Raw genomic sequence first — 140,118 nt, forward strand, 5'->3', positions numbered from 1 at the left:
GTTACTATTCTCGCGGAAGGAGGGGCGGGGCGGGGGGGGGCGCGAGGACCGAGGGCCTTTTCTCCATCCGGATCCCGCCGCACGGTCACGCGCAGGCTTTGTGCGAACCGAGACACTCGCCCCTCACCAGAGACCCGGTCCAGGAGGCCGGGGTTGGCTTCCGGCGCCCCTGGTGCTTCTCGACCTGAGGTCTGGGCCGCATGCAGCAGCGGAAGCGGAGCTGTCGAGTCTCCAGAAATTCCCGACTCACCTACAACGAAATTGGCCCGGGACCAAGGCCGCACCCTCCGCGGAAACAGGGCGCGTGGTTTTGCGGCGCTTTAAGTTAGGAGAGAGGGCGAGAGAAGACGGATCCCCCCCATCCCCAGACACACACACACCCAGTTTTCCCAGAGGCTAGCAAGGGAGTGTTAGCACCAGATCCGGAGTGTCACTGTCTTTGAAAACAACGAAAATATGAACATCGGAGCGCGGAGCTGAAAGGCGCCGCAGGCACCCGGCTCGGCTCCAGCTGGTCAGAAGCGGAGTGGGGGACGGGGGACAGAAGCGTTTGGTTCCCAGTCATAAGGGGGCTTTGAAACTAAAAACTGGGGAGTTGCCACAGAATCCTGGCTTCTGGGATGTGCACCCCGGAAAGGGCGGAGTACGGGTTGAGGCGGGACCCCGTAGCGCTCCACGCTAAGGACATCTGGGGGACCCGGGCTGACCCCCGAGCCACAGCATGCCCATCGGATGTTTCCAAAGTCTTCTCCCATTTCCTCTGGCTTCCGAGCCCACTGTGGAGCGGGCTCGGGGCGGATTTCGCAGATAATTGCAGTGGGAACGGAGAGGCTTGGATTTCGCCTCACGGTCAGCGGGTGGTGTCTTACACTGGGAGGGAGGAGCGGGGAACTGTGCTCGCCATGGAGGGGAATTCAGCCCTCGAGGACAATGACCGTCGTGGATGGGACTGGTAAAATCGTCCCACTCCCCACTAGAAGTCCCCAGTAGTCAAGGTTAGGGGGTGGTAAGGGGGTGGAGTAAGTGAAAGTTGGGGGTCATAAATCCTGCCAGCCCAAGGCTTCTGCTCCCAGGCACCCAAGGTGGGGGATGGGAATGGGCTGCCAGACGGGCTGGGGGTTCAGCCCGCTGTCTGCCTGTAGTTGCCGTTAATCTCCTGGGCGATGTTGACCGCTTCGGCACCCAGGGGCAGCCGATCACTGTACTCGGAGCCCGCCTCGAACTCCTCTTGGTTGGCCTTGGACTGGCATTCCGCCAGCGAGCAGGCCGCCAGGCTCTCCTCCCTCTGCAGGTCCCCACCTGGGTCGCCCTGCTCTGCTTCTTCGTCAAGGCCCTCCCCGGGGGTCTCCTCTGGCTCCTCGCCGCCCGCCTCGCCGCCTGCAGGGTAGCTTTTTTCGGATTCGAGGTAGGAGGCACGCGGGTCGAAATCGGCGGCGATGCGCTTCTCCATGGGATCCGGGGCCTGCGGCCTCAGGATAAGACGGTAGGGCTTGCCCGGGTGTTTGGCCAGCAGATGGCAGCAGGCGGCGCCCAGCAGGGGCACGGTGGCCAGCACCAGGAGGAACACGCTCACCGCCACGATAACCAGCAGTGAGGGCAACTCTTTCTTGGTGGCGAACACCACTTGCACGTGGCAGGCCTCGCCTGCCAACGCCAGGCACACGGAGTAGTTGGTGCCGGGCCGCAGGCCACGGAACCAGTAGGCGTTGACGCCCTCCTCTACACGCGACCACTGCACGGCTGCGCCGCCCCCCGCCGGGCACAGATAGAGCAGGCGCAATGGCCGCCGTCCGGGCCGCCCTGCTCCCGCAGCCCCGCCGGGCCCAGGGCCCCATCTTGCCGCCAGTGGCGTCAGTTGCACCCGCGCCTCGCGCTCCGCCACGTCCAGCGCAATGACGCCCAGCTCAAAGACATGCGGCTTGAGCTCGGCGCTCTGGTTGAACGCGTGGTTGGACACGTACCGCGAGGGGTCCCCGTGGCCACAGCGCTGCTCCTCCACCGGGTCAGCAGAGACCTGGTCTTCCGCCTCTTCACCCTCACCTGCCTCCTCGTCCCCCTCCGGCCCCGCCTGTGTCTCCCCGAGGACGCTAACCCGGCCCAGGCCTTGGCTTTTGATTTTGCCCTCGGGCTTGGAAGGTAGGACACTGTTGCCCCGGGTTTTGGCTGTGGACTTACGCTCAGAGGTTGGAGCCTGCCCATCAGGGTCTCCCCCTGAGCCAGGAGCGTGCTTTGGGGGCCCTGCAGCTGCCACTGCCACGCGAACTGACGTGGAGTTGGCACCCAGCTCGTTGTGCGCACGGCATGTGTAGATGCCTGCCTCCTTGGCACTCAGGAGGGGCACCAACAGGGAGCCGTTTGTAAGGGCCAGGAAGCGCGGGGTAGCTGGGGGCGCGGGCCAAGCGGGTGCTGGAGTCGGGGTTGGAGCCTCTGTCTGCGTTGGCCCGTCCCCATCTCCTTCCTCCTCAGCGTCTTCCCCTCCGTCCCCGTCGTCCTCCCCGCTCAGGATCGGCGGCACTAACACTACGGTGCCCCCCGGAATCTGAAGCTGCCATTGCAGGCGGGGCGTGGGGTGTCCTTCGGCGACGCAGTGTAGCATGAGCGTTAGGCCGGAGCGCAGAGGGCTGCCCGGCGCCTCAGGCGGCGGCTCAACACTCAGATGCACACTGGGAGGTGCACAGGACAGGGCGGGCAGGCGGTGCACCGGCACCCCCTGCAGAGCAGGAGGAGAGGCGCACGCGATGGAGTCGGGCTCTGGTAACGAGACCCGGGTGCTCGCCGCCCAGGCCTGTAGCCACACAAGGCTGCAACCGCAGTGGAAGGGGTTGTGATAGAGTTGCAGATGTGACAGCGCGCTTAGCGCATCGAAGGTGCCAGGAGCCAGTGTACGAAGCCGGTTGTTGTTGATGCGTAGGGAGCGCAGGTCGGGCAGTGCACCGAGTGCGTCCTGGGGCAATGAGCCCAAGCGGTTGTGGTTCATCTTGAGTAGTTGTAGAGCGCTCAGGTTACGCAGGTCGCTCCATGGGAAGCTGGATATGAGGTTGTGGCTCAGGTCGAGGTTCTTGAGCTGGCTCAGCACCGCCAGCGAGCCCAGCTCCACGGTGCGCACCTCATTGTGCGCCAGCCACAGAGACGTGACCTGCGTGACGTCGGCGAAGGCCCCACGCCGCAGCACGGTGATTTTGTTCGCCGACAGACTAAGCGTGGTCACGTTGGCCGGTAGTCCTTCCGGCACCTCGTGCAGCTCCTTGTAGGCGCAGTCGGCGAATTGGTGCGCGTACTTGTCCACACAGGCGCACGGCTCTGGGCACGCTCCGGCCACTCCTAGCAGCGCCCAAGCCAGCCACAGGGCCCTCAAGGGCACCATCGCGGATCCTGCAGGTGGAAGCCGGGGGAAGAGAGGAGAAGGTGACTCACTGAGCCCCAGGTTCCCTTCCCTATCCATCTGCCTCCTCCGTAAACCCGTCTAGGGCAGGTTCCAGGGCTGCGGTAACTTTCTCCTCTGTGCCCAGGAGCCTCTCTTAGGCACGAGTTGGAGCTCAGTAAAAGTATTGGGATTCAATGCTTGCTCCCTCTCAGGGCCGTGACTTCCTTTTCTAGCCGCCTCGTATCTTGCTCTTTTTTCTCTACCTATCCCATCAGCCTGGGGCTGAGCTCTCCACAGAGTGGGCCGCTAGCAGGTCTGCCCTGGGCTTTGCATCGAGCCCTGACTATGTTTCTAAACCTTCGTTTAACTCAGTGAAAGGGATACATAGAAAGGGTATTTTTGTCCGTGACCGCCTGTCTTCCCTTGAACTCTTTGTCCCATGGCACGGCACTCGCCCACACACGCCCATACACGCCCATACAAGCGCACAACAATACAAACACACGCCCAGGCACCTGCCATCAAACCAACAACTTCTGCAGGGGCTTAGGGGTTCACAACACATTTCCTAGACATACAAACACAAAGGCACCCAGACACAGACACAATATATCTGGAGACCTCATTGTTCTCTCAACTGAACAGAGCATTTGTCCAGCGTTCTCCACCACGGGGCAAAGTGCTTTCCTGTTCATTGTGAGAATTGACAGACACCAGGGCACAAGTCCTCACACAGACCAACCCACACAGAGGGACACAGGCGAGCACTTGCGCCTGTACACAGCCCTCTCAGACTGAAATCCCAGTGGATCAGCAAATGCTGAGAACTTGCTGCAGGTGGCAAGAGGCTTGTGACCGGGGGACTAGTCAGGTCCCTTTTCGGCCGCAACTGAAGCCGCCTGCCCTGGGCTGCAACTCCTAGGAGGGGAAAACCATCAGGGCCCCTCGATCAACCTTCCTTCTGAGGAAGGAGGTCCTCCGAGCTGGGACCAAGAGCAATGGAGGGAGGTCACTAAAGATTCTCGCTCCCCCCTCTGCATCTTCCCAGACGGCTCCCATGGGGGCAGGGGAGTCCCTAGCCGATGGGTCAAGGGGGCTGCCACTAGCTAATCAAGTAGAAGGTTCAAGATTCTGCCTCTTTTCTGCAGCCCACAATGCCTGAGGACAAATCCCCCCCCCCAATAAAAGATTCGTATCCGCAGTCATACAAACGCACTTAAAAACAGATTCTCCGCTCCCACTTAGGGCTCCTGGCAGGTTCGGCAGAGCCCCTCCCACCCTCTGGTCTTTGGAACCCGCGTTCCCCACTCCCTCTCGCTCCGGACGGAAGGCCCCTCCCCTCTTCTCCCCGGTCTAGCCTAGAGAGAGCCGGCAGGGTCTGGCGCCCTGGACGGGATTTACCCCCATCTGGGTCAGCGTTACGGGGTGGTCTCCGCTGCTTACCCGCTGCTCGCCGACTCTCCGCGCGCTGCCCTCGGGCTGCAACCCCTTCTCCAGACTTGAGGTCGCGGAGCCAGGACGACAGCTTAAGGGCGCTTCCCACATCTGTTGCTGCGACTGTGGGGAAGATGGGGGAGAGGCAGAGAAAGGGACAGGTAAGTTGTGGACTCCTCTGGCCCTGAGGTCCCACTTCAGTTTTTCCTTTCGCCTCTGTTCCCCCCACCTCTCACTGGCTGCAGATTGAAGAGTCCTTGCGCGCTCCCGGGCTCAGCAGGGACGCGCACAGCCTCTCCCACCTCCCGCATCATCTACATTTGTTAAAGCCATAGAGACTTCCCCTGGCCAAGAGACGTTGGTCACAAAGGGGCGCCCCCACGCCCAGCACCCCGGCTTGGCTCTTTCCAGTTCACCACACTCCCATAACCCTCGTCCCCCCCCCCATTTACACATCTGCAGACATTGTCACTATCCCTAATCACACGACTCCCTCCCCATTCAAACGCGTTGGCACAGACACAGACCCTCGCACCCTCCACACAGTCGCTCTTCATATGTTAGAATTACCCATCATCATGTAATAATCGCATCAATGTGTTGAGATCTCGGTACGTTCACACACATTTTCAAAGGCACACCTTCACCCGGGACGCTCAGCATTCCCCCCTCCTGCACGCACACACATTCATGCGCACTCACCCTCACGCGCGGGTCCCGCCAGAGCCCGTTAGCTTTGCTGCTTAATTGAATGCGAGCCTCTTTTACGCCCCGCAACACGTGAGACAAACCATCTTTAAGGAATTTGGGGGAAGGAAGAGCTCACGCCTGAAGGGGGAAAGCGTGTCTTTGCCTTAAAACTCTTTTTGCAAAGGCAGGCGGTGGCGCAGAGAGTCCTCGCGCGGGACCGGGTGAGCTGCGCGCCGCAGGGGTCGCGCGGACTCTTCCTTCCCGCACCCCCGCTGCTAGCCGCCTCCTCCCCGAAGCCACGTTCAACACGATGCATAATTGATAGTGTTAGCAGAGCGCCTCACCCTCCCTGCTATTTTTGCCTGGCTCTGGGCAGCTACGAGCCCTGGTTTCCCCAGCTCCCACCTCACCTCTTGCCAGTCCAACCTGAAGACTAGAACGCACCGCCCTACTGGGCGCTCCCCTGCCCAGCCTCCTCAGGTCGAATCTGTACGTCTTGCCTTTTGTGGCTAAACCAGCGCTGGAAGCCCACCGCCCAGCTCGAGGGCCCGTGCGCACCGCTGGGTGGGGCAGGGCGCGTTGGTACCAGCCTCCGCTCCCAGGAAGCCGGCCCGGACGCAGCCAAGCGCCTCGCCCTCAGGACTTGCCATCTAGGGGCGAATGGGGCTCCGGGGCTGCAGCAGGCGGCGGTATGGAAAGGGATGGTTACAAAACGTCTGCTCCTTTTGAGCACCGTGGGTTGGAGACTTCAGGCTTGAGCATCTCTCTCCCTCCTCCGCCCCCGCCATCATCTTCACGGTCTAACGAGCAAACACACCATCAACCCCACACACTATCCCGCAAAGCCTCTGCGGCCCGATACCGCCCCAATGTTTCACACCCTCACACAACAACGGGCCTCAGCAGACTCGAATATTTGCTGTTCCGGACTCTCGCTTCCTGTCTCTGGCGAAACCCCGATATTTCTTTTGGCGACAAAGAAGTGGAAGCCCAGGGATGTCGAGGCATTTGTATAAAACACGATTTCTGTTCCCCCTCAGTGCCCATGGCAGCCCTGGAGACAGAGTTGCTGACCAGAATCGGAAAAGGGGTGCAGGCTTCGGGAAACACGCAGAGCGCCTGCCTTCCCCGTTTTTTCCATAGACACTGGGCGCTCCGGGCGCACGTGTCCCCCCAGCCCTCACTCGGGCCGTGGCGGTCTCTGGAGGTGGGTCGGTTTGGGGCCTCTGAGATCAATCTTCCGATTTCAGTGTTGAGCATTTTAATGAGCTGGGGAGGTGGGGGAGAGAGACGGGTGAGGAGCTCTGCCTCTAAAGAGACCACCCGATCGGGGTTCTGAGGAGCCTTTATAAATTAAATATGAACAGACTGGCGCACACACACTTCGCATCCTTCCCTCTCTTCTGTTCCTGCGGTCGCTACAGGCAGCCCAGCCATCTGGGACCAGCGCATCTCGCTCAACCCAGAATTCAGAACCCAGAACTTCATTCCACCTGCCTGTGCCTGTAGTTCCCACAGACGCCCCGGGGGAGGGGCGCGGGGGCGCCCTGAGGGAGAAGGTGTCTTCGAGGAGGGAGGAGGAGTAAGAGGATCTTGACCGTGCGGTGGGGGCAACGAGAGCTGGTCCCGGGCGGTTTGGGCCTGACTGGGCGGGGGAATGGCGCGGCCGGCTGGCCCGGCACAGACTCTTTGTCTGCGGAGCAAGGGGGGCGTCCTGGGTGTGTTGGCCACGCGTCTTGGTAATCCTGAAGGGCAATTCGAGGAGCCTTGGCCGAGGAAGAGGGATCTGGGGAGCCGGGGACCCAGCAGCGAGGTTAGAGAATAGGGTCCTATATAGGGTCCTGGAGACTTTCCCTGGCGGGGGGAGGGGAGCCTGGCGTAAAGGCAGTGACCGAGGTTCAGGCACGGAGGCGCGCGACTTGTGGACCCTCCACCCATTTTTCACCTCTCTTTATTTTGTGTGTTGGGGGGTTCTCTTTGCTTTCGGCTAGGAGGCGTACAGGGAGGCAAGCAGGGGATAACTTGGAAGGGTTGAAGGACTGGAAGACAGAGGCTGGGCAATGGAAGGAAAAATGAGCTCGCTCACTCTCAGTGGAGAACTTCCCGGACCACGGGGACCCCATCCGCCCGAGTCCTGGGAACCTTTGGGGCCCGAGAGCCAAGAAAGACCCACTTTCCTTGCTCTTTTGCCGGGGATGCAGAAGCCAGGGGAATTCTGCAGGGAGACACGGCGTCAGGCGCCTGGAGGGCGACTAAGGGCGCAGTGGCCACCCAGGCGAGTGCGCCGACTCCCGCGGACCCCCGCAGCTCCCGCCCACTCTCCAGCAAGCGCTTTTGTTCCCCAAGCCTGCCCTGGGGGAAAGACAACCCTTACCCCCGCCTTGGACCCTGAAGAGGTCAGTGCCCGCCCTAGCAGGGCTAGACCCCGAGTCGCCCCGGGCAGAATCCGCCGAGCTCTGGGATGGGAGGTACGACTCCAGGATCAGCCTCCGAGCTCAGCTAGAAGACTGAGAGCATCTCGACTGGCGCCGCCGGGCGCGCAGGGGCCTCTAATGTCTGTAATGTTGATAACGGTACAGTTACTGAAGGGCTGGGGAACCGGGAACGAAGATAGCACCCCCACCGCCGCCCAAGCCTTTGATGGTTAAAGAAACAGACACCTAATTAGGTGTGTGGAAGTAGGGAAGAGGAGGGATATGAGGTTCCAAGACACCAGCGTGGAGGGCCCATATTTGGAATCTACCGAATCCGGGCTAAGGCTTTTTGACCAGGCTGGGGTGCCGACCCTAGATACACCCCGGGCGGAGAGCTGGAGCTCTGGGCAGCTTTTTCTGGACCTCTAACTTTGACCTTGCCGACCCGGACGGTCCCGAGAGTAGGGCGGGTTAAACCCCCCCGGATCCCGGCACCAGCTACCCGGGTTCTGTCTATTCAAAGTCTCGGGCCCAGGCCTGGTTCGCGCGCTCCCCCTGCTGGAAACCGCCTGCCGGGCTCAGAGGCGCGGAGAGGCGCGGGGCAATGGCTGGGGTACCCTGGGCCCGGACGATGGGCGGCTTGAGCCCGGGACCCAGGCGTGCACTGCTCCCGGCTCTGCATCCTGTGGCGCAAAGCTCCGAAGTGGGAGACGCTAAACCAAGGCACCGAAGCTTTCCTTTCCATGCCCACCCAGCGTGTGTCCCAGGAATCTGCAGCCTCCTCACCCCTGCCCAACACAGGCACAGCCCCGGCTTCACACCCCATTGTGTTTTCAACGCCCAGGGCACAGTAGGCACCTTCTGGATGCTCGTTGAGCAAGCCAGTAAGTTTAGTTCTCCTGGGACGAAACCGTCCTGTACTCCTCCCCACCCTTCCCTGTGTGGCGTGAGTGCTTTCTCTTTGAGTCCAGTACCCAGGCCTAGAAGCCAGTCCTTAAGTCTTCTGACTTTGCCAGGGATTTATAAAATGCCCGAGATCTGAAAAAGAAAATCTTTCTCAGTCTCTAAGAGGGGAATAGAAAATTGCGAAGTTGGAAGTAATAGATGTTTGATTAAAGGTTTAGGACATGTAACACTGTGCAGACGATTCAGTTGCACCTGCACTCAGAGCTGTACATGCCCTTGTATTTAACGTGCCAGGTGGGTGATTTAATGAATGAGAGAGAGCCCCTGAGAGTAAGAAAGCCAGGACCCAGAAGGGCATCACAGATCCCCAGCATAGCAGCCTACTCAGCAGACCCTTCCCACCTGCCCTCCAACCAGAATCTCCTAAACACACAGCTTCCCACCTTTCAGCTTCTGGAGTCCCCGTTTATAAACACCCCCCCAACCCCTGCCAACTTCCATCTCTCCTTTCCCTCATACACATGCTACATAGTGGTTAAGAGGGAAGGTTCTAGCATGAGGCTCCACCATGTACTCACTGTGTGACCTTGGCCAAGTTACTTAACCTCTCTGTGCCTGGGGGTGGGGAAGGGGTATAAATAAGAATACCCATTTTATTGGGTTGCTTGAGGATTAAATGAGTCAATGCATGCAAAGCACCTAGTACCTGGTGCTTAGGTAGTGCTCAGAAATGAGCTTTTATTTTTTTCAACAATAGCTAGAATTAGCCATCATTATTACCTTGCAACATTGGCTACAGGTATGATGAGATGTTCTGCAGAGCCTGCTCCTACACGCTTGTGTCCTTCTTCCCCAGTAGGGGGAAAGACCTTGGCCCTTCCCCCAAATATCTCTCTTCACGCCCCCCTACACCTCCCACACACCATGGCATAGGTAAAAAATCAGAATTACTATTATTATTTGTAAAGATCTCTAGTCTCAGATACTTAAACCCAGATTCTGACGTTTGCAGCTGTCACCAGTGTGCCTCTTTGGGAAGAGAGACCTGCAGGTGCAGGCTTGGAGAAAGGTTTTTAATTAAAACCGCAATCTGTTGAAGTATTTATTGGGTTCTGTAACTTTAATTATTTTCTAGGGAAATACAGAAAAATCCACATCTGCATATGGGAAGACTGTTGATTTCTAAGGAGAGTAGCAACCTGTGGCAGTTTGCTGGAGGCAACTGGGAGGAATTTCCTGAATGGTTCAAATGAAGCTCGACATTATTAATAAGCTGGGATCCAGTTCATGACCTTCCTCCCAGTGCTTTCATGAAATGAGCTTAACTTTCTGGCAAGGCTCTTTATTGCCATCAAAATTAACGACAGCTCTTCCAGTGGCATCACATGTAATTATCTGGCTCTGTGCTTGTCTCACCAAAGATGGGGAACCCCTGCCTGGAAGAGGCAACACTCCTGCCTGGGCAACGTGCTTAGCTATTCTAAGCCCAGGCAGGACTGGTTCCCCCAGAGTGGGAGTCCTGGGCAGCCAGCCCCTCCATGGCAGGGGGAAGCAGGGGAAGGGAGGTCAGGGAATTATTTATGATGCTTCCATCTGCAGATAACAAAATTCCTATCTCAGTGTTTTAAACTATTAAGTGTATCATCTCACAAGCAGGAAGCCAGGCTGGCGGCTTCAGGGCTGGTTGATTGAGTAGCTCAATGACATCGGCAGGCTCGGGTTCTTTCTGTCTCTCTCCTCTCCTTTAACAGGGCTTCAACTTGAGACTCATGTCCCTCAGTGTCACTGGAGGGCTTCAGCAGCAGTTGGAGTAACATGCTTATCAGTAGCAGATTAGTGGAAGAGAGAGACTCGATTCCCTTTCCAGAAGCCATCACCTCTCCTGAGGTCTTCTTGATACATATTGGCTTAGGACTCCCCATCTTTGAGCCAATCACTGGCAAAGGGGATGGAATTGATTGGCTTAGAGTAATCATCTAGCCCTGAAATGGATGTTGAAGAGTCAATCCCAAGATTCACTACAAGAAAGAAATCCCCTTGAAATAGAGGTTGGGGAATTTCAGGATCAGAGGAATCTAACATTCTATCAAAATGAATTGAGAGTGACATAATTATAATGAACTGTGGTAGATACCCCCTTACCTGGAAGTTAGACCAGTCTACGGCCACAGTCCATGACGAGGGTCAGGGCTCAGTGTGTGACCAGGATCAGGGAGCTCTTTCGGGTAGACATACAAGCGATTCTCTGCTTTCATAGAATTCTTGAAAGGATAAAAATCTGTTCTTGGAAATGCCTGTGCCGGGATCCAAAGCTATTTTGGGAGCAGTGGAAGTTTCAGTCGTTAGTTGGATATTTATGAACAGGAGACTTTTCTGAATTCAAAGATGTTCCTACATGACTTCGCATCCTGAACATGTCACCGGGTCCCATGGCAGAGGAGAGAGGCACGTTACTGTCGAGGTGGAAAACAAGAGGAAGAATTCTACTGGTCTTATGAAGAATGCAGAGACAGCACAAAGGTACCAGCTTCACAAATCTGCTGCGTGATCTTAAGCAACCCCTTGGCCTCTCTCATTCTAAGTCTCTACCATTGCGAAGGTAGAAGAATGGGCTAGATGTGCTCTGGGGCCCTTCCAGGCTGCTGTCCTGGGGCGCTGTGGCTTGAGAAGCAGGTTTGCAGGTTGAATTGGGGCCTCTAGGGAGCGTCTGCCAGGGCTTCCTGCAGGAGGAGGTCTTCAGAAAGTCTGGGGATCACCGCTTACCCTCCTCCTCATGCCCCTGGGCAATTTCTTTGTTTTCCCCACCACACTGCAGCCTGCCTCATCTCTTGAGACCGTCAGCACACCTGGGCCCAGGAGCTAACCACCCCCTTCCCCAAACTGCTACGCACAGCTCTGTGGGTAGGGGGAGTCCTGCTACAAAACACTTCCTTCACATAGTAGGGGGACGGGGGGCAGAGCAGGTGATGTGATTAGAGATTAAATCTGACCAATGAATGTTTCAGGAGCCTGGTGTGTAGGCCCAGGAAGAAAGGCCAAAGCTGCCAGGAGCTCCCTGGCTGCTGGGGTGGGGTATGGGGGGGGGGGCGTGATGCAGAAGGGAGACACAACTCTTCCAGCGGTTGAGGCCACTCCTCTCTGTTCTGGGGCCCTCGACTGTCCATTGCCTGGTACCATCAGAGGACATGGACAGAGGCCATAATAAATATGTAGTCAGAGACTCCCTCCCCGCAGCCCAGCGTGGTCCCCAGCAGAGCCCACAAGGGCAGGGCCCGGGAATCTCCTCCTCCATCCCTCAGACTCAGAGCTCTTGGAGGGTCACCCAAGGTCTCTGCATCCACTGTCCCCATCAAAGCCCATGGGGGCACATGGCGGCATGGACTGAATTGAATTTCCTCCTGGATATCTTCAGTCTCTTGCTGTCACCAGGCTTTTCATTTGTTTTTGGATGTGGTTTCCCAGAAGCAGAGCTGAGACGAGGATTCACCCACCAGTGATCTATTAAGGAAATGCTTTAGCAGAAACCAGCAAGGGAAAAGGGAAGCCACGGAAGGGGAGGAGGCCAAGCCAGGGTGTGATTTCAGGCAGTCTCGGCCTGACCCCAGGAAGCTCTAGGCGTAATCACACCTCAGTTTGCCCTGATTTGGGTAGGGAAGCTTGGCTTCCGCAGACGCACAGCAACCGGACATTCGCTAGGGGCTGCCCTCGGGGATGGAAACTTCCAGGCATTTCCCTCTCTCTGTGCCTGTAGGCAGTCAGTTCCAGTAGCTGAAGGACAGGCCTCGGAAGAAAGTCACAGGTATGAGCTGTCAGAAGTAAAGCACACAGAAGCAGAGGGATGGGCATGCAGAAACAGGTCTGCTACGCCATTCATTCCACAAATAGTAATTCAGTACCACCCCCCCAACCCCCCCCCCCAACCCATGTTGATCGGCCTGGGTGCCGCTGTGAACCAGGCAGAGAATGTCTCTGCCCTAAGAGAGCTTACAGACTCCCGCATCTCCCAACATGTTCAGACATGCTGTGTGCGTGAACCTTGGGGCTTCTGAAAGGCTAGCGTCCCTTGGACAGCCTCCATCTCCTCCATCAGGTCACCTGGGGCCAAAGCCGGAAGGACTCTCTGAAACCTACACTTGTCTTAGACAAAGGACAGACAGGGAGTTGTCCAGAGTTGCAGAACATCAGAGCTCAGGGCCTGGAGGTCTTCTCTCCCTACCCCTCTGCTTTATTGGAGAGAAGACAGGCCAAGAGGGAGGTCACAGAGCAGGTAGGGCCGGGAAATGCCCCCAGCACTCAGCTTCTCTGAGTTGCCCTCCCCAGGGCAGTCTGGTCAAAGGCAAGCTGAGCTCAGTGGCCATCGCTGACCTTGCTGGTTAGGAAGCCCTTGAGACTCTCTGGAGTTGTGGCCTCTCCAATGGCAGAGGGCAGCTGTTCCTGGGGTGGGACGGGTGCCCCTACTTCAGGTCTCTTGTATTAGCCCGCTGCAGTCCTCCTCCAGGGCTCGTGGGCACCAGAAGCAGAGCCATGCACATGTCTGGGAGGGACGAGGTTGTGCCCCGGATTGGAGCAGCCCTAATCACAACACGCTGCTCCCCAGCCAGGCTGCCAGCTGGGGCAGAGGTTTGGAGGAAGGAGAGCCCCGCCTAGGGTGGGTCTTGGCCCGATGCAGACGTGCCTTCCATCTGCACCCGGGCAAATCCAGTTCTAATGGCCACATCTTGGTAACAACCAGGCAGAGTTCAGTGTAAGGGGATCCAGAGCAGGAGATCAGGGGTTGGGGGCTTTTCCACTGACTTCCTGTGAGACTTTCGGAAAAGCGTCTCTCCCTTCTTGGTTCCAGTTTCCTCTTCCGTGCCTTGGCGCTAAGAATCCCTCCCCACTGCCTCAGCTGGGACAGTAGCTCAGATCTGTCACATTCTCCCTCATCAGGCCTAACCCTACACAAATTCATCCCCAGGAGGGACAGCCTCCCCCGACCCCCCGCAGTTCTCTGCAATGTCCCCTTTGAAGTTCCCCCAATAGGCTTTCCTGCCGCCTGCAAAACCAGCATGGACAGGCTGGGAAGGGTGAACCGGTGCAGCGCCTGAGATACCTCAGCCTGTCTCCCCATCAACCCCCCACCCCCAGCCCTTATCTCCAGCCCCAGCTGGAAACTTGATGTGTTTATTTGCTTCTCCCAGGACCTCCTCTGTTCAACCCACATCTTTGTTGGTGCTGCCAGAAAGTGACCTGCCTGTAGATGGCTGTGTCTGGTACCCAGGTCGGGGCTGAGGAGGGAGGGGACCGTAAATCCCTCCAGCCTGTAGGGTGACTCCGTCGGGGTAGAGGAGACAGTGGACGAGGTTTGGAGAGATGGGGACAGAGGCACCAGGAGAAGGATTTAGGGACAGAGTTGCCCAAATCCTAAATGGACTGGAACCAGAAGGGAGGGAGGGGAGGGAGGAGAGGAGGGGAGAAGGCTGCAGTGCTTTCGGGGAGTCAGCAAATGCCTTCTCCTCTGTGGCATTGGATGTAGAGAGTTATTTTTTTTAATTGAGGATTGCCAATTCACAAACTTTAGTGCTTTAATGACTCCTTTTTTTTTTTTTTTTTTTTTTTGCGGTACGCGGGCCTCTCACTGCTGTGACCTCTCCCGTTGCGGAGCAACAGGCTCCAGACGCGCAGGCTCAGCGGCCATGGCTCACGGGCACAGCCGCTCTGCGGCATGTGGGATCTTCCCGGACCGGGGCACGAACCTGTGTCCCCTGCAACGGCAGGCAGACTCTCAACCACTGCGCCACCAGGGAAGCCCTAACTTTAGTGCTTTATGTATCTCATTTAATCTTCACAATTTTCTAAGTATGTATTGTCACCCCCAGTTTGCCTATGAGACCACAGAGGCTAAGTAGTTTGTTCAAGGTCACACAGCAGAGCTGGGATTTCAACCAGGTCCCTCCAAAGCCCACGTCCTAACTACTACTCAGCATCCTTGCCCACCCCAAGCAGACTCAACGAGGGCACCACCACCGTGGGCCCAGCCTCACCCACCCACTGCCTCCTCTTTGCTTGGTCTGATTTACTCTAGAATCAGTCCACTGTGGTGTCAAGCCAGGGCTTTATGGCTGTAGAAATCCAGGAGAGTGTCAGCCCTCGGGTAAATTCTACCCCCGGGCCCTCTGAACTTGGTCTGCACAAAGAACTCAGTTTTAGACGATCAGACAAGCGACACCGGATTTCACAATATTTCCCATCACACTGGTTTGGCTGGATAACTTTCTGGAAAATTTCTGTGGTTTGCTAGCTAGCTTTTGTAATCTGCTTGGCTATCAACTTTGGGATATTTATAATATTTATAAACTGACTTTAGCAAAGTCCAGGCAGCTGGTCTTTAAAGAATTCTTCTGGGCTGAGTTTAAGGAAGTTCCTTGAGCCAAGAATGAAGGAATTTCTCCCTGTGTGGGCAGCAAATGCATTTTGTAGGAGTGGGTAGAGATTTTCAAACTTTTTGTTTTGTTTTTCGAGAGGGGGAGTCCGTTGAAATTCTTGATCCTTCTCTCAGTAGAGTCCCCACAGGCATTTGCTTTATTCAGGTCCAAAAGGTTTGGAGCTGACACCTGGTTTCCGAGACAAAAATAAGCGCTGGTGCGGACCCCGTCCCTCCCTGTCCCCAGGCTCATCCTGGACCTGGGCCTGGGACTGAGTCCAGGACCAAGGCCACCCCGGGGAAGCACGTCCTCAGAGACCTCTGCCCACGTTCCCTCCCAGCTCCCTGTAGCCTATTCTCACCTCACCCTGACCTGTGAACTGAGCCCCATGGAGGGACTAATACCCACCATGACGCTTCTTGCTTGCATTATGACTGGGGATAGGCTCTTACCCTAAATCATGCATTCTCAATGGGGACATTGCCCCAGAGAGGATGAAAATTGGTCCAGGGTGGAGAGGGCACTAACAACCTTAGATATTCCAGTGGTTTCTGACCCTCCAAAGGATCAGAACATAAACAGATATACAGTACATCTGTGTAAGGAAGAAGCAAAATGATCTCTATTTGCAGATGACCTAATCTTGTATATAGAAAATCCTAAGGAATCACAGTACTAAAATTTCATTGAGGGGGTCATGACTAGGAAAAAATTTGTCTAAAAAGCCTCCTCAGGGGGGCAGTAATGGGCAAAAAAGTTGGAGAAGCACAGTCCTTAAAGAAAAAAATAGAATTAGGATAAGTTCAAATTCTGGGACACTGGGACCAGAAGGTTGGGGTGTGAGTTTGCTGGGCCCTGCATCATGTGAGATCAACAGACCACGAGGGCACGGGAAGGAGAGGGTGGAAAACCACCCCCCCAAATGCATGGCAACGCATCGGGCAGTGTGGCCCACAGAGGGCTCCAATGTAGGCACAGTCTCCCTGTGGGGCAAATCCCAACTCTGCCACATTCAAGTTGAATGACCTGGAGCAAGGTACCCCACCTTCCTGCCCTAACCCCCATCCCGCGTCCTGGACAGAACGAGGATGACGATGTAACCGCACAGGGTGTCTGGGGAGACTAAATGAGGTTAGCTGTGCTGAATGAGAAAAGAGTGTCCAGCACGTAGTTATCTTTCAGTCGTGTTAGCTGGGAGCTTTATTCACCTGGTGGTCCAGGAGGCTTTCACACCTGGATGGGATGGGTCATTGTGCTCTCTCCAGGGTTCAGTGAGCTAGGGCGGAACCCCTGCTGGATGCTTCTAGAAGAGGATGGGGAGGGAGTCTGACTACGCTTGAGGCTCTGTATTAGGGGGTCCTCCTCAGAAGCTCCTGCCAACAGTTTCATGGACTTTTCTGTTGCTAAAGTGACACCTGTATCTTGAAGAGTGACTCTAACTCCATTCCTTTTTTTTTTTTTTTTTTTTAAATATATTTTGGTCATGCCACGAAGCTTGCAGGATCTGTTAGTTCCCCGACCAGGGATTGAACCCAGGCCACAGCAGTGATGGCACTGAATCCTAACCATTAGGCCACCAGGGAACTCCCTATCTAACTCCATTCCTAATTAAATTCCTAACTCAGTTCCTAACCTTAATGACCAAATATGACCCTAAATTTGATATAACCCCAAATCTTAACCTTAGGCTTCACCCCAACTCCTAACCCCCCCCCCTTATTCCAGTTCTAACGTGGGCCCTAACCTTAGTTCTAATCCTCACTCGAATGCCCCTGGTAGCCCAGTATTTCCCAAAATTAAGTCCCCCACTTCCACAGTCACAAGTTTTGCTATACCTGTGTTCCTTCGGAGCTTGTAGTTACTTCATATTTGTCTTTAAATTAGACCTGTAGAGAATCCCATTTTAGCACCATTCTGAGCAACCATGTTCCAGAAATCACGGTGTTGATGGGCTGGCTCTATTTTTTCTAATAGATGTTAAAATAAATACAAATAATAAATACATCTAATAGATGTTAAAATAAATACAAATATATTTATATTATAAATATAAATAAAATAAATACAAATACACGTTAAAAATGTTTCTCCATGCACCATCTACCTAAAGATATCTCCCACACCACCGGAAGTATGCGTGGCACTTTGAAAAAGACTGCTGCTACCCAGAGCCTTTATCTGACACCACACCCCTCGCCATCCGCGGGGAGCAGCAGCCTCGACACCAGACCCTGTGGGGCGGCAGCGCCCTCTGCTGGTGAGTCTGGGAGCTGCTCTGGCTCAGCTCCCCTTCCGTCTGGGCAGGATCCACAAGGTAGGACTCTCTCTGACTTGACATTTCATGTCACTAGCTGTGTAGTTCCCTTAATTGTGAGGACTGAAGAGAGGTGAGAAAGGACCTCTTCCTCTAGGTATAGGGCAGCTGGGGTGTGAGGTGGAGACAAGCCTAAGGTCAGAGGAGGTGGAGGGGGGGAGCGAGGGGGGGCGGGGCCTGCGGGAGGTGTAGGGTGAAGGGTCAACTCTGAATTATGGAGAATTGTCAAGATAGGGACTAGGGGTCAGAGTGAGTCTAGGGTAGGAATAAGGGTGGAGGTGGGGCCGGCCAGGGCTGGATGAGGGGAGGGTGCAGGGTGGGGGAACAGCAGGGCCAAGCACTGGAGCAGCAGCTGAGTTTTGTGCAGTTGAAAGGAAGAGCACGGTTGAGGTTAAAGCAGATTTTCAAGCGACCTTCCTGGGGGTGTCCCTGAGCTCTTGGGCCTCAAAAAGGGGCCTGAGAGTAGGGGAGGGCTGGGAAGGGCTGAGCTGGGCTGCCACAGGAAAGTTGTTGTCTGCTCCAGGGCTGTGTGGCTGAAACCTCCCATCTGGGTATTTTTGGGACACAAAGCCACCTACTGCTCAACCACTCCAAGGCAGACTCCCCTGCTCTCCTTCCTGGCTCCCTGGGACCCAGGACCCTCCAGCCCCACTAAGTTGTCTGCTCCATGCCAGATCTTGTTCTTTATTCCCCTGAAGACAAGCCGAAGTCCTCTGTTTGCTAAGATCCAATATCTGTTTATTTTTCTGTAACTTATAAAGCAATAACACTGTCATCTTTGTTGTCAGTAAAATAAGATCTTACATTTGTGTGGTTCTTCATACATTAAAAGGCTACTTTCAGAAACATTTTCTCATTGGTTCACACGAGATCCTATGAGGTAAAAACAACCCATATTATACCATTTTACAGAGTCAGAGCCTAAGCATCGACGAGTTTGATGTACCAGACTAGAGTCAGAGGCAACTAAGTGAGGATTGAAACTCAGCGCCCTGACTTCTAGCCCAGCAAACTTGTGGTTAGTTGACATGGATAAACCTGAGATAGGATTCAAAGATGAAGCACGAGACATATTTGGATTTGCAATTAGACACTAAAACTCCAGGACTGGAATTTGGGCACCTGGGACAGGTAGGTGGGGCTAAGGGCAGTGGCACTGCTCAAATCACATTACCTGGCTCGTCACCCAGGCCAGGGGGGTTGCTAATTCCTACACTGCCTGTGCCAGGGGAATCCCTGCAGGCACTAATGGGAACTCCATCTGTGACAACCAGCGTACAGGATTTTCCAGCAGAGGTAAAGTTCCTATAGACCCTGGTCTCTGACTCCCTCTAGGGGGTAATTCTTGAAGTGGGTGCTTCTTTCCCTCCAGGTGGCTCCCCGCTTTGGACATGATCCCAGACAGGCCCACCCTGGTCTGCCCACTTGGAATGGGGTTTCTTATCCTTGAGGCCCATACCTGAGCAACAAGGGCCTCTCAGCTCTGCTAAGTCCTGAAAGACATCCCACAAAGAACAGATATGCCAGCAAGTGCCCCCTTTGCCAGGCAAGAGGCTGCCCAGTGGCTCCTGGGGTGGGCTGAGCAGAGCTTGTGATTAGGGCATCAGGCTTTGACGATTCACGTCTTTATTAGAGGCTGTGACAGTGGAGAGAGGGCAGAACAGCCCTTTGCTGTAAAACCTGTGATCAGCTCCATCTGAAGGTAGAAAGCATTGTGAGGCTGGGCTTGGCAGGCTCAGTCCCGAGGTGGGGCTGAGGGGAAGATGCTGTGAGGAGTGGTCCAAGCGCTGCCTTGCTGTTGCCAAGATGGTCATCACAGCCAGACTGAGGCTCCAGCCCCCTCCTCCCCTCACCCACCAGCCTGTTTTACTGAGCTTCAGAGCCAGCGCCTACTTTAAATCGGAATCTTATTTGAAATGCATCCGAGTTCACTGTTAGGGCCACAGCACTCTCAACGTGACGGCACGTTCCTGCGTGATCCCTCAGTGGGTCTTCAGGGGCCCCCCGCTGGATGGGGGCAGGGGTGTGCGTGCAAAGCCTTCACCCACGTGAAAGCTGAAGCCATGGAGGCACCCCAGTATCAGGGGGCCAAGGAAGAGGGATGGGAGAGGGGCAGAGGGGAAGGGACCGTGGTTCTGCTAGTCACACGAGACTGGCCTGACCTGCCTGTGTTCTGCTGCTGACCTCTAGCGTGACCACAAGGTTGGGGACCTTAGCTTAGGGCTGGGACCAAAGGTTCAAGAATGAAAACCTCCTTGACCACTGCCTCAGAGGCCTGCTGTCCATTCCTAAAACCCCAGAATGGCAGAGCTGGATGAGAGCTCTAGGACCGTGCTGTCTAACCAGCCCATTTCACAGGTGGGGATGTGGGGGCTCAGGCCCTCCCCTGGGTTCCACTCAATGCACACAGTCAGGGCCAGGGCCGGGACCTTCTCTGCTTCTCCCTGGAGGAGAGTCTATCAGAGCAATGCTTCTGAAACTTGGCAGGCAACAGAATTGTCTGGAGAATGCACTAAAGCAGCTTGCTGGGAGATTCCAATGCTGTGGGTCCCTGGAGTCCACTGAAAGCGGCGCTGGGTTGGAGGACGCACCTCAGGAGGGCTGGGGGCCGGGGACAGTGCAGAGAACGTGAAGGGCAAAGCCTCGACTAAGGGGAGGCATCTGTGTAGGCAGGAGGAGGGAAGCAGGCTTGGAAGGGTTGCAGTCTGGAAGCACGGACAGGCATGGTGCAGCAGCCCCTGTCTCTGCTGAGAGGAGGCCCTTTGTGGGTGAAAATACTCCAGAGGGGAGGTGAACAGAGCTGGCCTCCGGGCAGGCAAAAGCTAGGAGAACCCAAATCCCTAAGGGGTGGTTTGGTTTGAAAGGCACTTATGTACCCGTGGGACCACTGGTGTTGCAGACAGTGTCTGTGGGTGCTGTCAGAAGGTCCCCCCCCGGGGCCACGGCCAGGGGTCAGGGAGGAGCGGCAAGGACACCCTTGGGAGTGGGAATCGGGTGGCTGGGGCAATACGGGGGCCACTTCGAGAGCCCAGCGGCCAGGCCTTCTTCACCAGGGACCTCCCTGGTTCTGGCACCTGGAGGAGAGGGGCCAGGGGTCTGGTGAGCTAACTTTCCTGCGCTCCCAGGGCCGCACAGGGATCTGTGCGGTGGCTGCTTGGCAGGTGGCTGCTTGGCCTTGGAATCTTCTCTGTGGGATTTTTAGAGGAGAGGAATTTGGTCCCAGAGAAGGAAACTGATTCTGGACCAAATGACAAAGGAGAACTGGGGACCAGGACCTGGGATTGCTGCGATGGGCAGGGCCTGGCTCAGGGACCCCATCCTTCTCTGTCCCCAGAAGGGTCTGAGCCAGTCATCCCTTCCTCTCAGCTCTGCTGGGAAGCCCTTTCTGCCAAGCTATGGCCAGCCAGAGGGGGTTGCAATGCCTCCTGCCCCTGCGGAGGCCGGCCCTTCCAGCAGGCCTTCGAAGTAGGTGCCCAGAGCCTGCAGGTTGAGTGCAGGCTGGCTTGTGGGCAACGAGGGGGTCTGTAGGCTCAGGAAGCGGTTGTACTTCTTCAGGCCCCCCTGCGGGTCATGGCGGTGTGCGGTCAGCAGCTCCTTGAAGCTGACCAGGTGGAGGGCCAGCAGGCGGGCCTCAGCGCGGGGCAGGACAGCCGCCCGCACCAGGGGCTGCAGGGACGCAAAGCACTGCAGGCTGCTGAAGGAGTGGACGTGCGGGGCCAGCTGGGGGCCCGGGGACACCTCGAGGAGGCGGCACAGGTCGCGCATGGTCAGGACGGCTGCCAGGGCGCTGCGTCCACTCACGTTTCTCGCCAGGTAGGTCTTGGCCAGACTCTTGAGTTTGAAGCTGCTGGCCCCGGGCACGCACTCCCGGATGAGGGGCAGGGCGGCCAGGAAGCCTGAGATGGCGTTCTGGAACTCCCCCAGCTTGTTCATGTTCTCCAGGGCCTGGAAGAAGTTGGGGAGGCTGGGCCCCCACAGCTTGTAGCAGGCCAGGATGGGCCGACGCATGCTGCCCAGGAAGCACAGGAAGTGCTGCAGCCCCACCTCCAGGGAGACGGCCTTGGAGTAGATGTTGAAGGCCTCGGGCTGGATGATCACGCGGAACTGGCTTTCCTGGTTCACGGCTGCCAGCTGGCTAATCTTCTGGGCTGGGCAGGAGAGAAGGGCAGCGTGAGGCCCCAAGGGCACCGCGAGGTACCACCGGGAGCAGGGGGTCCTCTAGGGCTGCCGATCCCCCCATCCAGAGACCCCACCTTGGGGCCTGCTGGCAGGAAACAAACATCAGCCTCACGTGCAGCTCTGACCCTGGCTCCCAAGGGGAGGCGGGGCTGCCCTCCACGCCCCCTTGCTCCCCTGCTGGGAGTCCAGCTCCCTCCTGCCCCGCCACCTTCCCGAGCTCACCAAACGCTTTCACTCCAGGCCCCTCCTGTCTGTCTTCTGCCAGCCTCCACCCACCTGCACTCGAGACCCCTCGCTGCCTCTGCCTAGCCCTCCACTCCCTTTCCCCTGGCCTCCAATCCCATCAGTCACATAGCTAAGGCCCTCAGCTGTCAGAGCACTGGGTCAGACAGCACACCTGCCCAGTCCACTCCATGCAAAGCATGGCCCAGAATCTTCCAGTGAGGTCTGCAAACTGCTTCTCTGTCCTGTAGAAACACCTGCTGCTTCCGTCTGCCTGGGCTGAGCACCACATTGAGTCCAGGCCGCAGGACAGGGCCTGGCCTTCTGCAGGGCCAGGGCAAACACTGTGGAGTTGAGGGAGAAGGGGTCATATTTCCCTGGGACCTTGGCTCTGCTGGCCTCCCCGTGCAGCTACCGGGGAACGAATGGGCCCTGTATTCAGAAATGTGCAGTCATGGCCTAAGGCTGTGCTTGGACTGCTGGTCTCACAGCAGCGACTTTCACATCGTGCTTCTGTTTAGAAGCGTGTTCCCAAGGCTCCCTAAGATGGGGGTGGGGTGGGCGGGAACCCCTGGAGGCTCTTGCCTTAAGCCTTTAGGCACTGGTCAAAGCAGATGTCCTTATTCAAAGAACCAAGTTCAAATACCTGGGAGGCCCAGTGCTCTGCCCACTCTCTGGCTGCAGCCATCCGCCAGAGCTCAGGGCTCTCCCGGACTCGCAGATGGCTCTGTCTGCACTTATCCTGGGGACTCATGGACTAAGCTAGAAAGGGGTGGGGGGCGGTCATTGGAGAACCCACTTTCATGGTCAATCTTGAGGTCAAAGAAAACCAGGGGCCTGTCTTCTGCCCGGGAGTCCTCAAGGCTGTTGTCCAGGACCCCAAGGGACATGGGGCCCTCCAGCTGGAGGTCACTGGACTCGCTGCTGCTGTCGGCCAGCTCTCGGGAGGACTGCAACACAGAAAAGCCAACAGGTCAGGGGTCTGCGGGGGGCGGGAGGGAGCGCAGTGGTGATGTGAGCCTGCGCCCGTGAGCAGGCGTGCATGCTTGTGCGTGCATGAGTGTGGCAGGGGGGGCTCAAGCACATGGGTATGATGGGGGCATCTGTGTGCACTTGAGGGAGGGCATGTTACTGGGAAAGGGAAGATGGGTCTCCAGGTGAGCGCATGAATGGATGTGAACGTGCACGTGTGAGGGCTGTGCTTGTGAACCAGGACGTGCGTTAGTGCGTGAGTAGGATGAGATCACGTGAGCAAGTGTGAGTGTGCGTGAAAAATGTGTGGGAATGAATGCAAATATCGTGTGTGTGTGCATCTGGGTGTGCACAAGGGGTGTGGGATTGTGGACCTGTGTTGACACAAGTGTGTGTGAAAGGGGTATGCACGAGGGGTGTGGGGCTGTGGACCTCTGTTGACACAAGTGTGTGTGAAAGTGTGATACTTTGTGGGCGAGTGTGCGCATGTGCGAGCAGGGCTGGGTGTGGAGGATTAGGGAAGGCGCCAGGGCCGAGGCTGGCAGGGCCCGACGTGTCTGCCCCTGACGTCGTCTCTCTGAGCAGACTCAGAGCAAATATCATAAACCTGGGACAGGGGGAAGGAGGCTCATCTCGAACCTCAGGTGTCTCTCTGGAAGGGGCAAGGTACCTGGCTTTTCCTGTCCCCCAAGCGAGCTGAGGTCCCAGTGTCCTGCACAAAGGAGAGGGAGGGCTGCTGGGCCTCTGGGACGCCAGCCACATCTAGGGGTACACACAGAGCCTGGCTGTGAGAACAGTAGAGAGAAGACTCCCCAGGTCTGGCGTCCAGGAGATGGTGCTTAGGGAAGCTGGAGGCCAGGCCTCCTCCAGGCTGGCACCTGAGGGTCTGTTCTCTCCCTCACCAAGGCAAGAACACTGTTGCAAGGCCTTGGGGCTGGGGAAGAGCTCTGGCTAGAAGAGTTTAAACCCCGGGGCTGGGACTAAAGAGAGGGGCGGAGTCTTTCATAATGTAAATTGCACACCTGCCAAAGCCAGACGTTCAGTCTTCGGTGGCCTGCTCAGAACCTCCTGTGAATGCCACCTGTGGACACTAACCAGACACTGGGAGGGGCAGGGCCAATGTCACAGGGCCAGCTGGGGGCACTGCTGGGACAGAGTCCAGAGAAGACCTCGATCGTTCCCCCTTAGGGACTGTCCCTGGTGGCTGATGGAGTCAGCCCCACGTGGGGCCATCTGAGGCCTCCCTGAACTCTGGCCTCTGGCTAACGTCCCTGGTCTGGGGCAGAATTAGCATACTTAGGCCCTTCCACCCTCCAGGTGAAACATTTGTTTTACCAAAACTTCAGCCAAGAGCAAAGTCTTTACTAATCACAATTAAAATGTGCTTCCTGAGAGGGGCTGATCTGTATTTGCCTTTCACAGCCCTACTCCAGGCTCACCAACTTCCTCCTAGTCACTGATAGAAACAGACATTCACTATGAGTCCATCTAGAGCTGGTGTTGCTTAGAGCACCCTGTGAGTTCTGGGACCTTATACCTGAGGCCCTAATTTGACAAAAGATATGCCTTGCATATCTGTATTCTCCATTTGACCATACATCCATCTGGCCTGTCTTGCTCTGAGTCTCTGTCTCGCTGTCACGGCTCCCTTGCCTCCCTATGAGGAGCCTTCTCCAGGAGTCTTCCTTAAAGTTGCTAGCCTGTAGACAGGAGACGCCGCCTTCTTCCCCCATGGGAGAATCAAGTTGTTTTCTATCTCCAATCTTCCAGTGCCTGTTCTGATCACAAGGCTGGGGTGCTCTCACACTTGGGCTGGTGGAAAGAGCTGGACTCCCCTTGCTATGGCCTCCCCTGGGCTTCGGCTGAAGAGCTGTCCCCTTGGCCAAGTCCTCTCTGCCACCCACCGACACAGTACGCTGGGCTTTCCCTTCTTCCTTCTTCTCTTTGCTCTAAACTGCAGAAGCCCTTGCAGTGGCCCAGGGTGCTTCCATCTGTCTTCTGGTACCGTCTCTTCAGGCTGCAGGGCCAGAGTCTTCTCTTCAGATATTCTCCTCCAAGGGTTGAGCTCCCTGGCAAGCAGCACACCTGCATCCTTGAGCTAACTCCCCCATCTTTATACCAGGGTCATCTATGATAGCCATGAGAACCTCATTTTTTAAGAGCCTCCCATGGTCCTGGGGTCATTTTCTCTTTTATAGTCATGGAAATATCCTTCGTCCTGAACTTACTGAAGACCTGCTTGCTCCCTTCATAAAAGGACACTCCTTTCCACTGAGTTGTCGAGGGAAGGAGGGTTGAATCTTCCAGCCGTGACTCCTTTTCCTCCCAGATTCCTCTTGTCCTTGAGAACTTCCATCAAGTATGGCTACCCCATGGGACTGGTCTCACTGGAATGCCTCCCACTGAACGCCAGCCAGGTGTAAAGGCAATTCCCCGTCCCTGCCTTAAATCCCAGCAGTACAGCTGGGAAGTACTGACACAATTAAAAAAGACTTTTTTTTAAAGACCCAGACTTAACAGAATCAGCACATAGAGGCTCCAGGGCAGGATGTCTTTCTGGCCCTGCTCATTTTCTGCCCCTGTTCCACACCCCGACACTGCCACTTCCCGACCTTATTCCACAATCAGGATAATGGGGAGGGGGGGATAGAGAGGGAGAGTGGCAGAGACCAGAACCCAAGAATCTAGGAGAGGGCCTTTCATCGGAAAAAGCTGAGATTTGCTTGGAAGGGAAAGGGATGGCAGCAGAAGGAACTGGAGTGGGGAAGGGACCAGAGCCCATGTGTGAGGACTCTAAGTGAAAAGTGGGATGAGGCTTTGAGGGACCAGGGAGTGGCAGATGGTGAGGGCTGGAGTGAAGTGGTGGAGGGTTTAAGGAGTGCTGCTGTGAGCTAGGAGTTGGATCCCCTGTAATGGTCTCTGAAAGATGTGAGTAAATACTGGACACTTGGTTAATGGACTGTGTTTCTTTGACTGCAAAACTGTGTTCAGACTGAGCCACGTGGGATCTGGGATTCTTTTCGGGCTACACAGGCAACTAGGACACACAGGCAATCGGGTTCATGAGCTCTATTTCACTTATCTTCATCACAGTCAACTTAGCAGATCAGTCACATCCCAACTCAACACAGCAGGTGTAACGGCCATTCCAAGGTGCTCAGAGGAAGCAGCTGGGTTGACATCACCTTCCAGAAGTCTAGGAGGTTTATCTGGGAAGAGCCAGTATTTCCCCTCCACACCTGGATCATAGCCCAGCAATGTACACCTCGCCTCTGCTCAAGGCTGATACGTATAGAAAGGGGCGGCATTCCTCTGACACAGATGTGCAATTGACTCCCCCAATTTAGTGAGTCTCTACCTTGGTTGTGCATAGCAGCTTAAAAAAATCTTGACGTCCAGGCTGCACCCCAGACCAAGTCAGTTAGAATCTCTGGGGGGTGGGACCCAGGAATCTGTCCTTGGTTAAAACCCCCCAAGTGACACCAGTGTGCAGCCAGGATTGGCAACCACTGTCCTAATGACTGATGTATTCCACGTTCGGGCATCAGCAAATCAGACAGGAGCCAAACTCTTTGATATTTAACATCCTCACCTGAAGATACCTGTCTAGTATCTGACATTAATACTAATCGAGAGTCCGCAGCTCCTGAGGAACCTTCTTAGCACCCGAGCTGAAGCAACAGCTGGGATCAGTGGGGCAAGACACACACTGGTGTATTTTGCAGACACAAAACCACAGCTCTTGCAAAGCCTGAAGGCCCCAGAGATACTTCACATGTTATCTGTTAACCTAAACGATCCCATTAGCCAGCCTGTGGCCCCTACTGCCCTCTGCCCACTGCTCTGCAGGCTGCTGCTGCCCATTGGAGGACACGGCTCCCATCTTCGCAGCTGAGCACCTGTTCACTTTTCTGATACACTCATTCACCAGCATCACGGTCCCTCCCCTGGATCAGGTGCTCCCCACAGGCCTCCCTTCCACTGCCGGTCACCACTGCCACTCCTGCCGGGGGCTGCCCCCTCGGCTAGGCCGCCTGCTGATTCCACTTGGTCCTGCTGCTATCGGGCACTGGGGTGAGTCTTCCGTCCGAAGAGTGGATGAGAGCATCTATCTTTTTCTGCTTCGGATCCGTTAACACAGGGCCCGCAGCAGACATGTGTCTGACCCACCTCATTTTTAAGCACAGTCCTCACTCCAGGTCTCCAGCATCAGACCTGTGTCTTGCCCCTCCACCCCAAGACTACAGCCCCACTGCCTCTCCCGGCAGGGGCGAGGTCTCCTACAGAGCACCCCTGCTGCCCAGGCAGCCTCTCCCCAGCCCTGCCCACCACGCCAGGTCTGTGCCAGAACCGACCTGCCCCCCACGTCTCGATTCCAGCCACTGACACAGCTGCAGCCCGAGCAGGGGGCCTACACACCCTGGTACACTTGGAAACACAGTATCTTAGCAGACCAGTTTTCTACAGCTCTCACACACTGGCAGGTTAGATAAAGGCTGCAGGGAGGGGAGGACAGGGGAGTCTGGAGCACCCTGCAAATGTGGCCCTGCTCCCTTCCTCCAAAGAACTCTGGGAGCACCAGGGATCTGGAAGGGGGTATGGAAGGTGGGTGAGAGATGCACCTACTTAGGGGGATCTAACTTGTGTTCTTTTTAATTTTTTTTTTCCCCTGACAAGTTTTGGACTCGTGTAATGGTTGATTTGAAAAACTTGTCTGAAGAAGCCCTACACAAAGGCAGTGATCCTCTGGCTCTCTTGCCTCCAGACTGGCTCGCCAAAGGTGAGCAGCTGCTTCTAATCGTCTAATTCTTCCTAACCCGAAATGTGCTTCTCCTTCCTGAGTTGATCAACCTCAGATATCATCCAGTGGCTCCTTGCTGACAGCCGAGCACTAGACGAACCACCCCCGTCCCACCCCACCCCCAAAATATTGCTGGTTTCAGTGCCTCCACCTGGCACTCATGACGTCTGGCAGGACTAAGGGCGTTCCGATCCTTTTCTCGCTCTTTCCTTCCCAGGTTTCTGTCTCTACCCAAGGTCAGTCTTGTTTTAATTTTATCAAGATTATGGAATAGAAAGAAGTGTCCAGATTTCAGAGGAATTTAGAACATGGAAAGACTCAAAAAGTGATTGCCTGTGAGGAATAATAAAGAGCACAGGGGGGGTCCTGGGCAGCTCTGGGGTCTTGGATTCTGTAACTAGGCAGATGGTGCAATTTACTGAGAGGAGAGGAGGAGAGGTGAGTTCGAGGCTTCTATGGGGCATCTGAGTGGAGCTGTCAGGACGCCATTGGCCCTGTTGGTCCTGCGGGCATGAGCCCATAGTGAAGACGTGGGTGTGGCTGAGATCACGGGGAGTGGGGGGGGGGGTCCCACAGACTAGAAAGAGAAGAAGGCCCAGACCTAAGCCAGAGAACAACAGTTAAAAGAACACAGAGACCTGAAGGGGGAGTAGGGAGGAGCAGCCAGAGCTGCAGGAGGAAGTGTCCTGAACCCAAGGGAAGCAGAGTCTTTCGGAGAGTTAGGACTGAAGGCGACCACTGGACTCGGAGGTGTGGAGGTTACCTTGGCGCTGGTGGCAGGGCTCACTGGCATGGTGGGGAAGGGCAGGGGAGTGGGGTGAGGAAGGAGCACCAAGGGGGTGAAGGTCCGGGGTGGGGGTTGCCGAGATAGGACAGACTTTCTTCAGGGTGCCTAGCTGTAGCCCATAGAAAGTGTTTGAAGACACAGATGAGCATGGGGAGATGCAGTAGGCTCCCAAGGAGACAGGAGGGTGGGGCCAGGAAGAGGGGGAGTGGGTCCTACAGGGAGGTGGCCATCCCCACCACCCTAACAGAAGGAACGGGGGAAGGATGTAACCAGGTCGGGTCAATCTGTCATCAGAGAGCGAGACGGGGGCTGCTCCCATGCCACCTGTCAACCTCCGAGGGCAGAAGGTGCAGCCACCTGGCAAGAGCGAGCGGGTCGGGGATGAGGGACCAGAGCTAGGGAAGTGGAGGTGCAGCGAGGGGCCGTGGAGAGCCGAGCGGCGTGCTGAGGCAGGAAGCCAGGGAGCCCAGGAGACAATCATTTGTAGCTTTCCTCGCCTTGACTTTTCTCCAACACAAGTCGGCCTCCTGGTGGCGGCGTGGAGCAGGGGAACGCTACCAAATCCTTCCAGGGTTGTCTTTGGAGGACAGGCTACCAGGAGGCCGGCGGGTGAGGGAGGCAGGGCACTGAGATCCTGGTGAAAGGCTGGCTGAAATGGGGGACCTTGCTGGCTGGTGGGCAGGAGGCAGAGGCAGAAGGAGCTGGGAGGGAGAGGGCAGAGGTCCTGGAAGGAACGGGTTGAGAGCTCAAGCAGGAGGCTGTGGTCAGAGTCTGCGTGGGACAGTTTAGAGATGGAAAGTTCTCAGTGATGGCGAGGTCTGGGGGGAGGGGGCATGGGGGATGGGATTGGCAGCTGCAGGGGAATGGGGCAAAGATCCCTGAAAGCTCAAGGTGAGGAGAGACCAGGGTGGTGGATGTTGAAGTCACCCAGGAAGGCTGGACCTGCGTGGGGAGAGGAAACCTAGGAGGCAGTCTTCCTACGTGGGGGAAGGCAGGAGAATGTCTGAGATGAGCTGGGGCAAGTGGGGTTCATCTGGAGAGCCCAAACCTCAAAGGCACAGGGGATCTTGCCAGACGGTGGGACCCAAACAGGAGGCACAGAGGGCCTGGATCCCACCTCCCACCTCTGATGCTCCCAGGATGTGGGGGAAAGAGGGACATAGCAGCCCCCCAGGTGAACCAAGCGTCAGTGCAGGGAGGAGACAAAAAACACCTGCAGGGAAGGGCTAAACCCAGCAGGGAATCTGATGGTCATGGAAGAAGGGTTTGCAAGGGTGATCGTTCAACAAGTATTTATTGAGCAGCTGCACCTGCCAGGGCCTGGGAGCGACTGCCCTCGTCGGGCTTACATCCTGGCCCTGGCGGAGGCCCAGTGGGAAGGCTTGGGGTGGGGGGATGGGGCAGTGGGAGGTGCAAAGGGTGAGAGAAGCTTCCTTGTCTTGGGCAAAGAGGCCTGAGGATGTGAGGAACAAGGGCCTGAATCTCAGTCACACCCCCATGGCTGGGGAGGACTTGTCTCTTTACCCAGAGGTCCATGGAGCCATTCATGCCCTTGTTCACTCTCTGATTATGTACTGGATGCCTACTGTGTGTAGGGCCTTCAGCTGCGTGGGCTGGGCTGGGTAGCAGGGTGGAGGGGCTTGGGGAGCAGAGGGGGTGTGTTGGCCACAAGGTTACAAGAGGAAGGTGACCAGGGTCAGGGCTGCAGAGGAGGGAGGCACTTGGGCTCTCAGAGGCTTGTCTGCGGGGGGCCCGTGCTCGTGGGAGGCCTATTTGGAGGGTGGGGTGGTGGGAATGCATTTGGAGGGACTTCCAGTGGGACCTGGACTTGGGGATTCTCCATGGGGGCTCTGCCAGAGTCCCCAGGAGAGACTCCTGCTCCAAGAGCCTGGGGTGCTCTGCCTCCCCCGACCCCCCCCCTGAGAGAGGCATCAAGTTGGGGAGCCACAGAGGAGAGCGGAAGGGCAAAGAAGTTGTTGAGCCACTGGGCCACGCGCGAGGAGCCCCGGAGGGAGCGGCCGCGGGATCGTGCTGCCCGTCCCGCCCGGCGGGGTTGGCTGTTGGCCGTTGTGAGGCGGGCGGGACACTCCTGGGGACCGGCAGGTTGGCTGGGAGTCCCGGTGGTGGCCGGGGTGGGGGCCTGGACTGGCCCTTGGGAGGGAGAACAAGTCCACATGGGGGCACAATACACTCTGAGGGGCAGGCGTAAGATATGGCGAAGGCGCGGGTTTCTTTGTGCTCTGCGTGATAGGAAGTTGATCCCACGGTGGACGGCAGCTTGCTCCTGGTGAGCGGCAGGCTGTCCGGGACACACAGCATCAGGGACGGCAGCTTGCTCTGCAGGATGGTGGGGAGGCCAAGCGGGGGGTCGGCATGTGCCACGGGGCAGAAGAGAGACCCAGCAGGGGTGGGACGCTCGGCGAGCTCTCGGCGTAGGCTGGGCTGGCGAGGAGGGAGGTGCGACGGTCTCCGTGGGCTCCATACGCTTTCCAACACAGAACCTCAGACTGAGGGCTGGAAGGGACCTCAGGGGCCACCCAGTCCAACCTTCCATTCTATTCCGATCCCTTCTGCCCCTGGACAGGTGACAGCCCAGCCTCCATTAACAAACCTCCAGGGACAGAAGGGTCACAACCCGTAAGGTCGCTTGTTCCATTGTGGGATGGTTTTAAAGAAGTTCTTCTTACATGGAGTCACCACGTGCTTGTTTGGGCCCTGCATGGGGCTGCCCTGCGCCCTCACACCCCCAGAGAGCCCTCAACAGCTGCCATTAACCAGGGAATGAACGCTTGTCCGCCCTCCTCACCGAGGACTTAAGAGGGCAGGAAACGCATAAGGAAGCTCCAGACACAGGCATTGGCTAGTCCAGAAATGAGACAGAGCCCTGGAAGGAAGCCCGCTCCCAGCTTTTCAGAAGAGTACATGTGATTACTGAAGGCTGCTGCCCTGGTATGGAGGGAGGGTCAGAGCGGTCCAGACCACAGCTGGCATTTGGAGACTATCCTCTAGACAGCTCAGGACTCACTGCCTTGCTGGTAAATTCCCCAGGCGCAACGTGAGTCTGAGAGTCACCTGCTGTGGCTGCGGCCCCTGGGACCTGGAATGGGGGGAGGCAGGAGTCCTAAGCCAAACTTCTGAGCCACTCACCGAGTTTTCGGCATCTGAGTCTTCCGAGCTGCTGATCACCACGACACGCTCCTCTGAAACGGGGTAGGGGAGACAACGTTAGGGCCTGCCAGGGATGCCCGTGGACGGGGCCCAGGGTGTTCTCCCGTGGGAATCCTTGCAGGCCAGTGAACGGGGTGGGTGACGTGTGCCCTGCAACGGGGGATGTGAACGTTCAGCGTGTGTGCCAGCGTGCATCTGCTTGTGCAGAGGGGTTATTCAAGGTGGACTTCCATCACTGCGTACTGTGCCTTGCCTGTGAACGCTTAATTCAGCTGTTGGCCCTGGAGTGATTCAGAATTTACTACCTGTGGAGGGGGCGTGACAAGCACCACCTGGTTTGGAACCTTTGGCCGTCCTAAAGCGGCACACTGGTTTGTTCCACTTCTCAGCTCCGTAAGCCACAAGACGTTTGAGTTAAAAGATACTTTATCGGGCTTCCCTGGTGGCGCAGTGGTTAAGAATCCGCCTGCCAATGCAGGGGACACAGGTTTGAGCCCTGGTCCCGGAAGATCCCACATGCCCCGGAGCAACTAAGCCCGTGCACCACAACTACTGAGCCTGCGCTCTAGAGCCCACGAGCCACAGCTACTGAGCCCACGTGCCACAACTACTGAAGCCTGCGCGCCTAGAGCCCGTGCTCCGCAATAAGAGAAGCCACCACAATGAGAAGCCCGCGCACCAGAATGAAGAGTAGCCCCCGCTTGCCACAACTAGAGAAAGCCTGTGTGCAGCGACAAAGACCCAACGCAGCCAATAAATAAAGAAACAACTTAATTAGTTTTAAAAAAAGATACTTTATCTAGGTTAATCAAAACCTTCTGATTACCAATAGTATTTGTGAGCAAGGATTAACAGTCAGGGCTGAGTGTGTGACCAGGGTCGGGGTTCAGTGTGACCAGGAACAGGGGTCAGTGTGGGACCTAGAATGAAAATAAAGCTGGACTCTGGGTAAAACAGATCCAGGAAGAACTGTCTTGAACATTCCAGAATTCTATGGGCTGACCTCAACTCACATGAAAGGACTCCCTCTCTGGCAGGGGCCGTAAAAGGTATCTAGGACAAACGAGGTACCTTAGGCAGGTGGCAGAAAAATTGGGGAACCGATGGGTGTGGACTTTACCCAAGTCCTCTCTGGGCACATACCAGGCACCCACCAACAAACATTTCTTGGGGAGACCCACCCCATGCAGAGGCATAGTGCTGGGTTCTGTAAGAGTGCGAAGACTGTGTTAGGGGAAGGAACTAAGGAGATGTGGTCTTTGGCCCGTCACGCTCGTCTCACTGGCATCCCAGCAAAACACAGGCTAGCTGAACTATCCACTCTCATCCCCCAGACAAACCCTGGGCTCTCCCTTCCCCGTCTGGTGGCAGCTGAGGGCGGGACACACAGGGAATGCTGTTGGCTTTGGGCTCCGTGGGGAGGGTCAGGATGCAGAAGAGGGGTCCCACCCAGCCCCTGGAGGACAGCGTGCAGGCCTCAGCCTCTGCTGCCCACGCACCTCCCTACCTGCCTCCCCAGGGTCGCTGGTCGCATGGTTGCTGTCGGGCAGGAAGGTCTCATTTCCTATGACGGGGGTCTTGGGGCTGGGGGACCTGTCCAGGTGGGGTGGCGAGACTGCCTTGGAGGTGCTGGGCCGGGGCTGCTCAGGGGAGCTCCGAGCCAACCTTGACTCCTTCTCCTCCTCAGACTCCATCTTGATGACCTTCCTGGGGCACTCGGTCTGGCAGGACTTCCTCTTCTGTGGTGTGGCTGTGTTGGAGACCTCCTGTGCAGCGGGGAGTCACAGGGTAGGGTCAGGAGCCTCCCACTGGGGCAGCGGGCAGAGACCAGACCTGGTGGCAGGAACATGTGCCCCCCGTGCCCTTTGCTCCTGCTCTTCTCTCTGCTATCTGCCACTCAGATCACGCCTCTCTATAAAGGATGGCCTCCCAGGTCAGCATGCACACTGGCCCTGCTAGTGACCACTGACCACTGAGCTCTGCTGGCCTCTGACTGCCCTGGGAGGGGCTCATGCTTGGAGAGGAGCTTCCTGACAGGGCAACCAAGAGCAGGAGAGCGTAGAGTAGGTGCCTATTGAGGTCTGGAGTCTCACTTCAGCTCCACCTCTTACCGCCTAGGAGGATCTGGGCCCTCGGGAGGGGAGGGGAGGGCGGGGGAGAACCTTACCTCTCTGCAGGAGGGGTCTTTGATGGAGTAGGCGTACACTGGCACAGGGTGTGCCCCTGGCACCGGCTGTACCACAGTCAATCCTGGGGCCTGCACCTGGGCCCTCTGCGCCTCCTCTGGCTGCAAAGTCAGGAAATGAGGGTAGTCAGAAACGACCAGGCAGCAGGACAAGGGCCAGGTCCCCAGGCCTGGGGTCAGCCCAGTCCCCAAGGCCTCACCCAGAAACAGGTGCAGGCTGCCCAGTCCAAAGCCCAGAGCCTACTGGGGACCAGAAATCCTCCCCACAGCCTCCATGACTTCACTCCCTTGTGACCCTGAGGTGCTGGCATCCAGGGACCACTTCAATGCCTGTGCATCCTAACGGGGCTGAAAGATGACCTCAGGGATCACACTGCCCAACAATTCAAGGCTCGTGTGACAACAGGCCCAGCCTAGACAACTCCAGGGACAAAGTGCTCACTACTAATGGAAGCAGTTCGTCTCCAGCTGCAAAATCATAACAGGGAGGAAATCCTTCCACTGAGCTGACACTGGCCTCCCTGTCACCTGTTCACAATAGCCAAAAGGTGGAAACAACCCAAACGTCCATCAGCTGATGAATGGATAAACAAAATGTGGGACAGCCATTCAGGGGAATATTATCCAGCCATAAAAAGGAATAAAGTTCCGACACACACAACGTGGATGAACCTTAAACACATCAGGCTAAGTGAAAAGCCAGCCACAGAAGAATACATACTGTATGATTCCATTTATGTGAAATATTCAGAGGTGCCAATGCACGGAGACAGCAGATTGGTGGTTGCCAGGGGCTGGGGGAGGGGAAGTGAGGAGTGACTGCTTCATGGGTACTGGGTTTCCTTTTGTGGTAATGAAAGTACTCTGGAACTAGAGGTGGGATGGTTGTACCAGACTGTGTGTACTAAATGTCACTGGATTGTACACTTTAAAATAGTTAAAATGGTGAATTTTCTTATGTGAATTTTACAATAAAATTATCGTTAAAAAAAAGAGGATGGTACTATATTACGATTATTGCCTATCTACAGAGAAGGAAACCAAGGCACAAAGAGGTGAAGTGATTTCCTAAGGTCACATACCTAATAAGGGCCTGGACCAGGGCTTGAATCGTGTTTTTGAAATGCAAGTTCCCTTCCTGCACCGACTGTATCCTTTAACATCCCTCTGCACCATCTTTCTCTACCGTGTGACACTGAAGAATAAGCCGGACCTTTTGCTGAAACCAAGTGGGTGACGTGGGGAGTGTCCCTCCGAAAGGGGAGGCCCAGCCTCCGGGGCTCAATCCAGGGGCCCTGGCCTGCCACTCCTGCCTGCAATCCTGACCCCTTGGCACCTCACAGGCCCTGTGCGCTCAGCGGATGACCACCCATCAGGAGCCTGCGGTCGGCCCACCCAGTGAAGGAAGGGGATTCCCACACAGCTGGAGGGGGCTCTGGGTTGAGCAGAGAAAAGCCAGGCACTGGGCTGTACGAGGATGAGGCCAGGGATGTGCCTTCCTCAGGACAAGCTCTGTCCCTCCCATGTGGTGGGCGACATGGTCAGGCCCACCCTCACGGGGTGAACAGCAGGGATTACCTGGCCGAGCCCAGGCTGGGGAAGGCAGGGAAAGCCCCGCACGACAGGCCATGTGCTGGGGACCGGGACCCTGAGGTGGGGCTCTTCTTGGTATCGAGTGCTTTCATGTGAAATGTGGGCTCCCAAATCATTGGCTATAATGGACTGATTTCCTTCCCTCCTCCTTGTTTCCCGGGTTTCTTTTTCTCAACATCTTTACAGAAGGGGAGGAGAGCCGGATCAGAGAGCGCACCTGTGTGTGGGAAGGGGCGAGGGGATGATCTCCCAGGTCATATTCTCCCAGGCCTCTAGGGAAAGTACACAATCTCCACAGCACTCCCTGTGCCAGTGTTCTGCAAGCTACAGTTGTGACCCACGAGTGGACCATGAAAGCAATGTCATGACTAGCATTTTTTTGTATTACATGGAATAGTACAGAACAGAAAATTAGAGTACCTCCCATGTTTATAAGCGTAATTTGTTTTGCAAAACTTCTGTTTTAGCTACAGGTATGTGCATGTGTATACCCTGTAGGTTAGATGTAAACTATATTTTTTACAGTGGGTGGTGGTCAAAAAAGTTTAAACCACTCTTCACATTCATTAAGACGGCCACTATTAAAAAAAAAGTGTGAATGAGAAACGTAGAGGAGTTGGAACCGCTGTGCACTGTCGGTGGCAACGCAGAATAGGACGCAGCCACTACGGAAAACCGTACGTTGGTTCCTCAAAAATTAAAACCAGAATTAGTATATGATCCAGCAATTCCACTTCTAGGCAAATTTTATGTTGTATGTATTTGATCACCATTAAAAATTAAAGAGTTGAAAAGGTCCTGGTCTGTCCTTCATGTGTGTCTCTGCAAACTGCTGGCATGTAAGAGAACCTCTTTCCACCTGGGCTGTGAACTCCCCCAAGACAGGGCTGGGCTCGTCTCCACCTCCGTCCCATCCTCCCTGACACCCCCTGCAATGTTAATGAAGCAGGGGACACACATGAGGGCTCAGTAAAGAAAAAAAGTCATGATGCCTGATTTATAGTTGTTTTACAGTTTTAAAACAATTTATTTTTTTCTCCATTGTATTGTGACGTCATTGCAAAAAGAGCCTGTGAGAAATAGAGGAGGGAAAATGTCCGAGCCACTGTCCCACCCACGTGCTCCTAGTTAAGCCGGTTGGTGTTTTTCATCCTCTCTGCCTACAGGCACAGGGTGGCGATGAAAGTACACCAGCAGTTTCAAGAGGGATGAGTGTTGGCTCTAGGAGCCCAGTTCCTGCCTCCTAAGGCAGGAATGTGGGTCCAAGTGTTGCCTTTCTTCTGGCACAACCAGACCATGCCTGCCACCCTCAAGCGGCCACACCTGTCCTTTGCACGCGTGGTATGTGACCCACTTCCATTCCCCAGCTCTATCCACCCTCACCCCCAAGCCTATTACCAAAGTGAAAGCAAGAGACTTTTCAGGAAGAGGATTCTTCTGAGGCTCCAAGTTCAAACTGCTCAGTAGCTGGTAGTGAGAGGTCACAAGACAAGACCTGGCAAAACGCCTAGACCTTATTCACACAAGAGTACGGGCTCTCTTGCTGTTCATTAACCAGCGACTGGCACCTGGAAGACAGTGCACTCTGTGGACCCAGGGCACTTTCAACTATCATTCACATGATTTCTTTGGGGACATTTTTCATTCTAGCACTGTTTGTAATGCCAAAACAACCTAAATAGCCAAGGAGTCAGCTAAAAATAAACCATGCTACATCCACCAGTGGACCCCTGTGCAGATGCAAAAAGGCATCAGGAAGCTCCCTGTCTACTGATAAGGTAAGAATTCCCCAATACTGGGGCTTCCCTGGTGACACAGTAGTTAAGAATCCGCCTGCCAATGCAGGGGACACGGGTTTGAGCCCTGGTTCGGGAAGATCCCACATGCCGTGGAGCAACTAAGCCCGTGCGCCACAACTACTGAAGTCCGCGCCCTAGAGCCCGTGCTCCGCAACAAGAGAAGCCACTGCAATGAGAAGCCCGTGCACTGCCACGAAGAGTAGCCCCCACTCGCCGCAACCAGAGAAAAGCCCACACGCAGCAATGAAGACCCAACCCAGCCAAAAAAATAAAATAAAATAAAATAAATTTAAAAAAAATAGAATTCCCAAATACTATTATGCCTAGGGCACAATACTATGTATATGTGGTAGTGTGCCACTTTTGTACAAAAAAAAAAAAAAGGAAAGCAAATATATATAGTCATATTTGCTTGTAATTACATAAAGTAATTTTGAAAGGATATGTAAAAATTAATAAAGATAGGAATATGGGTATAAGAACTGGACAGACAGGGGACAAGGTGGGAGAGAGACGTTATTACTTTTAGGTTTTTGTTTCTGACCATGTGATTGTATTGCTTATCCAAAAAATGGGCGAACTGAAACTTGAACCATCTGTGCCTCTCTGAGGCTGAGAATGGGAGAGTTTCAGAAAATAAGGAGTGAAGTATGCCTGCAAGTAAAGAATTGAGTGTGTGTACAAAGCTTATTTTCTTTTATCTGGGTAAAAACTAAAACACATTTCTTAGGGCTTCCCTGGTGGCGCAGTGGTTGAGAGTCCGCCTGCCGATGCAGGGGACATGGGTTCGTGCCCCGGTCCAGGAAGATCCCACATGCCGCGGAGCGGCTGGGTCTGTGAGCCATGGCCACTGAGCCTGCGCGTCCGGAGCCTGTGCTCCGCAACGGGAGAGGCCACAACAGTGAGAGGCCCGCGTACCACAAAAAAAAAAAAAAAGAACACATTCCTTGGAACAGAGCTGTTGCTGCCTGTTCTGCAGAGAAACTTTTCTTTTTGAGGGCTGTGGTGAATGGAGGAACATACATAATAAAACTCACAAAATATTTTAAAAATATATAAAACAAAATGAAGTTGCTGGTCAGTCTTAGTGTTTTACAGTATTTGGGAAAACAACTGTTACAGTTTTATTGCTCTGAGTAACTGACAAAGCAGAAACTATCCAGTTTTTGTAGCAAAGGCGTCGCACGCAAACAAACAAGATGAATGAAAAAGTCAAATGGTTTGCCTCATTCTCCAAGAGCCACAACTCACGCTGAACCGTGAAAGTGGTTTACCACTATCCTAGGTGATCTTTTTTTCCCTCTTCTGGTTTATTTTTTGGTTTGTTTTATTTATAGTCTGATTTAAAACAATCAGATTCAAGTTGGTTAATTTTAGTTATGTAACAACCTGACATGATGGAGGAAAACAACCTTTACAGGGATTGTGTCTATGGTTTGATTCACTTAGAAATTTTATTTTCTTATAACTTAAGCGCAATAAAATGTGTTTTTTTCATGTTAAAAAAATGGGCTCAAATGTCCTTTTTTAACTTTTTTTTTTTGGCTGTATCATGTGGCTTGCGGGATGCTGAACCCAGGTCACGGCAGTGAAAGCCTGGAATCCTAACCACTAGATCACCAGAGAACTCCCCTGGTGTTTTTTGGTTTTATTTATTTTTTTAATGGTTTTTGTTTTATTTTATTTATTTATTTTTATCGTTTTTTTTTTAATGCACCATCTTATTTTATTTTTATTTATTTATTTTTTTAGGGTGTGCTGTGAGGCACATGCAATCTTAGTCCCCCAACCAGGGATCGAACTTGCACCCCCCCCCCCCCCCCCCCCCCCCCCCGTAGTGGAAGTGTGGAGTCTTTACCACTGGACCACCAGGGAGGTTCCCCCCTGGTGTTTTTTACTTTTGTATATGGGTATATGGGAATGCAGTACCCAAGGCAGTTAGGAAGTGGCTTCAAGTCCTGCCCCTAGCTTCCTGTGTGGCCTCAGGTTAAGTCACACCCTCTCTGGGAGGCTTAGCTTCATCCTCTGTACAAGAGAAGGTCAGAATCCAAGATATCTCCTAGCTTTGAAACTCTCAGATCCTAAGTTCTGCCTCCTAACAGGAAGCCTCTCCTGATTGCCTCAGCGTACAGCAACCTCTCTCTCCTATAGGCCATGCCATGGCAAAGCTAGAAAGGCTGAACACCCTCACCCTAAGACTTGCTCTCCATGGAGGACCAGTCAGTCCTGGGCCCAGATCCTCAACAGGTACGTACACCTGCATGACCAGGATGGGGAGCAGACCAGATGCCCGGTCCAAGAAGAAACTGAAGAAGCTTATCCTGGCAGAGAGGAGCCACGCATGCAAGCACCCAAGAGGACAGGCTAAAGGGATGCCGCTGCATTTCCACCCAGGGACGCACTCTAAGAGCAGTCCAGCGATGGGAGTGGCTGCCTCAAGAATGAGTGAGCTTCCTGTCCCTGGAGGGTGTGCATGATAGCTGGACAGCCACAGGTCAGGGGTGCTGCAGAGGTAATGCCAACATTAGAGGGAGTGTGGGCACTTCCAAACCCTGAAAACTATGGTCCTTGGAACTATGCTGGCCCTGAAATCACACCGATAGAACCCAGGCTGCTGTGATCACTGTCGGACTCCTGGCCCCATTCTCCATTTGTCTCCAAGATCCATGTGTTGGGGGAGACAAGGGGAAGGTCCACATACCTGGGGTGGGGCACACGGAGGGGAGGGTCATCTGCCGCATCTATCAAGGGCCTGCCTACCAGCGACCACCGCCTTTATCTCCTGTCCATCCCTGGGCCTAACCCCTCCTGAACCCATCAAGAGCTACTTTGGCATTTAGGAGCCCAGAGCCAGCCAGCCAGCCCTTTGTTCCCTCCCACTGAAGGCTCCAGTCCAGGTCCTTGCTGTCCCTCTCTCAGGTGCTCTCTCTCCTCTACTGCCTGCAGACACAGGGAGAGCAAGACTCAGTTTCCTTCCTTACACAGGGGAACTCCCAACCCACCTGACCGGCAGGACATACCACATCCCCTTCAGACCTCAAGCCCATCTCACCGGGTCAACGTCAAAAGTGTCTCTGGGAGTGCGGGCAGCTTCTGGGCTGGCTCTCCTGTTAACAGCTGCATCTGGAGAACACAGAGAAGGTCACAGGCAGGTCAGAGACATCCCTGGTGAGAAGCATCCTGTCTCAGGACAGTGACAAAGGAAACATTCCCGTTGCTTTTCCTGGAGACCCATTCTCCAGGGCCTCTGGCAGCACTGGGGAAGCTCCATGGAGGGGCTGTAATTGGAAAGAAAGCTCCCTGACTATAATGGGCATGAACTCAGCCAGAAGGAAGAGAAAGGTAGCACTAGAGAGTGCTTGCCTTTGGCTCCAAACCCCAAGCACAGCTCTCTCCATCTTGGGGCTACCACCAAGGCAAAGCATGGACAATCCTAACACCGTTTACTGCTCGCTGATTTCTCTGCATAGTGAGAACTCCGTGATACTCTTCTGACCTGCACCCTGTTTTTATTAAATCTAAATCTCTCATGCTTCAGAATAAAATAACTCCTTTCTCTGCCACTTCCCGGTTACAACACCCAAGGCAAGCTGTTTAAACTCTATGCAGGTCATTTCCTGTACATGGGTAACAGTCACCACCTAGGTGGAGAAGGCTAAGTCCATGCTCACTCTAGTACTGCACTGTTATAAGCCCACGTCCACTATCTCCAAGGGCAGGAGTGAGCAAGGTCTCCATCACTGGCACCTACCTGAGAACTCTCAGATTCTGTAGCCTCCCTCCCCTTACCCAGTAAGGGCATCCTCACACCAGCTGACCAGACCTCAGAGTCCAGCCTAGAGATTTTGCCAAAGAGCCATTAAAGCCTCCCCACCCTGGAGACCCTCTAGTGTACCCCCTGTGTCTCTTGGAACCCCCCTGATATCTCCAGCTCCTATAAAGGTGCTGCAACTCCTGGATTTGTATTGCAGAGCCAAGCACTGTCTCATTCCTCAGCTATGTCATGGGCCCCACCCAACCTTGTCTCCCAGTTGGACTGGACAACTCCAGGTCAGGAACTGGTGTGCTGTCTCCATACTTCCCAAGTGCCCAGTACAAGGCAGGGCCCATAAAGGTTGGCAGCTGGTCCAGATGGCGGGCCATCCCAGGGGAAAAAGGTCTCCTCCATGGAGCCCTAGCATGGTTCTGGGTAAGCACCCAACCACAGGGGACAGGGGGAGTGGTTTTCAGCTCCTCTGCCCATACCTCATGTTCAAGTTAACTTCTCTGTTGCTGGACACAGGTGGCTTAAGAGAACCTCCTAAAGTGGTTGGTCCCTCTGGGGCTAAAATGATACAGGGTCTGGTTCTCAGCTTTGCCGTTTCTTAACTTCCTCTAGGGTCACAAGATCGCAGCTAATCCACAGGACCTTGTTAATCAGTCAAACGTGACCCCTCTGGGTGGCTTCAGCCTCCTGTCAGTGCCTCCTCTCCCCCAGATTTATCCTGCACCCTGTAACCTATGATGTGATCAAACCCAAGAGACAATAAAAACCCCAGTTTCCTTTTCTGTCATACGGAACTGATCTTCTCTACCCCGCCTTTCCCAAGGGACAGTGGCAAGGCCCAAGCCCTTAAACGATAAACAGGCCAGCCATGAGGGTGGCTTACCTGTGCCCTGGGTGATACGAGAGACGAGATCCTGCAGGCGCACCTTGAGTTCGTCGAAGCTGTCCGTGCGCACAGCAGCTCGCAGGCTCTGGGGCTCCTCCTGGCGCAGCTGGTGGAGTGCCTCACGCAGGAAGCCGTGCATGTCCAGCATCTCCTGGTCGGAAGCATAGAGCTTCATCCTCTGCACAAGCATGCTGCCCGTACGGATGCGCTGCAGCACAGCATCCAGGCGGCCCAGTTGGCCTGCTATCTCTTCGTAATTGCGCTGGTACCCTGCATTCAACTCCTCCAGCAGTTGACGCTCCTGATCTAGCACGTGCTCCACCACCTGACGCACGCCCGCGCGGATCTGCTCCTCGATGTCCGCGCGCACGCGGCCCAGCTGGTTGACGGCCGAGGTCATTTGCGCCTGCGCCGCGCCAAAGGCGCGGTCCTGCTCCTGCAGGTCCTGGGTCATGACGTCCAGCTCCTCCTGCCGCTGCTGGATCTCCGTCCTGATGTCGCACTTGAGCTCGCTGTGGCCCCTATCCAGGAGCGCGCACGAGCAGCACAGCGGCTTGGAGCAGCCTCGGCAGTAGATGCTGCGGACACATAGGGCTGGCCTGATTTAGGGCTCGCCTGCTTTTTTTCTCTTTATATTTGTTATTAAATTCCCCTTCAAAAATTACAAAACTTTGAATCATGGTATGTTCCTACGTTCGTGCTTTTCTCAATTCAGCGTTTGTGGTTATGGTATCCAAACTACCAATAAAACGTATTAGAACATCAGAAGTTACTAAAGTAATAATAGCTAGCCTCCACCCGTGAAACAATGCAAAGACGCACAACAAGAAAGTTAATCATCTCTTCCCAGCCTTTCCGAATTTCCTTTCCCCACCTCGGAGGCAACCAGGTGAGCACCCTGGGTGCATCCTTCACACCTCTCTCTATTCAAACAGCTTTACATAGATATGCAGATTATGCTGCTGCTAGCAGAATTCTAAGGACTTGATACATTTCATTCCACTTAATCCTCCGTTGAGTTTCTTAAGGGAGAATTACTATTATCCTCATTTCACAGATAAAGAAACCAAGACATTCAGAGTTTAAATAATTGGCTCAAATATCTACAACACTTTTGGGCAGGTTGATGTTCTTAAAAAAAAAATAAGAACATGCTAAACCTTTGCAACTTCCTCCTTTAATTGAACTTTTGTTCAGGACACTCCTCTAGGTCTACAAGTATGGATCTGATGTATTCTCGTCAATAGCTTCTTTACAGTTCCAGATGGAACTGTAAACTGTAAACTGATTCATTCATCCTGTTAATGGACATTCCAGTGATTTCCTGTTTGTGCATTTTTCCCCAATATGCACAATGCTTTCTGTAGCCTAATGCATGCATCCTTTTGTTTCTATGAAATACATTACAAAATAATAGGATTGCTAGATCAAAGAGTATGTATATTTTTATCTATTTAATATATTTTAGCCAGCAGACACTTCCATAGCATTTACTATGTGTCAGACCCTATTATGAGCATTTGACAAATATCAACTCATTTAATCCTAACAATCCTATGGAGTGGGGATTATTATTATCCCTATTTTAAGGATGGGGAAACTGAGCAAGAGGTACAATAACTTGTCCAAGGTCACACAATTAGTAAGCGGTAGAGTCTAGGTGCAAATTGTAGTAGGCAGAATAATGGCCCCCATCCAAGTACTAATTCCTGGAACCTGAATATGGTACCTTACATGGCAAAAGAGACTTGACAGGTGTGATTACATTAAGGATCTTGAGATGGGGAGATTACCCTGGATTATCTGGGTGGACCCAATGTAAGCACAAGAGTCCTCATAAAGGAAAGAGGCAGGAGGCAGGAGAGTGAGAGAAGGGAGAGGTGATGATGGAAGTAGAGGTCACAGTGACACTATCCTGCTGGCTTTGAAGACGGAAGGGGATCATGAAATACAGAACGCAGGCAGCCTCTAGAAGCTGGAAAAGGCAAGACAATGGATTCTCCTCAAGAGCCTCCAGAAGGAACACAGCCCTACTGACGTCTTGATTTTAGCTCAATGAGACCCATTTCAGACTTCTGACCTGCAGAGGTACAAAACGATATATCTCTAATGGTTTAGGTCCCTAAATTGGTGGTAAATGTTACAGCAGCAACAGGAAACTAATATAAAAACCCAAGCAGCCTGGCTCAGAGTCCATACTCTGAAACACTGCAGTGCTGCTTCTTCAAATATTACCAGGAAAAATATTAGTTACTTCCTTAGAAATACTGCTGTAATTTACTCTCACCAGGAATGAAAATAATAAGTTAGCCCACCTGAGGCCAGGAGAAAGGATTTTAGCTGGGGCCACTTTGGCTTGAATTACTGAGATCAACTTGTCCCAGAGAGCCTGCTGGCCGACCCAATTCTAAAATCTTGAAACCAGGTACTAGTCCCTCAGCTTTGCCAGCTCTCAACCTTCCCAAGTCACCCAAGGTGGTAAGGTCCCAGGGCTCGACCCTCCTGCTCAAACACAGGAGACTTATGCCACGCTAGCAAAGCTTTTCTGGAGACAGAAAAGTGTGTGGAAAGTGGGATGGGGGTTGCCACTGGGTCATGAGCCTGGAGCTCCTCCAGCCTCAGGAAATCAGATCTAAGTAACAGAGACCCACATCACCCAGAGGCAGGACCAGTGGCTGTGGTAAGTGGCAGGTGGAGCACAGAAAAAAGCCGGGCAGATGTGGATCTGACCTCAGCTCTGTGCCCTTCCTTGGCAGGTCATTTAACCTCTCTGCACCTCAGTTTTCTTACCTGTAAAATAGGGATAATTCCTACCTTATATGGGAGTGCTGGAGAGGCTCAAATGAGGTAAGCCCTACATGAATGTTTTTTTAAAAGACTATGATTATAATTGCCTGACATATTAGTGGTCCCTAATTAGACACTACTGAGAAATGTTAAGCAATTATGAAAGGAATGAATAACTCTACAGAGGGCAATATGGCAGTATTCATCAAAATTACAAATGTATTTATCCTTTGACCCAGCACTCTCCCTTCTAGATATCTTTTCTGCAGCTCTATCTCCATACATAAAAAATAACATTTGTACAACGTAACACAGTCCATAATAGCAAAGAATAGAAACAACCTAAGTGCCCATCACTAGGCAATGACTTACATAAATTACAATGCACCTGTACAACGGAGTACTATGCAGCTGAAAAAAACTGAGAAAGTTCATTATATGGAAAAATCTCCCTGGCAAAATAAGGATGATAATAGGAGTATTAGGAGGATTCGATGAGTTAATATATATAAAAGGTTAGAACAGTGACTACCATAGAATGTGTTCAATTATGACAATGTATATTTTAAGTAAAAAAATCAAGGCGTAGAAGTGTATTATAAGGGACCTCTCCTGGTGGCGCAGTGGTTAAGAATCTGCCTGCCAAAACAGGGGACACGGGTTCGATCCCTGGGCCGGGAAGATCCCACATGCCGTGGAGCAACTAAGCCTGGGCACCACAACTACTGAGCCTGCGTGCCACAACTACTAAAGCCGGTGCGCCCTAGAGCCCACACACCACAACTACTGAAGCCTGTGTGCCTAGAGCCCATTCCCCGCAACAAGAGAAGCCACCGCAATGAGATGCCCGCGCACCACAATGAAGAGTAGCCCCCGCTCGCTGCAACTAGAGAAAGCCTGCGTGCAGCAACAAAGACCCAATGCAGCCAAAAATAACACAAAAGTGCATTATAGGATGCTGCTTTTTGTGTAAGAATGGAAAAAAAATAAGAATATATTCATATTTGATTGCATCTGAATAAAGAAACCTTGAAAGGATACAAATTAATAAAAGTATTTACAGGATGGGGCAGGGAAGAGGTGGAGTGAGGCATTTCACTGTATGCCTTTTAGGTTGCTCTCATGTTTGAACCTTGTGAATGTATTGATATTACCTATGTTTTTAATTAAAGAACAGAATTCTAATAGATGTGGGCAATTAGATAGGCTATAGAAATAAAGGGAGAACTAGAACCAGTTGTCATTTTCCTAGCTTTGGATCCATGGGAGAGGGGCTGAGACCGAGGTGAGTGACCTTTCCTTAGAAAGAGTGTTCCAGGCCTGGGAAGGGGACCCCTAGGGTGGCCTGGAGGGAGAGCAAGACTTGCTGGGGGGACCACAGTCTCTGCTGGGTCCTCTTCTTAAGCCCCTTCTGCCCCAAATGGGGTCTCCCCAGGGAAACCAGCCACCCCTGCCCCTCTGGATGGAAGGAGACAATTGGCTTCAGGTCTCTATTGAGGGGCCTGCATCAGACGCCCTGGGGTCCAAAGCCCCCAACTTTCTGATAAGACTGAGATGCAAACCCTGAATCAGAATGACCCATTGTGGGCCTGCCACCCAAGACCAAGGATGACCTCCTTGGCCTATGGTTCCTTCACCCTCATTCAAAGGACACTTACTGAGCACCCACTGTGTGCTTGGCACTTTTGGGGGAGACAGAGGTGAGGTGGGCACCTACCCACAAGGAGCTCCATGACAAGGACCCAGACTTAACACAGACAGAGAGATGTAGCTCTGGAAAGCAAAAGGGCACTTATTTGCTTCTGGAACACTCGAAAGAATGAACTAAAACACCACAGAATCAACAAGAAGTTGCTCAGCAAAGTGGCTGGATTATACCAGAATTAAGAGAAGAAAACAGCTTAATTCTATTCCAGCAAAGCAAATGAAAAGACATATGGAAAAATTTTCCATGTTCTCATTCACAACAGCAATTTTAAAAATGCTAAAAAAAAAATACCTAGACATAATCCTAGCAAGAAATACATAGAACTTATATGGAGTAAATGACAAAAACCCACTAAGAGAGAAAGTCTAAAAACAGAAAATTGTATCAAGGTCCTGACTGGAGAGACTAAATAGTATAATATTAATTTTCCTCACGTTAATATAAAGGTTTAAAGCAATTTGAGCCCAATTAAGAATGAGATTTTAAAACTTAACCAACTGATTCTAAATTTCACATGATGAAAAAAAAGAAAAAAAGAAAACAGAATAAATTTCACATGAAGGAGTAAACGGATCAAATAGCTAAGAAATTGTTTGAAAAATCAGTGTAAGGAAGGGGATTTTCTCTGCCACTGACAACATTATAGAACTACCATTATTAAAACTGTATATACTAGTCTAATAGTCAAGAGAACAATCAGCACAACAGACCAGATAGTCCTGAAAGAGGCCCTGGCACCTATCAGAATGTAATATTTTATTTAATAAAGAAATGTCCAAACTAATGGACATTAAAGGATTTTCAACAATTATATCATGAAAACTGGCTACAGGGGGGGAAATAAGTCAAGTTAGAGCTTTGCTTCATACACTACACCAAGATATATTTTTTGTTTTGTTTTGTTTTTTGGTTTTTTTTGCGGTACGCGGGCCTCTCACTGTTGCGGCCTCTCCCGTTGCGGAGCACAGGCTCTGGACGTGCAGGCTCAGCGGCCATGGCTCACGGGCCCAGCCGCTCCGCGGCATGTGGGATCTTCCCGGATCGGGGCACGAACCCGTGTCCCCTGCATCGGCAGGCGGACTCTCAGCCACTGTGCCACCAGGGAAGCCCCACCAAGATATATTTTTGATGAATCAGAGTTAAATATGAAAAATAACACCATAGAGATATAATAGTTACTATTTACTCTCATGACAGTAAAGACCTTACAACCACTGAAGACGTGGAAGAAATCATACTATTAACAGATGCAGCTGCCTGAAAATTCAAAACTATTTTTTGGAAAGACGTTCATGACCTCCTATTATAAGAAAAGCACACTTTGTAACACTAAGTGTTGTTCATTCTGTTTTAGATGATTACAGAGACAGCAGGAAGGAAAGGAAAAAGTCTAGACTGATAGTAGTTACCTCTTTCTCTTCCTCCCTCCCCCTTTTTACTTATTGAGATTTTCCAAAAGTTTCCGTAATCAATTCTAAACAAATGAGTTTGGACTTTAAACAGGAGGCAATGGGGAATGGTAAACGAACATCCCCTCTAGGATTTACAACAAGCTCTTTCTCTTCTGCCTTGTGATATATTGTTTCGTTTATCCCTTTATGACTGTTCAGCGAATTGACTGCATGATTAATATTTTAATAGAAGCCCCAACATGTTTCCTGGGTTCTCAGTCTTCCCATCCAAAAGCTGCCTGTGTCTAAACCACCACCCCAGAGGCCACGTGACAACAGACAGGATATGGGTTCTGGAGGCAGCCCGACCTAGGCCTGAATCTGAGCTCTTCCACAATTCCTAGCTATGAGGCCTTGGGTAAATTACTTTCTCTCTCTGAGTCTTAATTTCCCCATCTATACAATGGGCCTAAGGATGCTCTCTCATAGACTGTTACAAAGACAAGGGGCTGGTGTATGTGAAGTGACCAGCACAGTGCCAGATACACATCGGACATTCTGGAGCTGTGAAAGAGGGGGCATTAACCACATATGTACACGTGGCAGGGGAGAGCCCTGCTGCTGGTGGGTGAGCCTCTCAACCTCAGGCAGTAAGGAAACATCACCACTGAGTGCGGTCTCTGGGCTGTTCCCTTCCCAGTAGGGACATGCCGCCCTAGACCAGCCACACTTCCCAGTAGGACCAGAGCAGCATGGTACTTCTGCTGTACTAGGAAACAGGGTAACTCAGAATGCAGGAAGCAGAAATCCTATGAAAACAGGACTAGTGGAGGAGAGATGGCCCCAGAGCAAAACTCCAGGGCAGGGCCTGGCTTGCCTGAATGGTGACGGAAAAACTCTCCACTTCACTGCCCCCATCTCAACAAGGGTTGATGGGAGCTCTCACTTTGGTGGAGTATGGAAAGGAGTAGCCTCCTTTGGAAATTCAAATAATTAGCTAGAGGGTAATTAAAGGGATCCGTCAGTCATTTACACAGTAGTATGGATGCATTTAATGAGGCTGGTTTCCTGCCATCTCCAGGGTGACACAGTTGAGGAAATAAGATTTCTGAAACCAGGAGAGGAGATGAGTAATTGTAGAGACTGGGATGCTCAAAGAGAGTGAAAGCATTATTCCTGTTGATCTCCCCTCCTCCAACTATTCATTAATTGAGAAGGTGGTAACAGAGATAGGAAAACCTGCCTTCTCAGAGAGGAAGATAACAGAAGTTAAGAGAAGCAGCAAAGAGGGGCTTCCCTGGTGGCGCAGTGGTTAAGAATCCGCCTGCCAATGCAGGGGACACGGGTTCAAGCCCTGGTCCAGGAAGATCCCACACGTCGCGGAGCAACTAAGTCCGTGCGCCACAACTACTGAGCCTGCACTCTAGAGACCACGAGCCACAACTACTGAGCCCATGCGCCACAGCTACTGAAGCCTGCAGACCTAGAGCCTGTGCTCCTCAACAAGAAAAGCCACCACAGTGAGAAGCCCGCACACCACAACGAAGAGTAGCCCCCGCTCGCCACAGCTAAAGCCCATGAGCAGCTAAAGCCCATGAGCAGCAACGAAGACCCAACACAAACAAAAGTAAATAAATAAAATAAATTAAAAAAAAAAAAAGAGAAGCAGCAAAGAAAGAGGAGAGGAGGAAGCCTTGTCTATTTCACACTATGGTCTTATGCTGGTCCCACACCCAAGAAAGAAGAGGAAGTTTTTAGTTTTCCTTCCCCACTCTTTTCTATGTAGGTCTCTGCTTTCAAGACTGGCAAATCCATGGTGGACAGTGTTCTGCTGGGCCATGTCACTCATTCAGTAGGTAGCAGGTGCACTGCTGCATGGGTGCCCTGCCTCTCCTGCCCTCTCTATGGCAGTGAATGGCACTACTGTTCAAAGGTCACTCAAGCCAAAGATCAAGGGGAATTCCAGATTCCTCCCCTCTTCGGCTGCTTCAACAATAACTCATTATTAAGTCTTGTTAAGGTCTACCTTCACTTACTTAAAAAAAATTACTGAGTACCAGCTAGGTACAGGTATGGGGCTAGAATGCAGAGATGATTTAAGGTAGAATTCTGGTTCCTAAATCTGTCACATCAGTTCCCATTGATACTGCCTTTGTTCTTGCCCCAATTATGCCTTATCTCCTTTAGCACTGTCCCCTAATAGGCCTCCTTGCCTCTGGTCTCTCCAATCAACCTTTCCCAGTGCCACCACATAGTATTTCTAAAATGTGATCATCTGGGAATTCCCTGGCGGTCCAGTGGTTAGGACTCCGTGCTTTCACTGCCAAGGGCCCTGGTCTGATCGCTGGTCGGGGAACTGAGATCCTACAAGACGCGTGGAGCAGCCAAAAAAAAAAAAAAAAAAAGTTATCATCACCATACACTGAGGTGACTGCAATGATGCCCCTTGAAAGTACAGTCAGAATAGCATCAAGTGCAAGAAATATCTTAAATAACACATAAGTAATATGTTAATGAAGGAGATTCAATTTTTGAACAAAGTTAGATCACTTGGGCAAATTCACTGAGTTTTATAATAATGCACTATAATTATATAGTATTGGATATTAGTGAACATGAACACAATTTGGATTTACATGCCAGTAAATGTTGCAAGAGGACAAGGCAAAGTTTACATATAGTGATTACTTATTAATCTGATTAGGCTATTTCATTTAAATCCAACCTAATTTCAATAAATAAAACGGCAAAAGAGATGGAAATAGCTGAAACAATCAATTAACTAAAGCCGTGAATAAGAAAAATGCTACTGGATATTAAGATAACATTAACATAATACTGTATTAAATAACATATGGTATAAACAGACAGCTCTTCTATTTAGTTGTATCTATCTCAAAATACCTCCCCAACTCTAACAGCTTTGGCAGAACAAATCCAAACTGTAATACATGCCAAAGCGGGCTTCCCTGGTGGCGCAGTGGCTGAGAATCTGCCTGCCAATTCAGGGGACACGGGTTCGATCCTTGGTCCAGGAAGATCCCACACGTCGTGGAGCAACTAAGCCCACGTGCCACAACTACTGAGCCTGTGCTCTAGAGCCCGTGAGCCACAACTAGTGACCCCGCGTGCCACAACTACTCAAGCCCATGCGCCTAGAGCCCGTGCTCCACAACAAGAGAAGCCACCGCAATGAGAAGCTCCGCACTTAAAGGAAGAGTAGCCCTGGCTCGCCGCCAACTAGAGAAAGCCCGCGCACCGCAACGAAGACCCAACACAGCCAAAAATAAAAAAATTAAATAAATAAATTTATTTTAAAATAAAAAGCCAAAGCAGGCATTTGTTACAAAATTCAATGACTATAAAGTTAATCATTAAATGTTAATAGAATCTGGTGACATAGGAAACAAGTTTGTGTCCTTATGTGACACAAACAATTTTGATATTCTCCAGAAGTACTTTTATTAAAATAACTATAAAATGATTTTATGTAGCTCTTAGAGTATACTGTGGTTCTGATCTTTGTTACTCATTCAATACTCACTAAATATTTAAGTTTCCCCCAAACTGTGGTAATACTCTTAAGATTACTAATAAGAAAAAAAATAAAATCATAAATTAAAAACTGTAATACTCATGGTAATAGAGCAAGAGGAAAATGAGAAGGAAAGGAAGAGGAAGAAAGAGGAGGGGTTATGTAAGAAAATTTCATTGAAATAAACAGAATTTTTAAACTAAAGGAGCAAGCCGGGTTTCAGAGTAATTTGATACCATACGCTCCACACCAAGACAGCTTGGTTAAATTGATACACTTAAGGAATGAAAAATATCTTTACCCATCGAGACAGAAAAAGGAAATAAATTTGGCCTCAGGCCTCTCCTGGTAGACGTTTGATGCTGGAAGATAAGACAGGAAAGTCTACAAAGCTCTAAAGGAAAGACCGTGACCAGGTATATTACACCCAGCCAAAATGTCATGCAAGCGTAACTGACAGACATTCTCAACACCACGCTAGGAATTCAGAACACAGAAGTCCTTCTTGAGAAAAACTAATTGACAGCATCCGTCCAACCAAGAGCTGAATCAAAACAAAGACTCCATGAAAAGTGGTGTTAAAGTGAAAGGACCAGTGCTGTGCATTAGAGCCATTGTGATGTGGAACCAAGACTACAAACACGGGAGTGGACCATCCTGATCTTTCACGGCAAAGACTTCGTTACTGTCTAAAATGCATTCATTTCATTAAAAACTATAATGACTCCAGCCTCTTGATGCCTTAGTCATTTTTTTGCTTAATCTTAGAGAGGTCTTTTAGGAAATGTTTTAGGATAAAGAAATATTTCTTTGAAGTTTAGCAAGTCTAATTTTACTTTAGTATCTTTTTCTTTCATCAAAGTCAAGGAAAATTAAATTTAACATTGCTTAAATAGCATGCTTCCTTTGAATAAGCTAATTGTAAGGGAAGATACACTCTTGAGCCCGAAACAAGTAACTTGTAGAATCCTTTTTTTTTGCAACTCGGCCAGGTTGTTAGTTGAAAACTACCTGTATGTGGAGGCCGGCAGCACCAGGACAGACTCTGCAGAGTGCAGTCAGGAAATCCTGCGTCCTGTCCTGGCCCTGGCTCAGACAAGATCTCCTATTTGGGGATGAGCTCCCATTAATGTTCGAGCCTCTTGCAACAATTCTCTCTTCCTCAATAATCTTATAGGAAGGTCAGGGAAGTAAGGTAATAGCACAGGAAAAAACATCTCAAAAGACAGGAAAGTGCTTTATTGTGTTAAGAAGAGGTCAAACCCAACCAGAAGAGCCCATTCTCTGACCATATTGGAAAAGGTTTCAGTTTCCCATTGAAAGGCGCTGCCCAGGTACCAAGGGATCGGGAAGCGTCACTCAAGGCTGGTTTCAAGCCTGTCCCCTGCACTCTGGTTCCTGCCACCACTGCGTGATGTCCACCTCTGCCCTGAACCCTCCCCTGGGCTGCCCAGGATGCCTCTCCCCACCTGTTGCCAATCATTCCAACTTCTGGTCTTGGGCTGTCTTTTCCCAGTTTATGATCTTATCATACGTCTCAAACTTGAATAATAGGTCTTTCATTTTCCCCACTCAACTGTAACTAAAGCTCTTCCCGCTACAAGTTTTGATGGTCCTCGATTAATTCCCCTACCCCATCCAGCCAAGCTTTGGGATCTGACACCCCAACATGGGTCTCAGCTCCATCAACAGTCCTAAACCCCCATTACCCTTGGCTGCAAGGCACTCCCCAGCGCTCCCCAGCACATGTGATGAAAAGGCTGGCAGCCACCTTGACCTCCAGGTCAGGCAGGCCATGGCCGTGTGACACTCTGGCCTTCTCCCCATGCTGCCACCTCTGCATTCTTGCAGGCCTCACCCCCACCTGCACCATGGCTCAGCCTCCTAATGTGGCTCCCTTTCCCCAGGTCCAGATTCTTTGCTTCAGTTCCGCTTGGGTCATATATCCAACAGTAAGGTGGTAAATCTCAAATTCTTTACGGAATAGGGTAAAATGTAAATAAGCACGCAGCCAAAGAAAAAAAATCCTGGTCTCCTTGCTCCTCAACTTGCCCAGTTCAATCGAAGTACCAGAGTGCAGAAAGAGGATCTGAACATTATCCCACTCTCTGCCTCAGTACCACCAGTGGGTTTCCAACAGAGTCCCCAAAGGTCCATTCACACTGTGTTCTACAGGATACTCACTGGTACAAGAGTAAACTGCAGGAAAACGGAGCAAACTGAGAACATTCTTTGTCCCGGAAATTGTAGGACAGAGTCCAAACTCTAACTCTCCCATGTTTGACCCTAGCTCACCCTTCCAGCCCCTGCCCTCCTGCACAGCCTTTACTTGCAGTTCCTGAAATGCAGCAGACTTGCTGGTGCCTCTGCCTTTGCACATGCTCCCTCCCCTTTCTGCTTCCTTACAGGCCAGGCTAAGTGTGACACCCCCTTGGAAGCTGCCATCCCCAGACAATCAAGGCTGGGCAGGTGGCCTTTTCTGAGATCACATGCCTGGTGCCAGCCTTCCTTCTTCCTTCTGCCCTTAAATAACTGAGCACACACGGGATGTCAGCCGTCTGGCAAGGGAAAATATGAGGGAGAGGATGGTGTCTTATCACACTGTCCTAAGGGCTACTAGCAGCACAGAGTGACAATGGTAAGCAGGCTTCCTTGAAGCACTCTGCAGCCTTGATTGTTAACTGCAGATCTGGTTCCTCCACCAGACTGTGACCTCAGAGGGCCAGGGCTGCATGTTTGTATTTATACCCTAGCACCTAGCAGAGGGGTTGCTACATAGTAGGAATGTGGGCTGAAAGAATGGACTCCACAGGTGTGGTTGATCAAATGCCAATGGCCCCAGGGAGGACACTCCCAGGCTGAGTTTGAAAGTTTAAAGCCACTTCCGATGCTGCTCCCCACTGTGAGCCCTAAGTCAGCTCAATGTCAAAGGATGGAACGGTTTATTACTGACTTGTAACTTGCAGGAAGTTGTCGGTTATTTATGACACTGAGGTTTTGTGCAGAAAAAACAAGTTGAGTTTTTCCAGTAACCACCGGTAGATTGTGAAACAACTGTGAATTGTGACTGTGTGTGTGCGATTTTTAAGCAATACTGTCAGGTTTTTGAAGCCATCTACCATGCTCAAGGGAAAAGAATCTTGTCCTCTTGCTGGCTGGACCTCCTTGCCCCTTGTACCTTGCCGACTGTGGAGAAATCCACCCCCCACACTAGAGGTGAAGCACTCTGTAAGCTACCACCATCTGGGGCTCTGGGAGAGGCCCCATCCTCACTGCAGGGTAGGAGATGTAAACTGTGGTTTATACAGTTGCTGCCAGCCCCTATCAGCTACTAAGACTGTGCAGTCTAGATGTCCACATTTACATGTGAGCAGACAACACAGAACTACAGGACCTATGAAGAGAATCAGCAGGCAAAAATGGGGACCAAACTGATTCCTGGCTCACACTGAAAACAAGGGTAATATAGGAAACATAAACCTTCTAAAAATTCTAAGTTTGCTTTTCAGGGGGATTTAAGAACATACACTGAGAAAACAAGAACAGGCTGACAAGAAAAAGCATCCTGAGAACACTGACCTTGTTTGGCAATTAAAAAACATGACTGCAACTGTTGCAGCACCATGGATGGACCTAGAGACTGTCATACTGAGTGAAATAAGTCAGGCAGAGAAAGATAAGTATCATATGATCTCACTTATATGTGGAATCTAAAAAAATGATACAAATGAACGTATTTACAAAGTAGAAACAGAGTCACAGAGGTAAAACGCAAACTTAAGGGTTATGGGGGAAAGTGGGGGAAGGGTTACAGGGGAAAGTGGGGGAGGAGGGATAAATAGGGAGATTGGGATTGACATATACACAGTACAATATGTAAAACAGATAACTAATAAGGACCTGCTGTATAGCACAGGGAACACTACTCAATACTCTGTAATGACCTGTATGGGAAAAGAATCTAAAAAAGAATGGATATATGCATATGTATAACTGATTCACTTTGCTGTACAGCAGAAACTAACACAACATTGTAAATCAACTCTACTCCAATAAAGAGTTAATTTAAAAAAAGCCACACACACACAAAAACAATAGTTATAAAAAGAAAAAATAAGCAAATGAACAGAAATCAATATATAAAAAAGTAGAAGATAATTTCTTTGAGCTGAAGAAAGACTTGAATTTTCAGTTCAACAATGTCAGAAAGGATTACTGAAAAAAGAAAAGACCTATAGCTTGATCAATCATTTTCAAGAATAAAGAAAAATTATATTAACATCCTTAGCAAACAAAAACAGATTACCCACAGGGGCAAAATAATTAGATAATAATTAAATTTCTCATCTGCAGCACTGGAGGCCACAAATTTATGAAGCAATGTGTATATACTCCAAGATGAAAGATTTGTGATTGTGACCTCAGAATTTTTACACCTAGCTAAACTTTCCTTTAAATGTGACAGCAGAGAACTCCCTGGCGGTCCAGTGGTTAGGACTCCATGCTCTCACTGCTGAGGGTCAAGGTTTGATCCCTAGTCAGGGAACTAAAATCCCACAAGCTGCGCGGCATGGCCGAAAATAAAAATAAAAAATGAATTAAAAAATAAATGTGACAGCAAATGAAGGACATGCAAGTTAAGACAATCAAGATTCCAGAAAGTAACCTCTGAAAAGCAACCAAAAAAAAATTACTTGAAGTATTCCAGCCAAATGGGAAATTAATAACATTAAATAATTGAAGAAAGAAGAACATATGTTATAAAAAAAATTATTGTGAGCAATGAAACTAATTAAAAGCTAAGATTATAGATAACAAGTGGGTTATAATGTGATTTTGACACTTAATAACTGCCAAAAAAGGATGCTTAGAATAGAAAAGACATAAAATTTGGTAATATCTAGAAATAAAATTTCATGTTATTTCAACTATATCTGAATGTGGGAAGAGAAAGAGGGGAGAACAAAAAGTATGCTAAAAGTTTTATCTTATCTGGAAGAACAGTTGTAATATACTCTTGATGGTGAGAGATACAGACACACACACACACACACAAACACACACACACACACACGTGTGCGTGCACGCGTTCTAATATGTTTGTTAAAAATTTAAACCAGAATAGAAAGAGGAGAGAGATATATGATATATCTCTACAAAAAATACACATTTTAAAAAAATCCTAGGAATATGCTAGTCCACAGAATATGGTCCAAGGCCCCAAAGAAAACATCAGTCCCAGATATAAGTCAAATACTAGGTGACCATACTGTGGAAATTAACATCAAATATTTAAATCAAACATCACAAGCCACTTGAAAATTTTAGAAAACTCCCTCGCCCAAACTCTTCTATCAAAGAAAAAATGTTTAAAAAGAGAAAAGACTGAAATTATAGATATTTGAGAAATGACTATGATTACACTACATCAAAGTTATGGGATGCAGCCAATGTCATACTCACAGGAGAAGGTATTAAACAATAAGGATAACAAATAAATGAATTAAATGTTCAGTTAGATGATGAATAATGACAGACAAGTAGAAGAGAGAAAATAATGATGATAAAAACAAAATGATTAGTTAGGGCTTCCCTGGTGGCGCAGTGGTTGAGAGTCCGCCTGCCGATGCAGGGGACACGGGATCGTGCCCGGGTCTAGGAAGATCCCACATGCCGCGGAGCTGCTGGGCCCGTGAGCCATGGCCGCTGAGCCTGCGCATCCAGAGCCTGTGCTCCGCAATGGGAGAGGCCACAACAGTGAGAGGCCCGCGTACCGCAAAAAAAAAAAAAAAAAATTAGAAAAAAGGAAAACATTAATATCAGTAAGCAATAAAAGGAAAGACCAAAAAGCTAGTGCTTTGAAAAGATCACTAAAATAACCACAAATATACAACATTATAAAAAAGAAAGGGGACACAATTACAGGCATAGAGGAGATTTTTAAATTATAAAAGATAACTCAGGATGAACTAGGAAACATTCCAAACAATCTGATTCAAGATCCAAAAAAAAAAGGGGAAAAAACCCTACTCTTCAAAAAAGGTACCTGTATCAGATAGTTTTTCAAGAAACCTCTATAAGCTTGAATTGCTATGTTCTTTAAACTAGTGTACAGCAGAGAAATTCTCAGAGTAGCATTTTAACATTTATTGAGTATTTAATAGGTGCCAGGCACTATGCAAAGCAATTTATACATATCATCACGTTCAAAAAAGCTTGCAAACTCATTGAAAGAGTTGTCTTATCAAATGAATAAGAAAACTTGACAAGGAAATCATACATATTCATAAAATTAAAATTTAATTTTAAATTAAAATTAAAATAATAGTATATCATGACCAAATAGACTTTTTCCTCCCAGGACTTAAAGAATGGTTCAACATAAAGAAACCTATTGATATAATTCATCATACTGAAAGGTGAAAGGACATCTTCAGAGTCCAAAAGAACACCTATTCCTGAGTTAAAAATAAAACAAAATAACAGCAACAACAAAACTCTAAGAAAACTAGAAGTGGGAGGCAACTTTCTTAATGTGATTTTTAAAAGTCACCTACGGAAATCAATAATAAGCATCATACTAAACAAGAAAACATAAGAAACTTTCTTATGAAAGAGAGGTACAAGACAAAGTTGCCTTTTCTAACCACTGCTTCACATTATTCAATACTGTCCTGGCAGTGCTGGCCAATCCAATGAAACAAAGCTACAAAGAGGTAATATGTATAAATACTGGAAAGAAAAAAGGTTTTACTATTTGTAGGTGATATGACTGTTTACCTAGAAAATCCAAAAAATCAACTGAAAATCTTACAAGAATAAAAGAGCCCAATAAGATGGCTAGATGTAATATAAATATACATAAATTAATAGCATTAGTGAATGTTAATGATAACCAGTTGGAAATTATAATGGAAAAAGATTCCATTCATAATATTATTACATATTAGAAAGTTAACTATAATTTAAAAGTTCAAGATGTTTGTGAATAAAACTATAAAACCCAGGGGCTTCCCTGGTGGCGCAGTGATTGAGAGTCCGCCTGCCGATGCAGGGGACACGGGTTCGTGCCCCGATCTGGGAGGATCCCACATGCCGCGGAGCGGCTGGGCCCGTGGGCCATGGCCGCTAAGCCTGCGCGTCCGGAGCCTGTGCTCCGCAACGCGAGAGGCCACAACAGTGAGAGGCCCGCGTACCGCAAAAAAAAAAAAAAAAAAAAAAAAAAAAACTATAAAACCCAAAGATATAACCAGAGATGAGGACAATTCTTCCAAGATTTAATGTCATCTCAGTCAAAATCTCAATGAATATGTAACTTCTGAAACTGCATGAATTGTAACAGCAAAAGCAACTGTACAAATTATGAAAGTAAAATTATTTTTGAAAAAGAATGGGAATTCACCCTATCAAAGCTACAGAACTCCTTACAGTAGTAAGGATCAGCATAAGAATAGTTTGGTGCAGAACAGAGATTTACAAACATATTCATGACTACATGGACATTTAGTACAAGATTAAAAGGGCATTTCAGATCAAAGCAAGAGTGGAGTATTCATAAGCTACAAGGATATATTGTACAACATGGGGAATATAGCCAATATTTTCTAATAACTATAAATGAAGTATAACCTTTAAAAATTGTGAATCACTATATTATACACCTGTAACAAAATACTGTACATTAACTATACTTCGATTTTAAAAAATGGGAAAAAACAAAAAGAGTGAATTATTCAATAAAAGTTGTTGAGAGAACTGGCTTTCCATTTGGAGAGAAATGCAAAGCAAGGGTTCTTACCTTATACCACACACAAAAATAAATTCCATGGGAATGAAAATTTTAACTATAAAAACAAATTATTAAAATAGAGTATAAGTAAATATTTTCAACACTGGCATAGGAAAAATCTTTCCTAGGATGATCAAAGCCAGATACCACAAAGGAAGAGATTGAGGGATTGGACTACATAGAACTAAAAACTTAAAACACAACACCTCATATTGAATGAATGACAAAGGTCAACACAGGAAAAATATCTGCACTATAACAAGCTCTTACAATTAAAGACTAATTCCTAAGAGTAAAGAAACAAACAAGCAAAGGCCCTCAGGATGCAATTTACAAATGAAGAAGCTCAGTGAATAAAAAACATATGAAAAGCCACTGGACCTCAACCTTAACAATAAACAAAGAAATCCAAATTCAAACAATAGTATCAGCTGTGGAGGAATCTGGTAGTACAGGTGGTAAATCTCCAAGCAGGAAGTAAGTTTAGCAGGAATGGAGCTCTGTCTGAGTGTGCCCCCAACGGGCAAAGAATACTTTCACTTTGCAAGCAGATCCCCAAGAATCTTATACAAGCTAGAGGATTAAAAGTTCACATAGGTATGCTGCCTTTTGCTTAAAGGGGGAAAAATAAGACCTATAAGACTATATACTCCTACCTGTGTGTATATTCACAAACTCTGGAAACATTCAAAACTGGTAACCATGGTTAAACGCGGATGGGGGAGGGAGAAGTGGTGGGTATTAGGCAGATGGGGGACAGAGTGGAATGGAGACTTTGTCCTCTCTATAAATTTTGTTTGTAATTTTTTGCACCATATAAATGTATTATCTATCCAAAAAATCCTGAATTAAAATCCTGTGCTGTTTAGTAAAAATCATTAATATTGGACATGACTTTTTTTTTCTCATACAGACACTCCCAGGAAGTGCATTGTTTCGGTTTTGACTTTTCAGACAGAAACTAACTACCCACATCTCATCCTAGAATCCAGCTATACTGAGACTCCATGGCAATGCTTCTGGAAAATTCCACTATAAGACTTTCTAAAGGGCAGTTTGGCAACATGTATCGAAATGTAAAACTTTCATAACCCTTCACCTAGAAATGGCATTTCTAAAAATTTATCCTGAAGAAATGACTGGATATGGGTGAAAAGATGTTTCTGCAGCATTATTTCTTATAAGGGGAAATTGGAAACTACTGCTATCCATCCATTCGCACGGGACAGCATAAATTGCGGTCATCGCTATCGATGCTGCTGGTCTGTGGACCTTATTTTGAGTTGCAAGACGTTAGAAGCTCCTTTACCCACGTTCCCGGCTGTGAGACTTTGGATCTCTGCTCCCCGCAGCCTCTACCTCGCTCTTAGAAGCTTCACCCCACCCTGGGCAGGCCTGGTTACCTGGTCAGCGTAGGGTCGCGGTGGTTAGGGTTGGAACAGAAGATGTTGTTGGATTTGCGCATGTCATCCAGAAACTCGCGCGCCGACTGGCTGCGGAGTTCCGCCAGTGGCCGGGCCTCGTGCTTGAGGAACCACTGGTGCGCCTTGACGCACTTGGCACAGAGGAGCTGCTTGCACTCGAAGCACCAGTAGTCGGCCAGCTCTTTGCAGCGGGTGCAAAGGGCCTGCGCGTCCACGATTTGCCGGTACGCATGCAGGCGCCACTTTAAGCCTTCGAAGAAGACGTTGTCCAAGGACTGCACATCAGGGCCTGGGGGCCAGGGCGCCTGGCAGATGGGGCACTGCCTGCCAGGCTCCTCCAGGCATCCTGAACACAGCGTGTGCAGACAAGGCAGCAGCTTGGGGCACTTGGCTTCTGCCCGGCAGCCCTGGCAGTGCAAGAACTGGAACTCTTCCTCCGTGGCTTGCTGGGGGATCAGAGAGGGAGGTGAGATCTGAAGTCCCAGGAGTCCCCACCCAATGGACACCCGCCCCTATGGCTGGAGGCTGAGAGTGGGACTTCCAATGCCATACCAGGCTGTCATTGGATGATGCAAAACCCAGGCTTATCAGTACCCCAATCCTCCACTTACTCAGGCCTTCCCACTCTCACTCCACAGTTTACTGAGCATCTACTTCTCCTAAGACACAGTACTAGGCCCTGAGATAAAAGGATGTATAGGACAAATCCCTGCCTTCAAGAAACTTAAGTTTAAAAATGAGATTCATTAAGTGTATATCACATAACCGCACATAAAAGTGCTTAATACACTTTGATATTTCCTCAGAAAGTTAAACATAGAACTACCATATGATCCAACAATTCCACACCTAGATATATACCCAAAAGAACTGAAAACAAGTACCCAGATCCTTCTACACTCATTATTCTGTACACAGCATTATTCACAATAGCCAAAAGGTGGAAACGACCCAAGTGTCCATCAACAGATGAATGGATAAACAAAATGTGGTATATACACACAATGGAATATTATTCAGCCTTAAAAAAGAAATTCTGACACATGCTACAACATGAATGAACCTTGAAGACATTATGCTAAGTAAGATCATGCAGAGACAAAGGGGCAAATATTGTAGGAATCCACTTATAGGAAATATCTAGACTAGGCAAATTCACAGAGGAAGTAGATTAGAGGTTACCAGCCACTGGGGGAAGAGGGGAATGAGGAGCTATTGCTTAAAGGGTACAGACTTTGTTTGGATAAAAAAATTCTGTAAACAGACAGTGGTGAGGGCTATACAACATTGTGAATGTATTTAATGCCACTGAACTGTGTACACTTAGAAATGGAGAAAACATACATAATATATATATTTGATAACATTTTACCACAAGAAAAGTGCTTAATACAGTACCTGGCCCATGAGAAATATTCACAAATCTTAACTAGTATTGTTAATATTATTCTGAGGTGTAAATGCAAATAATGAAAGTTACTGCAATATGGTGTTATTTGTACTTTCATGAAGGACAGTAAAAAGGGCCTGGAAGAACATAGAGCAACTGATCTAAGTAGTTCCTTTGGGGGTCGGGGGTGGCTAGGGAGTTTGTGCAGGAGAAGACTAATAAACCCCTTGGGGATGGGGGTTAGGGGAGCAGGGTGCTCCAAGAAAAGGATCCAAGAAGCTTCCTAAAGGAGAGACCACAGGAACTCTGAGGCCTTAGCCAAGGCAAGACACCTCTCTCCCACTTTCTGATCTGGGAACTAGGGTTCTTGTTTTTCCACACCTGGGACATGTTGGGGGTTCCCAGGCCGGTGCAATATGGCTACTACTCTCCCTAACAGGTGGTCCTTCGTCTGAGGCAGGGGACGTCTGAGGCAGGGGATAAGAGGCAGGTCCCAGCGTGGGGGCGGAAGAGTCCGGTCCGGGGTGCCACTGACCCTCAGCATCTTACCCCCCTGCTCGTGGAGAATCGCAGCCCAGAGAGGCCCCCCCACTTACTTATCCTCATCCCATTTTCTACTTTCCGTGACCGCTACCCCAAACCGAGAAGGTCAGGACCTCATGCCTGGTCTTCCTTCTTTGTGTCACTCTTTAAGGTGCTTGGCCAAGTTCCCCTGTCCCTCCCCACATCTCCCCCAACCAAAATCAACAAAGCCTGAACCCCATCTCCCCAAACGCAGTACTAGTACCTCTGTGGGGCTGTGGCTGTGCTCGTGGCCTTCGGAGAGGGACTCCGGGGGAGGCATGGTGGGGGCGTGGGGCAGTGCGGGGTCCTGCTGGGGCCCCGGAGATCCGGCGGGTTTAGGCTCCTGCTGCATGGAATCCAGCGCAGTTTCGATTCTCGATTTTGATGCTGAAGGGCGGGAGAAGCTGAACCAGAGGCTTGCGGCTGACGTCTGAGCTCCCGAAGCGTCCGAAAGGCGAGGGGCCCCCAAGCGTCCGCCTCCCGAGAGGAAGTGAGACACTAGCTGTGGGCGGTTCTAGGGGCGGAGAAGTAGACTGTGAGTTCTGAAGACCTGCCTCGAGCAGGGAGGAGGGAGAGGGAGGAGAGGGGTAGACGCACAGCTGGACAGTGTCAGAGCTGACCGGGAAGGAGGCAGCCCCCGCCCTCGGTTTTGAAACATTCATTCATCTCACACTGGCATAGCTTTGTGCCAGCCCTCAGCTGGGAGCCGGAGACGCAGAGGTGAGCCACACGTGGCTCCTACTTTGGAAGAACCCCAGATCTAATGGAGGAGCAGGCCGCCAAAAGGAGATTTTCACACAGTATTGAGACTGGCTGGAAAGGAGATCCCTCAGCTGGGACATGAAGGAATGGTGGGAATTCGCCAGGGATTCAGAAATTGGAGGGACACTTTAAGCAGAGAGAACAGCACATGCAAAGGCATGGAGGTTTGAAACAGGAGAGGTTGTTTAGAAACTAGTTTTGAGAAAAAACAACTAGTTTTCAGTTTCAGTTTTGGTTATTTTCAGATTTAAGAGGGGACCCATGAGTAATGTTGACCCAGGAGTGCGCTGGGGCAAGGTGATAGCTAAGCAGATGGACAAGTACTGTGGGCGACAGTCGGTGAAGGGTTTGGAAACGAGGAACAACATGATCTGTAGTGTATATTGGGACAGTCATTCTGACAACCTAGGGGCAGGTGGCCTGGTCTAGGATAGTGGCCGTGGGATGTGGGGAGAGACCAGTGTCAGAGACACTAGGAGGACACTGAGTGGAGATGAGGGGAACAAGACGATGCCTTGTGTGACAGTTGGAAGGGCTGGTGAATCTGAGGCAGTAGGGAGTGGGGAGGGAATGGGAAGAGCTGGTGGGCAGGTATGAGAAGAGTGAGGAGAGACGCAGAGGTTAAGAATCCTCCTGCCAATGCAGGGGACAGGGGTTCGAGCCCTGGTCTGGGAAGATCCCACATGCCACGGAGCAGCTAAGCCCATGTGCCACAACTACTAAAGCCCGCGCCTAGAGCCTGTGCTCTGGAACAAGAGAAGCCACCGCAATGAGAAGCTGGCGCACTGCAACGAAGAGTAGCCCCCACTCACCGCAACTAGAGAAAGCCCGTGCACAGCAACAAAGACCCAACGCAGCCAAAAATAAATAAATAAATATATTTATTAAAAAAAAAAAATGAGAGAGCAAGTTAGCTCTTGGCCAAAGGAGAAGCCCAGGTCCAAGCTGGTGAGGGGAGAAAGCACAACTCCAGGTGGCATCACTGGGCCAATACCCCTGTCTTCAAACTTCAAAGCATCCCAGTCATTGTGCTGACTCCCGTGTACCCATTTTTGTGCTCAGTTCCAGTCCGGGACAGACTAGAGGGATGGTGATGGGGCCTATCTCTTGTAAAGTTTATAGTCTGGGGTGGGGGTGGGGGGATGCGGGGAGAACTAACTTCCCAGGGACAGTGCAAAGCCTCAGGAGCCTACCCTACCCTGCAGCTTGATCAGTGCCTCCAGAGGTTTAGAATCAGGCCATCAAACCAGTAAAAGCCAAAGATGGTAAGCAGCCATCTGCAGAAGGGACCTGGAAGTGGACTGAGGCGCCTGAGGGCTGGCATGTGTGAGACAAGGAAAGCTTTATTAATTTCTTTGCCCGCTTTGGAAGACAGCCTGCCCAACACCTTGTTGGAAATGAATGCTTCTCAGAGTAAATTCACCATTTGCATTTGGGTTTTCTCAAGCCATGGAGAGACAAGTTACCTCTGGGTACCTGGATCAAGGGGCATGCTGCTTCTGCAACTGCAAGACTGAGGATCTCACCTCTGTGATGCTCTGGAGGGCTGCCCTGGGTTAGCACTGTGCAATCCCCTCCTTCCTTACTCTGCCATGCTCCCTGAGGTCTGCACATGAAATTTCTTTCTTTTTGTGCCCAAGTTCAGGCCCTCCTGCCCCACCTTGACCCACAATGATCTGGCTACTCCTTCATTCAACAGATAAGCACTGAGATCCACTCTTTGCCAGGCCCTGCTTGCTGGGCTGAGGGGACACAAAGAGGAATAATTTGTTTATCATGCCTTGGAGAAAACCTAATTCCATATAAGGGCAACCTTCCCAAAATCCGTCCCTAGTTTTTGAGTTCGTGCTGAGAAGGCTGGTAGCATTTCCTTGCTTCTGGAGAAGATTCAGCTCCTGAATCTTACAAAGTTGAGCCCCTTACAAAGCTCAACTTCTCTTCCTGCTCCTTTTCTAAGGCCTAGTGGGAGCAAGGTGTAGGAGGACGGACTCCTGCGGGCTTCCAGGAACACAGACTACCCTCCCTCCCTGCCCCGCGGCCGCACTTCGGTCCTCCCAGCGCAGGGGGCGCTGTGCGACGGTGAGAGCCGAGCCCGTCCTGCCTCCTCCTTCTGCGCCAGGGCCACCGCCCATGGCCGCGCAGGCGAAACCGGGAACGGCGACCAGCAGGGTTGGGGCGGAGTAGCGGCCGGCTGGTCAGGCTGCGTACAGTGCTGGGGCGCGGGGCGTACCCCCGTTAGGAGTCATGCTCGGCAGGTCTGGGTACCGAGCGCTGCCCTTGGGGGACTTTGACCGTTTCCAGCAGTCGAGCTTCGGCTTCCTGGGCTCGCAGAAGGGTTGCTTGTCCCCGGAGCCGGGCGGCGTGGGGCCTGGGGCCGGTGAGTGGCCGCCCAGCACAGCGGACCTGGGAGAGATCGGCTGGCAATCCTGGGCCCGAACCCTCTGCCTCTCGGGAGTCAGCCGGTCTTGCGCGCTCACATCCTTACAGGAGGGACCGAGAGGGGGTCTCCACAATGTGGAGAAGGGCTTGCATCAGGCGCTGGGATGCTACTGCTAATCCAGCCCTCCTAGGGCCACGGGGCTGCAGCACCACAGGTCTCTCATCTTCCAAGAAGCGTCGCCCCACCTCGTTTCTCCTCGGCTTTTATCAGCCCAGAGATTTCAGGTTTCCATTTTGCCTAGAAAGAAACTAAGGTCTAGGCATAGGAGGTCACCAGCATGCCAAGGGCACTTGGCTGCAGAGAAATGGCAGAATCTTCCCCTCAGGGGGCACCTCTAGACTCCCTAAGCTTGCGCATGTCCCTGTTCCCTGGTGGAGATGTGCAGGCCCTCAGGTGCCTGTCATGTCTTCCGGGCCCTGTCTTGCTCCAAATCCTTGAGTAATTCCCTTGGCCCATAGGCCAGATCCCACATGCCACAGCCTAACAACCAAAGCCCCAGAGGATGTGGCCCCTATGTGATCCTCCTCTAATGACAGATGCCCCTATCCAAGGGTTCCTTTCCTGCAGGGGCCACATGGGTCAGAACGAGGCAGGAAAGGAGATTTAGCATTCTGGGGCCCAGAGAGCCCGGAAGTACAGGGTTCCTGGAAGTGTGGAGCCGAGGCTCCTGTCTGCTCTCTGTTCAGGGTTGGGAGAGGAAAGAGAGCAGAAAATAACCTCTCCCAGATTCTGGGGTTTTCTCAGCTTTCACTCCCATTCTGGGCTTCTGGTTCACGGGGGAAGGGACCTGTGGTTCAAATGAATCTCATTTTCCTAGCTCTCTGTCCCCCACCTCTCACCTGAAGCTGCTTCAAGCGAGGCATGGCCCAGAGGGCATTAAAGGGGGGTGAAGAATTGTGAACTAGGAAAGAACATCTTTGCCCTCATCTCTGGCATCTGTTGAAGAGCAATTGATGCTTTATCCCTTTAAGCTAAGGTCCAGTGATGCCACCCTCACCAGATAGCCTTAGGCTGTCTCCAAAAGGACTCCTTGAAAGCACACTTCTGGGGCTGATAGTAGAGGAGGTGTTATGCCAGCAGCATTCAGTTCAACCCAGCATGTGCTTACAGATGCCCAGGTACTCCTGGCTTTGCCAGCTATGGGAGGCAATATAAATCAGACAAAAGGATTGACTCCTGCTCAGCCCAGTGAGGAGAGCATCATGTGATTGGCTTCTCAATTCCAATGACTACTGTCTCGCAGAGAATAGGCCTTGTGAGGGTGGGACTTGGGACAGATTTGTTTTGGTGTATGGGAGGAAGGAACAGTCCTTAACTAGCACCTGCCCAAAGATATGGGAGTAGTATTAGGTTCTTAGGGCACGGCACTAAAGTGGAGTGAAGAACTGTGAGCTTGGAAAGAACATCTTAGCCCTGAAAAGGAAGGAGCCACTGAAAGGGGAGGTGGGCAAAAGGTACACTTGACTGAGTTCACCCAGCCAGCAGCTGTCCTGCCAGACCCAGTCGGCATTCCTTGACTACCTCTGCTCTCTTGTCCCCAGATGCACCTCAGAGCTGGCCTTCCTGCCTCTGCCATGGCCTCATCAGTTTCCTGGGGTTCTTGCTGCTGCTGATCACCTTCCCCATTTCTGGTTGGTTTGCCCTGAAGGTAAGGCTGGCTGGATCAGCCCCCAGAATGGTTGGGCCATGTGGAGAGCTTTGGCATTGGTGGGTGAATTCCCCATCCTCTGCCCCCTTCCCCCAAATATCACAGCTCTGTGAAATGGGCTGGAAAATAATTGTTCATTCTCACCTTTCAGATGAGGAAACTGAAGCTCAGACTTGTCCAAAGTCATACTGGGAGCCAGTAAGTGGCAGAAACAAGTCTTCCCAAACTCCCAAGTTTGGGGGTCTGAACACTGGCTTTAAGGTGCACACAAATATCTTCCTCCCTTTGGGTTAGGCTAAATTAGAAATGAAAAACACTCAACCTGGCCCAGCAGGTGATGAGTAATAGGAATTTCAGGCCTCGTTTTCAACAAGGGATGGTGCAGATGGGAAAGGATGAACTAGAGTTGAGGATTGCACCTAAAAGCTGCAGTGAAGGTGGAAGCCTACCCTCGTGTGGCCCCAGGCAACAGCCAGTGTCTCTAGAAAGCTTGGGGTTTGGTGTGATCTCGAAGGGAGTCCTTAGAAGGTCCTAAATCCTAGTCCCCAAACTGCCACTGAAACAAGTATTATGTGACCTTGGGCAAGTCACTGCCTCTCTAAGACTTCATTTCTCAATTTGGACATATTTCCTTGTTTGAGGATTCCAGGAACCTGAAGTTGGCAAAGCCCTTTGCTCGGGGCTGCTATTAGAGCAGCCCAGCTTTTCCCTTAACTAAGACAGGGCAGACAGTTTCCTGGGTTGAGTCATGTCTAGCTTCAGATCACACAGGCGAAAGGTTTCACTGAGGATCAAGTCAATACAGTATGGCAGTTGAGGGCGTGGCTTTTGGAGTCATTCAGAACTGCGTTCAGATCTCGTGTGTTTCACTTGGGGGCTTTGTGATTTTTGAGCACGTCAGTTAACCTCTCAGAGCTTTGTTTTTTTCATCGGAAGACAGAGCTCAGGATACCTGACACTGAACAAGGCCAGAGGGAGAGAGGAGAGGGAGGGACCTGGGGAGACATCATTGCCAGCAGCAGCTCAGTGCTTTCAACCCTTTTCCTTGCTGCTGTGGACAGATCGTGCCCACCTATGAGCGCATGGTCGTGTTTCGACTGGGCCGGATCCGCACCCCTCAAGGACCCGGTATGGTTCTGCTCCTGCCCTTCATTGACTCCTTTCAGAGGGTGGATCTGAGGACACGAGCCTTCAGTGTCCCTCCTTGCAAGGTGAGGGGCTTCTTGGCTCCTGTGGACAGAGGGAGTGGGGGCTTATGCTGGGTGTATTGGCCTGTGAGTAGCCATTAGGGGTGAGGAATGAGGAAGATACCAGAAAAAGGGGGAGGGGGCTGGGAGGACAGCCTTGATCCATATACCTAAGCCCACGCACTTGGGGATACCGTTTTGCTCCTGAGGAGCTAGTGACCAGGCGAGTGGGTCAGGTTGGGTGGTCTCAGTGGGCCTGGCCTCCCTGCGCCCCCAGCCCCTCTTTCATGGCCTCCCCCAACAGTTGGCCTCTAAGGATGGGGCTGTGCTGTCTGTGGGGGCTGACGTCCAGTTCCGCATCTGGGACCCGGTACTGTCGGTGATGACAGTGAAGGACCTGAACACAGCCACACGCATGACGGCCCAGAACGCCATGACCAAGGCTCTGCTCAAGAGGCCTCTGCGGGAGATCCAGATGGAGAAGCCCAAGATCAGCGACCAGCTCCTGGTAGGCAGCTCCACACAGGGCAGGGTTCGGGGCTGGCATCTCAGCCCAGCTCTGCCTGCCAGGGCACTTTAGCAGAGCACCAGATCGCTCTGGGCCTCAGTTTGCCTTATGTCCCAAGAGTGTAACAACTTTTGAAGAGTCAGTGGTCTGGGTGGGACTGTGAGTCGAGGAACAGAAGATGGCACCGTAGCGATCTTAGGCAAATCTATCCCTGAGAGGTGAAGGGGCTGGGACAGGGAGTGGCCTGACAGAAATTCTTGGGTCCTGCCCCAACTGCCTGAGGTTTCACTCTTCACTGCTCTGCAGGCATTGCCATGACAACACTGGGCCTCAGGGGCACTCAGCCCCTCATGGGGCAGGCAGGTGGGTGAAAGGAGCAGGGGCCTTCCTGGCCTAGTCACCTTCAGGGGAATTCCATGCTCCCCGAGGCAGCATGTGCATTTTTGTGGGTTTGTGTTCTTTGTTCTGAAGAGAACAAAGGGACATGAGGGCATTTGGGCCTTTTTCCTGCCTCTTCTTTGAGTGTGAGCAGTTACCCTGGAATTCACCTCAGATCCCTCCTGTGACAAGATGGGGTTAAAATACATGTGTGAAGGCGTGTCCCCTGCTCCTCACGTTCACCTTGTGCTTTCTCCCATGTCCTGGCAGGGGACCGTGGGTGAAGTTTCCCCTCGTTCCCCTAAGATCTGCTTTCCCCAGGGTTAGAGGACAGGAAGGGGAGTGGGGTAGTGCCAGTCCTGGAGGTCGCAGTCCCTTCAGGAAATAAATCAACTGGGTGAAATTCCCAAGAGGAGCTCTCACATGCATAGCATTTTGCCTGGCTCGGTGTATCTCTGCTTTACATTTTGCTGCAAAGGCTGGTATTATTGTTTTATTTTGGAGGAAGGAAACTAAGGCTCAGAAATTATTTGACTTGCCCCTTAGACCTGTGGTCAGGGCAGAGCTGGACCAGAGCCAGGTCACCTCCCCCCAGCCCCCAATCCAGTGCTCAGTCCTATACAACTCAGATCACAATTTGATAATTTTTTTTCATGAAACCACATTCCGTTTTGATCTACCTTTAGGAAGAGAAAATTGCTGTCGGCCTTGTTGCACATGGCTTTGGTGCAGCAAAGCCAAGAGAGGCCATCTGAGGGAGTGAGTCCCATACCAGGACATTAGAGTCATGTAGGGCCATTGCCCAGATTGAGTTGGCTCCTGGTAAAGTGGGGTCATTGCCTGGCTAAAATGAAATCTCCGGAAATCCAGCACACCTCCCTAAGGCCCGTTTCAGGCATACGTTTCTCATTATCACCGCGCCCCTGCTTCTGCGTACTTTTCCTCTAGAGGGATTGCACGCTCCCCACCTCTCACTTGCTGGGCCCTCCTTAGCTGCTCCAGGCCAGCCACTTCACCCCTCACTGCCCCAGCCCAGCCTCCCCCATTGCCACCCCACCCGTCCCTCTGCCACAGGCCTTGCCTCTTAATCCTCAGGAGAAAACACTCTAGGGTGAGAACTCTTTCAGCTTCCTCCAGCATCACCCCTTCAAACTCATCTACATCTGTGCTGTTTCCCTGTCTCACTGGAAGCATCTGCTTCCTCTGCACCGGGCAGTGCTCTGGGCTCAGGACTCGGCTCCCTCCCTCAATTCAGCCTCTTCTTGCCTTTTTGTGAGGACACATATTTTCCCTTTGTCCCAGACCCCCTCTAGCTCTTAACCCCTCTCTCCCCTTTCCTTCCTCCCCTCCTGTCCTTCATCTAGGCTCCCCCCACTCTCCTAAGACTGACGTCACTGCCGACCTCATGGTGACCTCCCTCTTGCTAGCACAGGGGCACTTCTCAGTCCTTCCCTTACTTCACCTGGAGTCAGCCTTTGACTCCATGGACCCATCCTTCCATTATTCTTGGATCCTCTGCTTCCATTATTCCACACTCCTGGTTACTCCCTGTTCTTCTGCCCTTCTGTTTCCAGGTTTCCCTCAGTGGTCTCTTCTCACCTGTGACCTCCCAGGAGAGCTTACCCACCTGGGGCTTTCTGCTAACTCTAGACACTAATTATTCTCAACACTCCGATCCAGTCCCACTCTGCCCTGCTTCCTGGCCCCACTTATCCAATTGCGGTTGGCCGTCCCGTAGACACCTCAAGCTTAACGTGTTTAAAAAGTCACCATTCCTTCCCTACCCACCCCCAAATCTGTGTCTTCCTCTGTGTATGCTCTCTGGATAAACGCCCGCGTTCCTGATCCGTGCAGGCAGCCATACTAGAAACGTGGCTCCTCACCGCCCTCCTTGTTTTCGCACATCCGGGCAGCCGATAAGTCCAGCGGTTCTATTTCTCTAGTGTCCTTCTGTAGCTTAATAGAGTTTACAGAGTTGTGCCCCTCCCCTGGTGTGTCTCGGCTCACAGCCGCCTCTCTGCCTGACACCGCATCTGCATCACTTTTGCCTGCGGTTTGAAACAATGTCCTAGCTGGTCTCCATGCCTCTACTCTTAGCCCCTCCAATCCAGTGTCCACACGGCAGCCAAGAGAATCTTTGCAACAAGCAAGACTGCTCTGTCCCTTGCCTGCTAAACTCATCTCCGGGACTCCTTGTGCCTCAGAATAGATCCAAGTGAGCGGGAGCAGCCTCCTCTGAGCCCTCAGCTGTCTCTGGTGTCCCAGGCCACAACTGAGGGTCCAGCTAAATGGAACTGTGGTTCCTCATGGTTCCCCGAGCATTCGAGGTGCTCCTTTCTGCATTTTTGCACCTGCTCTTCCCATTGCCTGGAAGGGCCCTCCTTTGATGCCCCTTCACCTGGATGATTCCTCCTCCTCCTGGCATCACCCCCTCCTCCCTGCCCCACACCCTCTCCTGATTGCTCACTACCAGCTGCCCACAGCTGGGTTGTAATTGCCCTCTGCCTCCGTCCCAGGCTGGGAACTTCTCAAGGGCAGGCCTGGTGCCTCATGTGCCACCATGGCCGTACCAGCCTGCCTAAAGAACGTGCTCTGGAAAGGTTTGTTGAATGAGTGCCATTTCTCCCCACACCATCCTGCAGCTGGAGATCAACGACGTGACCAGGGCCTGGGGGCTGGAGGTGGACCGCGTGGAGCTGGCAGTGGAGGCCGTGCTCCAGCTGCCCCAGGACAGTCCAGCTGGGCCCAGCCTGGACAGCACCCTGCAGCAGCTGGCCCTCCACTTCCTGGGAGGAGGCATGTCTTCAGGGGCAGGAGGTGCCCCACTCCCCGAGCCAGGTAAGGAGCCTCGGGGAAAGAGTGAGGGTGCTCCCCGGGGCGCTCAGCTTGGTGTCCAGCACAGACTGAACTTTGCTACTTGTTCCCTTAACCAAGCAGCTTGTGCAGTGCACACCCCACCCAGCTGTTCAGGCCACCCCGATTCTAGAGCTGACCAGAGCTAAGGCAGTGAGAAGAGTCCAGGTGTCTGAGTGTGTGGAGGCCTTTGGGAGCCTCCATGGGAGGAAGCAACAGCATCCAGCAAAGAGTTTTGGATTCAAGGCCGGAGTAGCTTAGAAATGGCATTGGGGGTTATGGCTAAAATCTCAAGGGCAGCTTCTTAGGAAACTGAGGAGGAAACAGAACGTGGGCCTGAAGAGGGTGTAAGACGGAACTGCCGCGAAGGTACGGAGGCACACGTTGACCTTGGCAGCACGTTGACCTCCTTCTCTCTTCCTCCCTCCCCAATCCCCTCGGCCGCCCCCAGCAGATACCTTGGATATGGTGAACGAGGTTGAGCCGTCTGCCCCTCATGGTGGTGCCGGGTCCAGCCCCAAGCAGCCTGTGGCCGAGGGGCTGCTGACGGCTCTGAAGCCCTTCCTGTCTGAGGCCCTGGTCAGCCAGGTCGGGGCCTGCTACCAGTTCAATGTCGCCCTGCCCAGTGGCACCCAGAGCATCTACTTCTTGGACCTCACTACAGGTGCAGCTGCCCTCCCTGCTGTCTTCCTTCCACCCGGGTTGCTCGTAGCCCCGACCACCCACGGTCCTTTTTCAGACTGGGCCCTGCTCCTGCCCCCAGTTTAGGGCAAACCCATAGCAGTCAGGGGCTCCGATGCCATTTGCAGACAGTGACTACCCAGGCCTCGGTCTCCCTGCCCTGTCCTCGTCAGCAGGACGACTCAGATGGCCGAGCTTCCTGTGCCAGGCGCCCCACACACGTTGCGGTCCTGTTCACGGCAGGCTCAGCGCGGAGCATGTTTTGTGCATTATCCCACCTACTTCTCATCATCAGCGTGTGATTTAGGGATTATCCTCGTCATCCCCATTTCACCAGTTTGGAAACTGAGGCTCTGAGCGGTCACACAGCCAATGGGACTTGAACCCAGGGTATTAGAATTTGAACGCTTAACCACTCTTTCCACCCCTCCCAGTGGGACATGCTAACCTCTTCTACCCCCTGCAGCATAGTCGTCCCCCTACTAATGCTCAGTTTTCTTTCTCCCCACAGGGCAAGGGAGGGTGGGGCATGGGGTGCCTGATGCCATCCCTGATGTGGTGGTGGAGATGGCCGAGGAGGACCTGCAGGCCCTGTTGTGCAGGGAGCTGCGGCCCCTGGGGGCCTACATGAGCGGGCGGCTGAAGGTGAAGGGCGACCTGGCCGTGGCCATGAAGCTGGAGGCTGTCCTCAGGGCCTTGAAGTAGCAGGTTTGGCTGACTGTCCATAGCCCAGCCCCGAGCCTGGCACCAAGCCAGGGGGGCATCTTGGAGGAGGAGTCATTGACACTGCACCTTGGATTGTTGAGGCCCTGAGAAGTTTCAGGCCCAGCAAGAGCCAATGAGTGGAGGCTGGGAGACCCTGGAGACTGGGAAAGACCGAGTCAGGTGGCCCTGCCCTTCTCATCCACAGTGGTTCTCTGGACAAGCCTTTGCTGATCCTGGTCCCCTGCCGCGTACCCGGTCTGAGCTGGGTGCACAGCGCGATGACAGGAGAGCCAGGCCTGCTGTGCTCTGCTGCCTGCCTGACTGGAGAGCCAGGGCTGACAGAAACAGCCTGACAGCCGCTGGCTTGGTCCCAGTGTGAGGGAGCAACGCGTGCAGCTCGGGCTCCAAGCTCCAGAAGCGGGCTCAGAGAGGCTGGAGGAGGGAGAGGGGCGGCGGCCCCGAGAAGAGGCCCCTGCGGTGGGAGGGGTCTGGGGATCGGCTGGGTCTGCCCTGCTGATTGCAGTCCAGGCCCAGGCTGGGGGGATGGGGACAGGAAAGAGTGGGGCTGGCTGCTCCCCGGCTCTGCTCTTGAAGACGTCTGTCTTGACTCGTCTCCCAGCTCGGTCTTGCATGCCTGACAGACTGGAGCCCGGGGCAGCATGAAGGAGAGCCCTGCTGTTGCTTTGCTTTCTGGAGGTTTGAAAACCTCAAATAAATGTGATGTTTACAATGTATTTGGAGAGAAATAGGGGTAATGGAGGTGGGTCAGAGGGTCTCTGAGGTGATGCCCCTGCTGCCGGACCGGGGCCCAGGCCCTGAAGGGTGACACAAGCCCTGACAGTGCTCTTCAATCACCCACAGTTCCACTTCCTGCCAAGGGCCTCAAAGCAGGCAGCAGCAGGGCACTCTGTTTCCCTTTATAGTCAGGGTAGAGGTTTGGCAGGAAAGAGGGGGTGTGGGTGTGACAGAGCTGGTCTGGCAAACAACCTAATGAAGGCAGGGCTGGGGGCGCGTATCACATTCAAGAGAGGGGTAGGAGCTGCTATCAGCTGCCCCTCCTGTTATACCCCTGGTCACTGTTTCCCTACTGTTCTGGCCCAAACCTCAGGGACCCCAGAGAAGGGGGGCCTTAGACATCTCAGGTTCTGAGAAATGATGAATCTCACATCCTGGAGAGACTTGTTAAAAAAAACAAAAAAACCACAGAAATTTGCGGCTCCTCTTTGAGGCGCAGCCTCCGGCTGCGATGTGGCACCAGGCCTTCCCCCTCAGGGCCCTCTCCAGCTGCCTTGGCACCAGGCTCCATCCAGTTTGCCCTTTTGTTCCTGCCAGTGCCCGCCTTGGCCTCTTGTAGAGGTAGACCAGCGTAGAGCAAACCACCATTGGGTTCAGGTTTCAGCCCCAGGGCCCCTTCCTGGAGGGCCAGAGCCCCAGGTTGCTGCCCCTGCTCTGTCCCTCTCTCCACTCCTGGAGGCCGCCCAGCCAGGGCTGCCTGTTCAAAAGCCTTCCCTCCAATCCCCACCGGCCACACTCCCGCTGCCCGTGAGCCCTGGTGGGGCATGATCTTCTCTGCTTGGCCTGGGCTCCCCCTCTACTTTGGCGCTGTCGTTGTGCCTATTCCCCACTGTGTCTGTCACTGTTCTTGTGTAAGTGCCTGCCCTCCCTGCTGGACCATGAGCTACATGCCCGAGCCATCCATCACTGTTCCCTCCATTGTTACTGCACACAGTGCCCCAGGGGGAAGAGGAGAAACCCCACGCATCTTCCTCATGAAAGCTTAAGGGAAACCAAAACTCAGATCTTCTTTGTGGCTGTTGGAGGATCAGCATCACAGGGGAAACAAACTTTTCTAGATGTCTGTGTGGGTGGAGAGCAAAGCCTGCTGCCAGCCGTTAATACCCTCCTGTCCAGGGGAACTCATTCCTTGGGGAGGCCAGCACTCCAGGAAAGGGAGCCCACAGGTTCAAGGCCTCTGAGTTTCGGAGGACCCAGCAGACTTTGTAGTCCCCAGTGGGTGGACGAGGGGCACCTAATGGGGCCAGGGTGTGGGGAGGGAGGGAGAAGGGTGTCCATCAAAGAAGGCTTCCTGAGGAGATGTTGCCTGAGACTCACAGCTACATGGAGATGAGAGAAGAAAGGAAATGGGGGAAAGACATTCGGTAGAGGGGGAAAGTCCCTGTGAGAGCACAGGAAGAGGTAGTGGGCACCTCCGATTTGGGAAACTGGAACCTAAAGTCTGAAGGGGGATGTATGCAGGGATTTTGGGGGGACTGACGCTGTGCCAGGTGTGCCCCTGTACTGCACGAGGCACTTCCTATATTTGTTTTCCTCAAGATAACCTGATGAATAGTGATAAAGAGTTATATTATTATGCTATATTGATATATAATGTATTATTCTGATGTTATTTTAAAATAAGTATTTAATTTTGAACAGAGAGTTTTAAAAAGGCATGCTATGAAAATTGTCCCTCACACTCCTGATTCCATCCACATATTTTCAAACAGGTATCCCATGGTATTAGTTTCTCGGTTATTCTTCCAGAAGTTGAGGTTTAAAAAAAATACATTTACAAGAAAATCCAAATATATTATTCTCTGGACGGGGGTTGCTTGTTTTTTGTTTTTCTTACAGAAATGGCAGCATAGCAAATACAATGTTGATCTGTTCCCTTAACCTTGCAGTTGAGGAGCTTTCCGTATTAGCACACCTAGATTTTCCCTATTCAGTTTTGTAGTTACATAGGATTCCATTGAACGGGCGTATCATAGTTTATTTAACCTGGTTTGCATTGGTGGACATTCAGATTTTTTGTGTGTGTTTTGCTATTTCAAACAATCTTGCAGTAATAATCTTTCACATACGCTATTTCACCTGTGGTTGAAGTTCATCTGTGGGATAAAGTCCTAGAAAGGAAATTGCAAGGTCAAAGCATTTCTAATTTAATATTGCCCAAATGCCTTCTCTGGGGGTTATTCTAATTTACGCTCCCATTATCAGTGAGTGAGAGTCTGTTTTTCCTCATAGCCATGCCAACACAACGTGTTTTTAAACTTTTGGATTTTTTGACAGTCTAGTAAGTGAAAAATTGCATCTCAGGATAATTTTTTAAAGTTGTTCAATTGCTTATTGCTTTTTAAGACTTGGATTTTCAGTCCCAGCAAAAGCAAAGGGTTTTTGCTGGCTTTCTCCAGCGTTTACTTTTTAAAGTATGATATGATAAAAATGCACCCATTTTAAATGTGCTTGATGTGTTTTGACAAATGTGAACACCGTGTAACCACCAGCCACCGCAATCAAGGTATAGAACATTTCCATCAACTCACGTAGCTCCCTTGTGTCCCTTCCCATTCAAGCCTCGCTGTCCCCGCCCCCGCCCCCCCAGGTCCAGGTCACCACTGCTCTGCTTTCTGTAACTCTGATTAAATTTCATCTTTCTAGAGTTTCATACAAGTGAAACTATACCGTGTGTACCCTTCTCTGTCTAGCTTCTTTCCCTCTAGTGTTTTTGAATCATCTGTGTTATCATGTGTATTTGTAGTTTGTTCTTTTTTATTTTTAGTGATATTCTGTTGTATGGATAGATGTGTACAATTTATATATTCATCTGTTCATGGACATTTGAGTAGTTTTCAGTTTTGATTATCAGACCTCCTCTGAACATCTGTCTGTGTACAAGTCTTCGTACGGATATATGTTTTCATTTGGGTAAATACTCAGGAGTAGAATTTCTGGGTCAAGAAACTAACAAACCAATTCCAAGATAGTCGTGCCAACACTTGGTGCTGCCAGTCTTTTTCACTGGGTGTGACTGATGACTTTGAGCCTCCTTTGTGCTTATTGGGCATATGTCTTCTTTTGTGAAGTGTCTGTCCAATATTTTTTCTCACTTTAAAAAATGGCTTATTTATCTTATCAGCATAGATTTGTATTAGCTTTAAGACTTCCTAGTAAATCCTGGATACATGGTTTTTAGCACATATTTGGAATATTTTCTCTCAGTCTGTAGCTTGCCTTTCTAACTTCTTAGTGCTTTATCTTGAAAAGCAGTAGATTTTAATTTTGATAAAGTCCAGTCTACAACTTTTTTTTTATCCAGTTTTTTTCCCTAAATTTATTTATTTTATTTATTTTTGGCTGCGTTGGGTCTTCATTGGTGCGCGTGGGCTCTCTCTCGTTGCGGCGAGTGGGGGCTTCTCTTGTTGCAGTGCACGGGCTCTAGGTGCGCAAGCTTCAGTAGCTGTGGCTCGCAGGCTCTACAGCGCAGGCTCAGTAGTTGTGGCACACGGGCTTAGTTGCTCTGCGGCATGTGGGATCTTCCCAGACCAGGGCTCGAACCTGTGTCCCCTGCACTGGCAGGCGGATTCTTAACCACTGCGCCACCAGGGAAGCCCTATAACTTTTCAATGGTTAGACGTTTTGTGTCATTTCCTGGATGTCTTTGCTCATCTTTGCTCACGGTCTTGAAGATTTTCCCCTATGTTTTCTTCTAAAGTCTAAAAGTTTATAGATTCAGCTATTACTTTTAGGCTTGTGATCCATTTTGAGTTACTTTTTGTGTATGGTATGAGATAAAAGGCTGAGGTGTTTCCCCCCCCCCGCCCTCCCCCCCATGGGTATCCAATTATTCTAGCACTTCTTGTTGAAAAGATATATTTTCCCCATTGGATTACCTCAAAACTTAAATTTTTTCATTTCTCTTATTTTGTGTGAAGTTGAATATTTTGTAATATGTTTAAGAGCCATTGTGTTTCTTTTTCTGTGAACTGTTACTTCATCTACTTTGTCCATTTTTTTAGTGTTGGTTGTTTCTAGTTTTGTTTTGACACCTGGGAGCTCTTTAAATGCTAGGGAGATTAGCTGTTTTTTATATGAGTTGTAAAATTTTTTTAACCCAATTTATTGTATGTATTTTGACTTTGCTTATACTTTTCCATGAAATTTGACAAATGTATTTGAAATGACATATATTTTATTTTATGGCTTTTAGGTTTAAAGTCATAAAAACTTCTATTCTGAGATCAAAAAGGAATTCCATGTACTCCCATTATTTTATTTTTTACATGTAGCTGTTTGACCCACTCGGGATTTAAATGAGCATAAAATATAGAACCACATTTTTTTTTCAATGTCATGTATTTCTGTTTGTCTTGGGGTCCATATCTGGGTTTTCTGTTGTGTTCCACTGGACTAATGTTTTTTCATGCACTGGGGCCACATGGTTTTAATGATTGAGGCTTCATAAAATGTTTAATATCTGTAAGATTAATTCTTTTTAATGCTTCTTAAGAAATTCTTCCTGGGAATTCCCTGGTGGTCCAGTGGTTAGGACTCCGCGCTTTCACCGCAGAGTGCGTGGGTTCAATCCCTGGTAGGGGAAGTAAGATCCTGCAAGCTGCGCAGCCCGGCCAAATTAAAAAAGAAAAGAGAAGAAAAAGAAAAAAAAATTCTTCCTGCCTGTTCTTCTTCTTTTGTTTTTTTAAAAATAAACTTTAGAATTACCCAGTCTAGTTAAAATAAATTGTTTATATCTTTATTGAGATCATGTTAAATGTGTGAAGTAACTCAGAAAATTGCAATCTTTATGACACTGACTCTTCCTATCTGTGAACTTGGCATGTTTTTATGTCTTTTTTAAAATGTTCTTCAGAAGTTTTACAGTGTTCATATTGGTCTTGAACATTTCTTATCAAGCTTATTCCCAGGTACTTTACCTTTTCTGATACTATTACTATAAATAAGGTCTTTCCTTTCATTATATTATCTGATCAGAATGCAATTTACTGCTCTGTAGGAATTCTGTACGGTACTAACTTAATTCTTACCTTACCAGCTGTATTGTTATTCATAGTACTTCATCTTCAGTATACAATCACCTGCTGCAAACGTCACCTCATTTCAGTGCTTTAAAATGCTTTCTCTTGTGTAATTGCATTGGTTAGCACAGAGGTGGGTAATTTTAAGGTGGAAGTGAGAGGGTATTATGCTGAGGGGAAAGACCAGTAGGGAGAGAGAAAGGGAGACTCTAGAGGAAGAGACGGGAATGGTATCCTGAGCCCTGATGGAGGGATTAGCTGTGGACGAAGACTGACACCTCCCTCAACCCTGGAGAAAGAAGGGAGGAAATAAGGATGGGGGCAAACCCCACCCCTCCCCCCACGCACAGCCTAGCACATGGGGACGGGCTGGGGTAGGGGTGCGGCTCTGGGATGTTTATTAACTGTAACAATTTCAAGGGAAAGAAGTGCTAGTGGTAAAATCTTAGTCATTGGGTCATTCACACAGGCCTCGCAGCGTTAGCCTTTCGGTGGGGCCTCCAAGCCAAAAACCATGAAATGAGAGTGTTGAGGGGGTGGGGACTTGGGGAGATTTGCGTGTTGGAGGGGTAGCTGGAAGGAGAAGTTTTCTGGCTCATCGTGGTGAGTGGTTCTTGATTCCCATCCTAGGCCAAGTGGAGTCCGGCTCCCCAGCCAGGACAGCAAGTCGTTTAGTGATGGCCACAGGCCAATGTCTTCAAGACTGACAAAGAGAAACTGGGAGTGCGAGGTGATCCTAGAAGGTGGCCAGGTAAGGACAGTCCTGTAGAACTAGGGTGCAGAGCTGGAAGGGAGCAGGAGATGATTGGTCCACAGATGGGAAGACCAAGGCCCAGAGAAAGCCTTCGCAGAGGGATTGTGGCATGGCTGGGCCCAGAACCTATGTCTCATACCTCCTAGCCCATGACTCTTCCTCTACGTCAGTGGGGGCCATGGTGCAGTGGGAATGGCTTAGAATAAAGGGGGTGTCAAGATCCTGGGGCTTTGTGTTGCTCTGCTAAGCCCTACTCCACCGTATGGGGATGGGTGTGGACTGTGTAGGGGTAGACAGAGAGGGGCACGTTCCCCATCTGCTGCCCCAGATTCTCTGCCACTCAGCCAGGAGAGAGGCTGGAAAGAGAGAGAGGAAAGGAGAGAAGACGGGGAAAGAACAGAGAGGAAAGGGAGGGGCAAGGAGAGGGAGGAGGCTGAGGATAAAAGGGCCCTGCCCACCACAGTCCTCTGCTGGGAGCCTCTTCCCCTGGACTGTGCTGTCATTGACTTTCCAGAGCCTGGCACAGTGTCTGCCATATAATGGGCACCAGCAACTGGTTTTTATTTCTTAATAGTTATTTCTCTTTTTTTCCTTTAATTTTTTTTGCGCATTGGGTCTTAGTTGAGGCATGTGTGATCTTTCGTTGTGGCGCGGGCTCTTCGCTGTGGCGCATGGGCTACTCTTTAGTTGTGGCGCGTGGGTTTTCTCTCTCCAGTTGTGGCACACAGGCTCCAGGGCGCTGTAGATTGCGGCCTGCGGGCTCAGTCAGTAGTTGCCGCGCCTGGGCTTAGTTGCCCCGCAGCATGTGAGATCTTAGTTCCCCGACCAGGGATTGAACTGCGTCTCCTGCATTGGAAGGCAGATTCTTAACCACTGGATGAGCAGGGAAGTCCCAGCAGCTGGTTTTTAAAATGGACTTGTTGAATAAAATGAAGCAGCATTAGATTTACCGAGGAAGATGGAGGTAGAGAGAGACAGACAGAGGACAGAGGGAGACAGGTGGAGATAGGGAGAGAGGAGAGACGGAGGGAGAGATGGAGGGAGAGACTGAGGGAGAGGGAAAGATAGAGACAGACAGAGGGAGGCTGGAAGATGAACAAGGAGAGACAAAACAACAGGGAGACAGGGACAGCAAGAGGAAGTAGGAGTCAAACCACTGTGCCTGGCACAGGGCCCAGAACAGGGCCCTGAGAGTCACCCCTGAGGAGCAGAAGATGCTTGTGAGGAGGACACTCAAGTGGTCTCCCGGGCGCTCGTCCTCCTGGTCTGAGTCTCCGCTCCTTGAAGGGAGCCCACAGAAGCCCAGTCATGCGCTTGTGGCACCATCTTGTGGCAGTTTGGGAGATGGCTGGTTTTCTCTTTCCAGATGTGCTTTCAAGGGCTGGGAAGGATCTTGGGGACAGAGGAGTTGCCACTGTGGAGAAAAAGTGCAGAGCAGAACCAGAGCCTGAGGTGCAGGCCTAGGAGATGCTCACCTTGCCTGCTGGTTCCCATACACATACACACATCCCTGTGTGCACCCAGGCCCAGGGCGGGCTGAGCGGTGATGGGGTGAGGGACAGGCAAGTGCGAGAATTTGGCCAGGAGAATTGGGGGAGGTTGACCAGAGTAACCAGGAAACTGCAGATCATGGAGCTAAATCTGCAAAATGGGGCTAATTATATCAAAGGCCATTTTAAGACCTTCCTAGGGTAAGGTGCTATTAGTTTTGGAGGTTCCTCCCCCAAATCAATTATTAAAATGCACAGAATTGCTACATTAAATATATTACTGTAAAATAATATGAAGTGATTTTCGTAAGTTTGCCTTGGAAATTATTTGGCTAAGAGTAATTCATTCACAGTATAATTATCTGCAAGTTCTCAGCACTCCGTGGGCATTCGTTTGCATTCTGGAAGTCCTTGCAGAGTTTTAAAAAATCTAATCTACAAATTAGTTTCAAATAGAATGAAATTCTTACGAACACTACATCTAATGATTAAAGAAATTGGCACAGAATTAATGACATAAATTAACAATTGATGACAGTTTGTAGACATTTGATTAAACATTTATTCATTTGGGTTATTCTGTAGTTTTTGTATTTTGGAGTCAGACTTTTCTCAGGTTTTAATCATTTATGTAGGTTCCTGAGAAGCTCTGGAACTCTGGGCACTGTGTCCCTTGGGACTACCTTACCTGAACAATTAAGTGGCCCTGATAATACCTACCCTATAGGAGAGCTATAAAGAATAACAATGGGATAATATATGAAAGCATTAAGCACAATGCCCAGTAAACTCCAAGCACCCAATAAGAATTAGCAGATGTCATTCAATGTATCTGCACACACGCATAATCCCCTATTCTTTTAATCATTCATTCTAAAAAGTTGTATTGGGCACTCACTCTGTGCTGGACAAGGCAATGTCATAGGTGTTGGAATGGTAGTGAATGAATAAACTAAGATGCCTATCATTGTGGAATTTACATTCTAGTTTGGAGAGCCAGACATGAACAACAAGCATTAAGAATAAGAAAGGACACGGGTACCGCACGAGGGCCTGCTCATCCGGAACGGATATTTACACCCATGCTGATCGGGATACTGGGCTGGGAAGAACTGCAAACAGCCTCGATTATCCAAACTCAGCTCTGGCACCTTAAAAACCGAGTCTGCGACTCAGGCACAGAGGATGAAGGTTTCACAGGGCAGCTTATGTTGATACCAGCTCCCCTGATCACTGCCCCTTCGCCTAAATATACATTATTTTAAAAAAAAAGTCATACAGTATGTTAGAAGGCCACCGGTGCCTTGAGAGAGGGCCTGGCATGTTTTGAAACAGCACGGAGGCCAGTGTGCCTGGAGTGGAGAGCGGGGGAGAGTGGGAGATGAGGCTACAGGTGAAAATGGGGCCAGTTCATGTGGAGCCTTGTAGCCATTGTAAGGACTCTGTGCAGTGGGATGCTGCTGGAGAGTTCTAGGAGAGGAACTGACTGTACAAACAGACAAGGGCCAGACCACATATAAAAACAACTCTGATCCTCAACCTGCAGCAACCTGCCAGGAAACCAACCCCTCATATGCAACAGTCAGCCCCGAAAGCCAGCCTGCCGGAAGTCAGACTCGCAGGAAGCCAGCCTGCTATCTCGAGTGACGATCCAGGAAGCAAAACAATAACTTCGTAACAATCAGCCCCCAGTGGTCAGGACTCGATTAATAACTCACAGCTTCACTAATTTTTGTCCCTGCTTCCAACTTGGGACCAACCAGAGAAAGCCAAATATGCATCCCTAACCAATCACATAGGCTGCCCCCTTCTGGTCAGCCCGCCTCCAGCTCCTGGGGCTCGCAGCCCCCCCGGTCAGGGCACACCCGAAGCCTTCCCTGTTTTCCACTATAGAGCTTTCCACTTCTCTGCCTGTCTTTGAGTCTCTGCCAAAACAGAGCCATAGTGGCTGACTCCCTTGCAAGCTCTGAAAAAATAGAGACCCATTAAGAGGCCGTTGTAATAATCCAGGCAAGAGATGATAGTGGCTTGGACCAGGCTGGCAGTAGGGCAGGCGATTAGAAGGGGTTGGATTATAGTTATGCATATTTTATTATTTTTCTTTTGAAATTATAGATTCACTAGCAGTTGCAAAGAAATGCACAGAGAAGTCCCATGTGCCCCACTCCCAGCCATCCTAGCATCTCATATAACCACAGAACCGCATCAAAACCAAGGAACTGACATTGGCATAATCAATCGAGTTTACTCAGATTTCACTGGTTATACGTGCATTTATTTGTGTGTGTGTGTGTGTGTAGCTCTACACAATTTTGTCACGTGTGTAGCCTGGAATAACCACCACAGCAATCAAGATGCTCGATGGTACCATCACCATGAGATCCCTGGTGTCACCCCTTTATAGCCACACCCCTCCTTCCTGTTCCTAACCCTGGCAGCCACTAATCTGCACTCTATCTCTGTGATTATGTTACTCAGGATTGTTGCATAAATGGTATCACGCGGTATGTATTCTTTTGAGGTTGGCTTTTTCACTCAGCACAATTCCCTGGAGATGCATCCTAGGTGTTGCCTGTGTCAGCAGTTCACCCCTTTATTGCCGAGTGCTATTCTGTGGTGTGGATGCACCACAGTTGGTTTCACCTTTGCCCCTCTGAAGGACGTCTGGGTAATTTCCAGGTCTGGGCTATTACAGGTAAAGCTGCTGTGAACAATTGTGTACAAGTTCCTCCATGAAAATAAGTCTTCATTTCTCTGGCGTATGGCTGGGCCCTTGTTAAGTCTGTTTTTAGTTTTGAACTGGGTATATTTTAAGGATAGAGCCAAAGGATCGCCTGATAGATTGGATGTGGGCGTGAGAGGAAAAGAGAGGGGTGGTTTGAAATGGGCTAATGCACTTAGTGCTGGAACATAGTAAGGGCTCAGTAAATGTCAGTCAGCTACACAAGTGACAGCAAATACAACCCAAACCGTGGGGAAATAAAAAAACTCATGAGATATACGCCACAAATGTCGCCCGAGAAAGCGTTAGGAATCACTCAGAGGGCACTTAGTGTACAGAAACCCCTTTGATTATTTGCACGTAGAAGTGAAAGAGAGGAGTTTCGCTTCCTCTTAGGATGTCGAAAGCCACAAGAAAATGTTACTCCCATTCTGACAAGAAGGAGAAGAAGAAGACAGGTAATTTGCAAAATTTTTTAAACCCGTCAGAGAACTGAGGTTGTCACAGACAACCAAGAGAACTGAATTCCAAAGAGCCCCAGGGTTTTGCCTTGGGGAGAGCACGTATGGGGGTGGGGAGTTTTCCCCACCTCCCAGCTCTTTCCCAGGAGGAGGATTGGAGGCAGAGCAGTAGTAGGAGAGGGAAGAGACCCCCTTGGTGGCACAGACGTGCAAGAGGTGACTGGCTGCTGCTGGAGGGCAGGCTCACAACCTCACTTTCTTCCTGAAGGAAGTTCTCCCAAAGCCACTGTGTGAGAGGGGGGCGAGGGCAGGCCGCAGCAGACTTGGTCCCAGGGCTGCTGAAAGAGAGGCAGAAACTAAGATCCACTACTTCTGGGGGAAGGGTAAGTCAACGCACCCACTTGTCCCTGTGGGAGGGGCAGGAAAGGTTCTCCTGTCCAAGACCCACAGACGACGGTCAGGACCACTGCCAAGGCCCACCCTCTGAGCCCCAGGTGCGCAGGCTCAGTGAGGCTGGGCCAGGAGGACCGAGAGACAGCAACAGCAGTCTACCACCAAGGGGCGAGGAAGAGCATCTAGAGGGACCCGCTCCGAGGTGGAGGCAGGCAGGGACCTCTGCAGGCAAACAGCGGGGGAAAAACCCTCCAGACCCCAAGGCTGTCTACAAGAAACCCATGTTAAATATAAAGAACTAGTTAAAAGTAAAAGAATGAAGAAAAGACGTGCACTGATCCAAAGCTCAAGTGTCCATATTAACACGAGACAAAGTAGACTACGGAACAGAGAATATTTCCAGGAATCAAGAGGGGCAGTACATAATGATAAAGAGGTCAAGTTCATCAAGAAGAAAAACAACGTCAAAGTATATGCACTGGAGAACAGACCATCAGGACACATACAAGTACGACTGATAGAACTCAAAGGAGAAATAGGCAAATCCACTTGTCTCTCAATATTTGTTAGAATGAGTGACTAAACAGAAAATCAGCCTGGCTATGGATAACTTGAATAACACTATTAACCAGCTTAATCCGAATGACATTTATAGGATTGACTCCACCCAACAACAGGAGGATACACATTCTTTTCAAGGCATATGGAACTGCACCAAGTCAGACCATATGCTGAGCCATAAAACAAGTCTCAACAAATTAAAAATAATTAAAATCACGCAAATTTGTTCTCTCACCATAATAAAATTAAACTATAAATCAATAACCGAAAGATATCTGGAAAAACCCCAAATAGTTGCAAATTAAACAACACATTTTTAAATAACTCATGATTCAAAGAAGAAAAAACCATGAGAGTAATTAGAAACATTTTAATTAAAGTGAAAACACAACATATCAAAAGTTAAAGCAGCACTTAGAGGGAAATTATAGCGTTACATGCTTTATATTAGAAAATAGAAGAGAATATGACTGTTCAGGTAGAGATTTCTTAGATAAGGTAAACAGTACAGTCCATAAAAGAAATAAAAAACATGATTATATTGGCTTTCACCAAAATCAAAAACTTCTGCTCTTCCAAAGGTACTGGTAAGAAAATGAAAATACAAACCACAGATTGGGAAAAACTATTTGCAAAACATATAACTGATAAAGGATTTGTATCCGGAATAGATAACTCTTCCAACTCTATAATGACAGACAAGTCAATTAAAAATGGGCAAAGGATTTGAACAGAAACTAAATCAAGCATGAGATACGATGGAAAATATGTATGTGAACAGATGCTTAACATGATTAGTCATTAGGGAAATGAAAATTAAAACCACAATGAAATACCACTACATACTTAGTAGAATGGTTTAGAAAACACACACAGGATGCGAAGTGCTGGCAACAGCCACTTCGTGGAGCAATAGCCACTTTGGAAAACAGTTTTTGGCGGTTTTTTGTACAGTTAAACATAACACTTATGTGACTAAGAACCTAATTCCTAGATAGTTACCCAAGAAAAATGAAAATGTATGTCCACTCAAAGACCTGTAGGTGAATGTTGACAGCAGTTTTTTTTTTCATAATGGCCCCAAACCGGAAACAACCCAAAGACATATCTTCTGATAAATGGAAAAACAAATTGTGGTCCACACAGTGGAATACTACTTAGCAATAAAAAGGAACAAACTATTGGTACATACAACAACATGGAGGAGTTTCAAAAGCATTATGTTAAGAAAAAGAAGACAGATACAAAAGGCCACATACTGAATGATTCCATTTATATGAGATGCTGGAAAAGACAAAACTGTAGGGACAGAGAGCAGATTAATGGTTGCCAGGGGATGGTGGGTGAGGGGAGAAAATTGACTACAAAGAGGCATAAGAAAACAGGTGATGGAATATTTTACATCTTGATTGTGGGGTGTTTTCTACAACTGCACATACTTGTCAAAACCCGTCAAAATGTATGCCTAAAATGGGTGAATTTTACTGGATGCGGATTATTCCTTAAAATGCCTGAATTATATTGCAAAAGTGAAAGAGACAATAGCTGTGAATCAGAAATAAGATGGCCTGGGGCTTCCCTGGTGGCGCAGTGGTTAAGAATCTGCCTGCCAAAGCAGGGGACGCGGGTTCGATCCCTGGTCCGAGAAGATCCCACATACCACGGAGCAACTAAGCCCCTGTGCCACAACTACTGAGCCTGTGCTCTAGAGCCCGCGAGCCACAACTGCTGAAGCCCGTGCACCTAGAGCCCGTGCTCCACGACAAGAGAAGCCACTGCAGTGAGAAGCCCGCGCAGCGCAACGAAGAGTAGCCCCTGCTCGTCGCAACTAGAGAAAGCCCGCGTGCAGCAACAAAGACCCAACGCAGCCAAAAATAAATGAATAAATAAAGTAATTTAAAAAAATTATCCTAAAGAAATATTTCTACAAAAAAAAGAAATAAGATGGCCTTTGATGTCACATATTCTGGAAATAGAGTCCTGTGCTATCTGGTGGCCTCCAGGGGCAGTGGCAGTCCTATTTGCTGGCTGAGAAACTCCCAGGCTACTGGGACCCCAGACAGAGGCCAAGGACCCACCTCTCTTGTCTGCCAGGGGTGCGCTGCCAGCTGGATCAAGCCCCTTGGGCCCAGGGTTCTGTTGCCCAGGTCCCCACAGTCAATGTCCCCAAGTTTTTTGGGGGGATGCATATTGATACAGCCAAGAGGGAATTCCGCCAGGACTTAACTATTTAATCAGACGTTGCCAAGCCCAGCAGGGAGAAAGCAGAGAATGTAACATTTAAAAACAAACAAACACTTAAGAACTTCTCAAAAAGGAAAAGAAATGACAAATTATCAACCTAACAGAGTATTCTAGCTGACCGCAAGTTTCCAACAAGTGGCAAGTATTCAAGCTGTAGCCTTTTTGTATTTTTGCAAGCTTTGCACTCCTGCTCCATTCTATTTTCTCTGCTTCCTGAGAGGGGCACCTAGGACCATAAGAAGGGAATGTTGTGTCCAAATTGCCTGGATCCAAATATCGGGTCCAGTTTTGCCCCAGCACAGATCTGGGGCACGGGGAAGCGTGCCAAACACTGGGTGCTGGACAATTGTGGGCAACGCTGACTGCACTAGGCAACACCATAACACGGGGTTCCATTTGCTGGCCTTTTATCCAGGGTTTTGTATCCATTGCCAAAGTAAAACTGGTCTGTGGTTATCAACACGAAGGTGGGTAGGGTAGCATGCTTATCTTTGTCAGATTTGAGTGTCAGGATTACGTGAGCTTCGTAAAATCAATTCGGAAGCATAAAATCCATCTATCATTTCCTCCATATGCTTGGGAAAAGTTTAAATAGAGAAGTAGAAATGACCTGTTTTTTCCAGTTTGAAAGAATTCATGCGAATACTCTCTGCATCTCGGATCTATTTTAGAGATGACCTGTAAAATTTCTTCTGTAGTTATAGGTGTTTCACTCACTGAGTCAATTTTGGCAATTTACAAATATATTCCTAGAATATTTTTATTTAATGTTGAAACACTGATTAATAAGCATGGAGAATGTATGTACTATTCTCTTAAAGTTCAAAAGTCAGGGACTTCCCTGGTGATCCAGTGGTTAAGAATCCATCTTCCAATGCAGGGAAGACGGGTTCGATCCCTGGTCGGGGAACTAAGATCCCACATGCCGCGGGGCAAATAAGATCCCGCGTGCTGCAACTAAGACCCGACGCAGCCAAATAAATAAATATTTTTTAAAAAGTGCATTAACAAAAGTCATCTCCACAGCTGTGTTAATATTTCCTTTTTAACCTTACATTTTGTAGTATTTTTCTTGATTAGACCAGTTGATGGGTTGTCTATTTTAATTTGCTTCTTCCCATAAAGAACACTCTGAATATGAATTCCACTACTTCTAGGAGGAATTATGCTTCTCCTTGCCCAGCCACTTTTTGAGCTGCTGTTTCCAGGAGTCATGAATCCAGAGAGCTGAGGAGGAAGGAGATGAAAGTTTGAACAGTGACCTGGCTGTGCTTCAAGGCACCGGCATGTGGCTTTTTGTCTGGTTTCTGATGCCTTTGAGGATCTGGTGGAAGCCACGCCCCTGTCTCCAGAAATTTGCCTGCGTTTGAACCCTGGCTCTCCTATTTACTTAGCTGAGGGACCTGGGGCAAGTTACATGACTCTCTATGCCTCAGCTTCCCCATCTGCAAAATGGGAATAATAACAGTGCCTTCCTCGTAGGGTCACTGTGAGGATTAAATAGGATAACCTTTGTATAGCATTTAGGGCAGAGCCTGGCACATGGCTAACTGTTCAGGAAGTTAAGCGTCCTCATCATCATCATTAGTGGTATCTCCTGCTGGCTCTTTTTCTCCCTCCACCCCCAGGACGTACTTGTGCTTCCCCACGCCAAGGGCCAGATCTGAGGTGGCTTTGGTGAGCCAAGGCACACTGTGGGGTGATGGAAGGTTGCCCCAACTAGGAGGAGGAAAGGAGTGAGGAGTTAGGGAGGTTGTGGTGGAAGCAGGCAGAGGAAGGAGGTCGAGACAGCTTCCCCCAGACTTGGGACATGGGGGCCATGGCTCTGCTAGTAGCAAGGAGGGTGTCCTGCTCCTGGTCGTGCCCTGAGCAGGTATGAACCTTGAGGGACACGCTGCTTGGGTGTCCTTGTGCCCAAGCTTTGCAGGAAGTGGAGACACCCGCCCTCGGGGGTTCAGTCAACAAGCCTGCATGCAGTGACTAGATGGGACCGAAGACCGCAGGGCACCTCTCTGATGTTCTGGGCCTTTTGAGGCCTCCAGGGTGGGAGTAAAATTACTCAGCACATTGAATTTCCCACCTAGTAGCCAGTGGCTCAAAGTGGATTAAATTTCACTTAGAAATTTTTTTTAACTAAGTGATTTCACATAGCCAGGGCGTATGGGAACCAAAATCCATGCCTGCTTCCCCTGCCTTCCATACCTGAGTTTCTTTGTTAAAGCTTTTTCAGGACTTTCTCACTCTTAGAAAGTTCTACTGCTATTTCCAGGGTGATGTGTGTCAGGTGCACCCTTGGGTCCCCGGTTCTGGCTGCTCTCCTCACCCAAATCCCCGGACTTCAGTGAGGTTTCCAGGGTGTGGGCACTGCCTCTCATTCTCCTTGGCCAGCTGGTGCCAGCCCTGCCCGCAGACACTGCCTGTAAGGCTAACTCTGGGGGACGGCAGGGGTTGGTGGGGAGGCGCGCAGGGCTTCCCAACAAATGCTGTGGTTGGGTGTGTACCTGATGCAGCCACAGTGCGGAGCAGCTGGGGAGGCCCCATCCCTGGGCATGACCAGCAGAGGCTTTGGAGGACGGCCTTGGTATCTTGACCATGGAGGGGAGATGCCCGGTGGGAGCTGGGGAGTGATCCCCCTGCCCCAAGCTGGAAGGGTGGATGTTGTTAAGCTCACTCAGCCTGATTCAGCAGGGCAAGCAGGAACCTTCCTCAGGAGGCTGGCCCAAGGGGTGGGCATCAGGTGTGGGGCCGCTGCAGGGGCCGTGGAAGCAGGCTGAGGGACCTCCAGCGCAGAGGGGAGGGGCTGGGCGCACAGGCACTGCCGTGGACCAAGAGAGAGCCTCTTTGGCACCCAGCCCCCCGCCGCCCAGGAAAGCCCCGTACTGTTTTCTTGGAATACAGCTTCCAAGGAACAACCCTTTTTTGGTTCAGGCACGAAGGTGGTCTGCTTCTCCTCCCCTTCTGTTCCTCCTGCTGTGGTCTCACTCATCCTCACCCTCTAGCCCTTCCAGAGCCAGAGCACCTCCTCCCCGAACCAAGAGCCCTGTGCCTCCCCAGGAGCCTCCCTTGAGCATCTGCTGATGCCTGTGGCCTCAGTGGGATAGGCTCCCATTCTAGGCCTCAGCTTTCTGACGTGGGAACTGGGGACTTTTGACCCTACCTCCTAGGTAGACAGTCTGGAATTTGGGGACCTTGTCTCAGCCCTCCCCTTCCCTCCTGGGGGCACCTAGAAAGGAGAGAGGTGGGGCTGGAATCAGGACAGCACCTCTGAGGCACACATGGGTACAGGGTGCAGCAGAACGGGGACCTCTGGATGACAGGCTTCTGCCCCCACCCCTTCTCAGTCCTGCAACCCGGCCCCAGATGGAGAGGGGCAGAGCCGCAGCACTCAGCCCATGCCAGCACAGACTCAGTGAGGGAAGGCTCGAGGGGCTGCAGCCACATTCCACTCCATCCCCTGCCTGGGCTGGTGAGGGGCCCAGGGGCTCCAGTAGGCTGGGGCCAGGTCCTTCTGGAGGCACAGCCCGGCTCCAAGAAGCCCTCCTTCTCCACCCTGGCAGAGTACCTACTTGCTGCCAGGGACCCTGAGGCATGAATCGTGTGAGAGCCGAAAGGGGGACCCCCTTCTCCTTGGAGGATTCTGAGTGCTGAGTGCAATGGGTTGGGGAGACCACAGTGATGTGGAGGGGTGGGTCCAACACCCTGCAGCTCACCCAGTACCTGACTCTGCAGGAGTAGCTTACCGGCTCTCCAGGTCAGCATGTGGGCCAGGCAGGAGAGCATTCCTGTCTTACTGATGGGGAAACTGAGGCCCGGAGGTGTAGTATGCCTTGGCCAAAGTCACACAGCTCACACAGTGAGCAGGAGAACTGGCCCTGGAACCCAGAGCCCTGGTTCTTGGACCAAGTTTCTCTGCCTTTCTCACTAGTGTTAATCCCCTGGGAAGGAAGGGAGCTGGCAGGAGGCAGGTGGGTGCAAAGGTGTCCTGAGGGCATCTGGGAGGGGAAGGAACAGGAGAGGTGCCTTCCTTCTTCTTCTCCCTGCCCCGATCCAGTGTCCACGAGCTCGGGGTACCACTGCCAGGACAGGGGCTAGAGGGCCACCGCCCCCATCAGCCTCTCCCAAGTAAACTGTTCTCCCTTCCTTTCCTGGGAGACGCTGCCTCCCAGATGAAGGCTCCACGGTTGCCCCCAGGGGCTGTCTCACTAGGTATGGGGTTCACACTGGTGGGTGCACCCGCCCCGCTGTGAGCAGGAAATGTGTCTGATTCTCCTGTGTGTGCTCAGTCCCACCACAGGCCTGGCATTCAGTAGGTGCTCAATAGGAGAGTAAGGGAGCAAGTGGCAGGTGGAGTTGGTGACTGTGAGTGAGCAGGGGGGTGGGAGTGGGAGGCTGCAGGGTGGGTAGTAGTGGAGGGTAAGATACCCAGGGCCCCTCCCCCAGCAGGATGTGGGCTTCTTCCCACGCAGCAGGCTGGGCCCTGAGATAAACCCTGTGGGGTTTCCACAGTGGGTTTGATGCCCTCTTGGTCAAGCTGTGGTCCTCAGACGGTGGTGGCTGCCCTTTCCACATTCTGCTAGGGAAGGACGAAGCCCAAGGACGTCCTCTGAGCCCAACCTAGCTTTGGTCAACCCGGCCGGCAGGCTACGTGCAGAACCACAGAGTAGAAAAACCTTGTTTTATTCAGCCCAGGCCTGGGCAATCTTGCTCTGTGGTATGGCCAAAATATAAAAAATAAAAACCAACAACCAACAAAATCACGTTGTAGGGGAAAGTTAAGTACACAGTTGGGCCTGGCATCCGGAATCCCTGTGGTTTTGGTCCACGTTCGCTCCCTGAGGCGGGCAGGGAAGGATGCTCCCAGCGTCCAGCTGCCCCTGCCTGTGGGTGGTGGCTGGGCCCCTTGAGCCGGGCTTGTCCTGGCGGGAGGCTGCCTGGGGAGCAGGGCCTGCTTTGGGAGGTGGGGAGGTTGGCCATCTGCACACCCTCTCCTAGATCAGGATCTAAGGAAAGAAAGAGAGGAGGTCAAAGGCAGGCTGAGGCGTGGGCCCCTCGTTCAACTGTCAGCAAGGCGCCCACTGCCTCCCCAGCTGAGCGCTTCCCTTCCACAGCCTGGATCCCAAGTGCGAGGGCACGCGTGGGCCTCCATTTCCGTCAGTAATCTGGGCTCAGGAAAGGGGGCTCCATAAAGAGGGGTTTCATGGACTCCCATGCAGGGCACGGTCTCGGCACCACCCCTCCCCATGCCCTGAGTTCCAGATTCTTTTCTAGGCCATTAGCAGAGCTGCTACTGTCTGGAAATACTTTCTTGTTTTCTCTAACTCAGTACTTTTGAAAAAAAAAAAAAAGGCCTCCTTTTTCCTCTTCAGAAACATGATTGAAACCCACAGGCATCAGTCCCGTGGCCTTTCTGGAAACGCTCCGTCCGGCTTCCTGCGCGCTGGCCCAGCTGCCCGCCTGTGGTCAGGGTCGAGGAGACGCACTAATGAGACCTGAGCCTCTCCAAGCACTTATGTAAAGGGCTCGGGAGGAAGGGCCTCGGCATGCCCTGCACTCACAGGCCCCAGGGTAGCTGGAGGGGGGCGCAGGGCAACTTCTCTGTCTGCCCTGCTGAGGGGCCCAGCTCGTGGTGCCACCTGGGGAAGCGGGAGGCTATTTGGATGTACCTTTCCCAGCAGCAGGGGGTACAAGAGGGCATGTAGGCTCCCCACCTCCCTCGCACCCCTCAGCCCTTGTATGCCCCTGCCTCCCTTCCTCCTGCCATCCTTCTCCTTCCCTAGAACTGCTTCCCAGAAAACCTCTACCGTTTAGGTGACTCCTGGATTTTTAATGGCTGAACAAGACAAGTCCTGAGTGAGAAGGTGCTGCAAACCCAGGCCTGCCGAAGGGCTAAGTTGCCAGGGATGGGGCGGGAGTCAGTCGTTTCCAACACGCTCTGTGACCTGGATAATTCTGATCGAATTCTGCGAATGAGGAACCTAGTCTCTGAATTGAACCAGAGGCTACTGTCCTCACGGTGTGGTGGAGGGCTGTGAACACTAGCTTAGCGGTAGCAGCCAAGGGCGCAAGGGCTATCTCCAAACACACACTGAGCCCTCACACACCAAGCCCTGAGCCCGGTCACGTGCTGAGCCCTGACCCTGGTCGCACGCTGAGCCTTAATCCCGGTCACACACTGAGCCCTAATCCTGGTCACACACTGAGCCCTGACCCTGGTGATAGCCTAAACCTCTCATACCTATCAACCATTAATAAGCAGACACGTTTGGGGAAAGATGCTTCTCTGGGCCTTGGGATCCCTGCCATTTGTTCCTCAGCTGATGGACTAAAGCTCTAGGAGACTAGTCTTTTTCTCTTTACTTTGTAAATGGAAAAGAGTTGCTTTGACCTGTTCAAGCATTTAAAATTCACATGGAGTGGGATGGGGTTTTTAATGAGTTCGTAAGCAGGGGGTCCCTCTGCAAAGTACTTCATGTGAGGAATCAGGAGAGAGGCTGAGGACAGCCAGCGCCGGGCAGCAACAGCTGAGGCGCCACGTGCCGAAGGCCTGGGAGTTTATCGACTCCCTCCACATCTGGGCCCAGGGACTGATGACTGTTAGAAGTGATTCCAACCAGAATCAGTTCTAACCTGAGACTGCTTAATTCAATCCACCTGATACGGACGCTAATGATCACACAGCTGCCATTCACCGAGCACCCGTGTGAAGGGTCCTGGAACACACACAGATGGCAGGCCTTTAAATTCTCTTCACAAGTCTGCGTGGGAAGTGCTGAAGAGAAGAGTAGTCCAGAGAGGTGAGGTGAACTGCCCGATGTCACAGAGTGAGGGAGTCACAGAAGCAGGAATGCAGAGCCCGTGCACCTCCACCCAACGACACTGCCTGCTGCTGGTCTCCACCTCAGGAGAGATCATGCCCCGGGTCAATGCCCGCAGCCTGAGCACTCCGCTTGGGGTGGCCGGTCCAGCCGCAGCTGTGTGCGGCCATCAAGGTGACCCACAGGGCAGGTATCCTACGTGTTTCATGTGGCCCTGCCTGCTCCTCAGGTAGGAGAGGGGCTGGGGTACGGAGAGCTGGAGGAAGGGCACTTACTGGACAATTTTGCAGTTTGTTGTAGAAACATAGCGACCTGTATAGTGGATGTTGCATCTCACCACATTGTTGGTGAAGTCAGACTCCAAAACAATGTACTTTGGGTTCACGTGCACCTGAAGAAGGAAAGGAACAGAAGGAAAAGGGATCTGGTCATGAGGCTGTGCTTCACTTGGTCACCAGGGAAGGTGGAGAGGCAGACAGGCAGACACAGAGGAGCCAGAGAGAGGGAGACAGGGAGATGGAGAAAGACCATGAGAGACCAAGAGACACAGAGACAGAGACACACGGATGGAGAGACGGGGGAAGATGCGGAGAGACAGAGAGAGGAATGAAGAGAGAGGCAGCTTACAGTCCAAGGAAGCATCGCTGGGTCATCCTTCTTGGAAGACAGGTTTCCCCAGAGTCAGAGCCCAGGCCGGGGGGCCTCGCACGGGGCATTCAGAGCCACTGCCCCAGGGAACCCAGCAGTGAGTGAGGGGCCGAGCAGGGATCCCACGCCTGGTCTCCCTGACTCCGAGGCTCGCACCCTTTCACCTCGCATGCCTGTCTAGGTGACCTGTGGAAGGCCTGTCTGATGCCAGGTAGCATCTCCTGCCCTGGAGCCCAAGGTACCTGACACTCATTGAGATGATGACCCAAGCATAACCTATCTGAAGAGGAGCTGTCCGGACACAAGGGAATCCTTTAAATGCTGGATTGATAGGGGAGGGCTTCGCTGGGGTGGGCTACACCCAGCCTTATTTGCAGAACATTTTAAGAAGAGAGGAAACGATGTTATATTTAAGTTACATTCCTTAGGGGCAGGAACTGTGCATTACTTATGTGCCTTGAATCCTCGGAACCTAGAACTCAGAAAGGCCTTTGTACGAGTTTGTTGAGAGTCGATGAATGAGGAAAGGAAAAGAACACGCTTGACAACCTTGGCCCTTGGGCGAGGCTGAGCAGAGGCCTCACCGAGCCCGTGGAGAGGTGCCCAGGATGGGGCGCGACCAACTGCTTCCAGGTTGCCGTGTTCTGAATGCGGCCACCCAGCGGCCCGTCCTCATGCAGGTTAAAGCCGCCTCCCAGGCCCACCTTCCCTGCTCTTCCTTTACTCCAGCATAGAGCGGTGGGCCCAGGGGGCCTCCTAGAGTGAGCCCTACCCTCGCTTTGCACCTGCAAAGAGGAGGCGAAGATTTGTCTTCCCCAGGTGAGGTCATGATGACCCGGCCCCCGCTCAGCCTGCATGGATGTTCCAAGTTGGGCTGTGTGTCCTTAATGTGCTCTTCTACTTGTCTCCGCAAGGGACGGGGCACTGGAGTGAGTGTACATGGAGGAGGGGTTCGGGCCACATGGAACTATTGGTCACAAGTGCCCTTGGCTTTGCAGGGGTCCTATGAGGAGCTGAGGGTCTCTCTCAGGGAGGGCAGTGTCCTCTCCCAGATGGCACAGAGCCTGCCCTGCTCACAGACAGGGGAATGGACCCCATGGCTCTCCAAGTCCTCTGCCACTTAGGGAAGACAGAGTCACTGCCTCCTCTAGGATCACCACACTTGGGCCAAGGTTCCTCGGTGTTTTTACGGGAAGAGGCTGTGTCTGCCTGAGGCTAAAACCTTCAGGTGGGAAGTGCAGACCTCAGGGACCTCATCAGATGATACGCCCAGCCGGTGAAGCTTATGTCAGAGGCGGGGACACCGAGGGTGAGCATCAGGTTGGAGGCGTGCCTCCAACCAGGGGCCCCACCTTGAGGATGTAGTTCCCGGGCTGCACATCGGTTATGTCAATCCACTGGCAGTCAATGTCCGCATTGTACGTGTCATAGCAGCCTGGGCTCAGGCCCTAGGAAAAGGGACAGGAAGAGAGGTTGGGGTGCTGTGCACTCCTCAGAGCCACCCCATGCCCACTTCAGCAGCCTGGGGCCCTCCTTCCTCTGTGATTCGTCCTGACCCTGGCCTGGGGTAGCTGCTCAGAGTGGGTCTGCCCCGTCCTAAGCCCACTGGGTGGATGGACCAGAGAGATGATAGATATAATAGTCAGATGGAAGGATGAAATGAAGGTGGGGGGATGCCTGGGAGAGATGGATGGAGGAATGGATAGAGAGACAGGCAGGCAGGATAGATGGACACTCTCTGGATGTTTGGACAGAAAGATGGATTCGGGTGGACAGCTAGGCAAATGGAGTATCATGCCATCCAGAATTCGCTGGAATGTTCCGCTCCTTCCATGAGCAGACACCCCTGGGAATGGAGGTGGAGGGTAGCCCCGAGGGGTTCTCTGGTGGCTTCAGGACTGGCAAGAAGACCTGCACTCTCTGAGCTGAGCGGCCAGGAGCCTTGGCACTAGCCCATCTTTAGCTTGGCCTAGCCTCCCCATCCCTGGTGGGCTTCCCCCCGTCCTTCAGAGCCCCTGCCCTGCCTCTCCAGCCCAACCTGTGTGTGAGAGGTGCACGCGTAGCGCTTGAGGTTGCCGAAGTCGCAGGTGCTGTCCTCCAGGCAGAAGCTGGCCTTGTGGCCCTCGGCTACCTTCTTGCCCGTGACTGCGTCCAGCAGGTCGTAGTGGCTGAACTCGTCCATGCTGTGGTAGTGCCTGGGGGCAGGAGAAGAAGAGGGAGAAGAGGGCCTAGTCACCCCTGGCTTCCCAGCCTGTTCCCCTCCTGAGACGGGCCCAGGTGACCCTGCTGTGACACCACCTCCTGAGGGCTCCTGGGGCTCCTTGGTCACTGTGTCCCACAGGCAGCATCTCTGGTGTCCTCACTGAGCCAGTCACCCTAGGAGGGCACCTCCTCAGGACCCCTCACTTCCTCTTGGGCTCCCACCTGTACTGGCCTCCCTTGGGTGATGCCCTGTATTCTAGATACTTCTGTCCCCTATCAAGACCGATCCTTCTGTGTCCCATCTTCCATTGCGGCTTTTGCTAAGGCTCCTCTGAGAAATCCTTCCCCAGTGATGGATCCTTGGCAGAAAACAACGTACGGGGCCCTCCCACCAGCACTGCCCCTCCGGAGTGCTCCTGGGGAGGGGCACTCAGGCCCAGGGCCCTGGCCCAGAAGGGGGGGCGGGCCAGGTAGCCCACTCACTGGTGGCAGCTGTGCCACTCCCAGGTGTGCCGCGGCCGGTTCGGAAGGAAGTCTGCGGTGCCCTGGTTCTTCACGCGCTGGGGGAAACGCAGCAGCACCCGCACGTCATAGTCGGTGGCCTCAGGGGCGTAGGCTGTGCTGTGGGGACAGGCAGGGAGACCAGAGTGGGCTTGGGTACCAGACGCAAACACCCAGCATAGGTCGGCTTGTTCCTGAAGATTCTCACATCTGACCCCTGCCCTGCGGCCGAGGCTCAGGCCTCTGTTCCTCTCTGCGGGCCATCCCCTCCTTTCTGGCCTCTGCCATGTGGCTGGCAGCTGCCAAAGGAGTCTTTCTAAAGAAGCATTTGGCTTGATAATGACCCTCTGAGGGTCCCTGATGCCTGCAGGTGACTCTCAGCTGGGGACAGCCCCTGAGGGTGGGGGCAAATCAAAATCTTCGGAGGGCTTTTATAAAATAGCCCTATCCAGGAGATTCTGACCTTCTCCCTCCCCCTACACCTGGGTTCCAGCTTCAAACACTGTCTCCCAAACAGACCTAACTCTTTCACTGATCTGTACTTTTGCCTGTGCCGTTCACTTGACCCAGAACTCGCCCAGCCTCCTTGACCCAACTCAGGTCCCCTCCTCCAGGAAGTCTGCCTTGATTGCCCCACTTAGAGGAATCGTGACTGCCTGTGAGATCTAACAGTGCTGCCTACAACACACCCTGACACCATACACAACCTGAGCTGGGTCAGTGTAAGCAGACCACCTCTCCCTGATTGTGTGGCTTCAGGGCCAGCAACCTGCCCTTTTTTGCTCAGGAAGCACTGGTCTGGTGTAGATTGCCTGTTCACAATTCACTTGCTGACCCCCAATTGCCAGCTGAGATGGGCCTTGTGAGGTGAGAAGGGAAAAGAGAGGAAACTGAGGGGCAGCAGTGAGGGGACACACATCACACATCACATAGGTCGGAACGAGGGCTAGCTGAAGGCTCCTTCCTCTTCAGCTGACTGTGGACAGCTGTCTCGGCCAGGCTCTGGGGCACTTCCCTGGCAATCATTAAGGTCTGGGCCCTAAGGCTTGAGGCAGGAGGTGGCCAGTCATGGGGATTAGCTCTCTCTGAGAGGATGTCTGGACAACAGGCAGTGTAGGCTCCTGTCTGCCAGGACGTAAGGCCCTTGGCCTTGTCTGAGGGAGGCTTGGAATCTGTCTTTGTCTGTGTTGGAACTAGACATCCTCCTTCCCTCTGTTCAGTTAAGTCCTACCCCTCTGCTGGGCTCAGCACACCGTGGGAAACCATTAGGGTCTGGGTTCTAGGCCCAGCTTGGCCACAAACTCGTGGTGAGACTTGGAGCAAGTTCCTTTCCTCATCTGAGTTCTGCCTGCTGTCTGTGAACTGGCACCGGTCCGCAGCCCACACTTTCGATAATCTCCGAGGGCCCTGCTGCTCCAGGGCTTCAGTTCTGCTGCATTTTCTAGGTCTGTATCCCACACCCAACCTCCGCTGATGCCTCAGCCCTTGCCAACCTCTCCCTCCTCTGGCCGCCCACAGTTCCAGCCTGCCAACTGCTCCTTCTAGCTCTCCTTCCACTCCCTGTCACTTGGTTCTGGGTAAGAGGCCACTTTCTCCAGCTAGACCAGGATAGCCCTGGGATGGAGCCCCACTGCCTCCGCCCCAGCCCATCCGGGAGCTCAGATGTGGGCACACGGGGTATTCCATGAAGACGGAATAACAGTTTGGTTTTGACTCAAACTCCTCAAAACTCAGCCTCAACGGACGGCCATGGAGGCTGAGTTCCTCCCCGCTGGAGGAGCTGTAGCAGGAGCAGTAAGCACATTATGCTCTCTTCCCACAGACGAGACCTGAGTGGGCAGGCCGACTCAGTGGAACTCACGTGTGGTCCCTGGACTGGTGCCAGTTCGTACACTGTCTGTTGCCAGTCTGTTGTGAGATAAGGAATTTGCACCAGCATGTAAACCAACTACATCACGAATCACACTGTCTAGTTCAGCTGATACTTCCTTTTTTTGAAGCAAGACTTTCTCGATGAAGGAAGCAGTAAGTTGAGTTACATTCCAGTGCAAGCTCCTTGTCTTGTTCCAGATGGATAACAATTTGTGGGCAGCTATTCTGAGTGGCAGTGAACGAGGTCTCATTAGTGAGAAAATGTTGAGGTTCTAACGGGCTTCCCAGATACTCAAAAGTGAAAGTAAATAGAGTTCAACTGTTTAAAAAAAGCAAATAATTAAGAAAAATAGGAGCTTTCAACATAGACAGCTGTCAATAAAAGAAGTACGTCAATATAATCTTTAACTAGTTCTTTTAGCACAGGGAGATGTCCCCAAAGCATACATATTTGAACAGAACATTCACTGTCAATAAATTCCGAAGCAAGCTCTGCAAGAGGCAGAAGAACCCAGGAATAATGGAGAGCTGGCTGTGCTCACCTCCCGGGTTCAAGTAAACTGGCGTCCTTCCCTTCTCTCTAGTGCAACACATAACTGAGGCCTCATTGTTACCCATGCCCACAGCCCCTGCTGGACAACCCACACCTGTCCTCTGTGGAGATGACTCCATCATCCTGCCCTCTATCCTGAAGGCGTCTATAAGACTTCCCTGGGCTCCCCACGAGGAATCTTCTCATGAGACACCTCAGATCTGAAGGTTTTAGCTCCTCTCACTGCTCCTCAGTTACTGACAGGGCAACACAGACCTTTGGGGCAGGTGTGAAGATTAAATACCATTAAGTTCCTCATATAGGGATATATACAGAAGTGCTGGATCACTCTCATTCCCCTCCACACCTGACTGCCTTGGGGCAGGCAAGGCCCACCGATGAAGAGGCCAGGGTCGTGCAGCCTTCAGGCAGCCTGGCCGCCACGAACACAGGTTCCGGGGACTGTCCACACTTCATCCTCATCTCCTTACCTGGCCAGACACTTCTCCTCTGCAGCACAGCGCAGGGAGTACAGATGGGCTCTCTGGACATAAGTGGACGCTTGCACGTAGTTGGGGTCCGGGACCAAGTCAGGGAGACCTGGAGTGGGGAGAGGGAGAGAGGGAGGAGGGAGGAATGGTTGGCATTGAGGAGGGTCAGGCTGGTCAGGTGTAAAGCCCAGAGACCTCTCCAACCCCGAACGCCCTGTGCTGTTCTCCTTCCTCTACACAGGCTGTCACTTCCTCCTGGAAACCTCCCAGCGTGAGCAAGGTGTGTGATTTGAACCGTTCTCCCTAGGCTCAGGTGTGGGGTCAGGGAGGTCGGGGGGCAGGGGCTCACCTCTGGAATTCCGTGCTGTTGGGACCGCTGAGTCTCCTGGGACATGAGCCAGACCTGGGAGACTGGGTGGAATTTGGAGAGCAGGAGAAGACAAAAGGGTATTCTCGGCAGGAGGAGTAGCATGAGCAAGGGCCTGGAGGGAGGACTGAGGGACCCAAGTAATTTCCTGACAGAGACACTCCCCTTGGTGTCCTTATTTCCCAGGCCTCTGGTCACCAGACCCCACACACCCTCTGCTCCTCTCACCCCTGCAGCTGGCATTCTTTGTGAGCCGCCAAGAGAGAACCCTGGGCTTCTGACCCCGAGTGGGTCCCAGAGGCTCCTGGGCAGAGCCAGGTGAACGCTGGTTGGCAGAAGTGGGGGTGACGAGGAAGGGAGGGGCTCACAGGAAAACATGTCCCCAGAGCAGGCTGCTGACCGGGCAGGATTCTCAGCCTGGGCGCCCAGCCCGCCCTTCTCAGGATTCCTTTCATCCTGTCATTGGCCCCCAGACCTGACCACACCTTCCCCTGTCTGCAGCCTCAGGCCTCCAATCTGAGGAGGGCCTGGCTCCCTGCCCTGCAGGGCCTAGGGCCCAGTGCCCAGGGGAAGTCTGGAGTCTGCTCCAGCCCCTGGATCACTTGTTCCCCAGGTTATGCTAGAGCCAGGGGTCTGTCCATTCTGCCTCCCACTCCGACCCCGTCCCCGTACATAACTTAGTCCCAGTGAGAATGATTAGGAATAAGCAGAAACCGAACTCAGGTGTCCAGACCCTATCCACATGGAATAAAGAAGGAAAGATCTTGATGTTGGGTGTGTGGAAGGGGTGGGGCACGTGGTGGGGTAGGAGGTGGGCAGGGGGACTCCAGAGCCCTGGGCTCCATCTCAGCTCAGCCACCAGCTTAAACGGGAATGGGCCTGGACCTCCATGTACCCTCCCCTCTCAGGCTGCAGGGATTCTGGCAGATAAATGATAAAATGAAGCTGTAGGTTCCTCTTAGCTTCTTTCAAGCCCTCTGTTCTTGGGGGGGCAGGCACAGTGAAGGGGCTTGAGTCATGCAGACAGGCTTCTAGCCCCTTCTTGCTGCCAAAACCCTCTTGTCAGCTTATAGGTCCAGAAGATGAGGCAGAGGAGGGGAACTCTGGCTTCTAAGCCTTTCCCAGAGGTGTCTGCTACACGCCACCCCTCACAAACACATGCCTGGGGTTCTCAGACCCTACCCCTGCTCGCCCTGGGGCTCCGGCCTCATGCAGGAGCAGCCGGTGTGATCTCACCTACTCGGAATGAAGAGGAAGCTTGGAACACAAGGGTGGGTGAGGATGAGGTGGCTCCTGGCTGATGGGGGCTGTCCTGGCCAGCCTAGGCCCCATTACTCAAGCCCCCAGGAATGCCTGTAGTCATTTCCCAAGGGATCCTCCGGCCTTGAAAGCAAGGACCACCTCCGTATTGAGCTGTTTCTCACCCTCTGGTCCCTAGAAGCTTGTGTTGCAGGGAGGGGGGAGGTGAAGAAGACAGGAATGGTCCCCTTTCCCATTACCAGAGAGCCTTTCCCTCAGCAACATGTGGTGGTGGGTCAGCTGGGCCTGAAGCTTCATGACACCCAGCATTTGGCACCAGATGGCCTACCACCCCCCACCCCAGGCCCGGTTTCAATAAACACTGCACAGATGGCTCTACAAAGCTTTTCTGGCCCGACCCTTCCTCTCTAGGCCATTTCATGAGTTGGCTCTGCAGTCCAGGGAAGCTGGAAGAGCCAGCTAAGAGGCCAGGGGTATTCAGGGCCAGCAAGGGCTGGTACCACTCCTGGCCTCTGACTGCAGCCCGGCTATGATCACATACTGAGTCCTGATCCTGGTCCTATACTGAGCCAAAGATGACCATCTTCCTTCTACTGTGGAGGAATCTCAGGTTCAGGCAGGTGCCTCCTGCTCCAGGAAGTCTTCCCTGATTGGCAGTGACATTCCAAGCTGCACACACTTCTCACTACTAGATCTGTATTGATCTATAATTAGATTCTATCGTATTTACCTGTGTCTACTCCCCTCCAGACTATGCACTCTCTGAGGGCAGGGCCTGGGCCCCACTCACCCCCTCAGTGGGGCAACCCACCGTGCTTCAGGGCTGACTGACCGTTAGGCAGTCAGTCTCTGTCAGGCAGGCTTCTTTAATGATTAGTGCTTCATGCTTTACTGTTCCAATCATCCATAAGCATGCTCCTCACCCTGTCTCCCTCAGGATACCAGGGCACACAGAGGTGCTGGAGGGAACGGAGGCTCAGAGAGGGCAACGAATTTGCCCACAGTCACACAGCAAGTCAGGGAAGCCCCAGGAGGAGCTCTTAGGTCCCAACCTCCTTCCAGGACTCTACTTGTTATTCTTCTTTTTATAAAAATAATTTCTTTTAGTTATAATTTACATACAGTCAAATGCACAGATTTTAGGCATACAGTTTGATAAGTTTCGACAAATGTATACACGGTGTAGCTACCACCACAATCAAGCTATGGATTGTTTCCATCCTTCCTGAAAGTTCCCTCCAACCCCTTCCCAGTAAATCCCCCCTCCCTCCTTCCCAGGTAACCACTCATCTTTTTTTTAATCACTTTAGATGCTATGTCTTTTCCAGAACTTGAATGGAATCACCCTGATCATTATTTTATGTTCTTTGTTCTGCACCTCTGACCATCACAGAGGTCCTGTGACTCCCCTAACCAGCTCCCCCTGGCCCGCCCTCCACCCCTCCCTGTCACACCCTCACTGCCCTGGGATAAGCTGCTGGAAAAGAGAGCAGCCTTGGGAGTTCAGGCTGGGTCCCCCCCACCCACTTCAGGACCCCTGCAGAGGTCCCTGGGAACAGCAGACCCCCTCCCTCAGCTGGTATGTTTTCCCAGGAAGGAACAATGCCTCCTTCTCCACTGCTCTCCCAGGAGGCATTCCATTAGCAGCCAGGCCTGCAGGCTTGAGCTTTCAGCCCCTCCATAGGGGCTTGGGTGTGTGGGTGGGTTGTGTGATGTTGGAAGGAGGATAAGGGAAGGCTTGAGTGGGGGCTTGTGGATGTAGGGTACCAGTTTGCTGTCTCTGGCTTGTGGGGTACAACCAGGCCCTCCAGGCAGGGTGGCCAATGTTGAGTGAAGTCTGGTTACAACCAGACCCGTGCTCCCCTCCCCTCCCCACCATCCCAAGAAGGGTGCATTTTAAAGGAAGATCCTGGAGAGAGGATAAAGCTTACTCAAAGGCAGGGAGAACCATCAGTCATGGGATATCATTTTGTGTGTTGGGGGGCTGCGATCTCTTATCCAGAATATACGGAGTCATGCAGCCCTTGGACCTGGCACTGGAGACTTTATAAAGTAGGTTCCAGTGGGCAGTTTTCCCAGAGACTCCTGTTTTCATAAATGCAGAGAACTGAATTTATCATAATTCTCATTTCAGAGCAAACTAACCAACTAAACTGGTCTATGCAAGGCCCCTCTTGTCATTATTTTTTTTGAACCTTTATCCTTACCCTGACCCTCAGACATATCTTTGAACATCTGTGTCTCTGTGTAGAATCTGCAGTGTGCTGGAAGTGGGTATGTATCCTTGGAAGTATATAAATGACATTGTCTTATAGTCTCATTCTGTTTCTTGATTCCAATGTAAACTTTTAAGATATGTCAAGTTCATTGCTTGTCATTGCTAGTGGGATTCCACAGTATGCAACCTCCATGGCCCATCTAGCCAGTCTCCTGGAGATGGACCCCTGCGGATGGGGCCGACCACTCAAAGGCTGGGTGGACGGTCTTGCTCAGGCTACCCAGGGAGGCCTGGTCACCATCAGCATCCTGCCTTCCATGCGCAGGAGGTAGGCAGGAGCCATACTTCTTACCCTGCTGTCACGGACCTTCTGCGTGGACCTGGGTTGGCCTGGCCCCCCTCTAGGCCTCACTGCTTCCATCGATGCAGACTGAGTGTTCTCCACCTCACTCATGCCCTAGAGCCTGGGGCCGGCCCGCTGTGAGAACTGTTCCCCAGAAGCAATGTGCTGACCACGGGGGTTTAGGCTGCACAGAGCCTGGACCAGGATTGGGGGCACACTGAGTCAGAGGGTAGCAAAGACCCCTGGGATGACCAAAGCCAGGCTATTTGGCTGGGGAGGGGCTGGATGTGAGTGAATCGGGTCCCAAGGCCATTCTGCAGGCAGCCTCTGGTCTGGAGGAAGCCCTTCAGCCTTGGGGGGGCCCCATCAGACCCTCCAGGGCAGTGAAGACACTGAGCTGCGGGACAAGGACCAGCACTCTGCATTCCCGCTCTGCCCCTGGAGCTTCCTCTGTGGGGGATCCAGGGCCCCCTCCCAAGGCCGATGTCCTCCCACCTCACCCAGGCTGGGCCTGGAGCTGCCAGCTGGCCCACGTGCCAGCCCGTGGGAAGCCGAGGACTGTCCTCCCCAATGCATGGAGAGCAAAAGCCTTCCCATCTCAGCTGTCCTTCCCATCTCAGTCCTGGCAGGACTCAGCCGGGGCCTTCTTGTGGGGAAAGACTCCAGCAGGCCATTGTGCCATCTCGCCCAACGCCCTACTGTCCAGGTCCCTTCCCTTTCTTAGGCTCAGTCTCCCATGTGGACGATGGGGAGATCAGCCTAACTGCCCCTTGAGCGCAGTTTTGATGGCTCCATAAACACTTGGAGATTAAAATACTTTCAGGAGCTATTCAGTCCATTCCCCAGCCTTGGGCAAGAGCCCAAGACCTCTCACAACCTCTGCAGACGATACTTTCGCTGCCAGGAAATTCTCCCACCGTCTGACCTAAATCCTTCCTGCTTTAGGAGGAATCTGTTCCTTTCTGCTCAGCCGTTCCTGGCAGCTGCCCGGAGTGGAGGGTCTGAGGTTACATTCCTGCTGCTTTGCCCACACCTCACCTGTTTTCCCTTTGGCTTCCCTTTTCCTGTGGGTTCCTTAAACCTCGTCTCCTTTGAAATCTTTCCTCCCCAGGCCGCCTGCTCACAAGAAGCAGATGAAGGAAAACAGAATGCAAAAGAGCCCTAATCTCTTGAGCCCGGGGCTGGAGGATAAACAATGTCCAGCAGGAACCGGTCAGTGGGTTGTGAAATATGCACAGAGAGGGATATTTCGGCTCCAGCGGCCAGACTCCAGAGGAGCCCCTAGGTGGGGAAAGCGGAAGGCTCGCAGAACACGGCCTGAATAAAGACGAGCTGGGAGGGCCTCCAGGGCGGGAGCCAGCGCGCTGGGTCCTGAGAAATTATTATCTAATAATCAGGACATTAAATTGCCAGCATCAGCCTGGCAGTGCCACACCTGAGTGACGAGCAGGCAGGCAAGGTGGCTGCAGGATCTGCTGCGGTCCACCGTGAAGGGCAATACAGCCCAGGCAAAGGAGCTAGGATGGTCATAAAGCCTGGCCCGGAACCTTCATTGGCTCCCCATCACCTACGGAATCAAGCCCAGACTTCTCAGAGTGGCAGCTAAGGCCTTCTGTGGTCTGGCCTTCCAGATCTCTTAACCCTAAGGATCAGTGGGCAGCTCCTAACACAACTGACATTTTCCGCCCCTGGCCTCTGACCCCTAGTGCCCTTGTCCTGGAATTCCTTGCGCCCCGCCCCACACACCCTTATCGGGTACAGTCTTTAGGCCCCAAAGCCTACCTGGTAGGCCCTCCTCTGCCACCACCCGGTGCTCCTCCCTCTTCCCTCTTCCAGCAAGGGCCTGCTGCCCCCACCAGGCTGGGAGAGGCAGTTCACGGGCAGCGATGGCCTTGCTCCTCTGAGTGGCAGGACCAGAGTCAGAGGAGGGGATGTGTGTTTGTTCAACTGAGCAAACTGCCCAGGAAGTAGCCGGGGCTGGGCTGGGAGGAGGCTGCCGCTCACCTTTGCGGAGGTAAGCTACCTTCCTCTCTGTTCAAGCCTTCTGCCACCTCCTTGCACACCTCACTCACTCACACTCTTCCCAATGTGAAGACAGCCCCTACCTTCCTGCCAGCCCACCCTTGCAGGCCCTGCTTAGTGCCCCTCTCTCCACCTCCAGAAGCCCCTGAGGATCGTATGGTCTCCTGGGTTCCCTCCCTGCCCCTCAGACCCTTCACAGTGACCTGAACTTTTTATCCTTCTTACAAAACCCACTCGACCCATGGCCTTCTCATCTCAGCTTATGGCAACTTCATCCTTTCAGCTGCACAGGACATAACCCTTCCTGTTATGCCTGACTCCTCTCTTTCTCTTCCACCCCACATCCAATCCATCAGGAAATCCCATCAGCTCTACCTCCAAAATATAGCCCGAAACTGACTGCCCACCACCTCTGTTGTTACCCCTGGCCCGGCCACCGATATCTCCGCCTGGATCTCTGTACAGGCCTCCTCTCGGACTCCCCCTGCCTGCCCCCGCACTGTCCATTCCCAGCATAGCAGTCAGAGACCCTGTTTAAATGTCACTGCAGGAGCTCCCCAATGCATGAAGAGCAAAAGCCAAAGTCCTCACAGTGGCCTACAGGCTCTCCATGGTCTGAACCCAGTTGCCTCTCTGACCTGTCTCCCATAATGCACCCACACCCATGCCATGCTGCTCTAACCACACTGGAGCACACTTGAAAGCCCCAGGGAACTCCTGCCTTGGGGCCTTTGCACTGGCTGTTTCTTCCGTCTGGAATGCTCCACCTGCAGATAGCTGCATGAATCGCTCTGTGCCTCCTTCAAGTCTTTGCTCAAATGCCACCTTCATGAGGCCCACCCTGACTACCTTTGCAACCTCTCCCAACACTCCAGATCTCCCTGACTTATCTCTATTTTTTCCACAGTACTTACCCCTTCTATTATTTACTTATTATGTTTACCCATGAAAATACAAGATCCACAAGGACAAGAATTTTGTCTCTTTTCTAAAACTAATGAATACCCAGCTCTAGACCAGCATCAGCACAAAGTAAGGAACTCCATGAATATTTGTTGAATGGCTGAATTTCCTCATGAGATGATATCTGCTCTCCTCAGCCAGGCGAGAGCCCCTGGGGGAAGGGGAGGGTGGGATTGTCCTTTGCCTGCCGCCCAGCTGCACAGCGTGTTCTGAGAGCTGGCGAGTTGGGTGAGATGGAAGTGGGTCTGGGCCGCGGCATCCTGCCTGCCTGGTCTCTTGCTGCTGGGTTGAGACCTCAGTGAGAACAGGGATGGGTCCAGGGCGCCCCTGAATTCCCTGTACCCAGCTCAGGGCCTGGCACCTGTAAGCCCTCAGCGAGCGCAAGCACAAATACTGGCACCCCATAAAGGGTCTGTTGGCACTGCCTGTGTGAGCACAGCCTTCATTATCAGGCAGAGGCTGGGACAGACTCCAAAAGCCCTTTCTTTTGAAAAAGGATTAGCTTTGGGGTTGGAAAACCCATGGTTCCAGTTGGCCCACAAGGGGGAGGAAGGGTGGGTTGTCTCCTGAGACTCTGGTGGCAAAGCCCCCTCAGGCCTCGACTTCCGCATTTGTGGACCTTCCTGCTCTGGTGTTCTGACACCCTCTTCCCATTTTCAGGTGATACCTAAATGCCCAGTTTCTGGGTGTCCATGAGTAAGGGGGAGAGGGACCCAGGTGCAGCCCCAGCCCTGTAATCCTGAATCCAGACAAAAAGGCCCTCTGGGTCCAACCGCCTGTGGTGAGGAGGCTGTTAGGTCAGGGCAGGGGAGGCACGAGACCCAGCCTCTCCTTCCAGCCTCCTCCCAAGCGGACTGCTACTCCGCAGGAATGCCGGGCACAGAATTGGAAGCAGGTGTGGGCTGCCTGGGCGGACCACCCGCTCCTCGCCCCCCCCTTCCTGTCCTGCCGCTCCAGCCACTGCCCTGGGGAGTTTTCCATGTGCTCTTGGCTTGGACAGGAGTGGGGTGGACTTGGGCTGGGACTACTAGGGAGAAGTGCCCCTTTGGAGGTGACAGGAGATTGAGATGGGGGTCCCTGGGGAGGGGAGAGAGGGAGGAGAGGAGACGAAAGGCCGGGATGAAAGGCCAGAATTCCCGGGCCAAGTGCGGCAGTAGCCTGGTGCCTGTAAGTCCCGAAGGACTCCCCACCCTGCTCAGCCACCATCCCAAAAGGCTCTGTGGGGCCTGTGAACTCAAGGCAAAAAAAAAATCCAACTTTTTGTGTCCTAGGGGGTTTAGACCTGAGAGAAGCAATGAACGCAGAGACATACCCTTCCCTGAGGGGCAGAAGCAGAGGGAAGGCTGGGATGGTTCAGTGGGGGAGAGAGTCAGCCTCGGTCCGAGCTTGGCTGCTGCTGAATTCTGAGACCTTGGATGAGTCACTGAACTTCTCTAGCCTCAGTTGCCTCCTCTGTAAAATGGGGGTATAATATCATCTACCTCACAAGCTTGCTGGGGGTGCTAAACGAGGAAATAAAAACAAAATGCTTGGCATAGTGTCTGGTGCATATTAAGGGTTCAATAACAGCAGTGGCTATTATGATTATTTAAAATGGGAGCTGTCTCTTCTTGCAGGGATGGTCCAGTTTGAGAACAGGGGAGAGAGGATGTGGCCTTGCAACTGAATGACACGAGAGGAGACGGGAAATCTGCCTGCGATGAGGTTGCTTCGGACACGATTTGTTTGTTCTGACACTAGTGACCTTCCATTGCCAAACAGGGGAGTAACAAGAGGACCCAGGTCCCTCTATCTCCATAGTTGTCTGACCCTTTACCCCAAGTTCCTCGGCCTGAAGACTCCATTTCTTTCTGAAGGAGCAACTTGAGACAACTTCTGGGAAGGAAGGAGGGATGCTGAGCTGTGATTCTGCCTCCACCAGTCACCAGTTATGCAACCTTGGGCTTAACCTCCGAGGGCCTCAGTTTCCTCATCTGCAAAATGGGGGTAATAACAATACCGAGGGTTGTTATGAGAATTAAGCGACTAATTGTAAAGCTCCAAGAACAGTGTCAGGTGCTGTAGATGTGCTTGTTAAACAAATGTTCTGGAGTCTATAGAGTGGGAATGACAAGGCTTCACGCTAACGCCTCACTGGGGAGGTGCTCGAAGCTGTGCAGTCTCTCTGTTTCATCTCACTCTGTCGCAACCAGTGCCCAGAACATGGTAGGAGTCAAGCATCTGCTGAATGACCAAATGGATGTGCAAGGTAAGCCTTAATACATGAAAATGTAGAAAAAAAAATAATGCATGTGGGTTAAAAACTCAGGATGGAGAGCCATGCAGACTCAAATTCTGGTTTCACTACTAAGAGGTCGTGTGACAGTCAGCAAGTGAGCCTGTCACCGTATCTATGAAACGGGATGGATAACAGCATCTGGCTGCTGGGGTTGCTGTGGGAATTAAGAGATGATGTAAACAGAATTATCCCTCTGGAGGTGGCTGGGGGAACTGAGGTCCAGGTTCAAGTCCTGCCCCAGCTGGCTTGCAGGTGGTGTGAGGGTCCTCCCGGGTCAACTGAGTGCAATGCAGAGATGACAGGCTCAGTTTGAATTCTGGCTCGGCTGCATCCAGCGGTGAGACCTCCCCAGGTCTCCGTTTTCTCATCTGTACCAGAGGACCGTAATCCCCCCCTCTCTAGGAGGCTGTGCGGGTGAATGAAGTTGCACATTCCAGCCACAAAGCTCAGCAAGGGCTCCTCTGCAATGGCTGAACTTGTCATCATCATCCTCGCCTGGGGGCTCTAACTCGGGATGCTCTGGGTGGCCAGGCCTCCTGCATCGACTCCAAGCCTTGTGGAGGTGGGTGGGTGACCTGAGTCAGGGGGGCAGGAAGTAGGGGGTGCAGCAGGGAGCCAGGGCTGCTCTCAGGGACTAAGCGGCCCCGTCTGGCCTCTTGGGTGCAGGAGGCTGGATGGAGAGGGACGTACCCTAGAAACACCCCTGTGTGAGTGCAGGGACATGAAACACCTGGGCCTAGGAGCAGCACGATCCTCGTGGGGGCTGTGGAGGCCTGAGAGAGGGAGAAGGAGGAGAGGAGAGGAAGGAGGTGCCTCAGGTTCTGATGCAAAAGGCTAAGGCGCTGAGATTTTGTCCTGAAGGCCTTGGGAGCCACAGAGCCTTCTTGAGCAGGAGAGTAATATGGTCAGCAATGAAAGGGTGTATCTGCCCCATGCGTAGGATGGACTGGAAGGGACCAGGGAGGAGGCAGTCACAGCTCCGATTGGTTGTGTAAGGACAGGGAAGGAGGACCCACGCCAGGCAAGGTGGGCACAGCCATCAGAGATGCCCTGGGAGGACAGCCAGGGTGGCTGCTCCACGATACTTTCATAGGGTGGCCAGAGGCAGTGAATCAGGCCGAGGGTGTAAGGGGGGGGCCCTGACAGAAAAGCCGTGGTCTTCTAGGGCCAGAAGTCATCTTAGTCTGCACCGGTACCACCAGCTCAGAGAAGCTGAGGCTGTGAGGAGGCAGGAACAGGGACAAGGAGGCTAGAAGGGGGCCCGGCTTGGTAGAGGGAGGGGCACAGCACAGGGGCCTGGGAAGCAGGCAGCCACCCTCCAGGCCTCTGCACGGATCTGCTGTGACAGGCAGACCAGGTATGTGACCTGGGCCTCTGTTTCCTCGCCTTCCCTCCCGTTACATATTTCAGAGACAACGGTACTGCAGGAGGCCTTGGGCAGCCCCCCTCCCCGGGGTGGGAGGGAAGGGGGTGCAGGCACCCAAGGAAGAAACCAGGCTCTGGACAGGCGCTTGGAAACTGCCCAAACGTGGAGGACGTGGGTGGTGCGCACATGTGTTTGGTGTTGTGAAGACATGTCCGCGTCCACGCCCACATGCACGCGGGCTGCCAGCGCCCAGCCTCAGACCCCTGGGTGTGCGGCCAGGAGGAATGAGGTCAGTCTCGGAGAATCTACTCTGGACTCCCACACCAGGCCTGGGGGTCTGATCTCAAGCACAAGGCTTGGCCTTCCCCAAACCGGGATTTTCCATGGTCCCAGCCTAGCAGGGTGGGAAGGGGAACAAGTGATGGGGGAGAAGGTACTGCTCCCTCTCTGGCCTCTCTGTGAGCCCCGATTTAGCCTGCACCGCCCCACACACACCTTCCCCCCCATGACGAGGGAAGGGGCACTTGGAGGGTGCTGACAGCTTGCGGCAGTGCTTGGGCACCTCCTCCTCTCGGAAGTCCTCCCTGAGTTCCTAGCGCCCACGACTGGGGAGGCCCCTCCCCTGGGTCCCCTAACCCATCCCCCCAGTGCCTGCCCAATCACAGCACTGAGGTGCCCCCTTTTCTACTCCTTCCTCAGGGCAGGGCCTGGATTCAGCTTGGCATCTAGTATACTGCGTTCCGGGGAGAAATGTATTTAATCCCAATTGAACACTGGGGCTCAGGGGCAATGGCCAGAGGCCCTGCTAAGCGCCAAGCACCCCCCGCTCCAAACATAGCCTTGCTCTGGCCAATCCCCCTCTGAACCTTAAGAACTGAGAGGCTAAAGAAGGACCTTAGAAAACCCACTGGCTTGGGGCGTAGATGTCAAGTCCCAGGCCTGGCTCTGCCAGCACTGCTATTTGAGGCTATTTGAGGCCTCGGTTTTCTCCTCTGCCCAGAGGTGGAGTGCTTCTGGCTGAGCCCCACTCTGTGGTCTCGCATTCTAAGAAAAGCTACCACAGAAGTTTAGCTTATAGGTAAAACACGCTCTCCTCCACGGAGCTCTGGGAGCAGTTGATGCAGAGCTGTAACACACCCTGCTGCAGGGATGCCGCAAGCCCTGGTGCGGATCAGATCCGGGTGAGGCCACGGTGGCAGGAGGATGCATCCTTCATCACATCACAGAAGGGCCTTCCATCTAGCTCCTGTTCTAGCTCCTGCAGGTTCTCAAAGTGGGATTCAGCACCCAACTTGAGTGCTACGCCTTGAATATGAGGGAGTAAATACTGCCAGTGTGGACACTCCTCTCCCCTAGCCTTGGGCTCCAGCAGCCCCTAGAGAGACGGGAGTCCCCACCCCTGCACCCCAGCGGCAGCCTCTCTCACCCAAGGTCATTATGGCTGGAGACAAGGAAGCGTCCCCGTGTGGACAGAGGCAGAGGAGCAAAGGCTGGGGGTACACTACCTGTGCCCCTGAGCCCTGCAGTGTTCAGCCCTCACCTGGTGCGCCCGGCACAGAAACATTGTTGTGGAGCAGAGAGTCAGGAGTAAAGAATCATGGTATTAATCGCAGCCTGAAAGAGGCAAGGCTGGGGTGGAACGCATATGCATTGGGGACTGAATGGAAAACCTTGACCAAAGCTGACTTTGGACTTGCAGAGACAGAAGCAGGAAGGGGAATTCTAGGACAGCAGGACCAATGGCCGTTCAGCCCTGGCCAGACCACTAGCGGGCCCTTGCCAAGGTACTCCGCCTGCTATCAGCATATGTGGAGTTGCTCATCTGAAGAAGGAAGGCTGCCCCTTCCACTGAGTCCTCGTGTGTAGATGGCTTGGGCTTTCCCAAAACTAGGTCATATCTTCAACATCCCCTGCACCCCTGTCCACAGCTGCCTCCTGGGACTCTCCCCCAGGGCCAGGACTAGGGTGAACTGAGTGAAGTGACTGAGGCCCTGGCCTGGGGAGCAAAATTTAAGAGGGCGCCTAAAAACTCAGTAGCTAAGAGAAGTAACATTTCAGGCAATATTTTTAAAAATCAAAATTAACACACAAAAAAATCTGTGATGAACAAAACATCAAAATTTCAAATAAAGATGATCAGTATTGCTGATTTTTCAGTTTGCCTCAGGCTTGAATACAGTTTGGCATGCCACCATAACTGATTCTATTTAAAATTTTTTTCATTTTTTTTGCATTATTCTTGATTTAAAAATGCATTAAAATATTACTTATCTCGATTAGTAAGTTTTTCGGTGCCCAGGCTGGTGCCCCACTCGCCTCTCTAGTCTGGGCCTTGCAGTGTGCCCCTGAAGGAACTCTGGGTTATCTAGTCTGCACTCCTGTCAGCCCAGATTCTCTCTTCTAACCTCCTGTTCATTCAGGCCAAGCTCACAGATGCCCAGTGACCGGGAACTTGCCACACCTCCAGAGGCGTCCCCTAAGGCCTTTCTGACCCTGATGCTCCCTGCTTCACCCTGTGAGGCTGGCAGAGGGGCACCTCCAAGCGTGGAGGACATGCCCTGATGGGAATGAGGGAGAGGCGGGGAGGGGGGCTCCTTTACTTTGTCCTCAGATGACCCAAGCCACGTCTGGAAGGCGTCTCTTTACAAAACCTGTCCAGTCCCTCCACCCCCTTATCCCCCCAAGTCAGAGCCCCGGCCTGCCTGGCCAAATCCTGGCACCGATGATGATGAGTGGACAGGGCGAAGGCCGGGAGGTGGGAAACACTGGGGCTGCCTATGGGGAGGAGGGTGGGGGTCCTTACTTAGCAGCTGGGGGAGGCCTTCGGTAAAGGATGGAGGAGGGCCTGGGCGTCGGGACGTACTCACCTCTACCGTTTTGGCTGGGCCGGTACACGCTGCCCACACTCAGGCGGCCCTGCTGCGCGCCATTGCGCTCCGAACCCGGCGGGGGCGCGTCGGAGCTGCGCACCGGCAGGTAGGGAGGCTCCACCACGCGGAAGGGGGGCTGCGGCTCCACGGCCCGCGGCGGGCTATAGGCCTCGGGTGGCATGTTGCCGTAGGGCGGGTACCAGCCGAGGCGGGGGTCGCCGCCGTAGGCGCCACCGTTGGACTGCGCAGCGTCGGGGGCCGGGTCGGGGTAGGCCTGCTCGAGGCCCGCGGTGCCCTCGTTGTACAGGCTGTGCGAGTAGCGGCGGTCCAGGCCGTCGGCTGGCTGCGGCTGCGGCGGCTGCGGCGCGTACGGCCTCTCCGGGGCCGGATAGAAGCCCTGCGGCGGGTACTCGGGCTGCTCCTCGCCGCCGCCGTACTCCTCGTAGCGCGCCCGGGGCTGGAAGGGGTAGATGACCCCCGCCGCGGCCACGGCCGCCGTCCCTGCGCCCAGACCGCCGCCCACGCCGCGGTAGTACACGTAGCCCTGGTCGTAGGTCCGCGACGCGGGGTCGTATGTCTCGTACTGGCTGACGAAGGGCGCCTGCGGATAGGGGAACTGCTGCGGAAAGGAGGACGGCTGGCGGTAGGTGGTGGCGAAGGCCGAGGCCGAGGCCGAGGCCGAGGAGGCGGAGCCCCCGTGCCGTTGCTGGGAGACGGAGGTGCGGGCCCGGGCCATGGCCGTGCTGTCCCCGACGGCCACCTCGCGCCAGTTGTCGGGCACCTGGCCGAAGCCGAATGGGTGCCGCGCTTGGCCGCGCACGGTGTCCGAGCCGATGCGCCCGGGCAGGGGCAGCGACGGGGCCTGCCGACGCCGGAGGCCCCCGTGGCTGCGCCGATGCGGGGCCTGGGGGGCGCCCGCCAGCAGCACCCGGGAGTTACTCTCGGAGCGCTGAGTCCCCGCAGGCAAGTACTCTGAGCCCGAGTTGAGCAGGCTGTACACCTGCCCGTTGTTCTCCCACTGGATCAGCTGCCGCCAGCGTCCCTGGTCCGAGCCCTGCCCTGGCTGCGCCTGCTGCCCGTGCACCAGGACGCAGACGCAGGCGCCCCACACCAGGGCCCCCAGCTGCCAACCGGCTGGGGCCAGAGCCATGGTGGCCCTTCTGCAGAGGCCTGGTGGACTGAGAGGCTCTCAGGAGTGGCCCCCTGTGCGTGCTTCTCTTCCCACGGCCTCGAGGACAGGACGGCTCCTTGCCTGCCCCAGCTCTAGCTTTGTCCATCCTGGCCTTGTCCCGAGCGGGACTGCTCCTCCGATGACAGCATTTCGAGGCCAAGGGGTCAGGGCAGGGCAGGGGCGGTGCCCAGGGCTGCACGAGGCTCTCTGCAGGGCACCGGGCAGGCAGGACCGCCTGGGGGCCTTACATGGCCAGCCCGGCACTGGCTGGCCGCTGGGCTGGCGCTTTCCCACTCTGAATGAATAAGCAACAGGCTGGGAGCATAGGGAGGTTTCGGGCAGCCTGGTCCGCCTGCTGGGGCCTCCTCCGCGGGGCCCTATGGCCCGCCGGGTTTTAGCTATGTGGCCTGTCCCACAGCTGCTGTGCTCCCTCAGTCTCTGGAGCTCCCAGCCAAGCCCCAGACCTGCCTCTGAGGAAGGGAATGAAGAAGGGAGTAGGACGGGGCCTCTGGGGACTCAGGCCCGGTGAGTGGGGCCCTGGCAGGTATAACGGGGCTGAGGTGTCAGCACCATTCTGACCATTTCTCTCTGCTTTGGACCCAGCATCCTTGGTCTCACCTTACTGGCTTCTTGTTCGGGCTTGAATAAGCCCCTGACTCGTGTCCACTCCAGCCTCTCCCCAGGATTCCTGGGCTCCCATTCTCCAAAGCCAGTGATCAGACACCCTCCTTGTTGGTGGGCCTTCCTGGGCAAGATGCTGACTCCCAGCTGAGCCGTTCTCTAATTCTGGACCTCGGGTGTACCTTAGTTCACTGGGCCTGAGCACAAAGCATATGGACCTTCAGCTTTTTCCCTCTTGGCACATCCCTGGGCCTTAACTCTCCCAGTCTGTAGAACGGAAGTATGCCCCTGTGCTGAACAGAACTTGTGAAATCATGGGAGAGATCAACTTCCTGCCCATCCTGTGTGGTTTCTGTCCTGTATAACCTAGAAATAACCTGAGTGTGCACATGGATAAAGTGAAACTCAGGGGCTGCCTTTGATATGGGATAGGCATCATTGGGAGGCACTATGTGCTATGAGCACATAGCAGAAAGGGGGAGTCAGGAGAACGGGACTAGTCCAGTTGCTGTGATTAGGTTGCTGGGTGATCTTGGGCAAGTCCTTTCCCCATTCTGATCCAGTCACATCTGATCAGTGGAGGATCAGACCAGATGGTCCCCAAGAGTGCTTTGGCAGGTTCTCTATTCTCTCAGCAGAAATAAGAGGGGCCTCAGAAGTTTGAACACTTTGGCATCCAAGAAATCACTCTGAATGCCTCCCCTGGACTGCCTTCTCCAACCTTGGTCATGGGAACTGGAGGACGGAAATTTCCCTCCTGTGCTTATACACTAAAGAGGAAGAACCGGCCCTTAACTTGGTCTCTCCAGATTCCCCTTCTACTTTGGAAATGCCTGGAGACCACCTTGGGAGGGGACAGCCAGAGTGGACATTCCTCAGACACCCTGGACCCCTGGCTCCTCATCCTTGCCAGCCGGCATTTGTTCCCCCATCCCACTGTGCTTCAGGATGCGGCTCGGTTCAGGTGACTCAGTGCCTCTGTCTACCCTCATAGTCCAGCCAGCACCCGTTCAACACAAGCCCCTCGGCTCCCCGGTATGGGGTTTGATCTCAGACTCCAGACAAGAATCCTGCAAAGAGCAACTGGTTTGGTTCAGGACATTGAACCAGATGCTGAGGGCCGGGACCAGGAGGGTTAAGCTTTCCCTCCCGCCCGCCTGCCCCCTGCAGGGCTGGCCTCAGCTGCTTGGAATCCCTGGGGTCCTGTAGGGCCCTCCCGCCAGCCAGATGGGCAGCAGCGCCAGGAAAGGAGGAGGAGCAGTGGAAACAGGCCTCAGGGTACCCCCAGGCAGGGAGGGGAAGGGAAGAGGAGGAACAGAGGAAGGATATGGGATGGCTGTGAGGTAGGGGAGCCCCACTGGCAGAGTGGAGCAGGCAGAACCCTTCTTCCTGAGCCAGGCAGGGGACAGGGGCTGCCTCAGGGCTTTGGAGCTGTGGGGAGATCAGGGCACAGGCTGTTGTGCTCAGCCGGCCTCTGCCTGGGAGCCAGCTCTTGGCGTGAAACCCTACCCAGTGCTGGCTCCTGCTGCTCTTTCTTGTTTCTTAATAAGGTCGAATCAGAGTGAGTCAGAGGAGCCAAGTTTCCTGTTAGGCTCTGTTTGAATAAACTCTGCTCTGAGCATAGCTTGGGCCTCTGCGCAGGCTCCTGGGGCCAGGGCTGCGGCCCTGCCAGCCATCTCTGCTGAGACTGGAGACCTGGGGTCTTGGCCTGGCCTCCAGATGCTCCCCGGGGAAGCCCGTTAGGCTCTCGGAGCTACAGTCTTCATCTATAACTTGGGGGTAATAATACCTTTCTTGTGGTATATTTGGGAGGATGAAATAAGAGGTTTTATGAAAAGTACCCAGCACAGTACCAGGCATGTGGCCACTATTTTTTCTTTCCTCTGGACTGGTGAGAGAAGGGAGGGGTTCATCCCCAAAGGTGTTCCCCCATTCCCCATTTTCTCTGTCCCTTTCATATGTTTTTTTTTTTTTTTTTTTTTTTTTTTTTGTGGTATGCAGGCCTCTCACTGCTGTGGCCTCTCCCGTTGCGGAGCACAGGCTCCGGATGCACAGGCTCAGTGGCCATGGCTCACGGGCCCAGCCACTCTGCAGCATGTGGGATCTTCCTAGACCGGGGCACGAACCTGTGTCTCCTTCATCGGCGGGCGGACTCTCAACCACCGTGCCACCAGGGAAGCCCCCTTTCATATGTTTTATCTGTATTCAGCATCCTTCGTTGTGCCCAGCTCAGGGTGAACCCCTGGGACCTGTCCTCTTCCCTCCTCTCCACTCCCTCCCTCGTCCTCCTTCTCTCTTCCAGTCTGGGTCTCCCAAAGTTGCTGGCAACACCCGCTCAGATCTCTGAGGCCAGGGGAGCCTGCCTGGTTCCACCTCTCCACACACAGGGCCAAGGCCTTGCCCAAGGAGCTGGAGGTGTCCTGGCATCCTTTGATTGGAAGCTGCAGAGTGGGGGTCTGAGAGAGACCTGGGCAGGGTGCAAAGGATGCAGAGCTAAGATCAAATGAGGGCTTCCAGTCACCAGGCTAGGCTGGGCCTGAGCTGTCTGGAGGTGATGGGGCGGTGGGCAGCTCCTTACTAGGCCCAGTCCCTACAGGCTGTGTTCACACCCACAGTTTTAAGACCTAGCCATGTGGTTGAGGCCTGTTGCCAGTCCCTGGCACTAGGAACCAGGTTCAGGCGTTCTTGGAGGGCTGGGGTATAGGACTGAAAGAGCTTGTTGGTAGCGTGTGACTTTATTAAGAATCTAATATGTTCTGGACCGGGCTGCTCTGCTGCTGGGCTTCCCATGGGACAGCCAGTGTCCTTTGGCCCTGTGCTAGAACTCTAGGCTCTGGAAAATCTGTGGGGGAATGAGGAGGCCTTAGACCCGATCAGCAGAGGGTTTGGGAAGCCGACAAAGGACAGGAGCAGTGGGATGCCTTATTGCTTTGCAGAGGAAAGGACCAGGAGGCCCACCGTGGGTCAGAATGTTTCTATGGCTGGGGGAAAACGATGAGACAAGCTCCGAGGAGCCCCTGCCCTCTGTCCCCCACATGGGACAGGCCTGGGTCTCCTCCACCCGCCCTGATCCCTGGCTGCTGAGTCCAGTACCCGGCACCTGGGTGGGCAGCTCAGGAAAGGCCATGGACGGGATTTGTGCTGAACTGGGGATGGAAGCCCCAGCCCAGCCAGCACTGGCCTGTGCAGGCCCCAGCCGCTGCCTCTAGGAATTGGGCTGGAGGAAGTGCTGAGTGAGGAGGCCTGGCGAGCTGGCCCAGAACACGCTGACTCTGCAGGGAAAGGACCACCAAGTGACCACTGCCAGCTGGGCCCTGTGCCCACCCCTCCCCCGAAGCCACATCTGGTGCAATGGTCGGGGAGGCAGGGGGGCTTTGGTCCCCAGAACCAAGGAAGGCATCCGTGGAAGGGCCCTCGGAGGGGGCTGGGGGCGTTTGGTTTGGAAGCGCCTCTCTTCAGGGCTGGAACTCTGGAGAAGCCCGGAAATGGGGGAGGTGAGGTCAGAGTCTTTTGAGGGACAAATGGGGTGAGGGGAGAGGGGGGAAGGAAGGAACCCTCCCTTTTCTAGGACCCAGGGGAATTCGGTGGCTCTGGCCACCTCCTACTCTGTTTTTCCTTGTAGCTTCCAAGGTTCCCTGGGGAATTGGAAATACCAGCGTTGATAAAATCGTCTGGGCATCAAGGCAAAGCTCTGTGAGGCAGGAAGCCTCCTCGATCCCCTGATCCCCTCGGCCACCAGCCCAGCCAGCTTCTCCCCTTCCTGACTTTCTCCCCCTCGGGAGAGGCAGGCGGGGCTCTGGGGCCTGCTGAATGGTAACATTCCCTGTCCACCCCACTCCACCCCACCCCCACCCCCCATCCCTCCATCCCAGGGTCCAGAGCTGGCAGAGGCAGGGAAGATCATTATTACAGGAACAGGAGAGGGGATATCATCCCAGGGGCCTTCCTTGCAGGGAGGGATTTTGCCGAAGATGTTGGGTGTGGCCTGCTGGGTAGGAGAGCCCCTTATGTCAAGGTTGGGGGGTGGGTAGCACTCAGCCAGCATGCGGTAGGGAGGAGCTAACAGAGCCCCCAGCCCGAAGGAGAGAGCTGGTGAGACCAAGCAGGATGCCAGTCCTTTGGGCTGCTGCGTGGCAAACTCTGGAGAACTGGCAGAGAAACTGAGGCAGGAACCCAGTGCTTCTAATAGCAGCCTGGCAAGGTTAAGGGAGGCTCTTTTCTCTCTCTGTCTCTCTCCTTTTGTTTTCCTGCCTCTATATCTTTAACTTCCATTTGGGTCTTTCTGGGTTACTCTACCTTTTTTTGTTTCTTTTTTCAATACTCCCCATTTTCTCATTCATTCTTTCATTCATTCATTTTCTCCATCTCCCTCCGTTACAGTGGCTTGCAGTCTTGCTATTCGTTTCTGTTCTTTCACATCTCTCTTACTCCACCTCATCTGTTTCTCCCAATTATTCCTCCATTTGTCCACTCATTCAGTCAGCATGTTCCCTGGGTGCCTGCTGCCTGCAGGCCCCGTGCTGGCTGCGGGATCCCCAAAGAGCTCACAGTCTAGTGAGAGTGATACACGTAAACAGACAAGAACAGAGTGACTGTCCTGAATAAAGGTGAATCATTGTGCTGACTCTGTGACCTTCGAGTCACTCAATAAACATTTGTTGAATAAATGAATAAATGGTGAATTTCCTGTTCTTATTCTTTGACTATTTTCTGTTGTAATGTTCATCTGCTTAGTATTGATTTATAAAATGTAGTATATTTAGCATCCTTTTGTGTATCACTTTGTCACATATTGTGCAAGTAATTTTTGAAGTTTGTCATTTGCATCAGTATTTTTAATACTTTCCTGATATACTGAAGTGCTTCATTTTTAAGCTGTCAAATTATTGATTTTTCCTTTATGATCTCAGACTTTATCGTTGTATGACCTTTGCCTTCATCAAGAATGTATACATTTTCGATTAAATTTCAAGATTTTATAATTTCATTTCACTTTTTTATTTAACTCTTTAATCTATTTTATCTTCATATGTGGTGAGAGGTAAGAACACAACTTTAAAACAAATTAAGCCACTGTCCCAACATGAATCATAAATTAATCCATAAATGAATTCCTAGTGACCTGAAAGTCCATTTTATCACATACTGAATATTCTTCTGTTTGACTGGGCTTTCTATTCCGTCCCATTGGCTTATCAGATCATTTTTACACTGATATGCCCTATATTAGTAATTGTGACTTTTGAACAAGGGTTATTAACTGAGAGTACAAGTCCTATTTATTTATTTATTTATTTACTTACTTATTTATTTATTGGCCGCACCGTGCAGCATGTGGGATCTTAGTTTCCAGACCAGGGATTGAACCCGTGCCCCGTGCAATGGAAGCACGGTATCTTAACCACTGGACTGCCAAAAATTACTTTTTGCGCTTGTCATTTAGATGAATTCTAGATTTTTTTTTTGTTGCCAAGTTAAACAAAAATAAAACAAAATATCCCTCTGGGAATTGGAATTGGATTAAATTTATAGATGAATGTAGTGATAATTAACTTCTTCGCAACACTGAGTGTTTCCATTCAGTAACGGTGTATCTTTCTATTATTAAGGTCTTTTTAATTGTTGTTCTTCAGTCAAGTTTTATAGATGAATATATGTGTTTGGTGCTTCTTTTCATGAAACATGGCAATGGCATCTGTGGTAGGCAGCTTCTGGAATGGTTCCCAATGATCCCTGGTAGTCACTCCCTTGTATAATCCCCTCCCTTTATGTGTGGGTTGGACCTAATGACTCGCTTCTAGTGAACAGAATGTGGAAAAAGGTGATGGGATGTCAATTCTGAGATTAGGTTGTGAAAGACTGACTTCTGTCCTGCTGGAGCTCTCTTTCTCTCTCGGGCTCTCTCACTTGCCTGCTCTAATAAAACCAGCTGCCATGTGGTGAGCTGCCTTATGGGAAGCCTGTGCAACAAGGAACTGAGGCCCTCAGCCCAACAGCCATGTGAGTGAGCTCACCCATCTGAACCTTCAGATGAGACCACAGTCTTGGCTAACTATTTGATCATAGCTTTGTGACAGACCCGGAGACAGAGAACTCAGCTCAGCCATACCCAGATTCCCGGCCCACAGAAACTGTGAGATAATAAATGCTGTTGTTTTAAACCACTAAGCTTTTTTTTTTTTTTTTTTTTGCAGTACGCGGGCCTCTCACTGTTGTGGCCTCTCCCGTTGCGGAGCACAGGCTCCGGACGCGCAGGCTCAGCGGCCATGGCTCACGGGCCCAGCCGCTCCGCGGCATGTGGGATCTTCCCGGACCGGGGCACAGACCCGTGTCCCCTACATCGGCAGGCGGACTGTCAACCACTGCGCCACCAGGGAAGCCCCATTCATAATATTTTATACTTTCACTTGTTGACTTCTCATTTGGCATCGCTCTTTTTCCTTCTGGCTAAAATTTCTTCCTTCACTAGGAGAGGTATCCGTTTCCAAGTCGTATTTGTACCTGAGCCCTGTATTGAGCCGTGAAAGCCTCTACCCTGTCGTTAGTTCTTGCCATAATGTCCCCTGTCCATTGATCATCCTTCCAGGCTTGTGTGGGAAAAGTGGGCTCAACTCTGCACCTTCAAAGGCCCTCGAGCCCTCTTTCTCCTCCAGTGTAGTGTGTTTCAGAATAAGAAACCAACTCTTGGTGCAGATCATCGTCATCTGTCAGCTCCATAAAGCTGTCAATAACGTAGCTAAGTGGAAGAAATGCTAACACATTTCAACCCGTGGAAAGCAAACTGTCAAACCAAAAACTGTCAACTAGTTATTTGATCTTTCTCAGCAAAATCGCCTTACGGCCCATTAGTTATACAGCAAAAATGCTTTCGGCAAAGATTTCTGTGACAAAGATGCTTATGGTGAAAGCATTGGACACACTCTTTTGATACATTCTTGGACTGCTTTGGACTTTGATTAAATTTTTATTAGGACTTTATATAAAAGAGACTAGTGTATGACTCGTTCATTCGTTCTGTTTTTCTTTGTGCCATTTGTCAGGTTTTAGTATTAGGGTTATTCCGGGTTTACAAAAGAGTTGCGAAGTGTGTGAGTCAGGGTCCTGGCAAGAAACATTCCCCCCAAATGGTTTAAAGAGAGAGACTTTAATGAAGGAACTCCCTATAGAAGTGTGGATAAGGTGAAGGAAACAAACAAGGTACAGTGAGGCACCCAGAAATTAGCACTAGTGGGGAGACACCACCATCCCCAGGGCTGCGGGGACGAGGGAGGAACCCAGAGAGAGCTGGCACCTTGGAGAATAGGTCCAGGCAAAAGCTGAGGTTGGGGACACTGCTATTGCCAGAGAGAGGGCACTAAAGTGGGGAGGGAGCAGGAAGAATATAGCAATGCTTCTCGCCTTCCGCCCTCCAGGCTCCTGCCCTGCGCCCTGTTGTCAGAATCCAACCAGAAGCTGGAGGATCAGGAAGCCTGGGGGATGAATGTGGTTTGTGGGGTCAGCCCCCTGGGGCCTGGGACTAGACAGGGAAGGATGTGGCTTCTACTGTGGTTTCTGTCTCGTGACTGGGCTCTGACGGATACATCCATAATCATATGTCTGACAAGTTTTTAATATTCACTTCCACGTCTTTATACGACAGCTTCCCCATACTGATTTTTTGTTTGTTTGTTTACTATGATTTTGCTTATTTTGATTCTTTCCTGCTTGCTAAGAGGGCATCCCTGAGGATTCTCCCCCGTGAAAGGTAGAACAACACGTGGCATGTATCCTAAGCTCTGGAGTGCAGGAAAGTCTTTTTCTGTTGTCTTCGTGCATGAGTGCCCCTGGCAGAGCGTTGGAATTTTAGGCTACAACATTGTGATCTCTCAAAATTCTGTGGAAGCGCGGTTCCCAAAGTGTGTTCCACAGAGCACCCGTCTTTCCACAGAGTCAATGGAAATGGGTTTTATCGTTAAATAAGCTTGGAAAACTGTGCTTGCTAATATCACCAATTTCACAAAGGCTTTAAAAGCCCTGAGAAAGCTTCAGTATAGGATCTTGTCTTGTTTTGCTTCACTCTGCATCTCCCAAGTTTGTTTTATGACAGAAGTTTTTTTCTCCAACATAAGTACTTCCCAACATTCCATGGAATGGAAACTCTCTTCCAATTAAACATTATTCAGGAATGTTGTAGATGTTTCTCCCATTTTCCCCTCTGCATGGGTGCTTATAGGATTATTTCTTTACCCTTAAAATGGACAAAATCCTGCATGGTATTTCTAAGTTTTGTTTTGTTTTTTTAAAATTAATTTGACTTAGATAAGAAGGAACCATTTGAACGTATAGGCTCAGGCTTCCCGCCAGCTCATGAGTATCCTCTTCTTTTGTGATTCTTGCTTTTGTTTCATCTGTTTGGTTTCTTCTTTTGGTCTCGATGTCTACTGTGGTCTCTCCCTTTGTTTTTATCCCTTTGGGCTTTTCCTCTGCCTTGTCAGAGGACTCATGTCTGTCTCCACGTTTACAGATTCAATCTTCTGTAGTTTCAGTTCTGTTCTTTACCATCGTAATGCAATTTTAAATCCTGCTGCTGCCTTTGTAGTCTCTTTACAGCCTTTCTTTCTTTCTCCTATATGGTTTGCTTCTGATTTGCACCTACCTCTCAGCCAGCAGCCTTCTCATTTCATTCTTCCCGTCTTGTTTTTCCACTCTCCTTTCTTAGAGTTCACATTTTATTTAAATGAAGCGCACACAAAGCAGATGTGGTCTGAAAGTTATTTATGTGTCTGTGATAAATCTTTTTCAAAGGAATTATTTTCCTCTGCCCTTTGAGGGACTCGTTCTTTTCCCTTCATGATACAGAATCTTTGCAAAGACTCTGTGTGTTTGCAAGCGTATGTGTGCGCGTATGGGTGGGTGTTTGCTTTTACTCCTCCTTAAAAAATGAATGTTGTGTCAAATCTTATTATTTTCCCCAAAACAAGAGGGAAAGAAATGGATTCTCTTGAGCTCACCATCCACCTGGATGTTTTCCCAGCTGTCCGGTCATCTTTTAGGCAAATGCAGACTCACGTCACCAACTGGCTGTGAAGACAAATTGCCCGTGTCATATGTCCCCCCACTCATCTCCAGAGTTGTGTCATATGTCCCCGTGTCATATGTCCCCCCACTCATCTCCAGAGTTGACCTGTGGGTCTTGTTGGCTGTAGTGTGTGTGTGTGTGTGTGTGTGTGTGTGTGTGTGTGTGTGTGTCCTATTCTTTCTCCACTCGAGCAGAGCCTTCCAAGGGCCATTACCAGCTCAGGGATCTAGCTGGGGGGAAGAATGGGAGTTGGTTGGGGGCTGACCCAGTGGGGAATCTTGCTTTTGCACCGGGGGCCAGCTATACGCTAGGCTACTCCTCTAGGTAATTGATGCAGCCATGATAAGACTTGCGCCCACCCCGTCAGGGAAGGAGAAACGTGGTATGAGGGAGACACTGATTCAGAGCTTCCCCCCGGTTGTCCACTTGGCCTAGCAACCACATGCACCCCAAGGCCTCCCAGTCAGCTCCTCCCAAACGCTGTTGATCCGCAGCACTGAAAGGGCTTCCGAATGACATATTCTCTGCAAGCCCCACGTCCCACCACCTGCCCTCCAAGTTCAGAGGCAGTTGGCAAATGCTGCCAGGATCTCATCTGCTTATTTCTCATGAAGGAAGTTTCTCCAGTTTCTCAGAAACCGGAGTTGTGAAGCGGCCCTCGGGGTCTCCCTTCAATCCGGATCGGGCATATTTCCCGCACATCCTCAGCATTCCTGTCACGGGAATGTGCTTCCCCCGGCTTCCAAGCCGACTCGGCCTTGCCCTTCTTTTTTTAAATTCAATTTAAAATAATGTATTTATATATTTATTTATTTGGGCTTTCCCTTCTTTTATATTCTTTTGATCAATTCAGCTGGGCTCTGGGAGGGAGGAGAGCCCTGCAACACGCCGCTGTGTGGGACTTGTCTTATTCCGGATGCAGCTAAGACCCCAAACTGAGAACAAAAGATACCAGGGACCCTGTGTCCCTACATTCAGAGAGTCACCAGGGAGTGCCGGGAGCTCACACCATCTCTCTTCCACAGGGCTCGCAAGGGGGCTGGACTGGCTCTTCTCTCCTCAGCACCGTGACGGCCCACAGTGCCTGGAAGAGGAGCCAGGTGGGAGAGAGTCATTTGCCACGTGGGGAGTGCAGCGCATGTGGCCGAGGCTACTCTCTCCCCTCTTGCGGGGTGATGGCCGGGTGCTTTTCCTCCCTGAAGCCACAGGGAATTTCTTGTAAGGCGAGACAAGCTTGTCATCCCCAGGTGGGTGTCTGCTTCATCTGTGGACTCTGTGATATACCTCCAGACTGCCTGGGGAGGGGAAAGGGAAATAGGAGACAGATGGCAGGGCGGGGAGACAGAGCACTGTGGGAGGTAGCTGGGCTCAAGCTGACATGCTGGTGCCTCACCCAGGAGGGCCTTGCTCTAAGGCTTCAAGAAATGCACGGGCCCTCCTAGAGAGTCAGCTTTTGAACAGAGGATGGGTCGGAGTAGCCAGAGAAGCAGTGGCAATGCAGCCAGGAGAGGACAGGCTTGTGAGATTTGCTTCCACACCCCTCTCCTGGCCCCCCAGTCCCAGAGATCCCTAGAAGAGAGAAGAGGAAGACGGCTCTAGAGCCGGATTCCCTCTCACTCTGGGGTCTCAGCTCTGCCGGGGGAGATGAACAGGACTGAGTGTTGATTGCTGAAACGAGACTGTTCCAATAGATGAAAATGGTAGGGGAGTTGTGCGATGCAACCAAGATGTCATTAAGAGCCCTGGCACCCCGCGGGAAAGGGGCTTTCAGCAGGACACAGCTGGGTGAGGGGGGGATTAGTTGTTAGAAAACAATTTCATGTTTATACCCCAACAAATCGAGACTCTGCAATGAATGTGTTACACTTGAAAAACTCTTTCTTAAAAGCAAAAGGGGAAAAAAACAGCTTTGGAACATTTTGGGGGTAAGGAATGTATAAAAGGGGATGGGAGCTTCTGTGAGTGGAGACAGAGAGGGGATGCCCATCGGCCGGGGACCGAGGGGGTCAAGGAGCATGTCTTGTCCTTTTGCTTGCAAGGGACAGGAGCCCAACTCATGTTAGCTTATGTAGAAGTGAGGACTTATTGGAGGGATCCTGGAGCATCTCACAGAATCTAAGTAAGAGTTCAGTAGTTGAGTCAGGGGAGTGCTGGTGATGCAGGTGGGCACGAGTGACATCTGGAACCAGCCCTCTCCCAGCCCTCGTTTTTCCTTCCTGCTGCAGGTCAGCCTCGTTCTTTCCTCTCACTGTACACAGGTTTTGTCCAGAAGACAGAAAATATGGCCACTGACGGCTTCCAGGTGTTGTAACGTGGAGGTTGTGTCCCAAGAGAGAACTGACTCTCAGTGGTCCCAAGTCTAAAAATCCCAGAGGACGGCTTCACTGGTCGGGTCAGGCCAGATACACACCCTGGACAGTCAGCCTGGTTGGGGAGGGCAGCTCCGCAGAGGAGCAGGGAAGGCCCATCCCAGGAAGAAGAGGATCGGTACCATCAGGCATTCACAGCTGGTGTTCCCGGCAGGCATCTGACCTTTCGACACTGTGGTCTTGTGTAAGGATGGGGCTCTGACGACCCCACCATCCCTCCACCTGCCAGGGTGCCACACAAGCTGCAGAAGTTCTGATGACACTGTGGCCTTCACCCCTCAGGAAGCCCTTGGCAAGGGGAACAATCACAGAAATCATAATAGCTCGCATTTATTGCCCACTTACTATGTGCCAGGCCGTGGGCTGTGCTCTCTATGAGTTTTCATTGAATCATCACAGCAGCTGTATTATTTCCATCCATTTCGAGGATGACGGTGCAGAGGTTAAGTGGGAAACATTAGGAACCCAAGGGCACGTGGCTAGTGAGGGCCAGTACTGGCCCTCTGCCCAGGTCTGTCTGGTTCCCAAGTCCACAAGTTTTTACCATTCAGCTCTCCTGCCTCTAAGACTGAAGGTCTGAGCCTTGGCATTTCCAGAGAAAGTAGAAAAGTCTTCCTGGCCCGTTATGGACTTTCGGGCATCACAGACAGAGCCTGAGAAACTCCCTGGGGACTTGTGGTGTCACCATGAGGTCTCCAGAAGGTCGTGATGAGCATCTGAAGAGGTGACTCTGCTATGAGCAACTGCTGTGGTTGATGGAGGGGCCGCATAGCTTGATCCTCCATCCTGATGGCTCTGGGGACAGAAGGAGCCCAGGCTCCACTCTTCCCTTCTTTTGTCCCGCATCGCCTTTCTTTCTCCTCGTTTCTGGTTTTCCCTCTTCCTGCACTAGAGGGAGAGGAGTTCCCCCAGGCACCCGGGCTCTAGCTAGGTCAGAAGTGGGCTGCAGGTAGCACTGTCGTCAGCAGAGGGCGCCAAAGCTTCTTCACACATCCAGGGCCCAGGCCCGGCCCTGGAGGGGAGAGCAGAGACAGGTTGGCAGGGTGGTGGGTACCGCATGCTCCCTGACCATTCCTGTTGCCTCAGTCAGCCCGTCCTCTGTGCGCCTGTACTCGGAGCCGATAAATGTGCACATGCCTTCGTGTGTGTGTAGGTGTGTGTGTGTGTGTGTGTGTGTGTGTGTGTGTGTGTGTGTCTGGTTCTCCCAGTGTCAAAGAGGAAGTCCCAGGTCAGGGCATAGGGAGAGATACTCTGTCCATAACAAAGCCACTGATTTTACAGACCTCAATAACACCATTTTCTGGGCAGGCATTATAATTCTAGTTTCTGTCCTAGTCAGGACACCTGGAGGTGTGCTGAAATCAGCTGGCACTGACTCAGATGAACCAAACTTGTGCATCTCTTCCCAATTCTGCATTCAGTGACATTGTGCTGGTAGCTGGTGCTGTGAGCCAGGCAGTATTAGTCCCATTATACAGATGAGGATGAGGCAGCTCAGGGAGGTTAAGTAACTTGCCTGAGGTCACACAGCTAGGAAGTGGTGAAGGTAAGATTCGAACCCTTGTCTCCCTGATTCCAAAGTCCATGCCGGTTTCACACCTTCTAAAGCTGCCCTCTCAAACTTGTGTTTTCGTTACATGCAGACTCCCCCCCACCCCCCACCCCCCTAAAAAAATGGGCTTGAGAGCAGCCAGTGAGGTTCCAGGAGCAGCAGCTGGCTCGTGGCTGGAATGACTGAGAAATGAATGTTGATGGACAGTGGCGGTTTCTGGGATTCAGGGAATAAGGGACTATATTTAGCTGTTTGCTATGGGCTAGTTAGCTGATGGAGAGTGAGGACCCAGATTGGCTGGGAGGAGGGAGAGAGAGAGAGAATATGAATGAATGGGAATGAGGTGCCCACCTGACTGGCCTGGCTTCTTGCCCTCAGAGTTGGGTCTCTGTGGCCAGCTTTGCATGGAACCATGGCCGGTTGGGGGTCTCTTTCTGAAGGGGAGTCCCTACTATATCGCGGCTGGTGGGACAGAGAACAGGGCTTGCAGAGGAGAGTCTTCCAGGCCTTTCCGTTGTCTTCTCCACATACATGATATTGGCCTATGAGCCATTCCAGCTTGGGGGTGAGGGGGGATCTGTAGACCAACGTTTGGCAAAGCTCAGATCCAAAGCACTGCGGCCACCTGCTGGATGGTTGGGGTTAGCCCCTTTGAGTTACGTGACCTCAGTTGCCCCTCCTCATGGGCCCAGACATCCCTCTTCTTTCTCACAAGGGAAGATCGAGGCATTTGCTGTGGATGTGCCTTGGGCTTGGTTTTCCCAAGCACTCTGCTTCCCAGAAGACTAGAGAGAGAAGTTCCTGCCTTCTTCTCCCATGTCTGCGGTTCTGTCCCCGTCTGCCCTCCTCCTCAACCACTTTGTCCCGTCCTTGTGTAACTGATGCGACTGGTCCCTCATCCTTCTCTTCAAACTGCCCCTCCCCCTCAGGTTTCACTCACTCAGAGAACAAGTTGGAGTTTACTGACAACTTGGGTGGAAAGACCTAGAAGAGGGAGGGTCTCTCACCCCAGTGCAACACTTGGGATGCTTTTCTGAGATTTCTCTCCACCCTTCTCCCCACTTAGGTCCCCCCGTTTACCTACCCACCACATCCTTCAAGGTGGGCAGCACAAAGGGCCACCAGGCACCAGGGCACACCTTCCTGATATAAATAACAATACTTTTCTATGTAGAAGTAGCACCAGGACCCTTCTGGGACTCTGAGTCTGAGCAGCTGAGGCTGCAAGAGAGGCCCCGAAGCTGGAGCACAGGAGACCTGCCTGTGACCTACCCACACCCAGCCACATTGCACGTGACACACGGCCAGGGACTCCCCTTGCTGGGCCTGGATTTCCTTGTCTGAGTTCTCTTCCCTCTAGACCGCACTGCCTTGAGGGGAGGCTCGGGGACAGGCCTGCCCTGGGACAGGCCCCAGCAGGTCCACATAGACACCAAGCTGCCCTCTTTGACCACCTCCACAGGGCTTCTGCTCTGCCCCCGAGGGGGCTCACAGCCAGGACCTGGGGCAAATGCTCTAAACCCACAGGAGGGCTCGCAGTTCAGCTCCCCTGGGAGCCGTAGATTGCTGGGTGTGGAGCAGGTGGGTGAAGGCAATGGTGGCTTTCTGAGGAGAAGAGGAAGCCCTGGCCTGTAGCAGCTGCCAACTTCCATGGTACCACTGCCCGCCCGCCCCCGGCCTCATGACCAATTTCAGCCTCCCAACCTCCTGCACAGAACGCAGAACTGGGAAGAGGTGCGCAAATTTGTTGTCCTGAGCTAGCACCAGCAGACTTCAGCACACCACCCAGCAAGGGGAAGGGCATGAATCCAGGGACCCTACCTCAAGGATGTGCTGGTTTCAGCTGGGAAGAGCCGGCAAGCAGACCCCTAAATCTGCACGTCCCTTCCACAGGTCAGTTTAACAGGGGAGAATAAAAAACTCCAGGGTGCATTTCTGAGGGAATTTCTTTCAGCAACGATCAGATCACTTAGCAATTTAATTGCCTAAATATTTTTTTTACCTAATTTAAAAATCTCCTGTCCCGTCCTGTGTCCTGTGAGTGATTGGGCAATGTATTATTGAATTACTGAGGGATTTAATGCCTAAATTGAAGAAGCAATCAAAGATTTGCATCTTTTTTTTTTTTTTTTGCGGTACGCGGGCCTCTCACTGTTGTGGCCTCTCCCGTTGCAGAGCACAGGCTCCGGACGCGCAGGCTCAGCGGCCATGGCTCACGAGCCCAGGCGCTCTGCGGCATGTGGGATCCTCCCGGACTGGGGCACGAACCCGTGTCCCCTGCATCGGCAGGCGGACTCTCAACCACTGTGCCACCAGCGAAGCCCAAACATTTGCATCTTTGAATCGAGGAGCTGATTGACACCTGAGGAGGTATTCATACCTGGCTGGGGTGGGCGGCGTGGGAACCTGGTTCTCCGGGCCTCGGTAGCAGGCTGCCCCCCCAACCCCGTGCACCAGGAGCCCAACACGGTGGGAGCAGTTTTCATCGTCAGCTAGGCCTGGGCCTGCTTGCCCTCCTGGGTCCTCTCGTGCTGCTGTCTTTGCTCGTCACTTCCCAATTTTCACCTCTGTCCCCAGATTCTTCAATTTCGGCCCTTGGCTTTCCCCATTTCGGTTTGTCTTCCTCGCCTTTCTGCCTCTGTCTCCATTCGCCTTGTCCCACTCTGTCTTCTTCCCTTCTTTTGTGTTTTTTGTTTGCTTTGTCTGTGTTTGCTTTATCTCTCCATGTCTCTCCCCTCCTTGTCTCTCCTTTGCTGTCTCTCTGTTCCCCTTGGCGTCTCTCTCTCTCTCACACTTACACACACACACACACACACACACACACACCCCTGGCCTTTTCTTCCAGCCCCAGTTCCTCCCTGCTCTGCTTTCCCAGCTGTACGCTGGTCCCTGGCTCCTTGGCACCATGCTGCCCAGTTGACCTCCCTCCATCTAGCTAACTCTGCCCTGCCTGTTGAGGGAACTCAGAGTCAGAACCTGTGCTATGAACCCACAAACACACTCAGGATTCCATTACACCTGGGAGCCACAGGTGGCAGGGGGTGGGGATGGGGCAAAGGCAGTGGTAGCTCTCTGAAGAAAACGAAATCCTTGCCTTGTAGCATTTCCAATTTCCATGGTGTTAATACTCTCACCATGGCTGATTCCAAGCTACCAGCACAATGTCACTGAATGCAGAATTGGGAAGAGATGCACAAGTTTGGTTCTTCCGAGTCAGTGCCGGCTGATTTCAGCACACCTCCAGGCAAGGGGGTGCAAGGGGCTTCCTTGCTGCCTGCAGGACCTAGGAGGGGGCTGCTGACAGGGCTGACCACAGAGCAGCCCACTGCAGCCTCCCCAGGGCAAGGTCTCACTGGGCATGATGGGGCTCGGCTCTGGGCCAACACCTCACTCCATCCTGGCTGCTACTTCCTTGAAGCTGGCTTCACAGTATGCTCACCTTAGGGTGGGGCAGGGAGCCGGAGGATTGACTTCCATAGTCGCTAAGGAAGCCTTCCAAGATGAAATACCTGCGTTGAGCAGAAGGCCGAGGTACAAGAGAGGGCGGAAGCACATTCCCAGCAGAGGGCAGGAGCCAGACCATGCGTGGGGATGGGGTCGCGGGGGACATAGCTGCTGTGGGTGGTGCTGGTGACCACGAGCAGTTCAGTGTTACCAGAGTGTGAAGTTTGAGGCTGGGGAAGGTGAGAGTGGTGCAGAGCAGGCAGACACGAGCCCGGGTCCTGGAGGGCTTTGAAGGAGCCCGGTCTTTTCTGGAAGGCAGTGAGGAGGGTAATGTGATCTGTTGCCTTAGTTCGGTTTCCGTGAAAACAGGCCTCTTGACAAGGACTTGGGTGAAGTCATTTGTTTGCCAGGTGATTCCAGGAAGCAGGTGAGGGAGTAGGGAGCTAGACAGGATGGAGAAAAGCGGAGAAAGCATGTGTTAATGATCAGGCTACTGCTGTGGGCATTTGGAGCCCCGGCCCGATGGGGCCCCTCTGACGTATGGAACGCGCCTCAGAACTGTCCAATCAAGGGTGGGAAGCAGGGTTATTCATCCACCACAGTTCATTCCTTGTTGGTGGAGGGTTGCTCTTGGGGTGTCAATGCCCCTGGCATTCCAATCTGACCCATGTGGGTGCCAAGTTCAGTCCAGGGTCAGAAAATGCCCTTATGAAGAGAGACCAAGATGCCTCGGACCTGGATCCCAGGCTGGGAAGTGGCAGAGACGCCCATGTGGCCGGTGCCTTTCGACGGCTGCCTTTGCATTGGGCAGCATGGGGGTCGTTGGTGACTCTGGGGAGGGCAGTTTCAGAGGAATAAAGGGGCAGAAGCCAGAGAGGACTGACTTATGGGAAGAATGAGAGACGATACAGAGAATATAAATTATTACAAAAAGTACGGGACAACAGGGGAACTGTTGCAAGGCCGCTGGGGCTGGGGAAAAGGTGAGCTACATGCAGACTGCGGAGTTGCTCAGAGCCCAGGAGAGCAAGCAGGTGGGTCTACAGGAGCAGCAGCAGCCCGCCCAGCCTGCACCGACTCAGACTGAACAGTCCGAGCCCTAGCTGACACCTTGCGCTTCCATATTTCTCCTTGGGCATCACGGATTGGCTCGCCATGACCAGTTCTGCAAGCATTTATTTGATTGATTGGAAGCAGACGGGGCTCTGCTCTCCAGGGGAACAGACCCCATGTCAGGCATCAAGGAGGTGAGAAAAGGAGGACCTGTCTGCATAGTCTAGGGAAGTGCAGCCGTGCAATGACAGATGCAGGGAGCAGGCTGGGGACATACACCAGTGGAGGCATCAGGAAGCGTGGTAGAGTCAGAGAGGAGACAGCTGTGGTGCCTGGGCTGAGGCAGCCAAGCCTGGAACGATGAGGGATGTTTAGAGGTAGAGGAAAGAGGGGGCAGGCATTCCTGGACTTCAAAGCCTTCCTAGCCTGCTTACACCTTCCTGGTAACTGGATATCACACGCCCTCAAGACTAGGGATCCACTGCCGCCAGAAGCAATCCTTTCATAGCCAGACCCCTGCCAGCATCCTTTGGTGGATCAGACTGCCCTTGCCGGGGAGTGTCACAGAGGATGCTGGGAAGGAGAGGAGGAGTGTCACAGTGGGCCTCCAGCTTAAGGGAAGAAGGCTGCTTTCTTAGGTTTGGACCCGCCACCCTGCGCCAAAAAAAAGATATCTACGTCCTAATCCCCGGAACCTGTGAATGTCACCTTACATGGCAAAAGGGACTTTGCAGCTGTGATTAAGTTAGGGCTCTTGAGATGGAGAGATTACCCTGGATTATCCAATGGACCCCAGATGTAATCCCAAGGGTCCTTATGAGCGGGAGGTAAGCAGGTCAAAGGAGGAAGTAGGAAACATGACAACAGACGCAGGGGTTGGAGTGATGTGCGAAAGGGGCCACCAGCCAAGGAATTCAGGCAGCCTCCAGAAGCTAGGAAAGACAAGGAAACAGATTCTCCCCTGGAGTCTCCAAGAGGAACCAACACTGCTGACACCTTGGCTTTAGCCCAGTGAGACCTGATTTTGGACCTCTGGCCTCCCGAGCTGTAAGAGAATAAATGGATGTCATTTGAAGCCACGAAGTTTGCGGTGATTCGTTACAGCACCAGAGGAAATGAATACACCTGGGAAGCAGACTTAGCAGTAAAGGTTTGCGTGGAGGGGTTTGAGTGGGGAGTGCCCCTCACCTGTAGGGAGTAAAGGCAGCAGAGGTGGGCAGACCAGGCAGCCGAACCGCTGTGGAGTCACAGATGATTCCATGTGGCCCTGTAGAGCCGCCCCAGGTGGCAGAGAGCTGGCCCGTGACCCGTGTTGAGCAGTTCTTGGGTGGAGCTGCCCTGGGCAGGGGACGTGGCCTTGGCTAAGAGCAGCTCGTGGGGAGGGTCTGTGAGCCCCGCAGGCCATACTCCCTCTGGTCCTGCAGGGCTCCTACAGCTGTGGAAGGCGCGCCTCTCTGAACCTTCTTCCTAAGGTCTGCGGGCCCGGTACTTGTACAGCTCTCTAACATCCTGAACTTTTTCATCTCTTGAGGAGCTCCGCAGTGTGTCCACATCTCTCCCTGAGCAAGAAATGGGGGTTTTAGTCCCAGTTTCTAGAGCTGTTACTAAGTACTTTACATGTGCTGCCGACTTTAATCCTAGGAGGAGCAGTAGCTGTTATTTATTTTATGGATGAACAAACTGATAGAAAGGTGAAGTGAATGGCCAAGGTCAGGGCCAGGATGAACCCTAGGTCTGCCTGGTACCTTCACTGCCCTGTGACATTGCCTCTTGCTATCCACCATTTTCTTATTAGCTGTGTCATCTTGACCAGGTCACTTAACCTCTTTTGGCCTCAGTTTTTTTGGACATGAATTCTACTCTCTGTTGCGCCTCCCTCCTAGGGTTGCTTTCACCCGGCTTCCAAGGAGACGGGATGTAGCAGGCTTTGTGCCTGGGCCTGTGAGCCAGCTGCTCTGACTCCCTAGGCCCGGCAAGCTTGCCCCCGCCCCGTGCTTCCCCGTCACCGTCCAGTCCCTGGTAGCTCTGGGCCCCTGATCCAGAAGAGGAGGGGGATGCAGGAGGGAGACTCATCTCTGGCTGCTTGTGGGTTTCAAGATTGACTTGTCACCTTTGTAGTTTCCCTTCATGCTGGGAATTATGCAGGACCGCTGGGAATGGTCATGTGGTGTATGTGCTGGGGCTTGGCCAAGGAGGAGATGGTGGTTGAAGTGCAGCCCACACTGGGCACCTCTTGCTTGGCACAAAGGTACCATCTGCCAAGGGGCTGCATCTGCCCAGAGGCGATAGCCTTTTAAAATTCTTACGAAAGCCACACATTGGATCGCAGTGGGCTGGGAATGTGTCGGCTTTTCAGGAGCCCAGGGCTTGCAGCTCAGCCCTCACACCCTGGAATCCAGAGTAGAGAAGGGGAGTGAAGCAAACCCCACCTAACTCACAGCTGCAGTGCCAGAAGCCACTGGGATCCCTCTGTGGGAGCTGCCCAACCTCCCAGACACACGCAGAGGGAGTCTTAAAGCTTTTGGCCCACTTCTCTCTGCGGACCTCTGCATGGAGGCCGCCATCCCAGGCTGGAGACAACCACAGAAGGTCACAGTCCACGTTTTTAATTGTCCCAGAGTGGTTACTTCCTTACTCCTCTCTCCCTTCGCAGTCCGTTCTGTATGGGCTCCAGATTAACGTGCCTCAAACCCAGACTTCCCTGCATTCCTTCCTTCCCTGGCTCAGAAACTTCCATGGTTCCACCCTGTCCAGACTGGCATTCAGCGCACATGATCTCTCTCATGCACACACACACACACACACACACACACACACACACACACACACACACACACACACATCCCTCCAAGGCTGACAGCTGCTCCTTTCTCTTCCCTAATTTCCCTTTGGTCTTCTGTCATCTCCTGTTCCCAGATCCCACCTAGACCTTTGCCTCCTGGACCACTATCCTCACCCTCTCCTTTCCACTCTTTAAATAATGACTTCCCCTATGGGCTGCACAAAGCCCCCCTCATGAGGGCAGAGGGCTATTGACCCCAGGTGAGGCTGTGGGCAAGGCAAGCAGCTCTGGGGGTACAGCTTGGTGCCTCGAGGGCCCTGAGGACTGGGTTTGAAGCAGGTGCTCTGAGGGGCCTGTACCGGACAGCAGCTTCCCGTGCAATGGGGGCTCCCCAGGCAGGACTTGGGGGTCCAACCCAGCTGCGAGTGGGTTCCAGGTCCCCCAGAGGCTCCCAGGGCCCTCCTAACTGAGAGGATCAAAGGTGGAGAAACTGCAGTTCATGGGGCCCCGGCCCCTGCTGCTGCAGGATCCCCAGGAGACCCCCAGCCTGTAAGCCAGGCAGTCAGCACTTACCAAGACCAGGCGTCAGAAGGTGACACGTGCAATGACTGTCTAACACATGCTGCCCCACACAGGAGCCACTCAGTGGCCACGTGTGGCTGCTGGACGCTTGAAATGTGGCTCATTCCAGTTAAGATGGCTGCAAGTGTATTATAATAGCACATAATAATATCATGGTTATATTGGGTTAGGTAAATCTTTTCACCTGTTTCTTTTTCACTTTTTTTTTTTTTTTGCGGTACGCGGGCCTCTCACTGTTGTGGCCTCTCCCGTTGCGGAGCACAGGCTCCGGACGCGCAGGCTCAGGGGCCATGGCTCACGGGCGCAGCCGCTCCGCGGCATGTGGGATCTTCCCGGATCGGGGCACGAACCTGCGTCCCCTGCATCGGCAGGCGGACTCTCAACCACGGCGCCACCAGGGAAGCCCTCTTTTTTACTTTTTTAATGTGGCTATTAAAATATTAAAAAATACATTTGTGGGTCACATCATATTTCTATTGGACACTGCTGGTCTTGGGGGTAGAAAACACAGGCGAGGTCCTCGAATGGTCGGTCACACTGCGCAACAGGTGATGTCTAGGAGTGGGCTAGAGAAAACAGAGGGGGTCTCTGACACATGGAGCCCTGACCGCGGCAGGTGCCGAGTGCTGGCCCCGATGCTGCCCTGCGGCCGGGGAGCATGGCTGGTGCAGCTGCTCCCTGTGCTGGGTGCATCTCAGAACAGAGCTTCTGCTGGTGGGAACGGCAGAGTCCCGGGTGTTTGAGCACGTGGTGTGCGCAGATGAAGACCTGTGGGCCTGGGGAGGAGGCTGACAGACAGATCCTCTCCAGGCAGCCCTCATCACTATTCCAAGAGGTGACTCATCCAGATCCCGCTCTCCTCAGGCCACCCTGCATAAACGCAGGCCGTCATCTGGGCCATTAGGATGATTATCGCCGCTCACAGCGAATCACGCTGAGCCACAGTGTGTGGGGGGATTCCCAGCCAAGAGAGGGGGCGTGGAGGAGGGCACGGTGCTTACTGCATCCACCCGCGGGGCTCTGGAGCTGTCAAGAGATGCTTCCAGGGGGACCCCGATGGCTCTTCTGTCCCAAGCTAATTACCACTTCCTGGCAAATCTGCAGCCGGAGGGGAAGGCTTAGGACTTCTGAGAACCATGAACCACAGATTCCTTCCGCCGCCCCCTTCCAGCCCCCCAAAACAGCTCTGGCCCAGGGGGGCTAGGCTTCCTCCCCTGCCACCCCTCCACCCCAGCCAGAGCACAGGGACTGCAGAGTGACTCTGGTCGGGCAGGGTGCCTCTTCCCTGGGGCAGCCTGGCCTTCCAGGGGAGTCCTGGCTCGTGGAGGATGTGCGCCCTCTGCAGGACTCACATGCAGGTGCAGGTTCCACAGGAAGGAGGAAGTGGCTCATTCTAGAGGCTGTACCTTGGGGCTGTAGGAAGACACAGGTCCTGGAGAGGCCTTCTCTCTTGTGGCTACTGCTTCTTGGGTTAAAGAATAAATGATCACGGTGCACCTGACTCCTGCAGTGTCTGCCCAACAGCTACCAGTTCTCTGAGTTGACGTTTGCTGGGCTAAACACATTTATAGTCATTCATGTTTCAATCTGTAAGGTAGGTCTTTTTATTCCTAATTTATAGATGAGAAAACAGAGGCTCAAAGAGGTTATGTATAGTGTCCAGGGCCACACAACTGTTACCTGGAGTCTGACTCCAGAGCTCATGGACTAAACCAGTTCACTCTGCATCCTGCTTAGGGTGTGGACTCCCAGGAAGGAAATAGAGCAGACAGCTCTGGTGACTGTCATTGCAGTGACCAAGATGAGGTAAGGGTGATGGAGAAGCAGAGAGGACCTGGGCCTTGGGGTAGGAGTGACACCAGGCCGTTTCTGAGTTCTCCTAAGAAGAACTTGTCAATCTCCCAAGCCCCAGCTACATGTGCTGTCCTTCCCCACCCCTCAACAAGGCAGCTTCATTCCGCTCCACGTGCCTCTGTGGTCACCACAGTGTCCCTGTGGAAGGAGAGAACAAACTCACCCATTCACTTGGTTTTCATACTTCCTCCCATTTCACAGAGGGGGAAACTGAGGCCCAGCTGTGGGGGGTGTGCTTTCTCCAACCACAGGTCACCCCACTGGTCACTTGCAGACCTCAGGCCTGCCACCCTCACTGAGTGGGACTGGGTGGTGTAGCTGAGTCCGCCAAGCAGAGAGAAGTCAGGAGTTGTCTCTGAGCTTTCTCTACGTCTATGCTTGGGGGCCTCGCCCCTTCTCTCCTGATCACAACAGATCTTGTGTCTCTTCTTCAGATTCCTTCCCTCCTTCCTCCTGCCTTTGGTCTGACAGGTTCTCTAACATCCTCCTCTACTGAACTTAAGAGTTTTGAGAAGCCATCTTCTCCAAGTCCCCCTCATCACCTTCTGTGTCACTTCTCCATCACCCTCATCTCTTGCTGCTCATTGCAGTGACTTTCACCACGTCCACCCCTCTCCCACTGCCTCTGTTACCTGCACCTCCACCAGCATCTTCACTATCACCACCACCACCTGCCATTGCCAGCATTGCCATTATCACTATTCTCTTCCTCCTTGTGGCTTGCACCACCCTCACCTCCTTGTTGCCATCCTTTCCACCACGACCATCATCATTACCTCTAGCATCTCCATTTCATCCACAGCATCACA

The 140,118-nt window shown here is 52.1% G+C and overlaps 4 protein-coding genes across 9 annotated transcripts; 1 reads left to right on the forward strand and 3 right to left on the reverse strand.

The window, feature by feature from the left end:
• Positions 1–253: 253 nt before the first annotated feature.
• ISLR2 (immunoglobulin superfamily containing leucine rich repeat 2) lies at positions 254–6,082 on the reverse strand. The gene is made up of 3 exons (XM_079913459.1): positions 5,899–6,082; positions 4,808–4,921; positions 254–3,372 (listed from the first exon to the last, which is right to left on the reverse strand). Exon 3 carries the CDS (start codon positions 3,362–3,364, stop codon positions 1,121–1,123), a length of 2,244 nt encoding a protein of 747 aa, XP_079769585.1. The 5' UTR covers positions 3,365–3,372; positions 4,808–4,921; positions 5,899–6,082; the 3' UTR covers positions 254–1,120.
• Positions 6,083–20,695: 14,613 nt separating this feature from the next.
• On the reverse strand, positions 20,696–62,961 carry PML (PML nuclear body scaffold). 4 transcript variants are annotated; one of them, XM_079914558.1, is made up of 9 exons: positions 62,696–62,961; positions 60,498–60,964; positions 41,882–42,462; positions 40,285–40,355; positions 33,823–33,942; positions 33,163–33,421; positions 31,635–31,687; positions 22,727–22,877; positions 20,696–21,674 (listed from the first exon to the last, which is right to left on the reverse strand). In XM_079914558.1, the coding sequence occupies exons 1-9, from the start codon at positions 62,822–62,824 to the stop codon at positions 20,920–20,922; spliced, it is 2,586 nt and encodes an 861-aa protein (XP_079770684.1). In that variant the 5' UTR covers positions 62,825–62,961; the 3' UTR covers positions 20,696–20,919. The 4 variants fall into 4 exon arrangements, with proteins under 4 accessions (XP_079770684.1, XP_079770686.1, XP_079770683.1 ...); XM_079914560.1 differs by lacking the exon at positions 20,696–21,674 and having other exon boundaries at positions 22,708–22,877; positions 33,321–33,421; positions 62,696–62,923; XM_079914557.1 differs by lacking the exons at positions 20,696–21,674; positions 22,727–22,877 and adding an exon at positions 29,706–30,972 and having other exon boundaries at positions 62,696–62,923.
• A 2,381-nt stretch (positions 62,962–65,342) lies between these two features.
• STOML1 (stomatin like 1) lies at positions 65,343–75,618 on the forward strand. Of its 3 annotated transcripts, none has more exons than XM_079914228.1 (7): positions 65,343–65,611; positions 67,216–67,322; positions 68,384–68,533; positions 68,814–69,017; positions 72,038–72,233; positions 72,700–72,912; positions 73,441–75,618. In XM_079914228.1, the coding sequence occupies exons 1-7, from the start codon at positions 65,479–65,481 to the stop codon at positions 73,632–73,634; spliced, it is 1,197 nt and encodes a 398-aa protein (XP_079770354.1). In that variant the 5' UTR covers positions 65,343–65,478; the 3' UTR covers positions 73,635–75,618. The 3 variants fall into 3 exon arrangements, with proteins under 3 accessions (XP_079770354.1, XP_079770355.1, XP_079770353.1); XM_079914229.1 differs by having other exon boundaries at positions 72,703–72,912; XM_079914227.1 differs by having other exon boundaries at positions 72,703–73,474.
• Positions 75,619–92,750: 17,132 nt separating this feature from the next.
• Positions 92,751–117,162, reverse strand: LOXL1 (lysyl oxidase like 1). Its single transcript, XM_079913522.1, has 7 exons — positions 114,821–117,162; positions 101,137–101,245; positions 98,224–98,361; positions 97,577–97,733; positions 96,891–96,986; positions 95,166–95,281; positions 92,751–93,075 (listed from the first exon to the last, which is right to left on the reverse strand). Exons 1-7 carry the CDS (start codon positions 115,971–115,973, stop codon positions 93,069–93,071), a joined length of 1,776 nt encoding a protein of 591 aa, XP_079769648.1. The 5' UTR covers positions 115,974–117,162; the 3' UTR covers positions 92,751–93,068.
• Positions 117,163–140,118: the final 22,956 nt, after the last annotated feature.

The sequence above is a fragment of the Stenella coeruleoalba genome (genome assembly GCF_951394435.1).
Source record: "Stenella coeruleoalba genome assembly, chromosome: 2".
Taxonomy (NCBI): domain Eukaryota; kingdom Metazoa; phylum Chordata; class Mammalia; order Artiodactyla; family Delphinidae; genus Stenella; species Stenella coeruleoalba.

Coding starts and splice junctions, on each gene's coding strand:
- ISLR2 (XM_079913459.1), bottom strand. CDS start 3,364: ATGGTGCCCTTGAGGGCCCTGTGGCTGGCTTGGGCGCTGCTAGGAGTG.
- PML (XM_079914558.1), bottom strand. CDS start 62,824: ATGCAGCAGGAGCCTAAACCCGCCGGATCTCCGGGGCCCCAGCAGGAC. Junction 40,356..41,881: donor TCGTATCACCCAGGGCACAG/GTAAGCCACCCT, acceptor TGTGTTCTCCAG/ATGCAGCTGTTAACAGGAGA. Junction 21,675..22,726: donor CCTCAAGATTGACCATGAAA/GTGGGTTCTCCA, acceptor TCTCCTGCCCAG/CCCAGAAGATTAGCCAGCTG.
- STOML1 (XM_079914228.1), top strand. CDS start 65,479: ATGCTCGGCAGGTCTGGGTACCGAGCGCTGCCCTTGGGGGACTTTGAC. Junction 69,018..72,037: donor AGATCAGCGACCAGCTCCTG/GTAGGCAGCTCC, acceptor ACCATCCTGCAG/CTGGAGATCAACGACGTGAC. Junction 72,234..72,699: donor TGCCCCACTCCCCGAGCCAG/GTAAGGAGCCTC, acceptor GGCCGCCCCCAG/CAGATACCTTGGATATGGTG.
- LOXL1 (XM_079913522.1), bottom strand. CDS start 115,973: ATGGCTCTGGCCCCAGCCGGTTGGCAGCTGGGGGCCCTGGTGTGGGGC. Junction 98,362..101,136: donor GAGGAGAAGTGTCTGGCCAG/GTAAGGAGATGA, acceptor CTGTCCCCACAG/CACAGCCTACGCCCCTGAGG. Junction 96,987..97,576: donor CGTGCACCTCTCACACACAG/GTTGGGCTGGAG, acceptor CCCTTTTCCTAG/GGCCTGAGCCCAGGCTGCTA.